The sequence below is a fragment of the Pleurodeles waltl genome, chromosome 5, assembly GCF_031143425.1.
Source record: "Pleurodeles waltl isolate 20211129_DDA chromosome 5, aPleWal1.hap1.20221129, whole genome shotgun sequence".
Lineage (NCBI taxonomy): Eukaryota > Metazoa > Chordata > Amphibia > Caudata > Salamandridae > Pleurodeles > Pleurodeles waltl.
In genome coordinates this window covers 1,311,893,822-1,312,038,000 of record NC_090444.1, presented here as the reverse complement: position 1 = coordinate 1,312,038,000, position 144,179 = coordinate 1,311,893,822, and positions in this window count along the sequence as shown.

Here is a 144,179-nt window from a genome sequence, read left to right as displayed (position 1 = left end):
CCAAAGTTATTAGCAACACAAAAATGCTTTTCCTGTGGTATTATTTTCACTTTGCCTGTCATTTCATAGTCTCCCTCCTATTTGCCCACTGGTGGAATGTTGCATTCTGTCTTTTGTTGTAGTGGGTGTATCATAGGGGACCCTGCTGTTCTTTTGTCAACGGGAAGAAACAACATAAGCATGTATACATGCACACTGACTTTCACACCTATACACAGACATATTTAGAAGCCAAAATTTGTTAACATGCAAGTGAGAGGACTACACTCTTATACTTCAGAATTGATGTTGGCGGGGCCATAAGCTCCCTCGGGTGGACCTGGCCTTCACTCTAGGACTGGGCCTACTGAGCATGTTTATATGCAAGTATCAGTGAAACAGAGTCCTTTTATTGTAGATGTAATTCATGAGATTGCACATTATGTGATATGGTATTGTATCTGTGGAAATATGTTCAATGAACACTGTTTATGGTGAGGCGGTGAAGATTGTATGACAACTGTATGATGATGGTAAGGGTGATAGGTGAAGTTAAACTTTTCCCATAACTCTGACAACTGCCATGAGAGGTGGAAAGAAAAAGTCAGTGAGAAACTGATATGTTAGTTAAGCAAGTGTGTATAAATATTTGTCATAGTTTAAAAAGGATATGTCCGGTGAGAGTTAAGCATGAATGGGGTGGTTAAGGTCTTGCCATTTTTGTAGGTATTCTGTTCTACTGTCACCACAACTGTATCGGTTTGATGGAGCATTTCAGGTATGCTCTAAACGAGGTTGGTAAATCTTTTCACTCCAGCAAGGGGTAAGAGCTGTTAACATAACAATCAATCAACATGTTTTTACAGTATGACCAATTTGGCCACACAATAAAAACTCAAATCATAAATGAAGTTAAAGAGTTTATAACAAAACTACACTCAGGTTAATGTAAACAATTCTCAAAAACAGGCTGTAGAGGTATACTAACACCATTTGGTGTCCAAACCTCTGAAAGAAACAGAATCTAATTAACAGTAAACAAACTAAACACGCAATACCTGCTATACAAAACAACAACACTGTGATCCTAATCAAATAAACATTGTCCAATAAGTCCAACCATTAGAGCAAACTGAAGTAATCCAAATAGTTAAGCAATGGGAATCCCTCAAAACCAAAGTCACTAATTGTCAAGTGCATGCTCCTAAACATAGGGACAGGAAGGAAAAAAGTAAAGGGCAACTAGAAGTTGGAAAAATAATATCAGAGGCAAAACAGAGCTGCTAATGGTTGGCAGAAAGTAGGTAAAAAGGGAAGGTGTCAGCATATCATAAGCTAGGTCAAATGTTTTCTCATGGGTCAAGGGAAAATCCTCATAGCAAAGCATTTGGGACAATGCGGGGCAAGGGCAAAGATATCTGTACCTCTCAAAGTCCAAGGAGATCTTATCTAACCTAACTGAAATTGAATAGCTAAAGTCCAAAGTAAACTGATTTGCTCTTTGCTAATGCCTATGGATCAGAATATTTAATTGTCCAATCCTCTCATATCACACCACAGACATCTGAAACATGGCTAAAAGTTCCCAAGACCATTCTGGGAAGGTATCCGTCCTTGGTGTCCTGTATGACTTTGAAAGATACTGAATAGAGCTAGTCTTCTGGATGTACCTTCTTCACAGTTAATTTCTTAGGCTCTCTTAAAAAAACAATAGTACATCTATTTGCAAATAGTATTTTATGTGAACTCCATCGGGAAAGAAATGTTAGCTAAAAGAAAAACAGTTTTCCCACATCTCAGAGACTTGCCTAGCAGGTCTAACATGGCTTCACTAAGAGAAAATTAAAAGGCATGCATTATTCAGATTAGTCAGGCATATAGACCTCTCAATTATAAAACTGAAAACAATTTGTCTAAACACCATGCTACAATAAAGTGCAAAATGAAGTAACTTCGTTAATACATGTCAGTAAAAATGATGGCCAACTACATTTTTTTAACATTAACCTATGACATTTAGTGCAAATCTTTCATAAAAATCATTGTTTCAAAGATAACTATTATGACATCAAAATAAATGATTATATTTCAATTAATATGGTTACGCCACACTCATTTAAATTACATACCTGTAACTTTACTAAATTCTGTGCCACTTGACAATTAGCTTGTTATCAATCCACAGAATATAATATCAATATGGTCACGTATAGATCAACATTGTGACGTCAAAGGCAACAGGCACATTTCAGATGCACCACTGTCAAACAAAACTGCCCTTTAAAAAAAAAAATCTGTGATTTTTTTTTGTTTTGTTTATACATACATTAATCTTCTAATGGCTCAGGTAAAGACTGCGGTGTTATTTGCCACCTCCCCCGCTTTGGCAAAGTGCAGTGGTGCTGTGCTGGGGGTAACTATCTTTTTCAAAGATTGTAATTAATGATCCTAATAAAAACATTTGTTCATTCAGGTTTCAGTATGTGAAGCTGTGCTCATATCCACACAGGATGAGTTGGCTCCCAAAGTTGCAGGTACAGTCCCCCAAAATATTGCTTCATCCTCTTTTTTTTGCTGCAGCATTCGTGTACTGGCCATCTTGAATTTGTGGATCTGGATTGTCAAATCCTTAGCTGGATTCTCTAATCTAGATTTGAGCATCTGGCTACAGGTTAAAAGGAAACCCCAGAGTCGACCCTCTGTGTACATTGTGGTGGGCGAAAGCAATGCTTAGTCAGTTTTGTCAGCTCTTCAGCTGCGAGCATTAATTACCCTAACGTAATTCCCAGATAGGTAATTACTAATATAATTACCCTTAAACTGATTACATTTCCCGGCCCCTGACTGCTCTCAGGAAAGGAATTTTCCCAGTAAAATGATGGTCCCTTACTAACAACCACTGTGCAGGACAATTAAAAATGAGGGCCTGAATTGTGAGAGAATGTCTTTGTGCAGAATGCCTGCCTGCTTTCATCACAATACTGAACATGCCCTGTTCAGTTCTCACAGTTAATTTTACCCAATTCTAGTAAGGTGAACTGTGAGAACGGAGAACTGAATGGACAGTTCAGTTATTGAGGAAAAGTGGGGAACAGACAAGACTGACACTGTGCTGTGTGAAAAAAAAATACTTTATTGAAGACAGATGCACCTAACAGTTACATACCGTAGGCCTTTGCCTTCACAAAACTAATGACCTCACTATACTATCACATACCTCTACACCTTCCCCTGCCCCTACTCTACCCTCGCCCTTCCCCGCCTCCTTTTTCGCAATCCTGAACTTCTTATTAACTGCGTGGTTGCTGACTTACAACTCCTCTCACCTGCCAATAACTGTAACTCTCATAACTTCAAGCTGAACATTGAACAACCTGGCTTATCCATTTGCAGACCAGTCTACCCTTCTCCTTTTATCTGGGCTGCCACTTTAAATACTAAAACTGTACAAATTAAGTGAACTGGACTCTGTCCCCACCACCCAGAAAAAAACAAACCAACTGTGCAAACAATCCTCAATATGCAACAGGTATAGCTCCATGTACATAAAGGACAGATGGACACTTTTTTTCCTTGGCAAAACTTTAATCTCCTTGTTAATCTTTTTTTGCGCCCTTTCAATAGTCCCAGGTTTCTGCACCTCGCCACACCGGACTCGGAACAAAAGCGGTCCAAACCACATAGAAACCTGACTACAACTGCAGGATTTCCCAAAGATCTCTTTTTATGCCCTTCGTCAACTGGAGACCTTTTCTTGCTACAAGGTCATTTTTCCCCAAATGAATCAAAAACAAATCAGGACACCGCCTCTTCATTATCCACCCATTCAAGGTTGTTAACAGACCATTTCATACCCCCTTTCCTATGCCATTGCAAGCTCAGATTTCACCCCTGCGATCCTTTCTGTGCTTGTCTGCTTCCCCATTTGATGACGAAGTGCTTCACCAAACAAATCAACATCACTGGGTTTTCTGGACTTGCCACTGAACCTGAAAATAACAAAAACAAATAAAATCACTAAACAACGTAGCTATACTTCATCTTCATTTTTGGGCACATAGCATTGTACACATTCCAAAACCCACCTCCCTGCCTTCATTATACGCTCCTTACTCCAGCCCATCTACCCTGCCTCTGTAGCTAAGCCAGTGCAGAAAGAATGTGTGCCAAAATCTGCAGCATCAAGGCCCAACACAGCTACTGCCCGGCGAAGAATAAATAATAATTGAAAGACTGTGACTGGTTTCTGGCCCTCATGCATGAGGACCTAATGGGATCGTCACCCTCTGAAATGAGAATCTCCTACCCCACTTTACGGGGCAAAGGGGCCTTACCGGGTATGGCCATAAAAGCACGCTTACCCCATCCAGTCTGATCAGTCTTTGACTTTCCAAGCCAAATCCACAGTTTCTGTCCCCCCAAGTCGATGTCACCCCAGCAAATCACTTGCCTACCGTTCCCTCCCAAGAGTTCTGAGACCCTAGAGGCCCCGAAAAACATCCATACCATCAAAGTGCTGAAAAGCATGATTTCAAGACAGACCGAACCCAATTTGGGCACCAATTCTGCCAGTGTCTTTAACAACACTGGCCTCCTCACCCTCCTTTTATGTCCCACCTCTCTAGCCCACCTCAAGCATCCTGGTCCCCAAGTCTCTGGCTTAAGGAGGATACCCCAAAGGAGCTTCCCCATGAAGGCGATGCCCACCAGCTTCCCTGCTATTGCAACCCTAGATTGGAACTTCTCAATAAGTATCAAAATAAACTGGACTACATCCTCCACTCTCTCCCATTCCTGCCACCGCCTACATGCCCAGCTCAGTAAGAATTCACTCCATGCTTGCAAGTAGGCTCACTGCGTGGGGATGGCCAATGAGTTTGTCAATAGCTGCAGCATCTTTTGTCTCCTATGGTCCACCAATTTTGAGGCAGACACTTCCATCAACTCGACGTCCGAGGCCAGCCTAAGGAAACGCTTCCATTGTGAACGAGGAAAGGCATCCGGAATGTTATTGTCCACACCAGGAACATGCCTCACCCTAAATGCAATTTCATGTCTGAGACACAAGAGGACAAATGCCTGGAGCAGCTTGGAAACTTGCTAATCTCTTGCCGACTGGCGGTTAACCACATACACCACCGCCATGTTGTCAATCCTGAAAAGCACTTACTTATGGGCCAACTCCTGCCCCCAGAGTAGCAGTGCCACCACCAGCGGAAAGAATTAGGAAAAGGCAATAATCCTCCCTCCCCTTTTCCAGTTCGCTGGCTACTCCTGCGTGGACCACCAGCTCTGCCAGAAGACACCAAAACCTACCCCTACTGCCGCATCCGAAAAATCAGTTTATCCCATTCCTGCTCCTCCCACGGCCTTGAAGGGACCCAGTTGAAGGCTGTCTCCACATCATGAGGTCCTCCTTCACCCTGCAGTCAAAAGCACATGATGGAGTGGCAAGGTCCCTCCTGTCAAAGACAAACCCAGTCGCCTGCAGAACATCCGTCCCGTCCACACCACGCTACATGCAAAGTTCAAATGTCCAAACAAAACCTGAATGTCCCGTACTCTCAGCTTCTGCCTACCCAACATTTTGCTCAACAACCTCAACATTGCTTTTGTCTTGTCACCAGGCAGGTGGACCTCCATCCTCATTGAGTCAATTTCAATCCCCAAAAATGACATCGTTGTACTGGGGCCCATTGTTTTTTCAGAGGCCAAAGGGACCCACAGCTCCTCCATAATTATCTGAAATTGTTCTAAAGCTCTGACACTGCAGCGAGTCTGGCTGCCCCTTCATGAAGAAGACATCTAAATAGTGCATCACCAGCTCATGTCCTGACCACACAGAAAATACCCACTGCAGAAATGTACTGAAGCACTCAAAGAATGCACACAATATGGAACTACCCATTGGCAGTGCTTTGTCCACATACCAAGCGCCTTCAAATTGAATGCCCAAAAGTGTAAAGTCGTCAGGGTGTACCTGCAGCAAATGGAAAGCGGACTTACTGTCGCTCTTTGTCATCAGAGCCCCCTGTCCGACCTGCTCCACCAGATGATAAGCTGCATCATCTGATGCATATGTTACTGGTACCTGTTCTTCAGGAATTAAATCATTGACTGAATTCCCTTCCGGCCAAGAGAATTGTTGAATCAGGTGAAACTGTCCATGCTCATTCTTAGTCTCCACCCCTACAGGAGACATTATCAGATTTGGCAATGGCCAATCTGAAAAAGGGCCTGCCATGCGTCCTTCTCTCACTTCCTTACTCAACTTGTGCCATACCACCTGCCTGTGTGTTTCTGACGATCTGAGATTGTCCACCCAACGTCTCCCCTTAGGTCCTGTGTCCCCTAATCAGAACCCCCACATTAACCCCACCTGAAGCAGTGCTTCTTCATCAGCTTTGTCGTACCATCCAAGCCAGAAAATAAGCCTATCCCGATTAACTTGCATAGGAGCTCTTCCCCCCTCTGGGAAGAGGTGGGGTTAAATTGCTGTGCCTCGAAGTTACCTACATGTGAATGTTCTTGACTCCATGACCCCCCTGCACTGTTCCCTCTCCACAGCAATCAATGAGGGCGTGCCGACCTGAGCATTCATGGCTAAAATGGCAATATTCTCTTGTGCAGAGAACCGTGTGTAGGAAGTTGTCTCTGTATGTGCTATTTCAAAGTAAGCAATAGCATGCACAGAGTCCAAGGGTTCCCCTTAGAGGTAAAATAGTGGAAAAAAGAGATAATACTAATGCTCTATTTTGTGGTAGTGTGGTCGAGCAGTAGGCTTATCCAAGGAGTAGTGTTAAGCATTTGTTGTACATACACATAGACAATAAATGAGGTACACACACTCAGAGACAAATCCAGCCAATAGGTTTTGTTATAGAAAAATATCTTTTCTTAGTTTATTTTAAGAACCACAGGTTAAAATTTTACATGTAATAGCTCTTTTGAAAGGTATTGCAGGTAAGTACTCTAGGAACCTTGAATCGTTACTTTAGCATGTATACTTTTTGCATAAAACATAATAAGCTGTTTTAAAAGTGGACACAGTGCAATTTTCACAGTTCCTGGGGGAGGTAAGTTATTGTTAGTTTTCACAGGTAAGTAAGTCACTTACAGGTTTGAGTTTTTGGTCCAAGGTAGCCCACCGTTGGGGGGTTCAGAGCAACCCCAAAGTTATCACACCAGCAGCTCAGGGCCGGTCAGGTGCAAAGGTCAACGAGGTGCCCAAAACACATAGGCTATAATGGAGAGAAGGGGGTGCCCCGGTTCCAGTCTGCCAGCAGGTAAGTACCCGCGTCTTCGGAGGGCAGACCAGGGGGGTTTTGTAGGGCACCGGGGGGGACACAAAGTAGCACAGAAAGTACACCCTCAGCAGCGCGGGGGCGGCCGGGTGCAGTGTGCAAACACGCGTCGGGTTTCCTTCAGGTTTCAATGGGAGACCAAGGGGTCTCTTCAGCGATGCAGGCAGGCAAGGGGGGGGCTCCTCGGGGTAGCCACCACCTGGGCAAGGGAGAGGGCCTCCTGGGGGTCACTCCTGCACAGAAGTTCAGTTTCTTTAGGGGCTGGGGGCTGCGGGTGCAGGGTCTTTTCCAGCCGTCGGGAAATGGAGTTCAGACAGTCGCGGTCAGGGGGAGCCTGGGGATTCCCTCTGCAGGCGTCGCTGTGGGGGCTCAGGGGGGACAACTTTGGTTACTCACAGTCGTAGAGTCGCCGGAGGGTCCTCCCTGAGTTGGTTGTTCTCCACCAGTCGAGTCGGGGTCGCCGGGTGCAGTGTTGCAAGTCTCACGCTTCTTGCGGGGAGTTGCAGGGGTCTTTAAATCTGCTCCTTGTAACAAAGTTGCAGTTCTTTTGGAGCAGTGCCGCTGTCCTCGGGAGTTTCTTGTCTTTTTCGAAGCAGGGCAGTCCTCAGAGGATTCAGAGGTCGCTGGTCCCTTGGAAAGCGTCGCTGGAGCAGGTTTCTTTGGAAGGCAGGAGACAGGCCGGTAAGTCTGGGGCCAAGGCAGTTGGTGTCTTCTGTTCTTCCTCTGCAGGGGTTTGTCAGCTCGGCAGTCCTTCTTCTTGTAGTTGCAGGAATCTAACTCTTTAGGTTCAGGGAAGCCCTTAAATACTAAATTTAAGGGCGTGTTTAGGTCTGGGGGGTTAGTAGCCAATGGCTACTAGCCCTGAGGGTGGGTACACCCTCTTTGTGCCTCCTCCCAAGGGGAGGGGGTCACATCCCTAATCCTATTGGGGGAATCCTCCATCTGCAAGATGGAGGATTTCTAAAAGTTAGAGTCACCTCAGCTCAGGACACCTTAGGGGCTGTCCTGACTGGCCAGTGACTCCTCCTTGTTATTCTCATTATTTTCTCCGGCCTTGCCGCCAAAAGTGGGGGCCGGGGCCGGAGGGGGCGGGCAACTCCACTAGCTGGAGTGTCCTGCGGTGCTGTGACAAAGGGGTGAGCCTTTGAGGCTCACCGCCAGGTGTTACAGCTCCTGCCTGGGGGAGGTGTTAGCATCTCCAACCAGTGCAGGTTTTGTTACTGGCCTCAGAGTGACAAAGGCACTCTCCCCATGGGGCCAGCAACATGTCTCTAGTGTGGCAGGCTGCTGGAACCAGTCAGCCTACACAGATAGTCGGTTAAGTTTCAGGGGGCAAATCTAAGGTGCCCTCTGTGGTGTATTTTACAATAAAATGTACACTGGCATCAGTGTGCATTTATTGTGCTGAGAAGTTTGATACCAAACTTCCCAGTTTTCAGTGTAGCCATTATGGTGCTGTGGAGTTCGTGTTTGACAGACTCCCAGACCATATACTCTTATGGCTACCCTGCACTTACAATGTCTAAGGTTTTGCTTAGACACTGTAGGGGCACAGTGCTCATGCACTGGTGCCCTCACCTATGGTATAGTGCACCCTGCCTTAGGGCTGTAAGGCCTGCTAGAGGGGTGTCTTACCTATACTGCATAGGCAGTGAGAGGCTGGCATGGCACCCTGAGGGGAGTGCCATGTCGACTTACTCAGTTTGTTCTCACTAGCACACACAAGCTGGTAAGCAGTGTGTCTGTGCTGAGTGAGGGGTCTCTAGGGTGGCATAATACATGCTGCAGCCCTTAGAGACCTTCCCTGGCATCAGGGCCCTTGGTACCAGAGGTACCAGTTACAAGGGACTTATCTGGAGGCCAGGGTGTGCCAATTGTGGAATCAATGGTACATTTTAGGTGAAAGAACACTGGTGCTGGGGCCTGGTTAGCAGGGTCCCAGCACACTTCTCAGTCAAGTCAGCATCAGTATGAGGCAAAAAGTGGGGGATAACTGCAACAGGGAGCCATTTCTTTACACCGTGTTAAAGTCTCAGTATGTCCCGCTGTGTACACACTGCTCCCTTGACTTGTGCTCTGTCCTTCGGCTGCAGAACCCACCCTCCTTCAAGTGGGATGCTCCTGAAAGGGGCAATAGACTATGGGCAAGCCACTGGAAGTATATACAGTCTTTCCAAATTTTGCAGGGCCCCTGGTATGCTGCTAGAGATCTGTGCCAATTTCCCCCCCCCCTCATTGCACCTCAGGATCCACTGCCATATGGGCATGAAACTCCTCATCATATTGAATCCAGGCGTAACCCCCATAATTTAATTGTGCCTTTCTAATTATGTCCATATATTTCAGCAATGCCACCGACTTCTCTGGGTACTTTTCGCAGTAAATTATGGCAAATATTAAGAAAGCCACCATCCATTTTTCTATGATCACCGGCACTTTGGGACACTTTGACAGTTCATCCTCCTCCTCTTTTGAACCCTCCTTTGTTTTGAGCTCTCTGTGGAGTGGCTTTCACATTTCAATGTACTACCCCTACCATATCTTTTCTTTAGTTAATAACATCAAATGTGCCCCCAAGGGCTTCGACACTCCAATGTATGAAAGATTCTTAAACTTGACATTCTTTCTTGCAACTCTGTCTGCCTTGTCCTCCTTCCCTTCCCCGTCTTTTGTCACCTGTGACCCCTTTTGTTGTCAACCATACCCCTCCTTAGCCACACAGTTGTCTTTAACTTGCGTTGTCCTTGCCCCATCAAGTCCTATTTCATCTGTCCCCACCCCCATGTCCGCCAAATACCGGCCCCAGCCAAAGGCGCGAGCTGCACATTCCTTACTCCATTCCATGGCCTCTAATGCCACTGAAATCATTGCCTTCTTATCCCCTGTGTAATCTTACTTGGCGTCAAGGTCTGTGGCCGCTCGTGACTCTGCTGCCTTGCCAGTGACTGGACCTTGTGTACACCCCTATGTCTGTCATCCCATCTAGAAATGATTTGGTCCTTCAATACATAAAAAACACCCCCTCCCTGTTGTCCCTACCCCACCATTCCGTCTCATGCATCAACTGTGGTGCTTCCTCCTCACATACCTCGCCCTCTTCCAAACTGTCTTCTACTTCCTCATGTTCCAGCACCGTGTGACCACTTCAAAACTACTCACAGCCCAAGAAGAGCCAAGCTGCTCCACGCATTGAAAGCTCACCTGTGGTGGTCCAGTTGCCGTCGGAGGGTGCTGATGGGCCGTAACCTGCCCACTCTCCCTCCCTGCTGCTGAACATTTGTCGATGTGACTGACCTGGGACGTCAGAGGCCACCTTAAGTCTACTTTACCAGGCAGCATTTGTGCTGATGCTGCACTGCCGTATGTATAACAATAAGTAAAGTGAAAGAGGTGGAGAATGCCAACAGGTGCTCGCACATCAGCAACAGGTATACCAGCTGTGAGATCAGAAAGTAGTCATTTATCTGAACAATATAGTAGTGGGAGCCAGGCTAGCCAAAAAAACTGCCACCACAGGTGTCGGAGGGCCACACACTAAGGAGTGGGTGGTTGCCTATATACCAAATGAAGAGTGGCCAGGGCACACCCGTATTGTAGATCCAGATAATGTTCAGGAATTAAGTAGATGTCCGGTCTGGGAAGATGATGTATAGGAATTTATTATAGATGCAAGTAGGTAGTTAGAGTCTCAATCACAAAGACTGCGTTGTACAAAATGTCCATGTATCCAGAACAGCCAGATGGTAATAAATGGTCAGAGTTACAATAGGATGATCACATGTAACAATAAGTCCATACAGCAAAACAGCCAACACGTGTTTCATCTTCAAGACTTTGTCAAGGCTTCCGATGTGTACAACATATATATAAGTACGGCCGACCCGACCGGCACGGGTGGTTTTTCCAAGAACTTCGAGGCTTATCAGGGCCAGCACTCATCTCTCCAGTACTATTTGACTTCTTCTAGAGATTCATGACCACCAGCAGTACGTTATATGCTTCAACCGTACTTATATATACGTTGTACACATCGGAAGCCTTGACAAAGTCTTGAAGACGAAACACGTGTTGGCTGTATTGCTGTATGGACTTATTGTTACATGTGATCATCCTATTGTAACTCTGACCATTTATTACCATCTGGCTGTTCTGGATATATGGACATTTTGTACAACGCAGTCTTTATGATTGAGACTCTAACTACCTACTTGCATCTATAATAAATTCCTATACATCATCTTCCCAGACCGGACATCTACTTAATTCCTGAACATTATCTGGATCTACAATACGGGTGTGCCCTGGCCACTCTTCTTTTGGTATTTATAACAATGCTCATCCTCTGGTGGTCCAGCTGGCTGCCCAGGGCCCTGCCTTCTCTTTGGGCAAGGGATCATATGCTACTCCGGGCCCCCCTCCATGCTCCTCCTGCTGCTATGCGTCGGCTCCTGCAAAATACAACATAGGTCCAATATGCGGGTCTCACCACTACTCTCCCCTCCTCCACCCCCAAGCTCATGGCTCCTTACACTGGTGCTCCTGTACTGCCATTCCAATGTAAGATCCCCTCGCAGTCCTACTATGAACCTTTCCCAGGGACTTACACCGAAGGAATTCTTCCTCCACTGTCTCCACCCTCAAATCCTCCTGCTTCACCCTCTGACTCACTTTGTCCCTCCCCGTGGCTCCACTGGAGCAAGGCTGCCACCAATGCCGAAGCTGGACCCCATGCCTCACACTCTGCACCTCCCTTCTTTACCCCTACCCTCAAGTCTAGCAAGCTAGAGAACAAGTCCAACTCCTTGCCCCCGCAGACACCACCTTACTGGTGTCTTCCTCCTCTCGTGCTCCATATTGACACTGCTGGCCTCCCTGAGATATTGCCTCCTCCCAGCTGAGTCTGCCCAGCAAAGATCTGCCCTTCCACTTCTCCCACCCTGACTTTACCCATTGTGCCCCCTCCCCTTACTATCTTCCAAGGGGCTCTCTCCCCACTCCCACCTCCCTGGCTCTAGCCTCTACGGGTTGAGCCCTTTGCATTCCGCAAGGCCCCACCCCTCATCCCACTCCCTCCCTCTCATTTATTCCTTTAATGTATTGCTCCAGCCGCTTCTCAGCCCGATTTCTCATCCATTTACCCCTTGTCCCTCTCAAGGCCTCCCCCGTATCCAGCAACACCTCTGGTAAGACCAGCCCCCCCGCAGCTGCGGGTGCTCACCGCTGACACAATGTCTTCAGGTCGTGGTGGCGAACATGCGTACACTGCTCCCGCAACCCCAACAGCTGTGTGCTGTGATGGACATGCTGAAGGGAGCACACCTTCGGCCAGTAGGTCAAGCCTAACGGCCTCTTCGATCAGGTGCATGACATGACTTACTTTATCTTCCCCGCCATCCGATAAGCATGCTCAACTGCTGCTACTCTGCACCCTGACTCCATCAAACACTATTATTGCCGGGAAAATGAACTAAGAACAGTTTGTAAGGGGCCCCACAGCTCCTATGCCAGCTACTGTGTCACCCAATTAAAATGGTGGCATACCATACAAAATGTCGGGTTATATGCCCGCAAATCCTGCCATAGCCCACATAGCCCAAAGTAGCCCAAGCAGCATCTGGGCTGCTCCATTTCCCAAAAGCCTCCCCGGGTCAGTCCCCCCCTCACCTCCCCTCCCCCACAAAGCCCCATTTTGCTCATAGTTCACAATTTGTGTTAGCTCTAGTAGGCCGAAAATCATGAATTTGAACCAGGTTTGGTTCTGCTTACTGTTAAATGAAAAGAACTAAGTGCTTGTATATATTTCTGGCATTTCTTGTTGGTCCTTCCATTCTTCCAGATCCAACAAATATACTGTTTACTATCACATTACTCATTAACCAAGTAAAGCAAAGCACCCACATGCATCACAAAAGACAAAAGACAATTCTGCTGGATGCTAGTGTATTCTTCTTCAAGGTTGCTAGCAAAGGAACACCCTTCAGAGCATATGTTAACTCCCAGGAAGATAAGAATTATTGTCATTTTGCCGTAATACCCTACTTTTGAATGACTTGGAGGAAAAGGGAATGCTTCCTACTGCCTCAGATGTTCAAAAGGTGCCCGTTGTCTATTCTACATAATCTAGTACTAGAATTGAGTCCTGTCTCCCACATGCACTTTTATAGCTCAACTGAGCTCTACTAGCCTCAGTTTGTGTCCCCAACAGAGTACACCTCCCAAGAAATACCCAGATTACCCTGTAGTCAACTCAGTGTGGAAACGCTCTGCTTGTGTACACTTCTGACTCAGGAGGCTCAGGAGAATCGCATTTTCCTGGTGTTCCCCAAAGTAATTCAAGGCTACTTTTTCGCCTAACCACTGATATTGGTACCACACCCCTCCGGAAGCTCATCAAGAAGATCAAAGCAGAGGGACACACCATAGAAAATTATGTAGCAGTTGAAGTCTTGGATTAATTTATATTAGATGCTGGAGAAGTTGCATGTCTTGAGAAATACCTGAGCCACACACCAGAGAACTGGTCTATTCTATTGGTATGTGACAAAGCCATGAACCCAGGCAAGGTAACCAGAGATAGGCCAGACTAAGTTTAAGTTAACCTTTACTTGAAAAAACTATGGGAATCAGCAACTCAGCACCAAAGTTCAGTGAAATCATAATACATCTGAATGACCTAAAATTACATCATCCTAAAAACTATAAGACACAAATGTCAGCAATTACAAATGAAAAATGTTGGGTGCATTAACATGAAAATAAACCTTTGTGTGCAAACATAGCAGTGCAGTGTAAAATCCTACCAATTCTTTGCATCTGATATCAATAACTAGTTGAGCCAGCTTTTGTACTGAGCCCTTAAAGATAGTGTGCCTCACACCTTACCTAGAGAATCCTCACTATACCAGACAAACTACCCACAGACAGCATTATTTTGTTTCTAGAAATGGGGCACCGTGAACTTGATGATGCATCTCAATCCTGACTTGCACTTTGGTCCTAAAACAGCCAAGTAAATTCAGTACATCCTGTTATACATCCTGTTATAAAGCCTATTGCTCAGGGAACCCACCCAGGGGGATCTTATAAGCCTTAAGACAAGTTATATATATATATATATAAAGTATTTGTGAAGTATAAATTCAGGTTCTCCTTTGGACCCAGCTCCTCCAGCTGTTTTAGTTCAAGGTTTAGATGTAATAGTGCTGATTTTAACTAATACTTTTAATGATTCTTTCATAGTTGGGAGTCTCCCCCAAATTTGGAAACACGCTATTATTAAACCTCTACTGAAAAAACCTAAGCTAGATGCATCTCTACTAAGCAATTATAGACCTATTGCCCTTCTTCCTATAGCATATAAATAGCGGAAAAGCATGTTAACAAACACATTTCTGGTTGTTTAGAAGAAAACAAGCTCCTGCATCCCACTCAGATGGGTTTCAGACCTCAACATAGCATGGAAACTGCCCTTTTAGTAGTGACAGAAGAAACCCGACAACAATTAGATACTGGTGGCTATGCAGCAATCATTCTATTAGACGTCATTGCAGCATTTGACACAGTTGATCACAAAACCCTTCTCCAAAGAATTGACCAAGTGGGATTTGAAGCTGGCATTCTTAACTGGTTTTCCTCCTTCTTAGAAGGGAGGTCATTTCAGGTTTTGGACAGGTCTTTCTCTTCTGATACCCATTCCGTCAACTGTGGGGTCCCCCAGGGCTCCTCTCTGAGCCACACTCCTTTTAACATCTATATGTCGCCCTTGGCTAAAATCATGGAACCCTATGGCCTCTTGCTGATATCTTATGCCAATGATACCCAATTGGTTTACTCTTTTAGCACCAATGTAAACTCTGATCAAGAAGCACTATCCTCCTGTCTTACAGACATCGCTAACTGGATGTCAGATAGTAAGCTCAAGCTAAACGATGAAAAAACTGAAGTAATGTTGGTTGGGAATTTTTCCCTACTTAAATCTCCCATTTCCATTCCAGAAGAATTGGAAAGATTGCCCCCCACCAAAGAAAACTATAAAAAGCCTAGGAGTATGGCTGGACTCCCATCTATCGATGGAACAGCATGCAAAAAAATTAGCGGCTTCTTGATTCAATCGAATAAAAATTCTTAGAAAAATTCTTACATCTCTCCCTTTTCTTGCCAAAAGACTTATTATTCAAGCCCTTATATTATCCCGTCTAGACTATGGGAATGTTCTGTTCCTGAGCTCTCCTATCTGTGTATTAAGGAGACTGCAGATACTGCAGAATGCAGCAGCCCGGCTGCTCATGGCCAGAACTCCATCTGCCAAACCAGCGTTGGCCTCTCTCCATTGGCTTCCTGTCCAACAAAGGATTGACTTTAAGGCTCTGTGTATGGTACATCAAGCTCTTCATAATAGAAGTCCTTCCTATATCAGGGATATGATTACACCCCTCACACCCGGAGAGCCCTTAGATCCTCATCTGCAGATTTAGTCAAAATCTGCTGCTTTAAAAAAACACGGGGAGGTAGGTGCTTTACATTCAAAGCAGCAAACTTATGGAATTCCCTCCCCCAGTTACTTCAATTGGATAACTCAGAACTTTCCTTTCGAGGTAAATTGAAGACTTTACTCTTTCCAGCATAAACCCTCACTGTGATGCCCTCATCCTCTTTCAACGCTGGGAGCCTTTCGGGTACCCATGCACTTTATAACTCTATTAAACTAAACTAAACTAAACTAAACTAATATACATGGATTCTCTTCAAAGAAAACAAGAACTGTCAGGTGTCTCTCGTTTCCCACAACAGGTATGCTCATATAGATAGTGTTAGAAGTCAAACAAACCTATTAGAGTTCTGGAAGGGGAGTATTTTATATAGAAACATCCCCAACCTGGATCTTAGACACACTAGACACACACAGATTTCTGAAATAATATGGCAATCTTGTACACACTGTTAACATTACCATACAAAAACATATTAGTTTTCTGGGCTCTAAGCCTGACAAAACAAACACACATATACACCCCTACACGTGTCACCATCCTTGTGGGGACTATGGCCCTCATTACAACCCTGGTGGTCGGTGATTAAGCGGGGGTAATACCGCCAATAGGCCGGCGGTCACAAAAATGGAATTATGACCACGGCAGACACCGGTCAAACAGACCGCAACTTTAACACACCGACCGCCACGGCAGTAGCAACAAGCACTGCGGTGGTAACCACCAATAGCCAGGCGGAAGACGTACCGCCCACACTATTACAGTAGGTCTATCCTCCACCTTTTCCGGGGCGGTACCAACGACATCAAAAGCACAGTGGAAACAGTACACAGAAGGCAAAGGACTCACCCCTGGAGACACAAGAAGAACCACGCCGCCATGGAGCCCAGGTTACAGGTGTTCCCCATGCGCGTTTATCTCTTTCACTATGAGCACCAACGCCGGAGAAGACTACCACGGTGAGTACTGCCACCTAGCACACAGGGGAGGGGCAGGAAAAAGAGAGTGACACACACACAACACCCCCACCCTCAACACCATACACATAACCAGATGCAGTAACATTACATATTCACCCCGTACCCCTCAGGAATAATGCAAGGACAAAAGGAATTGATTAAAGTGAGTGTAATAAGATAAAAGTGTAGAAAATCGTGCTTCAAAATCAAAACAGTATATCCATATATACAAATGGAGGGACACTGCCCAGTACACAATGTCCGTGGGCCACAGGGCCACATCACATAGGCCAAGGCCCCACTTGACTCCTGCAACAACACAGAGAGAACACCGCTGGGGCAACAGGTCGAAAATACACAGGCACCTCTGGGGGACGGGGAACAGGGGGCACCTCAGCCGGAAGATGGTACAACACCACTGGTTCTGGAGGGGGCTACATGCCCTGTGCGATGTCCTGGGGAGTGCAAGGCCACAGTCTCTCAAGTGGGTGGCTTGCCCACTGCTTGGTCCTGGGGGGTGCAAAGCCACAGTCTCTCAAGTGGGTGGTTTGCCCACTGCTTAGTCCTGGGGAGTGCAAGGCCACAGTCTCTCAAGTGGATGGCTTCTCCACTGGTTCTGGAGGGGGCCTTGTGCACAGTGCGATTCACCCTGGCAAGAATAAGGTGAGTGGATGGCTTCTTCCACTGCTTCTAGAGGGGGCCTGGTGCCCTTTGATGCAGCACTTGGGGAGTGCAAGGTCACAGTCTCTCACCTGGGTGTCACACCCACAGGATTTTCAGAGTCTAGGACGCACTACAGTCCATGGAGGCAGGACTACACACTGCCCACCGGCAGTGACGGCTGCTCAGTGGTGGCAGTGGCGGTGCTGGTGGCAGTGTTGCCAGTGGTGGTGGGAGGCTCCAGCCCATCCCCTGCAGCCTCGGACGGCTGCCCACTGGGGCTGCTGCTGCTGGCAGTGGTGCTGGTGTCGGGAATGCAAGTGGTGGGGGGATGCTCCAGCCCATCCCCTGCAGCCTCGGACAGCTGCCCACTCGGGCTGCTGTTGCTGGCAGTGGTGGTGGCAGTGGTGCTGGTGGCGGTGCTGGTGTTGGGAATGCCAGTGGTGGGGGGAGGCTCCAGCCCTTCCCCTACAGCCGTGGATGGCTGAACTGCCATGGTTTGTGTTGGGGGCTTAGAATCAGTCCCAGAACCAGGCCTCCTGTCCTTCCTGCCTGCAGGGGCAGGCCCCTTGCCCTTGGCAGCTGGTGGTGCCTTCTTGACTTTGACAGCTAGTGGTGCCTCCTTGACCTTGCCAGTTGACGGTGCCTCCTTGCCCTTGCCAGCTGGTGGTACCTCCTTGCCTTTCCCGTTGGCAGCTGGTGGTGTCTCCTTGCCTTTCCCCTTGGCAGCTGGTGCAGGCACACTGTCAGTGTTGATGGCTGGTTCCCTGGAGCAACATCACAAAACAAAATAAAATGATGGGCAGAGTGTTGAAACTTTTCAAACACTCACTCCCAGTTACAGATCTGGGTTTAATCCATTGTTATTTTGCTCGCCACATCACCCCAGTTTGGACCCAGCCATATGCAAATCAGTCTTGACCCTGTTCCCAATGGGAACAGTCCAGCCCGAACTGCTAGGCCAGGTCCTCCATGGAAGGAAACAAGCATCCTGGGACCGGTTTCAGGGTATCACCCTTTAACAGCCAGTCTAGCTTGAATCCTGTGGTGCAGCGAGCAAGGGACCCATGTCTGGGCATACCCCTGCCACTTAGGGCGCACAAAGCAACATCACAAAACAAAATAAAATGATGGACGGAGTGTTTAAACTTTTCAAACACTCACCCCCAGTCACAGATCTGGGTTAAATCCATCGTTATTTAGCTCGCCACGTCACCCCAGTTTGGACCCAGCCATATGCAAATCAGTCTTGACCCTGTTCCCCATGGGACCAGTCCAGCCCGAACTGCTAGGCCAGGTCCTCCCTGGAGCCTTTCATACCTGCAGTAGCTGCTGACACTACTGCGGCCGTGGACTGGGTGGCTGAGGTGCTGGCCTGGGTTCTGTCCACCCTGGCCCGACGTGAAGGGGAGGAAGGAGGGGTAGGGAAGAGGTCAACAGCAGGGTGGAAAAGCTTCTTAGGGACACTGGGATGGGAAGAGGGTGAAGGTTTGGGAGTGGGGGAAGAGGGTGAAGGTTTAGGAGTGGAGGAAGAGGGAGTGGTTGAAGGAGGGGTCTCTCTGCTGTGTTTGGGTGAAGGTGCATGGGCTGGATGCTGTTGTGAGGTAGATGGCTGTTGGGTGTCTGAGTGCTTGCGTTTGTGTACTTTGGGAGGAGGGAGTACAGACACAGTGGGAGAGGACACAGGGGACGTGTGCATGGATGTGGTGGTGGTGACTGCCAGTGAGGGGTGTGTAGTGATAGGCATGATGGTGATGGGGGTAGTGGATGAGGATGTAGTGCATGCAGGTGTGAGTGGAGATGCTACGGGGAGGGTAGTGGACAATGAGGAAGAGGGGGACAAAGCGGAGGCAGTGGATGTTGGTGTGTCTGCATCTGGATGGTGTGCTTGTGTTTGCCAGAGCCACCCCTGTATGTTGTCTTGGGTGCATGCTGGTCTGAATGGGGGGGAAGGCTAGAGACAGGGATAATGGCTGCAATCAGGGAGGAGGCCAGAGCCTGGATTGATGTCTGTTGGGCCACCATGCCAGAGTGAATGCCCTCCAGGAATGCATTTGTTTGTTGCAAATGGCATGCCAGCCCCTGGACAGCATTCACTATGGTTGACTTCCCAAAAGAGATGGATCGCAGGAGGTCAATAGCCTCCTCACTCAGGGCAACAGGGCTAACTGAGGCAGGGCCTCAGGTGCCTGGGGCAATGGAGATGCCAACCCTCCTGGGTGAGCGGGCATGGGAAACTCGCTGAGGGGCTGCTGGGAGGGCAGTGCTGGTACGGGGTGGCGGCTGCATCTGTAGTTGGGGTGGGCACAGAGGTGTCCACCACCAGCAGGGAGCTTCCATCGAAGGAGGTACCACTATCAGAACTGTCCCCTCCTGTCTCTGCCGTGGTGCTCCCCTAACCCTCCGTCCCACTGGTGCCCTCACCGTCGGTGGATTTGGCATCATGGGCCCTGTGGAATGCAGCTCCCTCCATTGCCGGTGCCACTGCTCCTCTGCCAGATGATGCTAATGCACATAAAGACAGGGTGACAAAACAAAAAAGGGGGGGAAGAGACAAAGGATACACTTGGTCAATGACTGCCCCAACAACACCGTTGGCGTACACAGCACCCTCACACAGGGAACAGGCCTATGCACTATGCAATGCACTACCAGTCACAATGCTAGTCACCAGCCCAAGGGCAGGAATACCTAACATCAACAGCAGTATACTTGACACCCACAGACCCCTGCCAAGTAGTGGATGCCTCCTAGCTTTGTAGGAGGTGGTGTTCATCAGCCCCTGCCCAACATGGGACCTACCATGCAATGTCCGGCCTGGCCTAGGGGCACCCACAGGCCCACATCCCCCACCCGTAAACCACCCCACCACGCGCAAGTTGTATATTTGGAAACTGTACTCACCCCCTTGTGGCTGCTGTGATCACCCCAAGCACCCATCCAGCTCCGGATAGACCACAGCCAGTATGTGGAACATCAGGGGGGTCAGGGTTCAACGGGCACCCCTTCATCGTTGGGAGGTCATCCCCAACTGGGCCTCCGCCGTCTTCCGTGCCCAGTGTCCCAGGTCCTCCCACCGTTTGTGACAGTGGGTGCTCCACCTGCCGTAGACCCCAGGGTCCGCACGTCCTTGGCAATTGCACACCATATACCCTTTTTCTGATGGGTGCTGACCTGCAGAAAAATACACATAGAAAAAGGTATCAGCCATACCGTCCGGCCTGATACACTAATGTCCCACCATAGTCCTCCCATCCCCTTACGCAGAGACATTGCCCACCATACATGCAGCAAGCTGCCCAGGACCCTTCCACCAACCCCCCCGCTTATACGAGGCCCTCACACACAGCACTACATTCATTCATGCCTCATGCATCGTGCTCACAGTGTACTCACTTGTTGGTCTGGAGGCCCATACAGCATTCGGTACTGGGGTAGGACCCCATCCACCAGTCTCTCCAACTCCGCAGTGGTGAAGGCAGGGGCCCTTTCCCCAGTGACTCGAGCCATGGTCGGTTTCAGACACAGGTCACAGCAGCACTTGCGTAGGTCCTCTCCTGTTGAATGTCAGGTAGCAAGTGAGAGAACAGATAGAAAATGGCGGTCACGTCCGCGGCGGTGCGTACCTTCACCAGCGGCGTACATCACCATTGGCCACCGTAACCCATAGGGCCCAATGACAACCAATGAGGAGTTGCACTGCCGTAATTGACTGCCTCCCACAGTGGCGCACAATGTCAGTGGCATTACCTCATTCCCACATGTCCATCCACACAGGACAGGTGGGCGCCAATTCAGTGGGGGGCAGGCCATGGCACCTAACTGCGTCACAGTACACTTAGGCACCATTTGGGCCTATCCAAAAACATACTGTTACTATCACAATATGCAATACAGTGTACAGTTTAGAAAAGTGGAAATACTGACCACTCTTTTGCCCCCTAGAGTACAACCGCTGCAGATGAATAGGAGATGGTGACATCCCCCTGTGTACTGACCCCTGGTGGACTTGGCAACAATGGAGGACAGGCACATTATTCTCACCTATAGGCTGGACAGGGCCACAATCACAGAGCTGTGTACCCAATTGGAGCCAGACCTGATATCTGCTATTAGTCACCACCACTGGGATCCCCCCCTCTTGTGCAAGTCCTATCTGTGCTCCATTTCTTGGCAACTGATTCTTTCCAAGAGACAGTGGGCTTGGCAGCAGGAATGTCTCAGTCAATGTTCTCAATAGTGCTGACCGGAGTGTTCTCTGCCCTGATTAAGCACATGCGCAGCTACATCGTTTTCCCCCAGGTGGAGGATTTGGCCACAGTGAAAGCTGATTTCTATGCAATGGGACATATCCCCAACATTATTGGGGTTATTGATGGTACACATATTGCATTTGCCCTCCCCCGGAGGAATGAACAGGTGTTCAGAAATTGAAAGAGCTTTCACTCCATGAATGTGCAGATAGTGTGCCTGGCAGACCAGTACATCTCCCATGTCAATGCTAAGTATCCTGGTTCTGTGCATGATGCCTTTATCCTGAGGAATAGCAGCATGCCATATGTGATGGCTCAACTTCAGAGACACCGGGTGTGGCTAATAGGTGAGCCCATGGTTCCAACCCAGTATATGTTGGTCTATGGGTATGGTGTTGGCCCTAAGGGTTAGTGTTTGGCTAACAGGTATCCATTGATATTTGCAGGTGACTCAGGTTACCCCAACCTCTCATGGCTACTGACCCCAGAGAAACGTTACGATGAGGCACATGGGTGAACAAGACGAATAATTGAGGACATTCGGCCTCCTGAAGGCCAGGTTTCATTGCGTCCATCTAACAGGTGGTTCCCTGTGCTACTCACCCAAGAAGGTGTGCCAGATCATCGTGGCATACTGTATGTTGCATAACCTTGCCTTGAGACGCCAGGTGCCTTTTCTGCAGGAGGATGAGGCTGGAGATGGGCATGTGGCAGCAGTGGACCCTGTGGATAGTGACAAAGAGGAGGCAGAGGATGAGGACAACAGAACATGAATCATACACCAGTACTTCCAGTGACACACAGGTAAGACACTGTGACTTCACCTTCCATTGACAGTTTTGTGTTGGACATTGTACATGGCAGGCTGATTTTTCCACTACTATGGCCACTTACTGTACCCTTTGGCATCTCTATTTTCAAATATCTGTGCCCCACTCTACCTCCTGGTGTGCTGACTGCTGCCAACTATAGGTCATACCTATGTGTACATTACTGTACAGTTGAATTGCAATGTTTACAGCTTGTTAAATGGATACATATTTCAATCAATTGACAGACTCCATACTTGTATTTTTTCCAAGGGTGTTTATTTAGGTGCTAATAAGTGGAGGGGGTATTGCAATGGGCTATGTTGCTGATGGACGAAAGACGAGGGTAGAGTCCAGTCTATTGGTATCACAGGTGCATTGTCCAAGGGGGCATAGGAAGTGAAGCAATGGCAGTTCAAGGTGGACAGGATGACTAAGTGGGACACAAAGGTGACATCCAGGAGAGTCTTATTTCCTGGCGGGGTCTTGGCAATGTTCTCTGGCTTCTGCCTGGATCACAGGGACAATTTGCGGGGTGGTTCTCCTTCTGCAGGAGGAGGGGCGCTGGTGGCCTGTCTTGTCCAATAGCGGCAGCAGAGGTGGAAGGCTGTTCATTGTTTTGGCTAGTGTCAGGAGCCCGTTGGTGTGCCACTGCCTCCCTCATGGTGTTGGCCATGTCTGCCAGCACCCTTGCAATGGTGACCAGGGTGGTGTAGATGCCCTTCAAGTCCTCCCTGGTACTGTCCCTCCTGCAACTGCTGGTTCTCCTGCAACTTGTCCAGTATCTGGCCCATCGTCTCCTAGGAATGGTGGTAGCTCCCAGGATGTTGGTGAGTGCCTCGTGGAGAGTCGTTTCCCTGGACCTGTTCTCCCCCTGTTGCACAGCAGTCCTCCCAGCAGTTCTCCCAGCTTCCCTGTTGTCTTGTGCCTCTGCCCCCTGAACCATGTGCCCACTGCCACTGACCCCAGGTCCCTGATCGTCCTGTGTTTGTGGGTTGGCCTGGGGTCTCTGTAGTGGTGGACACACTGCTGATTGACGTGTCCTGGGGACAGTGGTATGGGCCCGCTGGGTGGGTGCTGGTGTTTCCTGTGGTGGTATGGGACTGTTCCTGGGCTACCAACTGTCCGGAGGTCCCTGATGGGCCAGGTTGATCATCCAGGTCCAGGCGCCCAGAGTTGCTGTCATCATTGTGGGCCTCTTCTGCGGGGGACTGGATGTTGCTGGCACCTCCTCTCCGGTGACGTTGGATGGGGGACCTGTGGGGATGTAAATGCAGTGTTATTGTTTCTGTGTGTGCCATCTTGTGCATGGGTGTGTTGCCCTCTATCGTTGTTATTGCCCTGGCAGCTTAGCCTTAGGTGGCCTAGGTGATTGTCTCTAGTGTACATGCTTTAGTGATGTGTCTCCATGCAGGTCTGTGATGGGGGTCCATGCATTGGTGTTACATGCAGGGCTTGGCATTGGGATGAGTGGGTTGTGATGGTGGGGTGTATGTGAGGTGGTGGGGTTATGGGGGTAAGGGCATGGGTGGGGGTATGTGATGGCATGCAGGTGGGGGGGTGATAGTAATAGAGATTTGACTTATCAGAGTCCAGTCCTCCTGCTACTCCTGCAAGGCCCTCAGGATGCATGATTGTCAAGACTTGCTCCTCCCATGTTGTTAATTGTGGGGGAGGAGGTGGAGGTCCACCGCCAGTCCTCTGTACAGCTATCTGGTGTCTTGCTGCCATGGAACGCACCTTCTCCCGTAGGTCATTCCACCTCTTCCTGATGTCATCCCTTGTTCTTGGGTATCCTGTCCACGATCCTCCGCCATGCAATGGATGTCTGCTGCACCTGTGATCCAAATAGCTGTGGCTCTACCTGGATGATTTCCTCCACCATGACCCTTAGCCTCTCCTCTGAGAACATGGGGTGTCTTTGTGGTGCTATGGGTGTAGTGTGTGTGGTGTGTGTGAGGGTGTGTGGGGTGATGTGTTGGGGTGTGTACTGTAAGGTGCGTGGATGATGTATGGGTTATGGTGTTTTGTGGCTCTGGTTCTGTGGGTGCTCTTGGTCTGTCTCTCTAAGTTGGCAATATTGTTTCGTTGTAAGGGGTCGTGGGTAGTGTGTGTGTGTTTTATCTTGGTGTGGTGTGTGTATGTGTGTCAGGTGTGTGTAGTTTGATTGTCCAACATGTTGTCGTTTTGTTAGGCTGTGTGTATTTTGAGTGCAGCGGTATGTACCGCCAATGGTATACCGCAGTTGAATGTCCGCCACGGTGATTCATGGGTCATAATGCTGTGGGCGTAGTTCTGTTGGCGTAACGGCGTGGGTTTTGGTACCGCCAATTTATCACTGACCTTTGGGCTGGCCGACTTGTGTGTGTGTGTCTGTATAGTGATGGATTGGTATGTGTTTGTCATAATATGGGTAGCGGTAATCTGCGGCAGCGCCGGTATGTTGGTGGCGGTCGGCATGGCGGTAAGCGGGACTTACCACCAATGTCATAATGAGGGCCTATGTGTGGACACCTGCCTTGTGGGGACTACCCTTTGCCAATGTTTTAAAAATATGCCAATAACAAAACAAAAAAAGAAAATTTCAAAATAAAGGATCCTACTTCAAATCTGTAAATAAGTTATTTAATCGTGCACATAGAACCCCCTTTGTAGGACTTGAACACGTGTTACCATCCTTACAGGGACTTACGTAGTAAATATCAGTTGTGATTGAATACATTCATAAAAACGTTGCAAAATGTAATTTTTCAGTGTTTTGCCTAAATTTCCTAATAGTTTCACACACATCCATTCGCACATTCACTAACACAACCAGAAAAACACTACTGCATCTTCTCACACACCCACAGAGCCACTCAGAAACCCACTTTCAAACCCACAAAACTATAATTGCAGCCACTAATAGAACCAATTAGACACCCAGACAAACACTCACACACCCACTTATAGTGATCTACATATAGACACATGGCAACAAGCATTCATACATTTACAAAGAAACAAAACATATAGGTTCTCTTTCTTTAAATAAAAAAACCTGGTTCCAAAAAGGACCTTTTATGTGTTTTTGATACTTTTTGTGTTTTGTTTTGTTTTAAAACAAATTGGAACTATAACAAATTATCTGGAGAAATTCACAGAACATGTGCAAATAGTCTTAATGAAAAAAGTAGCACTTGTGGTTTACCACAGCCTGTACAAACACTGGCATAGACTGCTCACCAACTAAACAACTTTGTTGCACACTTCAAAAGAATGCAACCTTTAGCATCTGCTGAATAACAGCAGGAATGTTTGCTGTAACAGCTGGAGGCACTGGGTCTCCAGGAACAATTTGAGGTGCAGCAGATGCTGTTGGTGACTGCGTTGCATTTCGCTCCATTTCTGATCTCATGAGGTGACGGGGAGGGAGGGTTTGCAAGTGCTTCAGTATGCTGCTGGTGCCATGTTAGTACTTCCTACTAGTCCCTCTGGATAGTTCTTTGCTGCAAAGGTTGCATTTTACAACCTTTGCAATGGCATTTTCTCCAGAAGGTATGGATAAAAACTCTTTTACCTCCTGATGCCATTTTAGAATGTTTCTCCCCAAAAAACACCAAAGAAAAAGAACTAGTTCCTCCTGTGCTGCGGAGGTGTGAAGAATGAGACCCAAGCCAAGTCTGTAGCTGGTACTTGCTTTGGGCTCTTGAGAAGCCTTAAGCCCATCCTGAGCTTTTTCAAATCACTCACTCGACAAACCACTATTCAGGCAGTAATTCTGTCCCAATTAAATTACTACAAGGTTCTGCACATGGGAGCCAACCAAATGATCACAAGAAGACTCCAGCTGGTCCAAAATACAGCAGCTAGGCTGATAATCTCCCTTCCAAAATTGTACTCTGCATCCGGTTTCTTCACAAGCTGCACTGGCTCCCTGTGGATAAGGGTATTCACTCCAATAACTTGTGCATCAATCATAAGACCTTAAAAACTCAGGGGGTTCCCATTCTGTCCGATCTCACCTTACTGACCCTTGTGACCCTTTCACTCTGTCGATCTCAACCTGGCCATTGTTCCCTAAATCAGGTGAGTAATAGTGGGTGGTTGCTCTTTCCATGCTCTGGCCGCTTCTCTCTGGAACTTACTCCCCCCCTCCCGTAGGAAAACCCTAAACGATCCGCTTTTCAAGAAATTTCTTAAGACTTGGATCTTCTCCATCTAGCCCGCCCCATTAGTTGCCATAAGTTGCGGCTCGTATGTCCCCTGGGCCCAGCACTGGGAAACCCTGTTGTCAGGGTAGCTATGCACATTTCAAGCCCCTTTAACATAGGGTTACAGTGAGCTGTGTGCTGCACATTATCAACTGCTAGACTCCCTCATTCCCCAGGAGAATATTCTTAACGGATAGTCCTGTATCTTGTCAATCACTGCTTCAAGCACCAATCACCAAAGTAAGAAATTTAGCAATACAGGTTAGTCTGTCAAAAACCAGAACACCAGTCGTCAACATGGAAAGAGGTTTTAGTGCATATGTCAGTTTTACAAATACCACTACAACACAAACAGAGTAGAGTGGTCTCAGCGGAAAGGGCACTATGTCACAAAATACTGAATACATTATTCATCTGGCAAAAAGATAACAGCACAGAGGTCAGCCTATTGTAAATTTCTTCTACAGTGCCCCATTACCCCAGACAACCATCTTACTATACATATGAGTTTACTGCAATATACTACTACTACAGTAATTCATAACAAAAAGAGGTCTAAGGAACATGGTCTGTATGTCATAAAACAGATCTATACTCAGCCATCACTGTAGAGTGAAGCCTCAATAAAAAGTTTAGAGTTTTGCAAAGCACTACAGAAACATCAGCAGAAGACATGTCAGCGTAGAGGTTAGTACACTCATAAAAAGGACACCCGCTTTGAAAACAGGATTATACTTCAGATGGCGTATGTTACAAATACTAAAATTCAGTACTAAGGAAAGAATACAATTTTAACGTATACAGTGTCTCTGTATATATTTCTGTGTGAAAAACTTACGAAACATTCACGTTCACTGGATGATGTGATTAGTGGTCATTTGAGATGTCATCAGCTATGTCACTGACCATGTCATGAGTGATATGATATGAGGTCATAAGCAGTGTATTGCAGGGGAGTGAGTTATAGTTCACTCAGACAAGTATAACTGATGAAGTTCTATATTTTTTAAGTAAAAACTGAGCCTAGTTATAACGTCCCTGTAACTAATAGTTTTTTCATTGAATATACATATATATATATATATATATATTTTTTTTTTTTTTGGTGAAAGCTGCACTGTGTCAAGTTTTAAAAGATTCTTATGGTCCCCTGGGCAAAGTAAATAAACACATCGGAATACTAACCCAGCAGTATTTATTGAAAAAGAAAATTCACCGGCTTGTGTTTCAAATGCATACTTGAGGAAAAGTGTGTTATGTTGTCAAGTGTCAAGCTTTAAAAGATTCTTATGGTCCCCTGGGCAAAGTAAATAAACACATCGGAATACTAACCCAGCAGTATTTATTGAAAAGGAAATTCACCGGCTTGTGTTTCAAATGCATACTTGAGGAAACGTGTGTTATGTAAACATACAGATCGGCAAACTGATGAGTTAATAGGCAAGCCAGCTGAAACAGCAAAAGAGATCTATGGGCAAAAGAATAATACAACGAGAACAATATAAGGTGCAGCTATAAAAGTAATTGAAATGAAATAACAGCTGCAAGTAGGTGAACCATATATGAGAAAATTACCATGAATTACAGCTGGGTTTGACTCATGACGCTGAATGAACTGTGAAAATCACGCCTATTTGAAAATTATATCATGCAAAAAGAATTCTGAAACATATTGAGAAACGCATAGCCACATCGTGATACTTGGGATTTAGACCTAGTAGTTGAAAAGTGCCTGAAAATAGGATTTCTTTTAAAATGGCCCAAAATAGAAATATTGAAGTGACAACTGACTCCGTGTAAAAGTAAAAGTAACGGAGAAAGAAACAAATGACTGGACCTGATAGAAAAACTATAATTAGAAATACAGGGAGTTGGTGATTTGGACTGCAAGGAGTGTATGAGGAGGAAAAGACTTAAAAAGTGAAACCAAAGAGTTATACATGCTGCATATTTAGAACCACTGTTGTGTTGTTATGTATGTAATTATTTGAAATACTAAGTTGTTATTTGAAATGTGTTGTTGTATTGTGCGCGTGTCTGCATCGCGTGTCTCCGTTCGGATTCGAGAATGGACTTTCGGAGTTGGAGAGAGATCGGAGAGGTGGTTGAAGAGGAGACACAGAGACACGCAGCGCAGTGGATTCGGCAAGCCTTATTATTCATTAATACTTAATAAATATCCTATACTAAATATAAGGACTCCGACTTTACAGATTGGCGACGAGGTAATGAGAACTCTTCCATAATTAGGAACCTACGCAGCACATGGAAGATATTCTTCACCGGTAAGGCTTGCCGGTACAACTAACGGATTATTTGTGTATTCGGTGCTTTCATCCATGTTTACAGACCTATGATATAAACCAGTGGTCGTTACCGTGGATTCAGGAATCTTCATGTTTGAGGTGTCACCGTTGGATCGGGCGTTTTTTGAGCCGTGCTCTTTGTTCCATGACGGGAGCGTTAGTAGCATAGATTGGAGCACGTTGAACGCGCTTTTACGCTTACGCGTTTATTAAAGGAAAAAACCTTGGCAACGCTTCCGTTACCAAGGAAACTTAAAGCTTAAGCTGGAGCGTTTTGTTGTATTGGAGGACGAGGAGCAACCAAGAAAGGAAACGAAATACAAAGAGTTTTTTTTCTTGGATTATTTTGGACATCTGTTAAACGAGTGGAAACCTGTAACAAGAACTTTATCTACACAAGTACATTTAGTGGTTCACTTCATCCTAGTGACATTTTTGTTTATTTTATTAGGTTTTGTATGAATGTTTTTTTGTTTTTTTTTCATTCCAGTTATTGTACATTAAAAAAAAAAAAACGTTTAATATATAATTTTGAACGTTAACAGATCCAATATGGCTACACAGCAATTTTCCCTTCAGCCTCCACAGACATTTTGGCCAGCTGGTGCGAATCCATGTATGAAGTGGACAGAATGGAAGTCGTATATTCTAAATTTCCTAGAGACTATAGACGAGGAAGGAAGAATGAGTTCAGAAAGGAAGAAAAAGATTTTTCTACATTCGGTGGGCCCTGAAGGACTAAAAGTATACGAATCCATGACAAAGATTAGTGGTAGTGGGGACACTAATGTATTTGAGAATGTGTTAAAGGAGTTTGATAATTACTTTGCACCTAAAGTATGCATAGGTGTCCTAAGATACAAATTTTTTCAGAGAAAACAAGAATGTGGTGAGACTGTGGATGAATATGTTACTGCGCTCAGAGTTTTAGCGAATGACTGCAAATTTGATCATTTGCAGGGGCAGTTAATTAGAGACCAAGTAGTAATGCATACCCGTGATCCAGCAATTCAGGAAAGACTGTGGATTAATGGAGATGCTGAGTTGGACTATATTTTAGCTATTGTAAGGAAAGCTGAATTATCAAGTCGTAGTGCGAAGGCAGTTAGAACGGAAAATAAGGAGTTTGCGTATGACACAGTTAACAAAATAAAATATAAGGATGTGAGTAAATTAAAGAAAGAAAGTGGGAAGAATCAAGATACATCAAATTTTGATGGTCAAAGGTGTTATCGCTGTAATAGTAGCTCACATTTGGCTTCTTATAAATATTGTCCAGCATTGAAGCAGAAGTGTGCGGCTTGTGGAGTTATAGGACATTTTGCTAGGGTATGTAAGAAAAAGAAAAAGAATAATACTGTGAAGTATGTGGATGGAGTAGGTGATAATTCAAGTGAAGATGAGGATAAGATCAATAGGGTCATGTAAACTGATAAGCAAGGATCAAATGTTTGTTTTCAATGTACGTGAAGAGTCATTTTGCAGTAAAAAGAAACCAGTATGTTTAATGCGCATAGGAGGGATAGAAATTCAAGTTTATGTTGATTCAGGTCCTCCTTTTACTATAATTAATGAGGAAGTATGGAGGTCAAAATTTGTTGGAAAATTATGTAAAGGTTTACATAAACCTGATATTAGTCCAGAAGGGTTTTCTGGGGAAAAAATAGATGTGTTAGGTTTCAGGGAACTTACTTTTGCTTTTAAGAACAGGAAGTCTATTGGAAAATTATATATGGCAAGGAAGGGACCTTCAGTCCTAGGTTGGAAGGACCAGGGAGATTTGCACATCACACTTGATCCGAATAGTTCTGAACCAGTCATGGTAGTGGATGAGGGAGAGAGCATTGCAAAATAAATGTTTAAAAAAATTCCTAAGGTTTTTAGCGGGAAAATTGGTATTTTAGAGGGTTTTGAACATAATATTGTTCTCAAGTCTAATGCTTGTCCAAAAATTCACAAGGTGAGGAACATTCCCTTTCTGATTAGAAGTGAAGTTGAGAAAGAATTAGATAAGTTGAAGGAAGCGAATATCATTGAACCAATCGAATCTTCCGAGTGGATTTCTCCAGTGGTGGTAGCTAAACGTGTGAGTGGGAAGATTCGTTTATGCATAGATTTGCGCCACCTGAATAAGAATATCGTAGTGGACAAATTTCCTTTACCACGGATTTCAGAAATGTTGACACTAATTAAGGGGGCTAGATGGTTTTCCACCATAGATTTATCTGCAGCGTACCATCAGATCAAATTAAGTGAAGCGAGTAAAAAGTACACAGCGTTTATTACTCCAGTGGGATGTTTTCAATACAAGAGATTACCGTTTGGTTTAGCTTCGGCAGCTGCCATCTTTCAGAGATTGATGTATCAGTTATTTGGGAAACATACCAATGTAAGATGTTTCCAAGATGACATACTATTGTTTGGAAGGGATAGAATGGAACATGATAAAGTCTTGGAGGATGTGCTAAGTATTCTGGAAGAGAAGGGTTTGACTGTAGAACACTCGAAGTGTAAATTTGGAGTACAGTCAGTAACCTATCTTGGTCATGTGTTATGTGGGAATGGTGTGACCATGAAACCTAAATTAGTAGATGCCATCTTGAATTCTCCACATCCTATGTGTAAAGATGATGTCAAGTCATTTTTAGGAATGATTGAGTTCTATGCGAAATTTGTGAAAGGTTTCTCTAGCAGAGTGTACAATATCAGACAGTTGCTGAAAAACCATGTTAAATTCAATTGGTCACGTGAGTGTGAAGTGGAGTTTGAAGATGTTAAAAATGCAATTGTGCAAGCTCCTATTTTGGGTAGTTTTGATCCTGATTGTACAAGTGTAGTAACCGTGGATGCCAGCAACAAAGGATTGGGTGGTGTGCTGACACAAATTGATGCTTCAGGTAAAGAGGTCATAATTGCTTTTGCTTCTCGTGCATTATCACCGAATGAAGATAATTTTTCGGTAATAGAGAAGGAAACACTTGCATGTATTTGGGCACTGGAGCATTACAGATCTTTTGTGTGGGGTAAGGAATGTATTTTACAAACTGATCACAAACCGTTAGTGAAATTACTGACCACCGAAGGAATGTATAAGGCATCAGCAAGAATTGCAAGAATGTCTATGCGGTTGCAAGATTTTGTATATTACATTGAGTATGTTCCTGGAAGGAATAATGTACTGGCAGACTATTTATCCCGTATGCCCACTGAGATTTTGGAATGGGATGAAGATGAAGTGGAGGAGTTACAAATTGCTTTGATTCATGATGATGAAAATTTGAGCATAAGGGAAGAGGTGTGGAAGGAAGAATATTACAAGGGTTGTGATCTACAATTTTTGTTGAAATGTGTCGTGAATGGTTGGCCCAACAAATCTAAAATGCCTAGTATACTTAAACAGTTTTGGGAGGTGAGGAGTGAGCTTTCAGTTGTTAAGGGAACTGTTTTTAGAGGTGATAGAGCTATTCCGCCAATGACACTTACGTACAGGATTTTGAAGTTATGTCACAAAACGCATTGTGGAATAGTCAAAACTAAACAGAGGGTAAAAAGATGGTATTGGTGGCCAGGAATAGATATTCAGGCTGAAAGGGTTGTGAGGGACTGTATTGTTTGTGCAAATTCTGATAAAACCTTAAATACTTTAAGGCCTAATATGTGTGAACCAATTGTTCCAAGTAAACCTTGGCATACTATTGCCATCGACATCATGGGTCCCATTGGTAATCCTGGGAAGTACATTATTGCCATGATTGATGTTTTCTCCAGGTGGCCAGTGGTGAAAGTTGTGGATAAAGTGGATTCGTGGGAGGTTCTAACATTTATGGACTCTACTTTTGTTGAGGAAGGTTTACCAGTACAAATCATTAGTGATAATGGGGTGCAATTTACGTCTGGTTTGACGAAGAAGTATTTTGAAAGAGTTGGTATTAAACATAGAACTACATCTTTATATAATCCCAGTGGAAATGGTATGATTGAGAGATTTAATAGAGTTATGAAGGGTGCGATTCAGATTGCATGTAAGAATGGAAGTGATTGGATGGTCCAGGTTAATAAAACATTATGGTCTTATAGAACTTGTTATCATGAAGCACTTGGTTTATCCCCTTTTGAGCTAATGAGGGGTAGGGTACCAAGGACAAAATGCTATCCGGAATGGTTATTGGAGTCTTCTGAATGCAAGGTACCATTTGAAGAAGTGAGACATCAAATTGTGAGAAAACATAGGGAATATAAGCAAACTTTTGACAGGAGTAAGGGTTCAAAGAAAGATGTAGAAGTTTGTGTAGGTAGTTGGGTTAAAGTGAAGAAACCATGGAAAGTGAAGAAGGGTGAGAGTCAATTTTCGGAACCTATTCAAGTGAGTAAAGTTCTGCGCAATGCGGTTCTTTTGAGTGATGGAAAGGTATGGAACCTTAAAAGGATTGCGGTATTTAAAGGACAGCCTATTAATAGGCGGAACGTCGATGATTTTTTAGATGATATTAGAATGGAAGAGAATATGGTGAGTGACAATCTCATGAGTGACAGGGTTGAGGACGTTGTGTCTAAAAAGAATTCCAAGTGTATTGTGGAAGATTTGCAGGATGAGGAGGTTCCGGCATGTGTGACTAGTGATGTTGGAGGAAGTGAAGTGGGAGGAAGTGAAGTAGGGCAAAATGTTAGATCTATGGAAAAGCAATTAGCCTCTGGAAATGATGATAACAAAGAAAGTTCAAGTTTAATGGGTAAAAGGATTTCTTGTAAACCCAAATGGTTAAATGATTATATTTTGTGATTTATTCTTAATATGTATGTATTTTTTTTTATTTACTCTTTTCTATTTTGTTTAGGGGGAAGATGTGTTGTGTTGTTATGTATGTAATTATTTGAAATACTAAGTTGTTATTTGAAATGTGTTGTTGTATTGTGCGTGTGTCTGCATCGCGTGTCTCCGTTCGGATTCGAGAATGGACTTTCGGAGTTGGAGAGAGATCGGAGAGGTGGTTGAAGAGGAGACAAGGAGACACGCAGCGCAGTGGATTCAGCAAGCCTTATTATTCATTAATACTTAATAAATATCCTATACTAAATATAAGGACTCTGACTTTACAACCACCTTCCAGTAGTAGATACAAGGCATTTGGAAGAGAATGGCCTTGTTAACTACACAGGATTGGATGTTGTGGTAACAAGGAAATATTGGAATTGAGGATACCAAGACAAATGAACGTAGTTGAGACCATTCTATATAAAAAAATAAGGAAAATCTACGTAATCACAGTTTAACGAAAACTTGGAAGAAAGACTAGCTAAACGTATACAGAGACCTGAATCAGCTTTTGGCTCAATAAGTGGTACACAAACTCATGACAAATCACCAAGAAGTGGAGAAATGACTCGTAAGGAAGATATGAAACATCTATATTTACAACTTGAGCGTCTTATGAAAAAGGAAATATCAAAAAGTTGGGAAATAATGACATTACAAAAATATGTACAAGTGGGCAGAGTGCCAAGAGGATTGAGGATCTTCACCCTACCAAATCACTCGGACACAAGTCCTGAAATGTTGGAAGAATGGGGGAGAAATACTATGGAATGTTCCAAACATATGATGGAGATTATAATTAAATATGCAAAGCAAGATATTGAAAAAATAAGGCAGAACATTAGGGAGTTGGAGGAACAGATCCAGGTTTCAGATCAAGAAGAAGAGAAAGAGAAGTGTAAAAAGACAATGAACATATATTTGGATAAATATGAAAATCAAATAGAGGAACGTAAAAGAAGTAAGTTCCTGAGGGATGCTCAGGATTATGAGACAGGACGTATTTTAACGTTTGCCAAGAGGTTTGACATATTTAAACAGCTCCACTCAGGAAATATGGGTATGGAGCAGACCAAGAATACAGAAACAAGTGAATCAGAAACAGATCTCAGTGAAGGAGAAGGAACTAGCAAGAATATGAGAAAAATGACATTTTTTTAGACAAAATGAAGTTGGTCTACTTGGATCAAACAACACCCAGAAACAGAGGAAGAGGCGGGAGAGGCAGGGGTCGTGGCTGGCGAGAATTCAAAGGAAGAGGAAGACGAGAAGAGAAAAAAGGAAAAGATTACATGCTAGGCAGTCGGATGGAACAATAGACTTTAAAAGACAGGTTGAACAATCAGAAAATCTGATCGTGAACTTATCAAATTATGAACTAAACAATGTGGAAAAGACTGTCTTACAAAAAGGCCTAAGTTTCTGTCCGGAAAAACATCAAGATTATTTACAAACAAGGATTGATTTATACAAATTTAGAAGAAAACTGAAATTGGCGAAACATTTTTCCAAATTGGAACCGGTAACAACCTCTGTAGGAGCCTCTATGACGTGTGATCTGGGTTTGACCATAGAGCAAAGTAGTGATTTGAAAACTATATATGATTTGACATATGATCTAAGAGATGAGGATATGACTGAGACACAAATACTAACAACATTGGGAATTGATACTGGAATCAAAGAAATGACAAAGTTCAAACCCAGATCTAAATTTTGCCCAGCTTTATCTCCGGGAAATAAAATGGACATATTCCATGATCTTCTCATCAATGACTTGGAGAAATTACAACCTGTAGGGAAACAGCAGAAAGAAAATCTAACCAAAAACCAAGGGGAAGCATTGAAAGACCTGATGGAAAATCAATCAATAGTAATAAAACCCGCAGACAAAAGAGGGAACATTGTGATCTGGGAGAGGAATGACTACATGGAAGAGGCGTATAGTCAGTTGAATATGGATACAAACTACTGTAAATTGTCTAAGAATCCCATTAATGAATTAGTATTGGACTTAAATGAGAGATTAGAAAACTGGCATTCGGAAGGATTAATTCGTTTTGATGAAAAATCGTTTATGACTAATGAAAATCCAATTATGCCAACCATATACTTTCTTCCTAAGATTCACAAAACCCTAGAGAAACCACCGGGTAGACCGATAATTTCAAGCTGTGGGTCATTATATCAGGGTGTGTCAAATTATGTTGATCATTATTTGGCCCCTATAGTCAAAGACTTGAGTTCATTTAAACAGGACTCGGGTGACTTTTTAAGATTACTGGATGGAATTATATGGCAATCAGACTACCTATTATTGACTATAGATGTAGTATCATTATACACCTCTATCTCACATGATTTAGGTATGAATGCAGTAAGATTTTTCCTGAGACAAAAGAGCATTCATTTTTTGAGACACTCTGAGATGCTAGTTGAAATGATAGAACTATTTCTCAAGAACAACATATTCATGTTTAATCATCAAATCTATAAACAAATCTGTGGGACAGCCATGGGAGTGTCCTTTTCTCCAAGTTATGCAAATCTCATGATGGGGTAGTAGGAGAAAAAACATAGCTTGGGATCAGGAGAATGAATACTATATGGACAAGGTAGTGATCTGGTTGCGATATATAGATGATTTATTTTTGTTTTGGCATGGAACTGCGGAAACATTTAGCGAATTTTTTACTCGATTGAATAGCAATGATGTTGGATTGCAATTTACGTACAAAATAAGTAAGATCTCTATTGAATTTTTAGATGTACTAATATATGTTGAAGCAGATGAGTTACAAACGACATTATACAGAAAACCTACTGCAACCAACAGTATACTACATGGTACAAGCTTTCACCCGAGATCACTAATCAAAAACATTCCGTATGGCGAATTTATTCTCATCAAAAGGAATTGTTCCATGGAACAAGATATGGACAAAAAATTTGGAGAGACAAAACAGAGATTTATAGATAGAGGCTATAAATCTAAGGCAATAGAACAGGGTGAAATAAAAGCAAGAGCATTGACACGAGCACAGGTACTGGTGAAGAATAAGAATATGTCATAAAGAGCCATGATGAAGAATGATGAGTTAAGACTTACCATGGTTTATAGTAAGGAAAATCAACAGATAATCAATATATTGAAAATATATTGGTATTTGATTCAAAGAGATAATGACATTGGACAGCGAGTAGGCACCTATCCTTCAATTACATACAGGAAAGTGCCATCACTTAAAGATATGCTAGTGAGGAGTCACTTTGAAACCACAAATAAGGTAAACTGGTTAGTTGATGGAAATAAGGGTTTTTTTTGCTGCAGAAAGTGCAAGGCGTGCAAAATTGGCTGCAACAAAAAAGCGATAACAGATTTTCAGGGTAAAGAAATCTTAATTAGAGATAGAATCACATGTGAAACAACTTTTGTGGTTTATGACATATAGTGCTGGTGTGGTCTTAGATATGTTGGCAGTACCATATGCCCTCTGAAAAAGCGTATTCTTGAACATATCAGAGCGGTACAAAATGATGACAATACCTATGCCATGACCAAACCCCTAAAGACTCACACAGAATCAAATTGGCTAAACCTGAAATATTATGGTATTGCGACAATAGCAAAACATGAACGAGGAGGTGACAGAGTCCAAAAGCTGAGACGTCTAGAGTCCAGGTATATCATCAGATTAAAAACTAAGATCCTATTTGGGATCAACTGTGATGAGGAATTATACTGCCATTTGTAAATATAAAATGAGTTTAGAACGAAAACCAGTTAAATAAATAAATAAGGAAATGTGAGTACCACATGTAAAGAATTGAGTATTGAAGAAATAGAAGATTGGAATATGAGTCGCATTAGGTATTATAAAAATATAGAAGTTATTATTATACATGTGGCCTAAAAACTGACAAAGATATAACAATAATATATATAGATACAGGTGATATCTAAACTTAGCTGTATAACTTTGGCAAGTATATACTATCTGAGAAATATAGAAAATGGTCTGTGTTTTTAAGCTGCGTAATATATATGTTTATTTTTGATGGTTGATATTGTTAGGGGTGTAATGGAATTGTGGGGTTTGGTAGAAAATGCGATTTATTAGAAGTAATTGATTTATTCACACTTGTTTTTTATAAAAAAACTACATATCCCAGAATGCCACATAAAGGCTGAAATGAGATGGAGAGTATAAATAGAGCACTTAATGGATTGGATAATTACCGTGATCAAGACCGAGTAGGTCGAAACGCGTTGGTGTTTATTTGTCTGGTATCATTTGTTCGTATTAAATGAAGATTTCATGAAAATCCTGGGAGTGCTGTGTCATTGACAGGAGTGTCAAGCTGGTGTGCAAAGAAAGTGAGGGAAAGGTCCTTCCCTGGTATGGGCACCGACACTAAGAAGCGCGCCTTAATTGGACCCCTTTGGGACGAATATATATATATATATTTATATATATATACACACATACATGCATATACACACATGCATATCCACACTCACAAACACATACATATATATATATATATATATATATATATATATATATATATATATATATATATATATCCTTCTGCCCTAAGCCTAAGGTAACTATAACTTGCACCCTCGCTATGCACTGCTAATTACCTCAGATATTACATCACTCATGACACCTTTGGCATCACTGATAGTATCACTGTAATATTTGCAGAAAAATTATTGTTGAGAAAACTGTGCGTGGCAGGGGCACAGGTATATATATATATATATATATAAACCTACCTAATGGCAGTTGCCACTAGGTAGTTATAGTTAGGACCTTGTTGCCATAGAAAAAGCATTTTCTGACTTGCCCATATCTTTGACCCTGGTTGATGATCTTCACAAAATTTTCAAACAAAATATGACGCTCAGTTCACCTGCTGTCTGGAAAGTTTTGGGGTGAACCATCAAGCGGGGATTGAGACAAAAGGGAGGGGGTCGCAGAATGCTTTTTCCCCCCATGGATTTTTCAGTAGGGATTTTGAATATGACTACAGCCTGAAATGCTGGACGGAATTACACCAAATTTGGCAGAAAGCTAGCTCTTGGTCCAGAAAGAGCCCTTTTTCTTATTCGGTATAAATCCATGCAGTAATATTTGAAATATTAAAGAAAGAACAATTTTGTATATATAGGGACAGAGATCCATTGTAACACCTATGCAAAGAGCAGCACTGTGACTAGTTAGCCACACCCTCTGCAGAAAGTTGCAGCCACCATTTTAGAAACTGGGACACAGTCCGAGGGCATGAGAATTGTAGGAGGCTGGCTATAGTGTACGAAAATTATGTCCACTGTGCAGATAGTCCAAACAACCCCATTTTGGTATCCTGAGATAAAAAGCAGACAGCTTAATGCTCTGTTTTTGAGGTAGTATGGGCAAGCAGTTAGGCTTGTCTTGGAGATGTGCTAAGCGTTTGTTGTACTCGCAGTATCAATAAATCTGGACAGACACTTGGAAGAATAACTTGAGGCTAATGCACAAAAATACTTCAGATTTATATAAAATGTTTAAGACCAAGTTCACCATTATATGGTAAGTACTTCTTTTGTCATGATTTTTCAAAGTTTAGAAAATATATGCTTTTGTGTGCAATTATGCACCATATGAATGAATGGGAACGTCTTTAAAAATACACATAAAATCAGGCATTGGTCTCAAAAGTGAAACCTTCTATTTTTAGATTGAGGTCATTGAGATATCCTGTGGGCCACCTGGAGAAGTTTGGGTGGTTACTGGTTTAAGCAGGAATAGCAGATAAAAGTCTTTGGGCTGGTGCACAATGGAAAAGGGGACCACTAGGAAACACTGCAAAGGTGGACCTAAAGGTAAGTCCTGTAGGTCCCCCTGGAGGGTAGATGTCACAAGGGGTTAGGGACACCTAATGGTCAGCTGTTTTGGTGTTGCAGTGGGGCCAGGGAGGCCGGGTGCAGTGCAGATAGGTCAGCCAAGGGTTGTGAATCAGTGAGTCCTTGGAACCAGGTGCAGGTCAGTTGGAGGGTAGATTGCATGTCAGCAGGGCCACTCTGGGGGTGATTCTTGGGTGTCCTGAAGTCCCTCAACTGGTACTTACTTCTGGGCTTTGAGAGTTTGGAGTGGACTTTGCTTCTGAGTGATTGACTTTGGGGGTCCAGTACCATGGGCAATAGGGCATCTCAGGCCTGAAACTTGCAGTGCCCCAAAACATGGCACACTGGGAGAGTTTGGTTCACTGGACTACAGCCGGTCAGTATACTGGACTTCACTGGTTCCTTGCTTGCAGGTTGCAGGAGAATGCTGCATTCACTCTGAGGGAGGTTCTTGGCAAGTTTCAGAAGGCTGGAGGTGCTCTGTTTTTTTTAGAGTGCTTCTGGTTTCCAAGCAACACCTCAACTGTGATTGTTGAGTCCTAGGAGCAGCAACCAGGGTTTGGCACCTTTTTCTTTGTGCAGCATGATTTCTGTTCTTATGCTTCGGAACTTCTTTGTCCCTGATCTTCTTGTGTCTGTCATATTTGATCTGTAGGTCTAGTGATGCCCAACAAACACTGTGTTTAGTGGTTGTTGGGGGAGTACTGCTAGTGGCCAATGGACCACCTACCTTAGGGTGGCCACACCCAGTATGTGACCACATCCTGTGGAAAGAAGTCACATCCCTATCACAGTTTTGGTTCCAACAGCTTCTCCTTTCAAGGATGCAGGGACTAGATTAGGCGCCACTTGGCAGGGTAGAAGTCTCAGCAATTGAGTTCAGGTCTTTGAAGGTCCTGAGACTTCAGAACTGGGGGAAGCCCAGTCTAAGCCCTTGAAGACACTTCACAAGCAGGAAAACACAGCCAAGTCCAGTTGTTGTTCTCTCAAAGGAAGAAGCAGCAACTGCAGGTCAACCCAGCAAAGCACACTCACAGGCAAAGGGGCAGTACTCCTCCTCCTCATCTTCATCTCTTCTCCTTGGCAGAGGTTCCTCTTGATCCAGAAGTAATCTAAAAGTCTAGGGTTTTAGGTTTTTAGGTCCACTACGTATACCTCTTTTTACCTTTGAAGTAGGCAAACTTCAAGGGAAAGTCTCTTTTGTTGACAAGATCCTCTCTTGCCCAGGCCTGGCGCCAGACACACACCAGGGGGTTAGAGACTCCATTTTGTGAGGACAGGCACAGCCCTTTCAGGTGTGTCAGCTCCTACTGAACCACTCTAGCCCAGGAGACTCATCAGGATATGTAGGCCACACCCCAGCTCCCTTTGTGTCATTGTCTAGAGGTAATTCACAAACAACTCAACATCAGTCTGACCCTGCCGTGGATTCCACAGCCAGGCAGAGGCACAGATCGGTGAAGCAAGAAAATGCCCACTTTCTAAAAGTGGCATTTTCATACTGACAAACTAAAAAACAACTTTACCAAAACATGTATTTTTGAATTGTGAGTTCAGAGAACCCAAACCCCATAGCTGTATCTGCTCCCACTGGGAAACTGCACATAAAAGATATTTAAAGGCAGTCCCCATGTTAACCCATGAGGGAGATAGGCCTTGCAATAGTGAAAACCCAATTTGGTAGTATTTCAGGACATGTAAAACACATCAGTACATGTCCTACCTTTAACATACACTGTATCCTTCTCATGGAGCTACCTAAGGCCTATTGTAGGGGTGCCTTACATGCCTTACATGACAACTGGGTGCACTTGCTAGGTCGAATTGGCAGGTTAAAACTGCACACACAGACACTGCAGTGGCAGGTCTGAGCTATGTTTATACGCTTACTCATGTCGATGGCACAATCAGTGCTGCAGGCCCACTAGTAGCATTTGATTTACAGGCCCAGGGCACCTCTAGTACACCTTACTAGGGACTTACTAGTAAAGCAAATATGCAAATCATGGGAAAGCCAATTACACATACAGTTTACCCTGGGAGCACTTGCACTTTAGCACTGGTCAGCAGTGGTAAAGTGCCCAGAGTACCAAAACCAGAAAAAACAAAGTCCAGAACACAGTCAAAAAGACAGGAAGCAGAGGCAAAAAGACAGGGGAAACCACACCAAGGATGCCAAGTCTAACAGTAAGTCAGGGCCTAACTAGTACACGGAACAGAGTGTTAAAGCCTTTCCCAGAAAAGCAGTACATAGCAGAGTTTGACCAGCAAAGTACAGAAATTGTGAAGTCCACATCCAGAAGACAAGTGTCTTTATGAAATTCTTCAAAACTACAGATATAGAAGCAATGTAAGTGAAAACATAGAAAGGAAATATGCAGTACTTGGATGTGTGTCTGTTGTTTACTGGTACACACAAAAGGAAATCTAATTAACCACTGAAAACTTAGCTGCCAAACAAGATTTTTTTCATTTGGCTCGTCAACTGTTCAAGACTTGGCGTAGTGAATTAGAATTACTTGAGACTATGACTCCTACAAAGATTCTTTCAATGCTGTCAAAGATACTATTCAGTGTTCAATTTTCACAAGTTATTTACACATTTTAAATGATGAAATACAACAAGAAGAAATTATTGCTGCTGAGGTAGCTAAGGATAGTTTTCAAAACAGCCGTAATTCAGGGCCACTGAGTCAGGATCCTCTTGGACAACCTATTATTGAAAACAAAGCTGCAATAGCTATGAATGAAGTGGAAACTAATGGAGCAAGCAAGACAGGAATCTGTAGATCTGGAACAGTTAGTTGCAAAACTCAACAATGAACAGAAAGACATTTATATCAAAGTAAAATGCAAAATAGAACATTCATTTTTCATTTAAAAAACATGCAATTGCTCATAATTCAAGCCATACTATTATAGATTAGTGGTCAAGCTGGTACCAGAAAAAGCTTTTTAATTAAAGTGAATCTCTACTTACCTACATAAGGCTACAGAATCAAACATATTGCTTGTAGTAATAGCACCTACTGGATTAGCTGTACAAAATATCAAAGGAATAACTTTACATAGACGACTTATGCTACTGGTTGAACATGGCAATGAACTGGAATATCAGAAGTTATCTGGTGAAGCTTGTCATGAAGTGGCAAGAGTTTTGAAGAAATGTAAGCTTTTATTGATGAGGTAAGCAGGGTTTCAAATGTAATGCTTGCCTTTGTTCACTTAAGAATACAACATCTTGTTTGGAGGAAAGCATTGAATTGTTTTTGGTGACCTACTGCAACTAACTCCTGGAAAAGAATAGCCTGTTTTCAAGACTCTTTTGCATGAAGAAACTTGGAACTCATTGGGAAGTATTGGAAATCTAAACAACCGGCAATACTTCAAATACCAGCAACTTGTCATACTAGCAAATCAAATATGCCAATCATGGAAAAGCCAATTACACACACAGTAAACACAGGGAGCACTTGCACTTTGGTAAAGTGCCCAGAGTACCAAAACCAGCAACAACAAAGTCCAGCACACAGTCAAAAACACAGGAAGCAGAGGCAAAAAGACAGGGAAAAGCCCATCAAGGATGCCAGGTCTAACGGTAAGTCTGGGCCTAACTAGTACACGAAATACAGAGTTAAAGCCTTTCCAGGAAAAGCAGTACCTAGCAGAGTTTGACCAGCAAAGTACAGACATTGTAAAGTCAAATATGTTGGATACATTCTATCCAAGAAGAAGTCTAGATCCAGAAGACAAGTGACTTTACGTAATTCTTCAAAACTACAGCTATAGAAGCAATGTGAGTGAAAACATAGAAGGGAAATATGCAGTACTTGGATGTGATGGTTGTTTAGTGGTACACACAAAAGGAAATCTAATTCACCACTGAAAACGTACCTGTCAAACAAGAGTTTTGTCATTTGGCTCTTTAACTGTTCAAGACTTGGCATAAAGAATTAGAATTACTTGGAGCCTATGACTGCTACAAAGATTCTTTCCATACTGTCAAAGCTACTATTCAGAGTTCAATTTTCACAAACTCTTTATAAATGCTAAATGATGAAATACAAGAAGAAAAAATGATTACTGCTGAGGTAGATAAGTATAGTTCTCAAAACAGCCATAGTTCAGGACCACTGGGTCAGGATCCTCTTAGACAACCTCTTAATGAAAATGAAGATACAATAGCTATGAATGAAGTGGAAACTGTAATGGGGCAAGCAAGACAGGAATCTGTAGTTCTGGAACAGTTAGTTGCACAACTCAACAATGAACAGAAAGACATTTATATTGAAGTAAAATACAAAATAGAACATGTTTTTTTTCATGAGAAGAAACCATGCAATTGCTCATCCTTCAAGCCCATACTATTATATTTTAGTGGTCAAGCTGGTACGAGGAAAAGCTTTTCAATTAAAGTGAATCTCCACTTACCTACATGATGCTACAGAATCAAACATATTGCTTGTAGTAACAGCACCCCCTGGATTAGCTGCACAAAATATCAAAGAAATAACTTTACGTAGACGACTTATGCTACAGGTTGAACATGGCAATGAACTGGAATATCAGAAGTTATTTGGTGAAGCTTGTCATACAGTGGCAAGAGTTTTGAAGACATTTTAGCTTTTAATTATTGATGAGGTAAGCATGGTTTAAAATGTAATGCTTGCCTTTGTTCACATGAGAATGCAACAGATTTTAAAAACAGAATACAACATTGTGTTTGGAGGAAAGCATTGAATTGTTTTTGGTGACCTACTGCAACTAACTCCTGTAAAAGAATAGCCTGTTTTCAAGTCTTTTGCGTGAAGAAACTTGGTATCAAACCACACTGAATAATAAACCCACACTGATGCCAGTGTTGGATTTATTATAAAATGTACCCAGAGGGCACTTTAGAGGCACAGCTGCTGCAGAACACTCCCTGGGGGCCTCGCTACTGGCTGGGGTGGGACTTCATCCCCCAGACTGCCCTGTCCCCGGCCCAACCCCGTGCCTTGCGCTCTTAAGCACCATCGGATCTCGCAGAGCGGGACGTGCTGCTGCAGAACACTCCCTGGGGACCTCACTGCTGCCTGGGGTGGGACTTCATCCCCCAGACTGCCCTGTTGCCTGCCCAGCCCCCTGTGCCTTGCGCTCTTAAGTGCCATCAGATCTCGCAGCGTGGGACGCGCCCTGGCGAAGACTGAGCCAAAATGGGCCAGTCTTCGTCCGTCATCGCCTGACAGAGGCTGGGCTGAGCTCTCCATTCAGCTGCTGAGAATTAAGTGTATGCTCCAGATTCACACTATATCTTTTGAACGCCAGTAAGGAAATGGGGAAATGCAAAGCTTTGGAGGCTCCTTCACATATGAGTGGTCCAAAAAAATCAAAGAAACGCCCAAATAATAAAACCAGCTCCTTGGGCAATAAGGAAAGTAATACCTTAGAGGACATTGATATTTTAATTGAAGAAGTGGAGGCCATTCTGAGAAGTAATACAATCATTTCCCCTGCAAATTGTGGAGGCCCAGTTAATAAAATCCATGATATGTTTAAGAAAAGGCCGCAGCTGTCCAAAATCCCAAGGGAGTCTGGTCAAAATGAAGCAACTCAATTCATAAGATCAGATTCAATCCCAGCGCCGACTACCATCCAGAACAGTGGCATGGACGCATCGCTGCGTGTTACAGGTGGCTCTGCTGCAGGAGAAAAGGCCCTCCGCACTCCCTTAAGCCCTGAGGTCATGGTGGTCCCGAACATTGGGTTCCAATCGGTATGGCTCTCTGGCAGAGAATGGGGGGCGTTTTGACACTGCCACTCTTGCACGCTCTGGAGTATTTGCTGATGATAATGCCTTGGCCAACACATCCTTTGGCACGGGAAGGCCACCAACGCCCTGTAGCAATTTTGAACTGGCATCTGTTCACCATAAACTGGATGAAGTTCAGAGCCTGGTGCTGATGCTGTCGAACAAAATAACGGGGGAATCTGATCAGTTTTGTGGGTGCAGGTGCTCGAGGCTAAGTATGGGTGGGTCCTTGCCTGTTTCAGGGGGAATGTCCATAGGCACTGTTGTGTCTGAACCTAGGTTACCAACTGGCAATCAATACTCTGGGTCTGCTATTAATATCCCTTCTATTAATTCTATTAATTAATTTGTTCCCCAGACTAAAGATACACAGGCCCCATTAGAGGTCGACAGGCGTAAGTGTAGTTTTGACGCTAAGGGCAGGAACCATGCTGAGTCAGGCAGATTTGATGAAGTTCAACCTGCTGAGCGTATAAGCGGCCCTTGTGGGGTGGATGGTACTCAGGTGCCAGCTGGAGAAGTTACCAAGAGTATACCTAACTAGTTTATTAAATTGTGCCTTTCAACAGTTCGATGCAAGATTGTTAACACCTAAGAAATAGGCCAAAGGCACGGGGACATCAGGAGGCACCATCTTTATGGTTGAGGTATCAAAGTTGATACCAGGGACTATGGAAACACAGGACCTGATAAACAAGGTCATTTACTGGTTGAGAGTTCAGCGTAACTGTCTTTCTGTTGTTCGAGCAGATATTTTAGTGGTTGGAAGACATAGCCATCCAGGATCAAACTTCGATTTTATTTCAATTTTTCTCGTTGACAATTTGCTAGTGAATAATCTTATTGACTTTGAATTGTGCACTTGTACCTTAGGAATCCTAGAGGCGTTGGCATTAGATTAAAACTATCCCCACCTCCATCAATTCACCCACTAAATGTAGGGGAGCAGCAGGTGGGAAGAGTGATATTATGCCCCGGCATTGGTAGCTTACCACCTCCCTTCACCTACAGATATCGACTGACTATTCACTGATTTCCATCCAATAATTCCAGCAGTGGCTTCTGCAGGCAGATTTAGGGTGTCAGATAGGGCTGTCAACTGTAGGGAAGCTTGGCAACATGGGTTTAGTATTCTGGAAGATAGTACCAAACTATCTAGTATGTCCCGGAATCTAGCTGGGCTAGGAAGTAAACTAGTGGATCTGGAGTGGGCCACCTACATTAATGAGCAGCAAATGTGCTTATACTAGGAGACTTGGGCCCAGTCTTCCTGGATGGTTTTCTGTCTTATTATGTGGTGGCCCAACCTGCAGATGGGGGCAGTGGCCGGACCAACGGGGGGGCTATTGATATTGATAAATAAGGTTCTGCAATGTGATCACTTAGCGCTAAAAAATAGATTCCCCTGATATATTAGGTGTTGTTAGAAATGGGGTCTTTGGTTGGCAGTCAGGTTACCCCCTTTCCAAGCAAGGACCCTCACTCTACTCAGGATAAAGGAAAATCACCCTCAGCTAACCCCCACTCACCCCCTTGGTAACTTGGCACGAGCAGGCAGGCTTAACTTCCGAGTGCTAGGTGTAAAGTATTTGTACCAACACACAGTAACTTAATTAAAACACTACACAATTACACAACACAGGTTTAGAAAACTAGAAAATATTTATCTAAACAAAACAAGACCAAAACGACAAAAACCCAACATACACAAGTCAAGTTATTAATTAAAATGCAAAAAGAGTCTTAAATCCTTTGATAAACAGATAAAACACTGTTAGCATTGAAAAGTACCTGGGTCGCGTCAAAATAACACGCACGGGCGAGTGTGCGTCAAAAAAGGTAAACGGTGCGTCTATTTCTCACCCGCAAGCGAGCTCATGCGTTGTTTCTCCTTCTCCAGTGGGACCGGCATGTGTTGTTTTTCCTCCCTGCAGGGGAGCGATGCGTTGATCCGGGCAGCACTCAGGCCTGGGCAGGCGTTGCATCATGTTTCCATGCCCAGCAAGGTTTGCATCGAAAATCCTGCCGCAAGGTGATAGCAAAACTGCGCCGTGTGGGTTGCGACATTATCAGCCTACAGCGATGCAGCACGTCGTTTCTCCAGCCGTGTGCGTTGATCTCCCAGCCACGCTGCAAGCGCTGCATCGATTTCAGCCACGGAGCTGGCGGCGCGTCGTTTCTTCAGCCGTTCTCTCACAGGTTGCGTCAGACATTTCCCGCACGACGGTCTGTGCGTGTATTTTCAGGCTTGGTCTGCCAGCTTCACCTGTCAAGGCCCCAGGAACTGGATAGGGCACCACTTGGCAGGGCAGGAGTGTCAGCAGAGAGTCCTGGTGCTTGCAGGGGAATTCTTTGATGGTCCTGAGACTTCAAAAACAGGAGGCAAGCTCAGGACATGGGCTTGGAGATTTCTTCACAAGCAGGAATGCACAATAAAGTCCAGTCTTTGTCCCCTTTCATGAGGCAGAAAGCAACTGCAGGATAGCTCCACAAAGCACAGTCATAGGCAGGGCAGCACTTATCAGTTCTTCAGCTCTTCTCCAGGCAGAGCTTCCTCTTGGTTTCCAGAAGTGATATAAAGTCTGTGGTTTTGGGTGCCCTTCTTATACCTTTGAAGTAGGCTTACTTCAAAGAAAAGTCTCTTGTTTTTTAAATTCTGCCTTTCCCAGGCAGGACCCCAGACACACACCAGGGGGTTGAAGACTGCAATGTGTGAAGGCAGGCACAGCCCATTCAGGTTTGAGTGACCACTCGTCCCCTCCCTCCTAGCACAGATGGCTCATCAGGATATGCAGGCTACACCCCAGCTCCCTTTGTGTCACTGTATAGAGAGAAGTGCAAACAGCCCAACTGTCAAACTGACCCAGACAGGGAATCCACAAACAGGCAGAGTCACAGAGTGGATTAAGCAAGAAAATGCTATTTCTAAAAGTGGCATTTTCAAACACACAATCTTAAAATCAACTTTACTAAAATATGTTTTTTTTAAATTGTGAGCTCAGAGGCCCCAAACTCCACATGTCTATCTGCTCCCAAAGGAAGTCTACGCTTTAATCATATTTAAAGGCAGCCCCCATGTTCACCTATGAGAGGGATAGGCCTAGCAACGGTGAAAAACGAATTTGGAAGTATTTCACTGTTAGGACATATAAAACACATTAGTATATGTCCTACCTTAAACATACACTGCACGCTGCCCATGGGGCTACCTAGGGCCTACCTTAGGGGTGTCTTACATGTAAGAAAGGGGAAGGTGTAGGCCTGTCAAGTGGGTACACTTGCCAAGTCGAATTGGCAGTTTAAAATTGCACACACAGACACTGCAGTGGCAGGTCTGAGCCATGTTTACAGAGTTACTAATGGGGGTGGCACAACCAGTGCTGCAGGCCCACTAGTAGCATTTGATTTACAGGCCGTGGGCACCTCTAGTGCGCTCTACTTGGGACATACCAGTAAATCAAATATGCCAATCATGGATGAACCAATTACATACACACTTTGTATGGGAGCCCTTGCACTTTAGCACTGGATAGCTGTGCTAAAGTGCCCAGAGTAACAAAAACAGCAAAAACAGAGGTCAGCACACATCAACAACCTGGGAAACAGAAACAAAAAGTTAGGGGAGACCACACCAAGACTAACAGGTGTGCAGCTTGAATTGAATTTAGGTTTTAAGGTAATAATAATCAATGTATATGCTAGGTCAGTGTCACAGGGAGTAGAGTCTCAGACTCAGGCTCAGCTAACTGAACTCATTGATACTTTGCACCAGTCTATCAAACTAGTGGTTGCAGGGGATATTAATTGTACATTTGAACCCTCTATTATTAATTGTGATCTAATGGTGGAAGAGGACGAATATTGGGGTATCCCACAATTAAAGGGTGAACAATTACGTATTTGCTCTTGTGTCGCGTTTCAGTTGACATCACTATGCTTTAAGCAAGGCCTTAGGTCTTGCAACGGTTGTACGCGATCTGAACTAAGCATCACTCACACCTTCAAGCATGGCCAGTCTACTAGTGTTATTGACTATTTTTTTAGTGGATGTTATGATGTGGCTGACGCTGGAAGACATGGGGGTTGACTTTAGCCATGACAGTGATCATAATCCTTTGCTTCTTACTTTACACAGCGTTGAATTTAGGAGGTCTCAGAACACCCACTACACTTTGGTCCCAGAGCCATTAGTGGCTAATAATTACAAACGTGTCAGCTGGCCAAAAGTGATGTCTAATCCGTACTTGCTTAAGGAGATTTATAAATTGTTTGTTGATGCTATGGCTCACTCTAAAGAGTACAAGGTTAGAAATATCCCGATCCTCAGCATTCAAGAGACACTGATACCTGAACTACAGAATGTTTTCTATAACATTACTGTTGGAAATGGCCTTTCTGCAGGGTCACTCCCAAACTCTTTGCCTTCCTCCTTCTCTTTTTCTGATCTCATTTTTGCTGGCTTTAGGACTCTGCGCACTTCACCACTGCTTATCAGTGCTAAAGTGCATCTGCTGTCTCCTTAAAAACATGGTAACATTGGCTCATACCCAATTGGTTCATTTAATTTATTTGTAAGTCCCTAGTTAAGTGCACTACATGTTCCCAGGGCTTGTAAATTAAATGCTAATAGTGGGCTGCAGCACTAGTTGTGCCACCCACATAAGTAGCCCCCTAAGCATGCCTCAGGCCTGCCTCTGCAGTGCCTGTGTGTGCAGTTTCACTGCCACTTTGACTTGGCATTTAAAAGTACTTGCCAAGCCTTAAACTCCCCTATTTCTACATATAAGTCACCCCTAAGGTAGGCCCTAGGTAGCACACATGGCAGGGTGCTATGTAGGTAAAAAGCAGGACATGAGCATGTGTGTTCTATATGTCCTGGTAGTGTAAAACTCCTAGATTTGTTTTTACACTGCTGTGAGGCCTGAGTCTTTCATAAGATAACATTGGGGCTACCCTCACATACTGTTTGAGCGGTAGATCCTGAACTGAAAGGAGTAGGAAGGATCATATTTAATATGGCCAGAATGGTAATACAATTCCTGCTGACTGGTGAAGTTGGATTCAATATTGCTATTTTAGAAATGCCTCTTTTAGAAAGTGAGCATTTCTCTGCACTTAAAACCTTCTGTGTCTTACAATCCATGTCTGGCTGGGTCCAGTTGACAGCTCCCTTGTGCATTCACTCAGACAGACCCCAAACACAGGAAGCTCATCCTCACTTGCATACATCTGCATTTTGAATGGGTCTTACTGGGCTGGGAGGGTGGAGGGCCTGACACTTACATGTCAAAGGACAGTAGCCTGCCCTCACACAAAGGACTGCCACACCCCCTACTGGGACCCTGGCAGACAGGATTGAACTGATAGGGGACCTTGTGCACTTTTAAGCCACTCTTTGAATTCTCCCCCATTTGAAAGGAACATTTGGGTATTTAAACAGGGCCTGTGCCCCAACCAACTCAGACACTTCCTGGAGAAGAGAACCTGAACCAGAACCTGCAACCTGCCAAGAACTGCCTGGCTGCCCAAAGGACTCACCTGACTGCTTTCTGTGAAGGACTGCTGCCTTGCTGTTGTCATGCTGCCTTGCTGCTCTCTGGCTCTGCTGAGAAGTGCTCTCCAAGGGCTTGGATAGAGCTTGCCTCCTGTTCCCTGAAGTCTCAGGACCAAAAAGACTTCATCTCTACAAGAAGGACTCCTTGTGTGGCGAAAAATCGATGCACAGCCTGCCAGAAACGACGCACAGCCTGCATTGCGGTGAAAAATTCACCGCACACCGAACCGGAATGACGCAGTCCGACTTCACAACAAGAAGATCGACTGGAAATTCGAAGCACAGCCCACTGGATTGACGCAAAACCGAGCTGGAACAGCGCAGCCCGCCTTCCAGAGATGAACAGATGCAGCGCCTGGCGTGTGGTAAAAATTTCCACGCAACGCCCACTGGATCGACGCAGCCCCTCTGACTTTGTCCTGTCAGCACCGCAAATCCACGCATCGTCCCCGGATGTCCGAAAACCCCGCAACCCGAAGAGGATCCAAGACCGAGCGCCGTAAATCGATGCAAAGCCTTCCCTGCATGAAAACTAAACAACGCAACGCCATGTGTGGCCTAGAAATCAACGCACACCTCCCTGTTTTCCACGCATCTCCTCCTTTCCGGTTCTTTGCAGAAATTTTTAATGCAAACCAGTTACTTTGTGCTTGAAAGACATTTATTGCGTTTAAAAGACTAAAGACACTTTATATCATTCTTACAGTGATATTTTCAATGTATACTTATTGCATTTTAATAGTTTTGACCTGCATCTTAGCAGATAAATATTACATACTTTTCTAAACACTGTGTTGTATTTTTGTGGTGTTCTACTGTGTTATTGCATGATTTATTGCACAAATACTTTACACATTGCCTTTTAAGTTAAGCCTGACTGCTCAATTTGGATTGTGTGTGACTTACCCTGAGTAGAGTGAGGGTCCTTGCTTGGACAGGGGGTAACCTGACTGCTAACCAAAGACCCCATTTCTAACAATGACAATCAAGCGAACCTCCACCACATACAAAACAAAGAAGGGGTTTAATAAGGACTGTTCCAAGGCTAAATTAGCATTAAAGTTAGCCATTGTGTCTCGTTCACAGGGGGCAATTGGAATAGCCAGAAATGCTTATAATAGGGTTATAACACTGGCAAAGCAAAGCTGGGAAGATTCAATCTGGCAGGACCTGCTTGATCCAACTAGAAGTAATAATAATGTGACCTTCTGGAAGTTACTATCTAATAGACACAATAAGGGTAGGAGCGCTATTCGTACTCACATTCAACCAGAGAGTTGGGTGGACCACTTTTTCAATCTTTATGCTCCACCCTGTAATATTTTCACTCACGACTCTCCCTCATTGCAATCGGTTGTAATACACTCATTGTTAGGTGGCACAGCGGCGAAATGCATAATTACGATGATTACATTGTCTTTACTCTGGCGGAAACTGTAGCTGCAATCAGTTCCTTAAAACCATCCAAAGCCCCAGTTCCAGATAACATAACAGGGGATTTATACAAGTCTGAGCCGGAAAGATGGTCCAGTTATATCAATATGACATCCAATGCAATAGCAGCTGGGGGCCCAATGCCCAGTACCTGGAAAGGGGCCGAAATAATACCCGTTTATAAGAAGGGCGAAGTGAGTTCTCTCGCAAACTACAGACGCATCAGCCCTATCGATAATCTTAAAAAAAAATGTGCTAAACAATTATTGGATAGGCTGTTAGATTGGGTTGAAGTCAATCATGTGATGTCCCCCCTGCATTTGGGCTTCAGTTCCAAAACCAGCACTGCGGATCAAGTATTTAGGTTGGCACTCCTCTATTGGAAATATGTAACCCTTGCCAAACAAAACCTATATGTTCTTTTTGTGGACCTTCGGTCTGCATTCGATTTGGTCCCCAGAGAGAAATTGTGGGATGTTTTACACAATATAGGTACTCTGGGGAACATAATCTATCTTTTACAGTGGCTACATGAGGGCACATATGCTCAGGAGAGATAGGGCTATCAGGGTGAATTAACAGACCAAATCCCTATCCAGCGGGGGGTCCGTTAAGGCTGTGTCCTGCCTCCAACATTATTCACCCTATACATAAACAAGATGGTTCAAGCTGTGTCCCTTTGCCAGAATGATGCTCCTTCCTTAAATGCTAAAAAATCCCTCTACTACTCTTTGCAGATGACTCTCTCCTCATATCTAAGACTCCGATGGGGCTCCAGACCCTTGTAAATACGTTTACAGCGTTTTGCGCAGATCATGGGTTGGAACTGAATGTTAGCAAAACCAAATTGATGGTGTTTAGCCCAGGGCCAGCCATAAGATGCATGATCACTGTAGGTGGGGGTTCCTTTGGATAAAGTCAGTTTGATAGATTATTTGGGCGTTAGGATCTCTAACAAACTGCATTGGTAAGATAAGATTAGCAAAAGTGTCTCTCTTCTCCAAGATCGATCAGGTGCCATTCTGTGCTTACACAGAAGTACCAACATGAAAGCCGTCTCCCCGGCTATTAAGATCTATTTGGCAAAAGCACAAAATGTTGCTGCCTATGGGGCTGAGTTGTGGAGCTTTTGCAAAACTCACAACTGTGAGTGAAAACTGCTTTGCAAGAGCACTAATTCTGTGTCCGGGCAGCACACCCTTGGTTCATATCTTTCTGGATCTTGGTTTTAATCATATCTCAGATATGTTAGCCCTAAGACTGTTATTTTTTAGGTAAGGATCTGGCCTACTCCAGAGCTCAATCCCACGGTTTAGGCATGTGTCTAATTGGTTTTGTATTTTAGGTCTCTGGAGTTATTGGGAGAATCCTCAGGACCTAGGGAAGACCCAGAAGCAATCTATGAAGTTAGCCTATTGGTCCCATGTTAGGAATAATTATATCCTTGGTATATCCCATGGGTGCGTGGCCAATCAATTTCTTGACTTCAAATAGTACACCCAGTACGAGTCCTTTTTCGATCTCATCCCTGACTACCTGGGAAAGAGCCTGTATGTCTGTTTTCGGTGTGGGTGTTTGCCGCTAATGTCTTTTACCAGTAGCTGGAGGGCACAGTCAGTATCAATGCCTGGGCTGTAACGATGCCCCTGAATCAGTTGAAAACTTTCTTTTTTTTTTTTTTTGCACAGCTTACGCTCTTGCATGACGTTAGTGGATTCGTCCAATTTTTCTGAACATGGGCATCAGACAACATGTTATTGCACTTAGAATTTTAAAGAGCGACACTTCTATTGTTTTGGTTCATGAAGTTCGCAAGTTTCTTGTGGCTCCATGGCACACACGTACTTGCCTTTAAAAAAAAAAGTAAGATATATACTTTTTTCTCTTTTTATATATACATGCTTGATGGATCTTTAGTGCTAATTATGTATGTTCTAGGGCAAGGACTTGGAGAAGCAATTAATTTTAATTGTTAGTATCGTATGATGTCTTTTTAATTGTTTTCATCCATATTTTTTACTTAATTTTTTTGGAATTGTATGGAGTATTATGGTTGTATGCTTTGATGGTTTTATGACCGAATAAAGCCTATGCTTGACTAACTTTGACTAGCTGTGGCACAGTTTCTGATGTGTTTCTATCAGCCTGCCCCCACCAGACAGAAGTCTGGACTCCTGGGTTGAGAGCCTCCATTCTCAGGAGCCAGAACACAAAGCCTTTACTGGGTGGAGGTGTTACACATCCACCCCCATGCAGGCACCTGGGACCAGCGGTCAGCTTAAAAGGCTTTACTGCCTTTGAAATCTGACCTCTGACTCCGCTGCTAGCAGCAGATGGCTGTTAAATACCCCCCCCCCCCCCCACGAGAGGGAAAACTGGTTGGGAAATGTATCCAGAGTAGGATGAGTAGCCACCTCCAGTCTGTACCACCCTTCATGGGTGACAGGCGAGGTGACCACTCCATTTCATTTTCCTCCATCTTAGATGGTAGGAAAATAGCAAATCAGGGTTAGGGATGTGACCCCTTCCTAGAGGAAGGGGTCATATAATGGATGTAGCTACCCTAAAGTAGGTGGCCCATTGGCCACTACCAGGTACTCCCCAAACACCCAATAAATGCAGTATTTAGTGGGTATCCCTAGACCTACAGATCAGATTCAATGAATACAAAAAGACCAGTGACAAAGAAGACACGAGGCACAAGAACAGAAGTCCTGCTGCAAGAAGAAAAGGCACCAACCTGCCTGCTGGCAGGACTTGAAAATGCCCACAGGGGGTTGACTTGACAATGGAAGGACTAAAGAAAAAAACAGAGGATTATCAGCCTTCTGAAAATCACCAAGAACCTCCCTCTGAGTGAAGGCATCACATCCTGCACACTGCAGGCAATAAACCAGTGAAGTCTAGTTCACTGACTGGCTGCTGTCCAACAAACCAGACACACCAGCCCAAACAAATTCCACCAGAGGACCTCGAGGAACAAAGCCTGCCAGACTATCAAGTTTAGTGGCACTGCAACCTTCTGGACCCGAGATGTCCCAATACCTGGGGTACTGGACCCCCAACATCGGACACCCAGAAGAAAAGTCCACTTCAGACTCTCTGAGGACCAGAGGCAAGCGCCAGTCTATGGACTTCATAACATCCACGAGCCACCCCCCAGAGCGGCCTTGCTGACCTGCAATCCACCCTCAAAGTGACCTGCATCGGGCTAAGAGGACTCCCTGGCACACTTCCCTTGGCTGACCTATCTGCACTGCACCCAGCCTCCCTGGCCACTGCAACGGAAAACCAGCCATGCTCACGGTGTCCCTAACTCCCTTCAACTTCTACACTCCAGGGGGAGCCTAACAGACTTACCTTTAAGTCCATCTGTGCAGTGGGTTTCCAAGTGGTCCTCTTCTCTGTTCTTTACCAGCTCCAAGACTTTCAGCCGCTGCTCCTGCTTGAGCCTGGAATGGCCCAAACTTCTCCAGCTTACCCACAGGCCATCTCAACAACCTCAACCTAAAAATAGAAGATGACACTTCTGAGAGCATTGAAGATTTTCCATGCATTCTTAAAGTCTTTCCCATTCATTACTATGGTGTGTAATGGTGCACAAAACGACTGTGGCCCTCATTATGACATTGGCAGTAAATACCACTTACCGCCACGCTGACTGCCGCCAACTTACCACCGCCGTCGCAGGTACCTCTTCACCATATTATGACACACACACACCAATCTGACAGAATACAGCCAAACTGACAAATCCGCCAGACCAAAGGTCAGTGATAAAGTGGTGGTATCAAAACCCACACCGTTACACAGACAGAACAACGCCCACCACATTATGACCCACGAATCACCATGGCAGACATTCAGCGGTGGTAAAACATTGGCGGTACATACCGCTGCGCTCAAAATGGACAACCACAAACAAAACAGCACCACATTGGACAATTCAAACAACACACACCTGACACCCATACACACACCACACCCACACACCCAGACCACTATAAATCACTCACCAACAACCCTTTACGAATACAAACCATTGCCACCAGAGAGACACCAAGACCACTGACACAACTAGAGCCACACACTACTCACACCTATACACCACCAACGCCCTCCACATCACACACCCCAACACATTACCCAACACACCCTCACCAACACACATCACATAACACACATGGCACCACAGCTCCTCCTCTGTGAAACGAGGATGTCTTTAAGGGTCATGGTGGAGGAAATCATCAGAGTAGAGCCACAGCTATTTGGAGCACAGGTGCAGCAGATATCAATAGCCAAGAAGATGGAGCTATGGCGGAGAATCGTGGACAGGGTCAACGCCGTGGGACAGCACCCCACAACTAGGGATGACATCAAGAGGAGGTGGAACGACATACTGGGGAAGGTACGTTCCATAGCAGCAAGACACCAGCTCGCTATCCAGAGGACTGGTGGTGGACACCACCTTCTCCCCCACATCTCACAGTATGGGAGGAGCAAGTCTTGGCAATACTGCTTTCTGAGGGCCTGGCCGGAGTCGGAGGAGGACTGGACTCTGGTAAGTCAACGCTCCACTATTATCACCCACCCTTCCTGCATGCGATCACATACCCTCACCCTCACTCCCATCACTCCCATCACTCCCATCACTCCACAACATCCCACACACCCCACCATCATAACCCACTCATCCCAATGCCAAGCCCTGCATGCTGTACCAATGCATGGACACCCCTCACAGCCCTGCATGGACACTCATCACTAAAGCATACACAGCACAGAGAACTAGCTATCCCACCATACACTAGCATACACAAGTGAAAGCTGGCAGGGCAAATCCAACCAGAGAGGGAAAGCCACAGCTGTACAATATGTCAGTCACAGAAACCAGGAGGCCCCGCCACAGGACTCACAGGCAACCAACACTCCTTCCCCTGCAGAAGGTGAACCACCCCGCAAACATTCCCTGCGATCCAGACAGAAGCCAGAGACACTTACAAGACCCCCACCAGGAAATGAGACTCTCCTGATTGTCACCCTTGTGTTCCACTCAGTCACCCTGTCCACCCTGAACTTCCATTGCTCCCCTTCCAATGGCCCCTTGGACAATGCACCTGTGCTACAAAGAGACTGGAATAATACCCTGAACTTTCCTCCATCATCACCCTATCCTATTGCACTTTTACCCCATAGGTTAGCACTTCAATAAACACCCTTTGAAAAAAACATTTGGAGTATGTCATGTATATCAAATATGTATTCATTGAAAGAGGTACAAACATTGCAAATTAACTGTACAGAGAATGAGCACAGATTAATGACCTATAGCTGGCTGTAGTGATCACACCAGGAGTATATGTCAAGTCACCAACATCTGCAAAATGAATAGCCAGAGGGGACAGTAAGTGGGCATAGAAGTGGTAAATATCAGCATGCCATTGCCACACAGATTACAACCAAAGTAATTGAAATGTAACCTCTGTCCTACCTGTCTGTCATTGGAAGTATTGATGGATCACAGATGTTCTGTTGTCCTCATCCTCTGCCTCATCCTCACTGGCCACAGGGTCTACTGCTGGCACACGGGCCTCCTCCTGCAGAAATGGGAAATGGCGTCTGAGGGCTAGGTTATGCAACATGCAGCATGCCACTACTATCTGGCAGACCTTCTCGGGTGAGTAGCACAGAGATCCACCTGTTAGATGGGGTCACCAGAACCTGGACTTCAGGAGGCCAAATGTCCTTTCAATTATCCTTCTGGTTCACCCAGTGCCTCATTATAACGTTCTTCTGCCCTTCTCCTGGCATTCCTCACAGGGCTCAGCAGCCATGATAGGTTTGGGTAACCAGAGTCACCTGCAAATATTGAGGGACAACATTTAGACACACACTATTCCATACAGACATCACCATAGGCATACACCATCATATACTGGGTGGGGACCAGGGCTTAGCTATTAGCCACACCCTGTGCCTCTGTAGTTGGCCCATCACATTTGGGATGCTGCTATTCCTCAGAAGAAAGGCATCATGCACCGACCCAGGGTACTTAGCATTGACGTCGGAGACGTGCTGGTCCACCAAGCACACCATCTGAACATTCATGGAGTGGAAACTCTTACGATTCCTGAATACCTGTTCATTCTGCCGGTGAGGGGGGGACAAATGCAATATGTGTTCCATCAATCGCCCCAATTATGTTGGGGATATGTCCCATTGCATAAAACTCGGCCTTCACTGTGGCCAAATCCTCAACTTCGGGGAAAACAACGTAGGTGCACATGTGCTTCATCAGGGCAGATAACACTCTCTTGTCAGCACTACTGAGAACATTAGCTGTGACATTCCTGCTGCCAAGCCCACTGTCACTTGGAAAGAACCAGTTGCCAGGAAATGGAGTACTGATAGCATTTGCACAAGAGGGGGGATACCAGTGGGGTGACGGATAACAGATATCAGGTCAGGCTCCAATTGGGTACACAGCTTTGTGATTGTGGCCCTGTCAAGTCTATTGGTGAAGATAATGTGCCTGTCCTCTAGTGTTGCCAAGTCCACCAGGGGTCTGTACACGGGGGTATGTTTCCATCCACAGCGGTAGGAATCTAAGGAAAAAAAGAGTGACGAGCCGGTCACAAACTGAACAATGGAGCTACAACAGTAGTTTGCATCCTGTAAACATGCAATGGGTCAGTGTGATTTGTCCAGTATGTGCCAATATCTCTTGTGATGCAGCATTATTCCAGATGCCTGCCCCCACCTAAAATGGCGTCCGCCTGTCCTGTGTGGAGGGACAGGTGGAAGTGAGGTAATTCTGCTGACGTTGTGCGCCGTTACGGGAGGCGGTCGGGAACTGCTGTGCCACGCCTCATTGGTTAACATTGGGCCCTATGGGTTTCGGTGGGAGGACCTGAGACACTGGGCATGGAAGACGGTGGAGACCCAGCTGGTAATGGCCTCCCAATGAGGAAGGGATGCCTGTCGAACCCTGACCTCCCTGATGGCCAGCATACTGGCGGTGGCCTATTCAGAGCTGGGTGAGCGCTTGAGGGCATCACAGCAGCCCCAAGGGGGTGAGTACAGTGCCCATCATTGCAACTTATGGTAGGGTGGTATTCGGGTGGTGGATGTGTGTCAGGTTGTGCGCATAGGCCAGGCCTGACATTGCAGCATAGGTCCCCTGGTGGCTAGGGTTCTGAAAGGATAATCCCGCTACCTAGCTTGTAGGCATACACTACTGGTCAGGGCTGCATGGGTTTCAGGTGTGCTGCATTTGCCGGTGTGTGCCCCTCCCCATGCCTTGTCGCTAGCATTATCACTGGTAGTGCAATGCAAAGTGCGTAGGCCTGTTTCCTGTGTGTGAGTGGGCTGTGTACGCCAACGGTGGTGATGGTGCAGCCATTGACCCAGTGTATCCTTTGTCTCTTCCCCCTTTCTTGTTTTGTCATCCTGTCCTTATGTGCATTAGCATCATCTGGCAGAGGAACAAAGGCACTGGCGATGGAAGGAGCTGCATCCCACAGGACCCAGGAGGCAGAGTCCACTGATGATAAGGACACCAGTGGGACGGAGGGCGAGGGGAGCACCACGGCAGAGACTGGAGGTGGATACTTCAGGCACAGATACCTCCTCCCTGGTGGTGGCGGACACTTCTGTGACCACCCCAGCTACAGGTACAGCCACCATCCCCATACCAGCACCACCCTCCCAGCAGCCCCTCATCAAGTTGCCTGTGCCTGCTCACCCAGGAGGGTGGGCATCTCCTTCGCCCCAGGCACTTCAGGCCCATGTTCTAGTTAGCCCTGCTGCCCTGAGTGAGGAGGCTATTGACTTCCTGAGATCCATCTCTGTAGGGCAGTCAACAACCATTGTGAATACCGTCCAGGAGCTGGCAGCCCAGATGCAACAATCTAATGCATTCCTGGAGGGCATTCAAACTGGATTAGCAGCCCAACAGAGATCGATTCAGGCACTGGCCACCTCTCTGATGGCAGCCATTGCCCCTGTTTCAACCGTGCCCCCTCTAACTTACACTGCTCAGTCCCATTCTCCTCAACCCGAACCCATCTCAGGCACACATACAGATGAGCATGCACACAAGACAACACATAAGAGTGCCACAGGCAAACACAAGCACAACACTTCATCCCACAGGCACTCACACAAACACCATCCAGTTGCAGACACAACAACATCCACTATTTCCACTGTCTCTCCCTCTGCCTCCTCCTCCTCCTTCTCTCACCTAGTTCCTTCTACACTCACACCTGCATGCACTACATCATCATCCACTACCAGCATCATCACCACACCAAGCATAACACACACCTCACCGGCAGATACCTCCAAAACATCCATGCACACGTCCCCTTTGTCCTCTCCCACTTTGTCTGTTCCCCCCTTCTAAAGAATACAAACGCAAGCTCTCAGACACCCAACAGCCATCCACCTCACAGCAGCATACAGCCCATGCACCTGCACCCAGATCCAGCAGACAGACACCTCCAACAACCACTCCCATTCCTTCTCCCTCTTCTGGCCCAAATGTCCCACAAAAACTGTTCCTATCCACCATTGACCTCTTCCCTACCTCTCTCCCCCTCCATCCTGCCCTGTGGCCAGAATATCACGAACCCAGCCAAGCACCTCAGCCACAGTCCACGGGCCCCATTCCATCCACAACCACTTGCGGTGGAAAGGGATCCAGGCCACTTTTATTGAAGAGGAAGGAGCCTGCTCCAGCCAGCCTAAAGGGGAAGGAGCCTGCCCCCAAGGAAAGAAGGGCAAGGAGCCTGCACCTGCCACCCGAAAGACCAAGGAGCCTGCACCAGCAGGCAAGAAGGGTAAGGAGCCTGCACCTGCCACCTGAAAGGGCAAGGAGCCTGTACCAGCAGGCAGGAAGGGCAATGAACCTGGACCAGCAGCTGTGACAGAGCCCCCACCACCAACCATGGTTGTGCATCCATCCAAGGGTGCAGGGGATGTGCAGGAGCCTCCCACCACCACCACAGTGCATCTGTCCGAGGGTGCAGGGGGTGTGCAGGAGCCTCCCACCACCAGCAGCACCACCACAGTGCATCAGTCACTGCAAGCAGACACAATGTAATCCTTCCTCCATGAGCTGTTGTGCAGGCTGTCCCCTCCAGAACCAGTGGTCAAGACACCCACTTGAGAGACTGTGGTCTTGTACTCCCCAGGACCAAGCACAGGGCATGTTTCCCCCTCCAGAACCGGTGGGCAAGACACCCACCTGAAAGACTGTGGCCCATCACTCCCCAGGACCAAACACAGGGCATGTTGCCACCTCCAAAACCAGTGGGCAAGACACCCACTTGAGAGACTGTGGCCCATCACTCCCCAGGACCAAGCACAGGGTATGTTGCCCCCTCCAGAACCAGTGGGCAAGACACCAACGTGAGAGACTGTGGCCCATCACTCCCCAGACCAAGAACAGGGCATGTTGCCCCCTCCATAACCAGTGGGCAAGACACCCACCCGAGAGACTGTGGCCCATCACTCCCCAGGACCAAGCACAGGGTATGTTGCCCCCCTCCAGAACCAGTGGTCTTGTTTCAGGTCCCAGCTGAGGTGCCCCCCAAATCCCCCTGAGGTGCCTGCCGATTTACCAACTGATGCCCCTGCAGTGTTCTTTCTGTGTTGAAGCACGTGCCAAGTGGGGCCTTGGACTTTGGCCTGTGGCCATGTGACCCACGCAAAATGAGGACTAGGCTGTGTCCCTTGTTCTGTAAATTTGTATATATATGTTATATTGCATAAATTATTATTTCTACTGTGTTGATCGTAATACAAACACTTTGGCGAAATCGTTTTGTCCTTGCATTTTTCTGCCGATTTAGGGGGATTAACTTGTTTTCTTGGGCAGCTGGTTGTGTGTATGGGGTGTGTGTGTGTGTGGGGTGTGTGTTGTGCGTGTGCAACTCTTTTTCCTCCCCCCCTTCCTTGTGTTCTAGGTGGCTGTACTCGCCATTGTCGTCTTCAGCGGCGTTGGTTTTCGTGGTAGAGTAGAACGTAGAATATCATCGGAAAAACATGCAGTTCAGGTTCCATGGTGGCGTGGTTCTTCCCTGTGTCTCCAATGGTGAGTCCTTTCACTTCTAAGGTCTGTTTCCGCCAGGCTTTTGATGTTGTTGTCATTTTTTTGGTGTAGTTGTAATATGGTGGCGGAACTTTGACTTCTGCCTGGCAGTAGGCGGCTACCGCCGTGGTGGCTGTTTCCATCATGGCGGTCATTGTGGTACATTGGCCCTCTTTCAGAGATCTTTCCACCAAGGGTCATAATTTGGCGGTAGTTACCGCCAGCCTGCTGGCCGTATTACTGCCACTTTATCACTGACTGATGGTACTGATCTGAGTGGACCAGGTGCAGGGTCACCATGGTGACACTAGCCGCTATGTCCTTCAAGACTTCAACCTTAGTCCCATTAATCAAAGGGTGCTGCCTGTATTTTTGCATGTTAGTAGGCCAGGCAGCCCATGTTAGGTCTACCTCTCCCTCTGTGACTATTGTTGCTTCTGGGGTTCACTGACATGGTTAAGCCACAACTGTGATCCCATCTGAAGAATGGCAACTGCATTTACTGCAGGTGGACTCAAGGCATTTTTCTTGTTTTTACAGCTAGGGTGTCCTTTAGTTTTGCAATCATGGCGCCAAGTCTTGATAGGATCAAAGTTACTACCTTTGTACCCACCCTTAGGCTGTGAGGAGTCTCAAGCCTACCCTCCTGAATACGTTTTTAGGAGCCTGACGAAGGCTGATTTTATTTATGTTCCCATCTTTCACTCATTGGGGGGATTCTTTGCCTCTTTCTTTTTAGTCTCCCCCATCAGTGGTAGTCTTGGTCACCATTGTATTGACTCTGTGGTCTGCCTTCTTCCGCAGCTCTAGAGAAGAAAGTGAACCTAGGTCTACCAGGGACTGATGTAGTTTCTCATTGGAACAATTACTGAAAAGATGCTCTTTTATAAATAAATTATAACACACATCAAAATCATGTACATTGTTACCTTCTAACCAGCCACCCAGCATTTTTATTGAATAGTCCACAAATTTTACCCAGGACTGATTTTGGGTTTTTCGAGTTTCCTTGAATTTAATTCTGTTTGTGGATCCCTTGTCTGGATCCCCTGTCTGGGTCAGACTGACAGTTGGGATGTTTGTGAATCCCCTCTAGACTGAGACAAATGAGAGCTGAGGTGTAGCCTGCATATCCTGATGAGCCATCTGAGCTAGAGAGGAGGGAGGAGGGAGGAGTGGTCACTTACACCTGAATGGGCTGTGCCTGTCCTCACAAAATGCAGTCTCCAACCCCTTAGTGTGTATCTGGGGCCAGGCCTGGGCAAGGTAGAATACTATCAACAATAGAGACTTTCCTTTAAATTTTGACTACTTCAAAGGCAGAAAGGGGTATAAGTAGTGGACCCAAAACCCCAGATTTTTATATTACTTCTGGATTCAAGAGGAACAAAGCCAAGGAGCTGAAGAGTGGAGGAAGAGTACTGCCCCTTTGCCTGTGACTGTGCTTTGCTGGGTTCGCCTGCAGTTGCTGCTTCTGTCTGAGAGGACAAAGAATGGTCTTTGTGGTATATTTATGCTTGTGAAGAATCTCCAAGGGCTTGGATTGAGCTTGCCTCCTGTTTTGACGTCTCAGGGCCATCATAGACTTCCTCTGCCAGCACCCGGACTCTCTGCTAAGACTCCTGCCCTGCCAAGTAGTGCCACAGCCAGTCCCTGGGCCCTTGGGAGGTGAAGTTGGCAGAACAAGGACTAAAATACTCACTTCGACCCACTAACTGCAACAAGGCTGAAAAATGACGTGCCACCCGCTTTGTGTCTAAAAGCAAAGCTTCATCTGCATTGCGGCTGGGAAATCGATGCATCACGCTGGAGAAATGACGCAACACTCGCTTGCAGTTGCTGAGAACTACTAGCCTGGCAGTGTTGTGGTTTGACCGTGGCGGCTCTGCCAAGGTCATGATGTCACGGCCAGACCACCACTTTGGCTGTGGTCCGACCACGACCGCGACCACGACCGCAACCCTAGTCTAGTCTAGTCTAGTCTAGTGACCGGCAGGGTTATAATGACCCCCTTAGTGACAAAGTGGTATCAGTAAATGCAAAGTCCTGTATCCCACTGCTGATCTAATGTATGTAGGGGGCTGGCTTTTTCTGCACAGTGCACATCATTTTCGTACACGATATAGAGTCCAAGCAACCTCACTTTAGTATCCAGAGGTAAAAATCAGACCACCTAATGCTCTGTTTTTTTATAGTAGTGTTGGTGAGCAGTTAGGCTTATCTTGGAGCTGTGCTAAGCATTTGTTGTACTCACAGTATCAATAAATGTTGACACACACTGGCTGTGAAGAATAACTTGAGACCAATTTACAAAAATACTTCAGATATTTATAACATTTTAAAGACTAAGATCATCAAGATTGTGTAAGTACTTCTTTAGTTATGAATTTTCAAAGTTTAGAAAATTTTCTATTTTTATGAGTAATTATGCACCTTAGGAATGAACGGGAAAATCTTTTAAAATGCATATAAAATCAGGCAATGCTTGCAGAAGTGTCACCTTCTATTTTTAGGTCAAGGTCATTGAGATGTCCTGTGTGCCATCTGGAAAATTTCAGATGATTCCTAGTTCAAACTCGAGCAGCGGATTAAAGTTTTGGAGATGGTGCGCAACCGAGAAGGATACCACTTGGAAACACTGCACAGGTGGACTTAAAGGTAAATCCGGTGGGTCCCCTTGGAGGATAGGGGTTGAATGGGGTTAGGGACCTCTAAAGCACTGCTGGCTTGACATTGCAGTGGCCAGGGAGGCCAGGTGCAGTGCAGATAGGTCAGCCAAGGGTCATGTGTCAGGGAGTCCTTGGAACCAGGAGCAAGTCACTTGGAGGGTAGGTTGTATGTCAGTAGGGCCACTCTGGGGATTGGTTCTTGGGTGTCCTCAAGTCCCTTGACTGGTGCTTGCTTCTGGGCTTTAGAGAGCCTGGAGTTGACTTTGCTTCTGGCTGTTTGACCTTGGTGTGTCCAGGAAATGGGACATCTCAGGCCCTAAAAGTCGCAGTGCCACAAAACCTAGCAAATTGGTAAGGTTTTCCATTTGGCCTGTCGTGTGGATTTTGGTCAGGCTGCTGGATCCAGTTCATTGGTCAACGGCCAGTCAGTGAACTGGACTTCACTGGTTCCTTGCTTGCAGGTGAGTGCTACTTTCACTCTGAGGAAGGTTCTTGGTGATTTTCAGAAGACTTGGGGTTTGTAGAGTCCTTCAGGTTTCCAGGCGACACCTCAGCGGCGATTGTCAAGTCAAGTCCAAATGTAGCAGTCAGAGTTTGGTGCCTTTTTCTTTGTGCAGCAGAACATCCGTTCTCATGCCTCAGGTCTTCGTTGTTCCTGGTCTTCTTGGGTCCAGGAAACTTGCTCTGTAAGTCTAGAGATGCCCACTAAATACTGCGTTTAGTGGGCGTTAGAGGAGTACCTGGTAGTGGCCAATGGGCCACCGACCTTAGGGCGATTAAACCCACTAAGTGACCCCTTCCTGTGGATAAGGGTCACATCCCTGACCCTGATTGGCTGTTATCCTACCCTTCAAGATAGAGGAAAATGAAATGGAGTGATCACCTTGCCTGCCATACCTGAGGGGTGGTGTAAGCTGAGGGGGAGGGGGCACTCCTCCTATTCTGGCTAACTTTTCCCACGGCTTTTCCAATTCAAAGTGGTGGAAAAACTGTTGGATGGCCATCTGCTGCTAGCAGCAGAGGCGGGGTCAGATTTCAAAGGTGGTAAAGCCTTTGCTACTAACTGCTGGTGCAGGGTGCCAGTCTGGGGGAGGAGGTGTAATACCCCCACCCAGGAAAGGCTTTGTGTTCTGACTCCTGAGAGCAGAGGCACTCACCTCAGGAGTCCAGATTTCTGTCTGGTGGTGGCAGGCTAACTAAGACCAGTGAGCAACCATGCAAGAGCTGTTAGATTTTGCAGGGGACACATCTAAGGTTTTAAATCCAACACTGGTATCAGTGTGGGTTTATTATTCAGGTAGACCATCTTGTAGCTGGGGAACATGTGATGACCAGTGCCCAGCATATTTATTTGCTGTGGCTTCCCTGTACACTTACTAGGTCATAAGGTTTTGTGAAGACACCGTAAGGGGCATATTTATGCATGCACACATATGCCCTCATATGCATTATAGTGCTTCCTGCATTAGGGCTGGAAGACCTGCCGCATGGTTGACTTACCTATATTTCGTGCAGTGTTATTGGGCATGGCACTCTTGGTGAGTGCCAAGTCGGTTTTGTAACCTTTCATACACTTGCAATGGTAGTCTGCCTGAGGCTGGCGTGGGGCCTCTCAGAATGCCACAATTGGTGCTGCAGCTCTGGGGGAGCCCTCTTCAGTACCCATTCCCTAGGTACCAGGGGTACCATTTGCTATGGACTTACAAGTGTGGCTTAAGTGACAAACATTGTATAGTTTTGGGGAAAGGGATCTGGCCCTGGGAACCTGCTTAGCAGTTGCCACTGGCACTTACAATTTGAAACCACATCATTTTCCAGGAAAAAAGTGGGGGCTACCATGTCAAAAGTAGCCCTTTCTTACATAAATATATACTAAAAACTATAAAAAAGGGTCAGGGTAGATGTATCCTGATCCCATGGGGGCAATTGTTGGGAGTCTGAGGGATGCTTTATGAGTTTTGAAAAGCCAATTTTTTTTTTCACGTGTGTGGAGATGTGATTGTCACTGTGCTCAGCGCAGCGCAGCCTCCTATGTAACACTGTAACAGAGTCACAAATCTTGCTAAAAAGGAAACAAGGACATTCACAAACTCTCATACACTAATGAAGGCACTTACAGACCCACTCAGAATGTCACTCACCCACTCACACACCCATAAATTCACTCACAGACCTACTCAGACTCATGCACCCCTGAGAGACCCAAACAGATACTTACACACCCACTCACAGACTCACTGGTACACTCACACCCACTCACTCACGTCACCACCTACTTAGACAGTCACACACCCACTCACAGACCCACTGAGAGAGTTATGTATGCATTCAGACCCAGTAAGACTCATGCACCCACTCACATACTCACTCAGGAACTCATGCACCACTCTCAGAGCCACTCACACTTATGCACTCAATCATGAATCCACTCAGTAATGCACACACTCACAGACCCACTCAGTGGCTCATGCACCCACTCATAGACCCAGACACTCATGCACCCACGCATTGGCCAACTCTTTCACACACCCAGTCACAGACCCACTCGGAGACTCATACACCCACTCACAGACCCACTCAGACTCACTCACCCATTCACAAACACTCAGATTTTCAGTCACCCACTCAGACTCATTCAGACACTCATGTACCCACTCACAGACCCATAGACACACCTACTCACTCCACTTAGTCACTCATGCATGCACTCACAGACTCACTCATGCACCCACTCAGACTTGAAATTAAAACTAGAATGCTGCTGACAGATGGTGTTGTGAACTTCTGAACAGTGGCATTTTCCAAAGAGGTTGCTATGGCAGCTGAGGTGAAACACTGTGGGGGAGAAGGGCAGTTAATAAAGTACAATTTATAACTTGAAATAGGAGTAGTTTTGGTACAGTAGTTACTGAAAAAGAGTAATATTCCAGTTCTCTATCAACATTGTATGTTAAATGTACCTGAGAAATAACCAAAACATGATGATGAATACATTTTCGAGCACCTGAAGTTACACGAGGTGACCGTGCTAAGTGCTGCGACGGAGTTTTGTCTCCAGTCACACACACTACCAAATTAGGCGTCTTTCCAAAACTACAAGAAGGGGTTAACAGCCACTAACCATTCAGATGTGGGATGAGACAAACAAAATATGAGACACAGCTTTTGATTTGTCAACGAGAAAAGTATCATTGAGCCCTAAGTTGAAAAAGGTTCCTTGGTGTACCATTGTTATGCTGAGATTTAATACTTATGCAAAGAAACAAGTTAAAGTGGAATTGTGACAGTATTTTATATATCAACGAAAGCCATTTAACAGGTATATCAATTAGAGTGCATGTTTACAACAAATGTGTATTCACAGCTGTGTATATAGATAAGAGGAAGAGAAGTCTATATAACAGAGACAACTATAGCGTCTCAGATTGAACCAGAGAGGTATTTAAACTTCATTCACATGTGTTGTAAAGTATTTATCATTTTAGAAAATGATAAACACTAGTAGTTTAAACCATGCTTTTTGCATGCTACAGCAGAATTTAAATGTTGATTAGAGTTGGCATTTCTAACCAGTTTCCAAGACATTGATTTCTTTTTACAAGATATAAGTTATGTCTAAAGCTGGCTATATGTAGGTTATAGGGAGGGTGGTATGTGCTTATAAGGTAAGAGATATACTTTGAATTTGTAGTTTATCACTTCTGCACTTTCAGTTCCATATGGTGTATGATAGGTACTGTGTCTCACCTATATTCTCTTTCATAAACCTGTACTCTAAAACTTAGGGGCATAGTTATGAAAATTAGGTGCTGCACGTGGTGCAGCAACATTTTTTCAGCACCACTTAGCACCCCCCAATGCCACCATATGTGCGCCATATTTAATATACGGTGTACCATGGCGGTACTTAGGAAACTAGCATCATAATTTTTTACACTAGTTTGGCACTTTGTAGGATTAGTGTCATAAATGTTGACGCTAATCCTGCAAAGCACCAAGAAGCCCATGGTAACCAATAGGAGGCTCCTTTTAATGCCTGCTTAGAGCAGGCATTAAAAGTGCTGAATCTTAGATTTCTTTGCACCATTTGTTTGATCCCCCTCACAGGGGAACACCCCCTCTACATACATTATGCCTGGCACAGACATAATGTAGCACAAAGGGTTATAAATTGGCACAATGTATATATTGCGCCACTTTGTAAATGTGGTGCAGCGTTTCTGGCCAGCTAATGCCACATTAACGTAAAAAATGACACTAAGGTGTTGTAAGAATGGCGCTAGGCCCTCTCAAATCTGGGTCTTAGTGGCCGTGCTAGTGTACAGGTTGCAAGGGTCTGGGACCCCTAGAGCACAGCTGGGTTTTGGATACAGGGTGCAGGGAGGCCAGGTGCAGTGCAGATACAGCAGCGAAGGGTCATATGTCAAGGAGCTTTTGAAGCCAGGTTTAGAACACTTGGAGGGTGGATTGCAGGTCAGCAGGGCCACTCTGGGGGGGGCGGTCTTCGGTGTCCTGAAGTCCCTCCATGGTGCTTGCTTTTGGCCCTCACAGAGTCCACAGTGGACTTTTCTTCTGGGTGTCTGAGATTAGGGGTCCATTACCCTGGGCTATGGCATATCTCAGCCACTGGAGGCTACAGTGCCACCAAACTTGCCACACTGACAGGGTTTGTCATCTGGGTCCACTGGATTAAATTTGGATTGGATGCTGTGTCCTGTTCATTGATCAGCATCCGGTCAGTGAACTGGATTTCACTGGTTCTTGGCTATTGGGTGCAAGGAGTGATGCCTTCGCTCTGAAGGGAGGTTCTTACCAATTTTTGGAAGGTTGGAGGTCCTCTGGGGTTCTTAAAGTCTGTCTGATGACCAGTCGACCCCTCAGCACCGACTGTCAAGTCCTGGTTGCAGCAGACAGGGTTTGGCACCTTTTTTTTTATCTTGCAGCACGACCTCTGTTCTCAAGTCTTGGATCTTCTTTGTAGCTGTTCTTCTTTTGTCCATCAAATCTCATATGCACATCTAGAAATACCCACTAAATACTGCATTTAGTGGGTGTTTAGGGGAGTACCTGGTAGTGGCCAAGGGGCCACCTACCTTAGGGTGGCTACACCCAGTATGTGACCACTTCCTGTGGAAACAAGTCACGTCCCTATCATAGTTTTGGTTCAACCAGCTTCTCCTTTCAAGGGTGCAGGGACTAGATTAGGCACCACCTTGCAGGGTAGGAGTCTCTGCAATAGAGTCCAGGTGCTGGCAGAGGAAGTCTGTGATGGCCCTAAGACTTCAGAACAGGGGGAAAGCTCAGTACAAGCCCTTGGAGACACTTCACAAGCAGTAAAACACAGCAAAGTCCAGTTGTTGTCCTCTCAAAGGAAAAAGCAGCAACTGCAGGTCAACCCAGCAAAGAACACTCTCAGGCAAAGGGGCAGTACTCCCCCTCCTACTCTTCAGCTCTTCTCCTTGGCAGCGGTTCCTCTTGATCCAGAAGTAATCTAAAAGTCTGGGGTTTCAGGTCCACTACTTATACCACTTTCTGCATTTAAAGTAGGCAAACTTTAAAGTAAAGTCTCTGTTGTTGACAAGATCCTCCTTTGCCCAGGCCAGGCCCCAGACGCACACTATGAGGTTGGACATGGCATTATGTAAAGACAGGCACAGCCCTTTCAGGTGTGCCAGCTCCTACCTCCCCACTGTAGCCCAGGAGACTCCTCCGGATATGTTGGCTACACTACAGCTCCCTTTGTGTCACTGTCTAGAGGTAATTCACAAACAGCTCAACATCAGTCTGACCCAGGAGTGGATTCCACTGGCAGGCAGAGGCACAGAAGCGTTAAGCAAGAAAATGCCCACTTTCTAAAAAAGGCATTTTCATATTGACACTCTAAAAAACAACTTTACTAAAAGATGTATTTTTAAATTGTGAGTTCAGAGAACCCAAACCCCATTTCTGTATCTGCTTCCAATGGGAATGGGAAACTGCACCTAAAAGATATTTAAAGTCAGTCCCCATGTTAACCTGTGAGAAAGATAGGCCTTGCAATAGTGTAAGCCAAATTTGATAGTATTTCAGGACATGTAAAAAACACATCTGTACATGTTCTGCCTTTAACTTACACTGCATCCTGCCCACAGGACTACCTAGTGCCTACTGTCGGGGTACCTTACAGGTACAAAAAGGGAAGGTTTGGGCCTGTCAAGTGGGTGCACATGCCAGATCGAATTGGCAGGTAAAACTGCATACACAGCCACTGCAGTGGCAGGTCTGAACCATGTTTACACGCTTACTCATGTGGATGATACAATCAGTGCTGCAGGCCCACTAGTAGCATTTGATTTACAGGCCCAGGGCACCTCTAGTACACCTTACTAGGGACTTACTAGTAAAGCAAATATGCAAATCACGGGAAAGCCAATTACACATACAGTTTACCCTGGCAGCACTTGCACTTTAGCACTGGTCAGCAGTGGTAAAGTGCCCAGAGTACCAAAACCAGCAAAAACAAAGTCCAGAACACAGTCAAAAAGACAGGAAGCAGAGGCAAAAAGACAGGGGAAACCACACCAAGGATGCCAAGTCTAACAGTAAGTCAGGGCCTAACTAGTACACGGAACAGAGTGTTAAAGCCTTTCCCAGAAAAGCAGTACCTAGCAGAGTTTGACCAGCAAAGTACAGACATTGTGAAGTCCACATCCAGAAGACAAGTGTCTTTATGAAATTCTTCAAAACTACAGATATAGAAGCAATGTAAGTGAAAACATAGAAAGGAAATATGCAGTACTTGGATGTGTGTCTGTTGTTTACTGGTACACACAAAAGGAAATCTAATTAACCACTGAAAACTTAGCTGCCAAACAAGATTTTTTTCATTTGGCTCTTCAACTGTTCAAGACTTGGCGCAGTGAATTAGAATTACTTGAGACTATGACTCCTACAAAGATTCTTTCAATGCTGTCAAAGATACTATTCAGTGTTCAATTTTCACAAGTTATTTACAAATTTTAAATGATGAAATACAACAAGAGGAAATTATTGCTGCTGAGGTAGCTAAGGATAGTTCTCAAAACAGCCGTAGTTCAGGGCCACTGAGTCAGGATCCTCTTGGACAACCTATTATTGAAAACAAAGCTGCAATAGCTATGAATTAAGTGGAAACTAATGGAGCAAGCAAGACAGGAATCTGTAGATCTGGAACAGTTAGTTTCAAAACTCAACAATGAACAGAAAGACATTTATATCAAAGTAAAATGCAAAATAGAACATTAATTTTTCATTAAAAAAACATGCAATTGCTCATAATTCAAGCCATACTATTATAGATTAGTGGTCAAGCTGATACCAGAAAAAGCTTTTTAATTAAAGTGAATCTCTACTTACCTACATAAGGCTACAGAATCAAACATATTGCTTGTAGTAACAGCACCTACTGGATTAGCTGCACAAAATATCAAAGGAATAACTTTACATAGACGACTTATGCTACTGGTTGAACATGGCAATGAACTGGAATATCAGAAGTTATCTGGTGAAGCTTGTCATGAAGTGGCAAGAGTTTTGAAGAAATGTAAGCTTTTATTGATGAGGTAAGCAGGGTTTCAAATGTAATGCTTGCCTTTGTTCACTTAAGAATACGACATCTTGTTTGGAGGAAAGCATTGAATTGTTTTTGGTGACCTACTGCAACTAACTCCAAGAAAAGAATAGCCTGTTTTCAAGACTCTTTTGCATGAAGAAACTTGGAACTCATTGGGAAGTATTGGAAATCTAAACAACCAGCAATAATTCAAATACCAGCAACTTGTCAAAAATAAGTGTGAAGCCTCTGACATGGAATAAAGAAATACTTTTCACGACATTAGAGTAGGAGTTCTGACAGAGGATGGAAAATGTACCTTCGAAAGTCAACTTAGCAAGAACATGTTTTCCTCTAACAACTCAGCTGCAGGGCTAATATTTAATTTCTGAAATGAGGAGAAATCCATAGTTTCTTTATTGCATACTCTCCAAGAGAGTGTGCCAATTTCAATTAAGAAATATTGAAACTTGAGAAAGAAGACATTTTGGAAATTACATCTATCAACAAAATTGAACACCAGGGAATGAAAGTGCTGCTGAGTGTAAAACTACAAGAAAATTGAACTCTTTTGAGAAAGCTGTATCCATGACTGCTGGACTGGAGAAGTATTTACGTGTGTGCAAAAACTGTAGAGTAATTTTGAGACTTAATTTAAATGTTGAAGGACTAGTAAATGCTGCTATGGGTAAAGTTATTGATTCCCTAACAGTGATCAGGTTGAGTTCTTAGTTATAAAGTTTGATTAGGTTGATGGTATGAGACAAATTAGACAATGGGGGTCATTAGAACCCTGGCGGATGGTGTTAAAGCGGCGGTAAGACCGCCAACAGGCTGGCGGTCTTTTTTTTAGTATTATGACCATGGCGGTTGCCGCCATGGTCATCCGCCGCTTCACCGTTCCGCCCGCTGGGCTGGAGACCTGGGTCTCCAGCCAGGCGGCCGTCACAATACCGCCGCCGGTATTTCGACCCGGCTTACCGCCGTGAATTTCCACCGGTAGGAACCGCCATGAAATCCATGGCGGTAAGCCCTATCAGTGCCAGGGAATTCGTTCCCTGGCACTGATAGGGGTCTCCCCCATCCCCCACCCTCACCCCGACTCCCTCCCCTACACCCCCCACCACCCCTGCCACCCCACAAAGGTGGCAGGGCCCCCCTCCCCACCCGACCCCCAACATCACATAACTCACACACACACGACACGCACGCAGGCACCACCAACACACATACACGCACACACACCAACATACATGTCTACATCCACATACTCAGTCAGACACGCACACCCATATACAGACATACACGCACACATCCATACAGACATACATACAGACATACACGCACTCATTCCCAACATACTCAACACACCCGCAAGCATCCACGCACTCACACCCCCCCTCTACACACACAGACGCACACCCCCATGCACCCACACAACACCCCCCCACCCCCCTCCCCTAACAGACGATCGACTTACCTGTTCCGTTGATCCGCCGGGTGGGGACGGGAGCCATGGGGGCAGCTCCGCCGACACCACACCGCCAACAGAACACCGCCGCGCAGAATCACAGGACGTGATTAGCTGGGCGGTGTTCTGTTGGCGTGGCGGTGGAGGTGGAGCAACCTCCACTTCCCCGCCGCCCGCAAGTATGGCTGTTGGCGGCTCTCCGTTGGAAAAACGACGGAGGGCAGCCAACGGTCATAATACTCCGAGCGGCAAACCGCCACTACTGGCAGTCTTCCTACACGGCGGTCCCTCGGCGGTCTTGTTAAAAGACCGGCGAGGTTGTAATGACCACCAATGTGTTGTACTCTTTTTACTTGTAAAAGATTTGTATGTCTGGCAGAAGTAGCTCCCAGTCTGTTTTTCATATGCTGTAACTATCTATAGATCACAAGGTTTAAGTTCAGATTCTGCATTTATGTAGCATTGTCACTATTTCTAACATTGTCTGGTTTACTTCTATTTGACTGAAGGAGTCTGGCCTGGTTTGTAGTGGGCACCTAGGGTGCTTACACCTTATACTAGGTCCAATTATCCCTTATCAGTGAAATGTATTCAGCGTCTAGAAGCTAGGCTCTCTAGGGGTAGTGTGGATGAGCAGCCAAGGCCCAACTAGGAGACATGCAAAGCTCATGCAATACCACTGTAGTCACACAGTACTCACACACATGAAAGAAAATACTCAGTGTTACAAAATTAAAGGTACTTTATTTTGGTGACACAAATGCCAAAAATATAATGGAGACTATACTCCCTTAGGAGGTAACTAATACATAAATTATATACACTAGTGTGCAGAAATAGCTTTAAAAACAGTTAGAAAACAGTGCATATAGTGAAAATCACAATAGTTAGAAATGGGCCTGGGGGGACACAAACCATATACTAAGAAAGTGGGATGTGAAAGTCAGTTTCCCACCTAGGCAAATATAGTGTGTAGAAGGATGCTGGGAGTATTAGAAAACACCAAGGTAAGTAAAAGAACCGACCCCAGAGGCCAGGAAAGCAAGAGTAAATCACAGTAACTTTCCTAGAACACACAAGAACAGGAGAAAGAACATTATGCAAGAACCAGAAGACACTGCAAGGCACCAATGATGGTCCCCTTCTTCCACAGGTCTTCAGGTCCAGGAATCCAAGTCCAAGAAGCACTGAAGACTCTAGGGAGAACATAAGCCCCTGCTAACCCGGATGAAGGTGCAAAAGAAGAACCACCGGTGAAGAACAACAGTCAGTACTGCACCCAAGAAGACAGATGTGAGTTCCTGGTTGGTGCAGAAGATGTCCCACGCCGGATGGATGATTTCAGCCTGGTTTGCGTTGCTGGATTCTGCCAACAAGCCTTGGCACTCAAAAAGATTGCAGTTAGCAGAAAATGGCACTGGCCATGACCAGGAGGAACTGGTGGACTCTACTCAGGATGGGGAATCAGAGGGTGCTCTCAGCAACTCAAAGAGCCCCCAGAAGAGCAGGCAGCGTACACAGGAGTACCACAGCATGGAGACAAAGAAGGTGCAAAAGGAGACCCATGCAGCACTACACAAAGGGATCCCATGCCACCGGAGAACGACGCAGGAAGCTGTGCATCACAGGAAGGAGTGCTGGGGGCCGGAGCTGCATGGTGCACAAAGAAGTTCATGTAAAGATGCCAACAAACCTTGTCAAGTGCAAAACACTCGGTGCACGGAGGTACTGTCTTGCGTGGAGAGGCAAGCTCTTACCTCTACCAAAGTTGGGCAGTTGGACGTCAGGATCGTCTGGATCACTTCAGTCCATCACCCGTGATGCTGGATCCACGCAATTCATCAGAAGAGGGGACCCAATCCACCGGTCGTCACTGCAGAGTGGGGTGCCTGCTGAAGCAGGGAAGTGACTCCTTCACTTCAAGGGAGATTCCGTCTTTCTTCTGGTGCAGGTTGAGGATGCACAACCAGGAAACAGTTGCAGTTGCTGGCAGGAGCTGAAGATACAATGTTGCAGAAGTCATCTTTTCTCCTTTGTTGCAGTTGTACAGTTCCTGGAGGGTCCAGATGCAGTTTCTTCGGTAAGAAGGTGAAGTAAAGGATGCAGAGGATTCCTGCTGGAGTCTTGCAATCTGAATCTGGAGAACCACCCAAGAGAGAGACCTTAAATATCCCTGAAGGGGGATTGGTCAGCTACACAGGTAAGCACCTCTCAGGCGAGGGCTCTGACGTCACCTGCTGGCACTGGCCACTCAGATGCTCCCAGAGCTCCCTGCCACCTTGGAATCCAAGATGGCAAATTCCAGGGACCCTCTGTAGGAGCTCTGAGCACCACCCCTGGGGTGGTGATGGACAGCGGAGTGGTCACTCCTCTTTCCTTTGTCCAGTTTCGCACCAGAGCAGGGACTGGGGGTCCCTGAACCACTGTGGACTGGTTTATGCAAGGAGGGAACCATCTGTGCCCTTCAAAGCATTTCCAAAGGCTCTGGGAGGCTACCCCTCCCATGCCTGTAACACCTATTTCCAAGTGGAGAGGATGTAACATCCCTCTTCCAAAGGAAATCCTTTGTTCTGCACTCCTGGGCTTGAGCTGCTCAAGCAACTGGAGGGCAGAAACCGGTGTGTGAGGTGGCAGCAGCTGGGGCTGCCTGGAAACCTCAGAAGGCTTTAATGGCAGTACTGGGGGTCATCTAAGGGACTCCCAGAGTGCATGGAATCACACAACTAATGCTTGTGAAAGCCACCTTGGGGTATGATTCCAACATGTTTGATACCAAACATGGCCATATTCGGAGTTAACATTGTGAAGCTGTACATAGGTGGTGACCTATGTCCAGTGCACATGTAAAATGGTGTCTCTGCAATCACGAAGTCTAGGAAAATGGTCCTGGAGGTGGTGGCGGCACCTCTGCTAGTGCAGGGGTGCCCTCACACACAAGTACTCTGCATCCAGCCTTCAGGGCGGGAAGACTTGCAATATGGGTGACTTATAAGTGAACTGGTGCAGTGAATATGGCAGTGAAATAGTGCATGCAGCATTTCCCACAGGCTGCAATGGCAGTCCTATAGAAGCCTTTGCATGGGCTCCCAATGGGTGGAAAAAGAAATGCTGCAGCCCATAGGGATCCCCTGGAACTCCAAAGCCCTGGGTACGGAGGTACCATATACTAGGGACATATAAGGGGGGGACCAGTATGCCAATTGTGGGTGAAATACTGGGTTACCATTATGCAGTGACAAAATTTAGACCAGAGAGAGCATAATCACTGGGGTCCTGGTTAGAAGAATCCTAGTGAACACAGTCAAACACACTGATATCAAGCAGAAAATGGGGGTAACATGCCGAAAAGAGGGTACTTTCCTACACTGATTTTGATAAGAAGCTTAGGGCCAGTTGTATACACATTTTGCGACTCGCAAATCGTTTGCAGCTCTATTTACGACTGTGTAAAACGTAAAATGGTATGTACAAATGCCATTTCGGAGTACCAAATAGCGAGCGACCAATTACCGAATTGCAAACATTTGTGACTGGATTTTGCGAATCGCAAATAAGAAATCACGATTTGCCACTCGCAAACCGTATGTACAAGGCAGTCGCAAATTGTGATTAGTTGCAAATAGGCCATTTTGCACACCCAGATTAGCACTGATTCCAAACATGTGGTAATCAGAACCAAAGTGTAAAAGCAGACCCAGAAGGTATCTGGGGTTTTCAAAATGGCTGCACTCTACGTGATTGAATGGAGGAGGCAAGACGAGGCTGCCCAGCAGAGGAGGAGGCGGAGACAGGAGAGGATATACAGAATCAGGCAGACCATATTTCAACAGACTGAAGAGGAAATATAGACTGAGCAGCACAGTCATTAGAGATCATTGAACTGCTGAAACCTCAGCTAGAAAGCCAAACCCTGCGCAGCTGCTCCATCCCCACACATGTGCAAGTGCTGTGCTCACTGCACCTCTTGGCCTCGGGTAGCTACCAGGGGGTGATTTCTGTTGCTGGTGGGGTGTCCCAACGTGCCCTGTCACGATTCTTTAGACGTTTCTTAGATGCCATACTCGCACACATGTCCAGATACATTTACCTTCCCAGGAATGCGGAGGAAATACACAACACCAAATTGGACTTCTACAGAATTGCAAACTTTCCCCATGTGATAGAGTGTGTGGACAGGACACATACCCATATGTCCTCCTGCAAATTTGGAATATGTGTTCTGCAATAGGAAATGTACTCACTCACTCAACATCCAAGTCGTATGTGATGCCCATAATGTCATAACTGATATAGTGGCAAACTTTCCAGGGAGCACACATGATGCGTACATATTCAGGCACAGTGGGATAAACGAACGCCTAGAACTTGGGGCATTTGATGATGGATATTTATTAGGTACTCTGTAGTACACACCAATGTCATAAATACGTGTCACTGCATAACCATTGGAAAGCTATTTTCCATGTCTGCTGTTTTGTTACACATGAGACATTGCATATGTTGTGAGGCCATGGATACTCACCCCATACCTAACACCTGCTAATCAGAATGAGAGGCACTACAACATTGGACATCGGTGCACCAGACACACACCACTCATACACTCACTCACCCATATACAACACGTACTCAATCACCCATACAGTACTTTTGCACTAATTCACTCATCCATACACTACTCATGCCACTCACACACCCATACACCACTCATACAGTCACCCAATCACCCATAAAGTACTCATGAACTTATCCACTCATCCATGGACCACTCATGCACTCACTCAGTCCCTTATAAACCAAGCATACATTCACTCACCTATAGACACCCTCATGCACTCACTCAACCATTCATACAGGACTCAGGCACTCACTTACTTGCACATTCAGGCACTCACACACTCAGTTAATCACCCATACACCACTTATGCACTCACTGAGTTACCCATATACCATTCTGTCACTTACTGATAGATGCAGTCATACACTCAATCATCCATACACCACTCATGCATTCACTCATTAGTCATGCACTCACTCAGTCACCCACAGACTATTCATACAGTTACCCAATCACCCATACACTGCTCATGCACTAATCCACTCAAACATACACCACTCACTCCATTACATACAGATACACTCATATACTCAATCACCCATACAGGACTCAGGTACTCACTCACACATACACACTCATACACTCGGTGATTCACCCATAAACCACTAATGAACTCAGTAAATAACTCATGCACAAAGTCATACAAGCACAAAACAAAGAACATGGATTCAGACCATCACAAATATAACATATCATTATTTTTTTTAACTAGAATGAGTGATTCTAAAAAAAAAACTTTCAAACATGGTGCATACTGTTACTTGAAGAACAGGAAAAAAAAAACCGAACACTTGAGTGTTGATGCTGCTAATAATGGTCGGGATTGATTGCTCCCCCAACACTCAAAGTGGCCTTACATTTTAGGCAGTATTATCCCACAACAGCTAATTCAGGAAAAGTGACTAGTGAATCTGTAGACAGCACAGGGCCAGATGATGAGCCTGGCTACGAATCATGTTCTCTGCATGTTCCAAGGAAGAGTTCCCTTTCCGTCTGACAAGGCATCCACTGTTGATTGTTTAGAGATGCTTCATTATCGATGATGTTCCACAGGAATATTTTCTCTCAGGTACCTGAGACAGCACTTTTTTGCACAATGTGCATGTCACCTTCCGTGCATTCACCTTGTTTTCTCGCTCTGGGATTTTAAAAAAGGTCCCCAATATACTTTCCATCCTCTTTTTTGGTGGTTCCTCTTTGTCAGAATGATTGCTTTGAATGTCTTCATTCTGTACTGAAACAGCTGATGGTCTAGATTTGCCAGCAACAGTGAAACACGAAAAACAAAAATGCTACAGACAAACACAAGACTGTTCCCATTGAAACTTAATAAAAACAAGCTTTAAAACATTTGTCTGCATTTATACCACTTTTAGGGGTGGATTTATGAAAAGTGGCACTGCATCTAGTGCATCACCACTTTTCTTGTGCCCATTAGTGCCCCCTAATGCCACCATGTGTGCGCCATACTTAAAATATGGTGCACCGTGTGGTAGTCAGGGGGACTAGTGTCATAATCTTGACGCTAGTCTGCCGCTTTGCAGGATTAGCATAAAAAATTATGTCGCTAATCCTGCAACATACCCAGAGGCCCGCCTGCCCATAGCGCCGAAATGCCCCCTTGCATACATTATGCCTGACGCGTCACTAGCAATGCTGTGATTGATTGGCTTCAACCTGGCTGCAAAGTTTCACCTGTCATGGTGCAAATTTTTTAATAAAATACAATATAATGGGTCAGGGTAGAGGTACCCTGACCCTTTAGGTGCAATATAGGGGTTTGTAATGGACCTCTGATTGGCAAAAAAGTGCCCTGAAACCCTTTTTATTTCTCCAGGTTTGTGGATCTGCAGATCCACAGGGGCACTGTGCACAGCCCCGGTTTAAATCAGCAATGGATCCAACCCATGTAGACACACCCTCTCACAGGCCCTGGCCCGATTTACTGGCAGTGACATGCACGACGGGTGCTGCTGCACCCGCTGCACACCAACATTGGCGGCAGCTCCTCATGGAACGGCCCTCAATGTTGCGGCCATGTTCCCCGCCGTGTTCGTAATGACCGCCTATGTCTGGTGCCAGCATAATGTAGCGCAAAAGGTTACAGAGTGGAGCAATGCATGCATTGTGCCACCCTGCAGATACAGCACAGGGATTTCAGCCTTTTTGGGCCACATTAACATAAAAAATAACTACGTTAATGTGGCACAAGGTGGCGCTAGGGCATTATAAATATTCCAACAGTGTCTTAAAGGTAATACATTTCCTAATTGGAAGCCAGTGCAGCTTCCACATGCCCTATTTAATGGAAGGGAACCTGGATAACCCGAGCACCAGTCGGGCAGCTGAGTTTCGAGCAAATTGAAGCTTGTTCAAAGATAGTTGGTTAATATTAAGTATAGGGCATTTACAGGAGTCCAATCTGGACACAACAAGAGCCAGGGTTACCATCACTCTGAGTTCCTGTGGGATAAATGGCAGGACTTTCTTTAGAATCTGAATTAGCCAGAAGGATGTGTTATTAACTTTATTAACCTGAACATCAAAAGTTAATGCTGAGTCGCAAATAACCCGGAGATTCCTGACAGCGGGCCTTGGTATAGGTAATGTACACATGTCTCGGGCCACCAGTTATGATTCCAAATGGTGGTATTCGCACCAAAGACTATAACTTCGGTTTTGTCCCCATTTATTTTTAACCAGTTTTGGTGCATCTACTTATTGATGTGTCTCATACAGGTTTGAAATCTGTCAGGTGTAATGTGAACGTTGTCTTGAATGGTAACAATAATTTGGGTGTTGTCAGCATATAAGGACACCTGGAAGTCAAAAGTCGGAATCAGTTTAGACAGAGGGGCAACATACAGATTAAAGAGGGTCGGACTCAAAGATTATCCCTGGGATACCCCACAAGGGAACTGGTAAGGGGCTGACCGGAAGTCCCCACACTTGACTGACAATATTCTCTCTTGGAGAAACGTCACCAAAATACTCAGAGCCGGGTATAGTCGGTGTATCAGTATTTGAAGCAGGATGGTCTTAAATGCAGCCAACAGATCTAGTGGGATTAGAATAGCGCCCCCTTCCTGATCAACCTGTTTTCTTATAATAATCAACAGGCCGGGAGAAACCCCAGGGAGACCCAAATCACCAAAGAACCAGCCAGGAGGGTCCAGAAAAGTCCCAGGAGAAGGTAAAGCACAAGTGTCGCTTTAGCAAGGAGGAGCATGACATCTTGGTCAGAGAGGTGATGGAGCACCAACAGCTCGTTGTCACCTCCCAATTGCAAGTTGGTAAAAGAGATGCAAAATGGCAGCAAATAGTGGACAAAATTAACAGTGTCACAGATGTGAAGAGGACTGTGAGCCGAGTGCAAGAAGCGCTGGCATGATTGCAAGCACAGAACTAAGGAGAAACTTTCCAGGAACCGTAAGGGAGAACTAGAGACTGGAGGCGGAAGTCCCACACCACAGGAGGACCTGGATGAGCTGGAGGAGGTGGTTGATGCAGTCATCCTGGAGAAGCTAGTCACTGGGATCACAGGACACGACATCGCAGACTACCAGGAACCACCACAAATGCAGGGTAAGTTGTAGGGGGGATATCCAGAACTCCACTAATGGTAGAAGGGGGAGGCACATAGGACACACTCAATGCATGCTAGAGGGTTGCATCGGGACACATAGGCCCTGAAACAAGATGCACCATCCCCACCCAAGCCACACATGTACTGACGCTTTGGTTGTGCTATGCACTCTAACATATAAACAACGTCAACATAGGCCACTCACTATGGCTAAACTCCACCATGTAAATATGTACCACATTGCCTGATAGGGATGTGGAAATAGTGTGGCTGTGCCATTACAACACCCAATGCATATTGTCAAAGCCCCTGTACCAACACAACGTAGACATCAGAAACCAGGAAGGAAGTCAATACCACCCCAGGTGTGGTGTCAGGTTGGTGTCTCTGGCTAAAATGTTTCCCTCCCTCATGGTTGCATTGCCTTCTCATGTGTGCTGCATCTTGCAGCATACATTGAAATGCCATCTCAGCAAAAATAGCTTGTACATGTGCAGGAAGGTACACCTGTCTTCACATGAACATGAACTTTTTTTAAGGTCAGAGCTCGCTCCACATGCCGCGCAGCTCCACCAGACTGCGCCCGTGCCCTCTACCCTGCCCTCACTGCGAGCTTGAGGCCCTCCACCACCCGCAGGCACCCGCCTACACCTCATCCCTGGTGTCTAGTGGGTTTCCGTAAGTATTGTATGTTTATCTAGTATTTGTCTTTCTTTTCTGCCATTTTCTGTGCTTTTCCTAGTTTTTTAGCCTCTTTTACTCTTTTTTGCTTTGCGCTTGCTTTCTGCACGTTTTTGGCTCTTCTAAGCTGTTCTTTTCACCCTTCTCGCTGCTGCATCCCTGCGGCCCGACCCTCTCGTGCCACCATTCGCCCACCACCCCTTCTTAATGGCGGCTGCTGCGCGGTGCACAGATTGACCCCTGACCTGTTTTTTAGGTCAGAGCTCGCTCCACACGATGCACAGCTCAACCAGACTGTGCCCATCCCCTCTACCCCGTCCTCGCTGTGAGTTTGAGGCCCTCCACCACCCGCAGGCACCCACCTGCGCCTCATCCCTGGTGTCTAGTGGGTTTCCGTAAGTATTGTGTGTTTGTCTAGTATCTGTCTTTCTTTTGTGCCATTTTCTGTGCTTTTCCTCGTTTGTTTAGCCTCTTTTGCCTTGTGCTCGCTTTCCGCCCGTTTTCGGCACTTCTAAGCCGTTCTTTTCACCCTTCCCGCCGCTGCGTCCCTGCCCGCCTCGTGCCCCCATTCGCCCACCGCTCCCACCTCCCTGCTCCTCCTCCCTCCCACCTCCCCTTCTTAATGGTGGCCACTGTGCAGCCACACCGTTGGTGCACCAGAGTCAAGCCTGTCTGCGCCTGGACTGCACCCAGCACCGGACCCCCCCCCCGGCCCGCGTGTTCCCCACACCGCCGGACGTTGCTACAATGCCAACGAACTCCACGCCCTCAACATAGGCTAATCCACCGCCTGCTTCCAAGCCACCCCCGAGGCTCACCCACGGACCCTTCACCTGTCGGATCGCAGGCTTCACCTGCCCCCAAGCCGCCAAACATCACGCCAGAACCACACACAACCACCTCAGCTGCATCCTCCTCAACACCCGCTCCGTCCACAAGCACGCCGTGGAACTCTGGGACCTACTCACCTCATCTTCCCCGGACGTCGCCTTCCTCACCGAAAGTTGGATGAACCCCTCCTCGGAACCCGACATCGCCATAGCCATCCCTGAAGGCTATAAGATCACCTGCAGAGACTGCACAAACAGTCCGGGAGGAGGGATCGCCATAGTCAACAAGAACAATGTCAGAATCTCGACCAACTCTGATGACACCCTTGAAGCCGCCGAACACTTACATTTCCAGATTCACATCAATGCCAACACCAGAGGAACCCTTCGTCTACAGCCCCCCTGGCCCCCGGCCACGGTTCAGTGACTCCATCACCGACATAATCAGTACACAGGCCCTTGCCTCTACAGACTACATTCTACTCAGCGACTTGAATTTTCACCTCAAGAATGCCAACGATAACTCCACCTCCCTGATCGACAACCTGGCCAACCTTGCTCTCAAACAACTTGTCACAATGCCCACCCACTCTGCCAGCCACACGCTTTACACCATCTTCTCCACCAGCAGCCACGTCACCTTAAGCCATACCACCGAACAACACTGGACCGACCACCGCTGCGTCCACTTCACCTTCCAGAAACACGCCATTCACCACCACCCACAACAGATCCCCGCCGCATCTGGAACAAGATCACTGAAGACCAGCTGACCTCCTCCCTCGCCTGTGCCACGCCCCCAGCACCACTGACCCAAACACAGCTGCCCTCAACCTCAGACATTGGATAGACGACTGCGCCAACACCCTTGCTCCGCTCATGAAACCCTCCAACAACCGCACCAGCACTAAGGCCATCTGGTTCACCGCCGACCTGCAGGCCTCCAAGCAGGAGTGCCGAAAAATCGAGAAGAAGTGGCGCCACAAACAAACAGAGAGCAACCACGCCACCCTCAAGATAGCCATCCGCAAGCACCACCAGTTCATCCGGACCACCAAGAGATACTTTTACAAGGATCGCATCAACAACAGCGTACACGACAGCAAAGAGCTTTTCAGCATCGTCAAGGAACTCGCCAACCCTAGGTCCTACTCCATCAATCCCCCCTCCTTCACAAGACCTCTGAGACTCCCTCGCCACCTTTTTCCACTGTAAGATCACGGACAACCACAACAGCTACAACTCCTCGACCACCACAGCCATCACTAACCCCAACGCTCCCAGCCACACCAACCTCCTGCTCTCCTGGACCCACATCAGCAACGAGGACACCATCAAAACCATGACCATCCACTCCGGATCACCCTCCAACCCCTGCCCCCACCATGTCTTCAACAAAGCAAGCTCCATTATCGCCCCCCAACTCCGTGTAATCATCAACAGTTCCTTCGAGACCGCCACCTTCCTGGAGAGTTGGAAGCACGCTGAAGTCAACGCCCTGCTAAAGAAACCCAAAGCAGACCCCAGAGATCTCAAGAACTACCGGCCCATCTCCCTCCTTCCCTTCCCGGCGAAGGTCATCGAGAAGATCATCAACGGCCAACTGACCCGCTTCCTGGAGGACAACAACACGCTGGACAGCTCCCAATCTGGATTCCGTAGGAAGCACAGCACCGAGACCCCCCTCATCGCCGCAACAGACAACATCAGGGCCATGCTCGACAAAGGTGAGACCGCTTCCCTCATCCTCCTGGACCTCTTGGCTGCCTTGGACACCGTCTGTCACCAAGCCCTCCGCACCCACCTCTACGACGCAGGGATCTGCCACAAGGCCCTGGACTGGATCACATCCTTCCTCTGAGGCAGAACCCAGAGAGTCCACCTCCCTCCCTTCCTTTCTGAAGCCACCAAGACCATCTGCGGTGTTCCCCAAGGATCCTCCCTCAGCCCAATCCTTTTTAACATCTACATGGCCCAGCTCGCAAACATCATCTGATCCCACAACCTCAACATCGTCTCCTACGCCGATGACACCCAGCTGATCCTCTCACTCATCAAGGACCCCACCACCTCCAAAACCAACCTCCACGACAGACTACATGCCATCGCCAACTGGATGGAGAAGAGCCACCTTAAACTGAACTCAGACAAGACAGAGATCCCCATCCTCGGTTCCAACTGCTCCACATGGGTTGACTCCTGGTGGCCAGCCACCCTAGGAACCCCACCAACACCCATCAACCACGCACGCAATCTAGGTTTCATCCTAGACTCATCGCTCACCATGACCCAGCAAGCCAACGCCAAATCATCTTCCTGCTTCAACACCCTCTGTATGCTCCGCAAGCTCTTCAGATGGATCCCCACCGAAACCAGAAGGACGGTCACCCACACCCTCGTCATCAGCAGACTGGACTACGGCAACGCTCTCTACGCTGGAAACACAGCCAAGCTCCAGAGGAAACTGCAACATACACAGAACTCCTCTGCACGCCTCATCCTCGACATCCCACACCACAACCACATCTCAGCCCACCTCAGAGACCTACACTGGCTCCCTGTCAACAAGAGGATCACCTTCAAACTCCTCATCCATGCCCACAAAGTGCTTCACAATGCTGGACCTGCCTCCCTCAACGGACGACTCACCTTCCACACTCCCAACCGCCAACTCCGCTCCGCCAACCTCACCCTCACCACCATCCCTCGCATCCACCAAGCTACAGCCAGCGGCAGATCCTTTTCCTACCTTGGCATCAAGACCTGGCCACCTACGACAGACCCAGGACACCTGACCTTCAGGAAACGCCTCAAGACCTGGTTGTTCCAGCAGTAGCAATCTCTTTCTCCCTCTCCCCCCCCCCCCCATCAGCGCCTTGAGACCCTAGTGTCAACATCAGGGCAGTACGCGCTCTACGGGCAACCAGAATGCAAAAACCTAATGATTTCAAGCTAACATAATTTATGCATTGTGCTGATGTAATGTTGTTTAACTTTTTGCATTGCAGAGTTTCATCCTGAAGACTTATGTTCAGCATGCATATAAATACTGTTTACATGTAATGTACTGTTGCAGGCATTCAGACTGTGTCAGGGTGTGGCCCCCTTTACAGGGCCTTCTAGAAGCTTCCCTGCAGCATGCCTAGGTGTGGTTGGTGGGCTGGGCTAAGACTCTATAAAAGGGAGCCAGCCCAGCTCCACGTGCTCACTATTCAGAGGTCCCGGTGCAGAGCAGCAGCAAGTACCTGAGCTCCTGTTCCGGAGGCCTACTTGGATCTTCCAGGCCTCGCCCTTTCACTCCGCTTGGTGATTCTTGATCAGGGCGGTAAGACGGAGGTCGGGCTGGGCCCCCGACCCCGTTCTCGAAGGATTTCGAGTTCTTGGGCCTAATTATTATTATAAGATCTTTTGACTCTTGTGTGTGTGAAAGTGCTCTTGATGTTTATTGGGCATTTTCATGTTGGTATTTGAATCGGCTAGACGCGCGTTTCTTTACTCATGTTTAATTCATGATATTCATTGTGCGTTACCATTTCCAGGCATTCATATGGTGACATTCGAATCGGCAAGTTGCGCGATTCATTCCTCGTGCTTTAACCCTTGATATTCATTGTGCGTTACCATTTCCAGGCATTCATATGGTGACATTCGAATTGGCAAGACGCGCAATTCTTTCCTCGTGCTTTAACCCTTGATATTCATTGTGCGTTACCATTTCCAGGCATTCATATGGTGACACTCGAATCGGCAAGATGCGCGATTCTTTCCTCGTGCTTTAACCCTTGATATTCATTGTGCGTTACCATTTCCAGGTATTCATATTGTGACATTCGAATCGGCAAGTTGCGCGACTCACTCCTCGTGCTTTAATCCTTGATATTCATTGTGCGCTACCATTCCCTGGCATTTACATGGTGGCATTCGAATCGGCGAGACGCGTGATTCATTTCTCATATGTAAGTCATGTTGTTCATTGTGCGCTACCATTTTCTGCCATTTACATGGTGGCATTCGAATCGGTGAGAAGCGCGATTCATTTCTCGTGTGTAATTCATGTTATTCATTGTGCGCTAACTTTTTCAGGCATTTTCATGGTGATCTTTGAATCGGCAAGAAGCGCAATTCTTTTCTTGTGTTTTAATATCACGGTGTTCATAGTGTGCTCCCTCTTCATGGCATTTACGAGGTGGCTTTCTAGCCAGCAAGAATCGTGATTTATTTCTTGAGTCTAACTTATGTTATTCATGGTACACAATCATTCTATGGTATTTACAACCTTGGTGAAAGTATACAATGTGCGCAATTCATGTTTCCGACAAGTTTTGAAAGAACAAAATGCTAGAGTTCTAGATATGACATTTTAGAAATTATGCAGATGTTTTCTTTTTTTTCTGATCCTCATGCAAAAGATAATATTTGCATCTGAACATTGCATTTAACCATTCCTTGATTGCCTCTCAGGTATCTAGCAATCTTGAAGCCTAACTATTTAAGTCATTTCATAGGTTGTCTATGATTTCTGAACCACAATGCTTAGAGTTATAATCTAGTACTGATTAATAAGATATAATCTAGATATTGTGTGTTTTAACCTTTTGCTTCCTACAGGTCTCCTTCCCAGCTGTTCCCTTCCTAATACCCTTTTCCCCACTTGGACTCCATTAGACTCTGTGATAATTCTAATCAGAGTATTGGAGCTGTCTTGTGGTGGAAGTGTTGGGAACGTGCACAGACCCCGAGGATCTGGTGACTCTGACACCTAGCGGGAGAGTAGCGCGCTTTACAAATGTTTGATTGACTGAAAAAATCACCCCTTCAAGGCAAGCACCCCATCATCATGCTGCAACAATGCCCGTGTTGGTACAGGGAGAACACATCTGTGCATGTGCATGGAGAATTGCAGGGCTGTACTGTATGCAAGTAAATATGGCACATTCCTGCATATCCGAACTGCTGCAGTGTACTGCAACACATATTGCAGCTGCCCTGAGCCATGCCACATGAGAATAATCAGCTCTGAAGCTTTCAACCTGTGGAACACAACTCATACTGGGTGAACCCACAACAACTCAGACACAACCATATGCTCCATATGGTAATGACCACAAAATAAAATACATACAACAAATTGTGCATGTATGTGAACATCATGTGTGCAGCTGTACAAGTAGCTGCATTCTCACCATCTGACAAGATACCGGGCTAGATCAAACAGGAAATGATGGTGTGTGCTGCTGTGCCAAATTAGGTAGCATCACACACAGTCAGTTCCAAGATGCAAGGATGCGCCATATACATAGGGATAAATTGCATCCCTGTGTACCCTCCTGCGCATGTGGAAATTAGCTGTTGTGCGCCAACACAGCCACTCTCGGACCATAGTGCAAGGATGGCTGCATTGAGGGCGAGATTATTTTTGTGCAGGAAGGAAAACCTTTCTGCACAATAAAAAACATAAAGGGCAATTTACTGTTACTATGTGTTTGCAGAATGCAGTACACATAGAAAAAGCACAAAATTCAGTAGAAATGTGAGCATTACTCCTAGATTTTGCAGTACTAAATCCACCCATGACTGGGCCAGCATCCGGTACCTAAATAGTCCACAATCTGAGGCAGTATCAAAAGAACGCAATGGGTGTAGATGTGGTACACCCACACCAACACCCATTGCACACACCTTCCACGCAAAGTGCTGGGTGTGAAGGGGCCATATATGCAAGGTGGCCTCAAGGCACAAAAAGTGGCTTCATGCCACCTTGAACATATAGGGCAGAGCATTGCTTCACCTGAGCCTAACCAAAAGTGACACACAGGTGGTTCTTGGGGCACCTACATATGCCCCAAAATGCCTAGTGAGCTTCACCCATGTGATGCACAATGCTACACATAAGTTCAACCACAACCTTAGGTCAGTAACATGTCACCGCGCCTCCAGTGGCAAATGAATGATGTCCCATGTCAAAAAGTCAAAACAATTGAATATTGATTTTACATTATCTCATTGCAGAGGATGATGACTTACCTCCTGCTGACTTGCCTGTCCTGGATTTTGCAGATGACATGGATGACCAGCTGTCAACCATTAATGAACAGACTCCCCATGATTCCCTAGGATAACTCCAGAGACCACCTTCAGTCGCAGGGAAGACACACAGGGCCTGATTCTAACCCTGGCCATGCGGCCAAAATACCGCTTCCCTCATTCTGACATTCCCGCTGGGCCGGCGGGCGCTAACCAAGTAAGCGCCGGCCGGCCCAGCGGGAATGGGGGCCGCAACACAGGAGCCGGCTCCAAATGGAGCCGGCGGTGTTGTGGCGGTGCGACGGGTGCAGTTGCACCCGTCGCGCTTCTCACTGTCTGCTAGGCAGACAGTGAAAAGCTTCATGGGGCCCTGTTAGGGGGCCCCTGCACTGCCCATGCCAGTGGCATGGGCAGTGCAGGGCCCCCCAGGGGCCCCAGGACACCCCTTGCCGCCAGCCTCTTCCTGGCGGTGAAAACCGCCAGAAACAGGCTGGTGGTAAGGGGGTCAGAATCCCCAGGGCAGCGCTGCTTGCAGCGCTGCCCTGGCGGATTTGCCCAGCCGGGGCAAAAACGGCGGGAAACCGCCGGCCCCGGTTTTCTGACCGCGGCTTTACCGCCGTGGTCAGAATGGGCTTGGAAGCACCGCCAGCCTGTTGGCAGTGCTTCTGTCATTCGTGGCCCTGGCGGTCTTGGACCGCCAGGGTCAGAATGACCCCCACAGTGTTGTGGGGTCTCAACATGAACCATCCAGCTACCAACACACGCCACCCGCCATTTTCACACAGCCCTGGACTCTGAGGACCCAGAGATCATCTTTCATAGGACGGGGTAGAGTCCAGACAGCGCTGGCCAAGCAGGTGGGGAGTGGATGGAGACCATGGTAGGCAGCCTAGATGGAGTGCACACGTGCCTCAGTCAAAATAAGGACAACTCAGCTGCCATCACATGCACCCACTCCCCGCTAGGTGTACTCCAGAAGTCTCTGGCTGACATAGCTGCTGTCATGACACAGAGTCTACAACAACTGACCTCCCAAACTGGCAGCAGCATAACAGACAACAGGCTGGGAGCTATGCAGAATGAATACATGTCGGAACAATGCATGCTGGAACCACGCATGCCTGAACACCTCGGTTGGAACAATGGCCGTGTTGTTACCACTAATGTCTTTACCACAAATGCCTTAAAAACTATTTTTCGGTGTAAAGGCATTCCTGGTAAAGGCATGGAATGGCATGCATGGTTCCAGCATGTGACCCCTCTGACCCTCCCATCCGCGCCCCTAAAACCTAAAACTATCCCAACCCATCACCCCACCCCTAAAACTACCCCAAACACCCACCCACCCTTAAAACTACTGCAGCCCCCGACCCCTACCCCTAAAACTACTGCGACCCCCACCCGCCCCTAAAACTATCCCGACCCCCCACCCATGCCCCTAAAACTACCCTGAGCCCCAACCCATGCCCCTAAGACTACCCTAACCCACCCACCCCCACCCCAAAAACTACTCCAACCCCCTACCCCAAAACCAAAACAACCCTAACCCCCACCCCTGCCCCTAAAACTACCATGATCCCCCCACCCTGCCCCTAAAACCTAAAACTTCCGACCCCCAAAACCTGAACTATCCCAACCCCCCACCCGCCCGTAAAACCTAAACTACCTGACTCCCACCCCTATAACTACAGTGACACCCCCACCCCTAAAACCTAAAACCACCCCACCCACCCCCTAAAATTACTGCAAACCCCCACCCCACCCCTAAAACACCACACCCCCACCCCGCCCCTCAAATTACTGTGACCCCCGCCCACCCTTAACACCACCCCAACCGCCCGCCCGCCCCTAAAATTACAGTTTCCACTCGCAACCCCCACCCTGCCCCTAAAATTACCACGACCCCCCACTCTCGCTCCAAAACCTAAAATTACCCCAACACCCCACCCCTAAAACCTAAACTACTCCAACCCCCCACCCCTCCCCTAAAACTATAGTGATCCCTCCAACCCTAAAACCTAAAATGACTCCAATCCTCCACCCGCCCCTAAAAACGAAAATTACCCCACCCCTAAAACTACCCGCCAACCCTACCCCAGCCCCACTTACCTGACCACGTCCTCTCTGATCCAGACTCTGTTTTCCTCTGCCTTAACCACGCATGTTTGTTGTCCGGACATGTATGGTTAAGGCAGAGGAAAAAGGGTTGCTGTACACGAAAGCGCTGTTCCCCTTTCGTGTGCAAAGACCCTCGTTGTTCCACCGTCGTGGTTTAGGCTGCTTCCCATGCAGACTACCCTGGAGTCCATACAGCAGGAAGTGGCCTCCCTTAGGGAAAACATGGCTGCCTACCACTGTGATGTTGCTGCGGTGTTGAAAAGCAGCTGCTCCTCCTTCCTGCAGTGATGCCTTATGTGTTGCCAACAAATGTCATGCTGCCCGGACCTTTGACTCGACATTTCTATCCCCTGAAGTGTGTGTGGCTCCTTCTACCTCTACAACTGCATCAGCCATTGCACAGGAAGCACCACACACTGAGGATGAAGATGTAGATGTAGATGTAATAAAATTTGCAAGTAAAAGCACCCGGTAGCACCAGTCTGTGCCACATGGACAGTTTCTCCTTAGTTCTGGTCTTAAGATCATGCCAGTGTTGTGACAGTACAAAATGCACCCTCTTCACCTAACCACTGTTGATTTGTCTGCTATGTACTGTCATTGTCTCTTTTACACCAATTGGACATTTTTTAACTCCTCACTAATGCACACTACTCCTAACCATGTCTCATGACAAGTCACTCAACCCTGAACTCTAATTGTGCTACATATGGCTAACGTTCACTCATGGGGTGTGTGAATTGGACATTCTATAGAATTCACAAATACAATTGCACCTATAAATAAAGCACCTTGTACACATGTAGCATTTCTATGTTTACTGTGATCCATCCACTCAGCTAAAATATAGCATTGTATCAATCCATGTCAATGTGTACAGAATATCAGCACGAGTGTATGACTTTCAGACACAAAGCCACACGCTAGGATCCTAACATGAGAAAGATGAATGATGGTGTTGTCGGATACAACCAACTTACTGAGTATTCTATATACATTTTAAATAGATAACCTTTGAAGTAGACATATAGCATGTATGGCTCTAAACCAAGTCAAAGGTAATTTACTCAGATGGGAGTACCAGTACAACTTATTTGTGTGGTATAGGAGAAGCTAACCTTATCAGTGATGGTCAGTGTTGCAGGACACAGTTTCAAATTTGCCTGTTGTCAGATGTGCCACACTTTTCAACAATAAAATTGCAGGACCCTATCAATGACAGATGAAGTATCATATTTACCTGTCCAAGATAAAGTATACATATACATTGTGAATAGATGAAACACTGGATAGCAAATGTATGCACTAGTAGACGGTATGTAGCAGACAATCTGACAGCTCTTTGGTCATAGGGGATGCACATGGTAAACCTGGGAAATCAAGACAGTAAGTATACCCTAGGCCATTTCCCCAACTTGGCCACTGTACTTATGAGAACCCCCAGACACGCAATCAACTTCACAAAGGCAAAGTGATACTTTGAAAATAACTTGACCGAATTTTGTTACAGTCGAGCACAAAAGGCCGAGACTGTTGAAAACACTTAAGAGAGAACTGACGCTTCAGCCAGTGTTAAAGGCTGTAAGTTACCATCTCTGCAAAGATTGTTAAATAGACGTTAGATGTTAATGTTAAACTGCTGGACGGTAGTTTGTTTGCGGGAGACAATCATACTTGGGACAGCAGCATAAGAGTGTCATTTATGTTTACATACCCTGCCAAAACCTTGTGCTAAAATCAACAGAGAACAGGTGAAATCACCCGTGCATGCTGAACAGTAACTAAAGGTAAATAGAAATCCGATTTTACAATAAAGCCCCTATTGGATGAGCGCGTTTTGGGTAGAAACAAAATACATTGTTTTTGAAAGGCAGAGGATACTGGGATACAGTCGGTGATGTGGGAAACAACATATTTACAAGGATTTGCAATGCAATGGTTCCCGCGTTTGCACGAGTTAGAGCTATTTGCGTTGAAAATAACTAACTGGACTTTTTTGCCACACAAACTGAAAATAAAAAGTAAAAAAGTTGACATAAGCGAGCCGATTAAAGAAAAAAAAAAACACAGCGCGATCGCACTATGTAAAATGCAGTGCGATCGCGATACGTGAAAAATAAACAGGTGAAGTAGTCCGGACCCCAGGCTGAAAACATCGAGCCTTGGATGTTTTTAGTAGTTTACCGGTGCTGTGTAGGTGGGCTAAACACCGTAAAAGGCATGACGTATGCATGCCTTTCACAAATGAAAGCAAGCGGATTTTAAAAGGCAAGCCTACGAACCAATGTGAGTGACTGACTATGGGCGTGGTTTGAAGCCCAAAGAGAGATTACAGAATGGATGGAGCGCTTTACGCTCGCCCATAATGAAGCAAAACCCACCCTCCCCACTATACTAAACCTAACATATGCCTACCCTACACTAAACTAATACTACCCATCTAAAACCCAATCTAGAACAATGCAAAACAGTAAAAGGGAGGGAAAGGAACTGGAATTTAAGTTCAATTCTTTATTTCTTCAGTTTCTTTTTGATGTATTACAACCCGGTTCTCAGCACTCTCCTCCAAGTTTTCAAGTCTGGCAAAAATCTTGGCCATGTCCAGTTCAAATTGGATAGCAACAACTGTCGCAGGTGGATGAGCTTGTGCCTGGCTCCTGGCTGGTGCAGCTGATGTGGAGGGCCTTGGACTGGTTGTGGCCACCTGCACCCCTAATGTTTTTCCCTACAGTGTCCTTGTGTGGCAGTCCACAATGTGCAAATGCCCACCTTTCCCCAGATGCCTTCTTACTGTGGAACCTCCTTCCCATTCGGTGGTATCCTACTTCCACCTCCATTATGTGCCGGTAGTGTTCGGACCTCTTACGAAAAGCGTGCGTCTGGGGTTATTTTGGCAGTGGAAATAAGAGGAGAAACAAGCATCAGTTACAGCACTGGGTGGAGGTTGTACAGACATATTATGTACACTGCAACTCCACATAACACACATTCCTCAATACTGACTTACTCCTCATCTATGACTATTTACTAGCAGCCATCTACAGTATCATGTACATGTCACTGGGATGGCAACTATCCATTGTTAACCAACAGGACCCAGAGCTGATTGAACAAAATTGTCCATGATCAACTTTTGTGTCAAACTTGTGATGATCACGTGCCCCAACAAGTCTGGATTTCCTGTGTGCCTGTGCATAAGGGCGGCTGTGTATGCAATCCATAACCCTAACACTCCTGGTGAAACATCAAAGCTTGTCCATTCATCATGGATGCAGAGTGGGGGCCATATGATGGAGGGTCTGGTAACTTCCCACTGGCTATTCTAAGGTTTGGAAAATCATCATTCATGTGTCCTGGTGTAAGACCTGGCCTAAGCATATTTTACAAGGGGGCACGCCAATGCCCATGATGTGCCCAAAAGTACAATTGATGCAATGTACCCACAAAGTTTGGCCAAAGCCTTAACTGCACATCAATTTTGTCTTCACATTACAGAACTGAAGCCCCCAACCTGTGCTATGTCCTGCTGAATGTGTTAAACTGCACTTACATGGTGGATGTATGGGTGCCCTTAGGCCCACAATGAGTTTGAGACTGCACTGGGTGCTTCAACAGTATCCTGATACATTGTGCATCATTTGCACATGCATGTCAGACATCATCAAAGTACCAGGTACTCACACAGCATTTACATCATATGCATATGTGATGTGACCTACATCACTCACAAATATAGTGGCAGAACCATTTTGTGAAAACTGCTGAGATCTGTTGTCGGATGAATCAGGCATCCATTCCTGAGCATGGTGCTGTTGCGGTCGAGTCGCGGAAAAGGAGGAAGCTGGCTTCCAGTGAGAGGGCAGGTGATGACGGAAGAGAGAAGAGAGGCCCAGCCCGAGGATGCAGGAGGCCCGGTGAAGCCCCAGCTGCAGTCCAGGAGGAGCGCAGCTTGCTGGGAAAGGTGTTTTTTTTTTCTGCAGCTGACTCGATGACACAGGCGACTGTGACTGCAGACAGTGTGAGTAGCCTCACGCGGGGACCCCCGAAGGCAAGGTCCACCGCAAAGGAGAAGAGCCGGGCCTCGGAGGGCCCCATGAAGGAAGGGGAATGCCCCCTGTGGTGGGAGACACGTGGCCTCCGGAAGTGTATGGGACAGGGCGCACCCCTGAAATGCATCAGATCATCCTTTCATGGGCATATAGCAGGTCCCCCGCCTGCCCAAAGTTACCCTGCATCGCCACATTTATCGGATCCCTGGCCAGAGGAGCACATGAGCTCCTACAGGACGTCTAGGGGGCTGGGATTTACTGCCACTTGGGTACAGTGGAGGTGAGAACACATCCATAATGATGTCCTGGCATTTCGTTGTAAGGTATCTACTAGGACATGTTTATTATTGGTAATGTGTTTTACTATAACCCATACATTTATGGTGATATGTTTTCATGACTTGCCATGTATTTTCTAATGTTCCTGTTATGGGCATTTATGGTATGTTTACTAGGGCAAGTGCATTTTTAGTAACGTGTTTACTGTAATCTTATGCCTTTCTGTTAATATGTGCTTTTTCCGTGACATGTGCATTTTGGTCAATTTTACCTGACTACTGCTTATGTTGCAGGATAACCGGTAACCTATATGTTTTATGTGATTACTGCTGATTTCGCAGAGTAATAGTACTGTGTAAAGTTCTGACAACTGCTTGGGTTGCAGGGTATTACTGATGTGTTTGGTCTAATGATGTTGTGTACAATACAGTTTATTTTTATATAACTGGATGTTGGGTTTCCTTTGTGGTGGGGATATTGTGTCACATATGTTGTGTGTGTTGTGCAAACGCTTTACATATTGCCTCTGGAATAGGCCTGACTGCTCGTGCCAAGCTTCCAAGGGGGTGAGCAGGGGTTATCTTGGGAGTGTAACTCCCTCGCCCTTATTAGAGTGGGTGGGTTCTGCCTGGCTTAGATGCATACCCTAGACTGCCAGAAACCACATTTCTACCAGTGGCTATCTCATTGTGACACCAATAGCATTTGAGCGTGCCCCAGATGTTGTAGACATCTACCTCATTTTCACAGCAAACTTACAAACAACTACTCAGGGGTTGTGTGTGTATTCCAAAGTGTTGAGGAATGCCTTGATACATCCTTGTGTTCAGTAAGTAATATGGGTGTGCCATCACAAGGCACACACACAATCAATAATGCTATTGGAGTTTACTCATGTGAAAATAGTTGTACCTACCTGCACACTGATTGATTGAAATTATGGATGTATTGCCAATATTGTGTGGCGAGCCATTATTGGCATGGTATAACATTATTTGTCCAGAGAGGGATGAGAACATGGGCATAGACATATGCCTCAACACAGACACTTTCTCTGTGTCCAGAGATGCATTTGTTGGTGCAGGTTACTGAGTAATGTGCCAGTGATGGAGCAGATACAGGGCAGCCCCATGCTGTTAGTGAGAAGCTACAGGCCTGTGGAACTAACTCAGCATGTTTGTGGTAACAGACATAGGGGGTCATTCTGACCCTGCCGGTCTTGGACCGCCAGGGTCACGAATGACGGAAGCACCGCCAACAGGCTGGTGGTGCTTCCCATGCCATTCTGACCACGGCGGTAAAGCCGCGGTCGCCCTGCCGGGGCCGGCGGTATTCTGCCGTTTTTGCCCCGGCTGGGAGAATCCACCAGGGCAGCGCTGCAAGCAGCGCTGCCCTGGGGATTCTGACCCCCGTACCCCCAGCCTGTTTCTGGCGGTTTTCACCGCTAGGAAGAGGCTGGCGGTAAGGGGTGTCCTGGGGCCCCTGGGGGCCCTGCACTGCCCATGCCAGTGGCATGGGCAGTGCAGGGGCCCCCTAACAGGGCCCCGGACAGCTTTTCACTGTCTGCCTAGCAGACAGTAAAAAGCGCGACGGGTGCAACTGCACCCGTCGCACCGCCGCAACACCGCCGGCTCCATTCGGAGCTGGCTCCTGTGTTGCGGCCTCATTCCCGCTGGGCCGGCGGGCGCTAACATGGTTAGCGCCTGACGGCCCAGCGGGAATGTTGGAATGGGGGCAGCGGTATTTTGGCTGCATGGTGGCCAAATGCCGGTTCCCGCCTGGCGGCCGGCTACCGCCGCCCACCAGAGTTGGAATCACCCCCATAGTTTGGGGTGTATGTGATACACAATGCACAGGAAGAGGAAAGTGCTAGTAGTCTGGACCGAGTGAATGGTCAAGCTCCCTTACATGGCCTTGGCCAATGACACAAAGGGGCCGATAAAACAACAGTGGTGCAGCACCATTGCATCAATACAGTCCTTGTGGTCCTCGGTGCAACCCTTACCCCCTCCATGTGTGCGCTTAATGAGAATTAAGGCACAGCATTTTGCAGGTAGGGTCCAACTGCATCTGTTTATGTGTAGGTAAATGATGTACTCAGCAGAAGTTGTAACACATACATTTATATGCACCCATATCACACCTGCTCTCTGCAGCCATTCAGAGTGCATGAAATATGGAACTTGTAATATTTCTCATTTTCCCAGTGGCTTATGCATTTGCCTCCCAAGCAGGTTTTGGGACCCTCTCCCATACATGATGCAGGCCTCATTTTGTGCTGCTCAATACAAAGTTGCCCTATGCATGCATCACAACACTTTGTAATGGTTGTGCATGGAAAATGGTACATCTGCCCTGCCTTGGCTTCATTACTGTACATTTGATTTGCAGGTCTAAGGTGGTGCTGGGGCTCTTCATACAGATAGCATATGACATGCCAAGATCCATAACCATGACAAGCAGCACTTAACCATATCTGAAACTATTATGCACATGCAAAAAATGGGCTTTGGTGGAGCAGATGGTAAGTATCCAATTTCCATACAATCTCAATGCCCAGATGATCCAGCAGATCTTGCTCCCTTGTAATGAGGTCTGCCCAGTGATGCTTCAGTTGGTGGTCTTTCCTTCCTGTCGCAAACATTCTTGTTAGGTGGTAGAGCACCTTGCCCTATCCCAGCCTCCTTGCCTCTGTAGGGTAGCTTTGAATGACACAGCCACCCAGTATCAGCATCATGGTAAGGTAGTGCTGTACCAACCATATAAAAACCCCCAGGTCATCAACCAACATCATCACAATCCTCCCTTTCCCAGATATACTGGACTGCAAATGCAGTTCACCCAAAAAGAATAATTCCCAACAACTACCCCAACAACTATACTACCCCAGACAAACACCCCACAATACACAGACAGAAACAGAACACTTACACTACAAAAGGCAGGTTTAAAGACAAATAAAACACAACAGCTTCAGGACACAGCACAATAAACACTCCAAAACCCCTGCAGCACCAGCTCCACACACCCTCACGCAGTCACAGACAGTAAGACTGAAGTGAAAGTGAAAGTGAAAGTGGACTCACTGTACCATGCTTGCAGGCAGGATGTCCTGTTTCATCACTTCCTGGGCCTGTGCATTACATTTCTAGTCATGCGTCTTTTTTGATGCATGACGGTCATGCGTCAAATTTTCCCCATTTAGCGTGAAATTGCCTGTGGACATGTGATAAACATTCAGAGGCTAGGCTTCTTTTAGCTTAGGAGAATTGTATGGTATATGCGTATAAGAAATTGCGCATGGCGGTCAAGCGTCATTTTTTCACTATGGTAATTGAAATTGACTGTGGACGTGCGATAGACGTTCAGGGGCTAGGAATCTTTTAGATTAGGAGAATTGTATGGTACACGCGTATGCGTGAAAACTATTGACACATGATTGTCATGCGTCAATTTTTCACCATGGTGCATTAAAAGCAGTGTGAACATGGGATAGATGCTCAGGGCCCAGGCATCATTTTACTGACATTGCAGAATGGAGATATGATGCATTTGCGTCATTTTTTTTTTTATGCATGACGGGATTGGATGGAATTTTGCATTGTAGGCCTTGAGTGCACCCTGTTTCACTTACCATGTCACATGAGTTGTGCTACAGAGTTGAATATGTAGTATGGGTACATGTGCGGAACTATTGATTAGTGTCATAACAGTAACATTGGTATGTTGAATACATCGGTTTGTCTATGAGTCTGCTGCATGCGATTACTAATACCTTGTGCATATGTGCATGTGTAGCTATGCTGTGTCCACATACATGTTGGCACATGTGTGCTAGGTGTGTACATATGTGTTTGAATACTAATTTGTGGGAGGACTACATTGTTATCTGAGATACAAATGTACACATTCCAACAACACAATATATATAAAGGCCTATGTCCAACACATAAGGCATGTAACAACCATGACAATTTGCATTCAGAATATGCAGTAGACTAGGACTTGGTTGACCCCACGTTACCCCTGGCAATTTGCGTGTGCGTGTGTGTCCACTCTGTGGTGGATTTTACTTCATGATGCTCTGCTACACGTGTGGCATATAGTTCCCCATGCATCTTATTTGTAGGAGATGGTACGTAGAGATGTTTTTCTGAAGGCTGGTATATGCTGTGTATGTAAAGACATGTGTAGTGTCATTTCTATAAAATGACCACAGTGGTGTGTTCAAGGGATGTGAAACCTCACAATACTATCTACCTGCATGGACACGTTAGCATTTGATAAATGCATGTGCAGTTACATCACTGCCACCTATGTTTCCGTATGTCGGAACACATGTGAAGGTCATTTCTTACAGTCACCGATCTTGTGATACCTATGTCCTTACTTTTGTGCTAGGTTGCCTTTTGTTCAGAATCCATAAACATTACCATGCCTGAGACATTATAGTGGTAGATGTGTGCCTCGAACTAGGCACTCACGTTTGTCTACATCATCTTTGTTATGACTGCCACATACAATGACATACCACAGTGTAGCAGAGTTGCAGTCTGGTATAGATGCCAGCATACTCTTCATCACAACTGTGTGAGTTTGTATGGCAATACAAACCCATGGTTGCATGTGAAGGGGCATGTTAACAGAGCTCCAGTTTACTCAGCCTTAGCACATGCATCAGACCCCTGACAATATCATACATTTATTTAGCCAGAGCAGTGGTGTGTGGGTTGAGCGGAGAGCTAGACTCTTCATGATTGCAACTTAGCAGAACTATGCACACTCCCCTGCAGACAGACACATGCACAATTGTAATCAAACAGACCTGGATATCACATTTTCCTCAGCAGTACTTGATGTTAGCCTTCCCTTCTCATGTACAGAGGACTGGGTGCTTGCACTGTAGGACATTTCATTATTAGATGTCCTTAGTTGTTTCCATGTGCAGCTTGTTTTGTTTAGGGGTTGTATATCTGTTGTGACTTCAATTTTGGGAATGTGCCAGGGTACAGATGGTGTTGCCTGTCATTGCTTCCTGTCATGGGGGCATGCAATGGGCAAATACCAGGATATGGTAGTGGCAAACATAACTAGGTTATGTACTGACCTGGCCACCCTTTCTGTACATATGTTAAATGTTGACATGTAGACTGATGTATTGCACAGTCAGTATTGGTCTATGTGTGTTCCTTCTCCATGTTTTCTTACATCACTGGTAAGGTATGTATCGTCTCCTACATTGCTCCCATTAATTAGGCTGCTGGCACTTTGCACACATCTTCTAGAGCAACATTCTCTGGTCATACATGGACAGGATGCTACATGTGACTTGTGTAATTTGTAGATGTACACATCTCCTACTACTGGCTACTTGATAGTTACAGTCTCATTGACAGCATTTGTGAGATGTAATGAGTGCCACTCACACATGACATTACACCTACCACAGTACTTGTGTTGTCTCCAAGTGACCCCTGTGATGTATTTGCAAGTATCTGTGGGTATCTCTAAGCTGTCCATCCACATCCTCCGTTGAACATGGGTGTGCATTTCTGCCAGTATGCCACAACATAGGTAATTCTTACCATGAATGAATGATGTTGAGGTGTGAAATCATTTCAGTGTTGTACTTTTCATTAGCCGAATGCAACAAATATGGCTAGGTCTACTCCCACTCAGTTTAATGTTGGGTCTCTGACATTGCTGAACAATGCTGGACATAGTTGCGCATCCAACACCTTATTGCGATGTTGGAGCCCAAAACATGTATGTGATCATTTGCTACTGTTGCTTCCATGCACTTGTCCTATCATGTGTGTGATAATGAGTGGTGTGTATTGCTGTCTGATGTTATACAGAACATACTAGTTAAACATGCTGACACAGGTCAAGCATTGTTGATACTGGCAAACCCGTTGCTATCTGGGACATACACCCTTACATCAGTCTTCCTATGTTTATCTGGATTTGCTGTAGGCATGTGTCAAGACAGCATATGTGTGACATGTGTGCATCGTATATACATAGGGAGTGTAACACTCTGCCTACATTCCACCCAGACTATTTGGTGGTACATTGTCCCATTAAATTCTTAGATCCCGACAATGGGTCATGTGTTTGGATAGTGATTCTGCACCAATAGCTGCTAAATTTGTCTGGCAACCTATTGGCCACTCCACAGCCAACATGTATGTGCCATACATGAGGTACAGTCCACCATGCGTCAAGGTTGTGCCCAATGGCAGTGCCAGGACATAATCCCATGGATACACTGTGCAGGCTCTGCATCTAACATTGGTTACAATCCCTGGACATAGTTACCTATGATGCCCCCCCCTCCTTGTCACACATGTACCGTGCAGGCAAGGCAGCAATCACCCTGGGTTGTGACAGTGTTCAGTTCCAACAGTACTTAAACTCCATTTGTTGACAGCCTCTACCTTATGTGTGCCCCCTTGCATACATCCTTTTAGGCATGGTGTTGTTGTGAGGAATGGGTTAGGAATGAGCACCATGACCACTTAATGGCGCAAAATATGTAGTGGTGCATGGATCTAGACCTTCAGGAGTCACATGCCCATGAATTGCGTGCCACTGATATGTGGGATGGAGGCATTAGACCCTCTTATCCCTCAACCGATGCTGCTACATCACTTTTGTGTTTCTTACCTGCTCCCTGATGTTTGAGTCACATTCCAATGGCATATATAGTGGAAAATGAGTAGGTCATGGAGAATCAGACGCAAAGGATTTTATTTGTGCTATTTACAATGTGATGTTGTTAGTCCAGTCACTATGTATAGAAGTTCTCAACAACGTGGAGTCTCCTGTGAACTCCTGCAGCAGTGTTCTGTTGTTCCCAGTCCAAATTATTTGCTCCATCATCATCACCACCTCCTTGTTGGGGACATCAACCTGGCCATCCCAGGGGACATTTGGTCTGACACAATTGTTTTGTGGGATTTCACATGCCAGTATGATTTTGCATACGAGTGGTGGAGTATACAAGAGGCTTCCTCCTGTCAGGCCCAGGCACATGAACCTTTATTTCAGAAGCCCAAATGTCCTCTCCACCACATTGCATGTTCTTCCATGCCCTTCTTTGTAGGCATGCTCTTCTACCATTTGGGGATTGGCAAATGGAGTCATAACCCATGCCTGTATGCCGAAACCTTGATCAACTGCAAAGGAAAGAGAGAAGATGCGTTGCTAAATCTTGATAGCGGTTTGGAACATCCCTTGGCAGTTGTTAGTTGGAGTGGTGACTCAGACATGCGTGTGGTATAGTGCATGTTCCTGTTCTTGTGAAATGGTTTCAGTGGACTGTCTTGATGGACATGACAATCTTGGGTAGTGACTGAAGGACCTGGGAATTTTCATATTGATTCCAAAATGATGGTTATAATTTAGCAGGAATGTGTTGTGTAGTCCATATTTGAAGCAGTGTTCTATTGTTAGATGGAACCTACCAGTTCCTTGTACCACAATGGTGTCAGATGTAGAGACACCATAGTTGCCTTACTAAGCCAGACTGTGCCATCCATGTTACCATGTGGCACTACACATGCAGTGCAACATTTCGTGACCATTTGTGGCAGATGATGGTTGTGCCAGCCATCAAGTGCACGAGGGTGTGCATCACACATTTGTAGGATGATCAAATTTGGGGCAGTAGTTTCTCCTAGCTTCTAATACATGATTTCTCACAGACACTTTTTACACATGCACAGTGCAGGCTTTGGGAGAGGGCACAGCTATTTTTCACATGGGTCGGTTAGTGCAGAACATGTACGGTCAGGTATGTCCTCTATACTCCTACTAAGGCACCCAATATTGTTACATTTTTTTTTTTTTTTTTTTTTTACAAACTCTGCACCATGGTGGACTGTTTCTGGTATATGGAACAGACATGGTGGTGTTAGGGGGCACTAGGGGTGCATGTGAGGCGGCACTGGAGTAGATGCTGCCCCATTTCTCATTATGCTGCCCCATGGTCTTTAATGGCAGGTTAATTTGTAAACATGTGTGATACAATTCAGCAGACAGGTGTATGTGCACACTACAGGTGTGTGTAGATGATATGTAGTTGGTTATGACACTACTGGGTGACATTTGATTTAGGTTCTGCCAGAGGCTTGCACACTATGATTTACCAGGGACTGTGCCTGTGTGTGACTTTCTTTAAAGGGCCATAGTCTATGCCACGGACATAGCTGAGCTAATCTTTGTTTGGTGTAATGCGTGTGTACGTGTGTGATCTGTATTTAGTTGTCAACATGTGGACACTTGTAGTGGTTTGTGAGCAGCTTCTGTATGCAAAGGGGACTTGGCTCCACCTGTCCACACATGGTGTGCCTGTGAGGGTGTGGCTTTGTTATGTACATGTGGGTGTATGTGAAGTGCAATGAAGGTGGTGTAGTGTGGCATGTTGCATATGTGTTGCATGTACCTCTATGTACCCCTGCCCATGTGTTTTTTGTGTGTTGTTTGTCCTAGATGGTTGGTGTGTTGTGTGTGTAATGATTGGTATGGTGGCTTACCTAGGAGTAGACCATTGCCATATTGCCCATCCTGGAACCACTCGTTGAAGGTGCAATGGCAGAATATTTATGCATCATGGACCTTGCCGGGATATTTTGCTAGGATGTTCGTGAAGAGCCCATGGTGGTCCACAAAGGACTGCACATTGATTGAATAGGTGTGCTTGTGATATAGGTGTTCCATTGCTGCAGGTGGCACCAGATGCACATGGGTGCAATCCATTGCACCCAGCAATTAGGTAAAAACCTTGCTTGGTTTCCTGCTGCAGATGCTGAATGTTTGGGAAGCAGATGTGCTGGGGTGTAAGGTGTATGATAGCGTCCAGGACCCTATGTAGAAGGACCGAGAAGGATGGCTGGGACATACCAGCCACTTGTGCACCTGTTATCCGAAAAGATCCAGACACCAGCATATGGAGGACAGCAAGGAGTTTGGTTATGGGTGGAATCACAGTGGGAGTTTGCACCCTTGCTGTGATGTGTAGCGCAATGTGGTGCAGCAGGCATGCAATGGACTCCCGGTTCAGTCGGTACATCCTGATCACATCTTGTTCCCTGAGGCAAAGGATGGTTGTACACTGTCTGAAGATCCTCTCCCGCCTTCTGCACTGCCTTTGTGGCTGCTGTGGTAGTGTTTGTGGTTGCTACTGTGGTGACGGAGGGACCTGCTGTCTTCGCTGACATCCGTGGCGTGTGCCAAGTTGGAGCAGTACCACTTCAATTTTTCTCCTGGAGGTTTCAAATGCTCCTTCTGTGTCTTTTCCTCGAGTTGTGGTGTGTGGGCCTCTTTTCCATGTCAGGTCTGACCAGGTGTTAAATTTTGATACAAATCGGATGTAGCGCCATTTATTATTTTGATAGGTCCGCTTCCTTGGTATGCAATGTTTGTGTCAGTAGATAAATATGGCGCTTGCGTCATTTTTAGGAAGGGAACGCCTACCTTGCATCTCATTGTCACAATGACACACAAGGTGGATTGGCGCTCCCTAAAAATTGTGCCAACTCTGATAGTTTGACGCTGGATGGATCAAGCATCAAAATGTAAATATGGAGTTAGGTTTGCGACGCTTTAGCCTAAAAACAAAATACTATGCTAACGCAGCGCAAACATTTCATAAATAAGGGCCAAAAAGTGACAATTTGGCCTGTTTTTTTTTTTTTTTTACTTACCATTGTAAGGTGTGAACAAGTATATTTTATTTAAATGTTAAGCACATCTCCACCACTCAAAATGGTAGCTACTTTAACATATACAAAATGAGAATTTTACAGCTTTTTTTATCATGTAAAACAGTATTATGTAATGCGTTACTGTAGTTAAATGCGATAGTGGTGTCGTTTGTCATACTTCTGACGAAACGTTTAGAAAAAAAATAATAATAATTGTGTAAATAATACATTTAAAATGCATTATTTACACATTTAGAAATATCAGACGTTAAAACTGATAATTTACTTTCCAACATCACTTAAAAAATGTCCATATGTTTGTGACAAATATGTATACATTTTTTTAAGACATGTGGTGTGTTGATTATCAAAGAAAGGTTTGGAAATATAAAGCAATGTTTCTCTTTTTTCTTAAATGCAAACATAGGGACCTAGGGAGAGGTAGAAGAAAAAAGTCTCAAGTTTTTAGACAATTTCCAGATCTTGCCACTATGGAAGAATGGTATATTATCCAGACTGAATAGGCATACTATTCTTAATTTATGTCATCAGCTGGAGCCAGATCTTCTACCTAACAATAGGGCTCCTACATCAATAACATTAATAGTCAAAATCATGGCAGTGCGGCCACAGGAGCCTTCCAATACACTGTGGCAGAATTTGATGGCATGTCGCAACCAACTTTCAGTGGTGTGCTTCAAGAAGTTCTCTTCAGTGATGAGACACATCAACAGTTTCATTCAGTTTCCACGAATTAGGATTTTTTGCCAATGTCATGGGAGATTATTATGCTTTGGGTGGCATGTGTGCCATCAGTTGATCCAGTCACATCCTTTGTACTACAGAACAGCACAGCACCATATTCCTGCAAATGTTACAGCTTGGACCTGAGAAGGTTTGGCTTGTTGGTTAATACAATCGGTCATTATAATTAGTTGGTTAATTTCCAGTTTAACCTATTCTGTGCCCAGGACGTAATGGTTACGTCCTGAGGCACAGTGCTGCTGTGCCCAGGACGTAGCCATTACGTCCTGGTCACAGAGCCCAGAGGGAGCGCTAGCGCTCCCTCTGAGGGGTTCCCCCCCACCCCCCCCAAGTCAGGGATGGAAGGGGAAGCCCTTCCCCTTCCACCCCGACCCCCCCAGCCCCCCCGTGATGTCAGCGCGCGAACGCGCGCTGATTAGTCACAGGGTCTCCCCCATCGCACTGGAAGCTCTGCTTCCAGCTCGATTGAAACAGAAATGCAAAGCATTTCTCTTTCAATCCCATGGGGAAGGCCCGGAGGGGCTTCAAAGTGAAGGAAATGTATTTCCTTCCCTTTGAAGTCTCTCCCAGGGTTTCAAAAGCCGGATTGCTTGCAATCCGGCTTTTGAAACCCCACTAGACACCAGGGATTTTATTTTTTTGTCTAAAACTGACAAAAGGGAGCGACCCCTTGGGCAAGGGTCGCTCCCAGGGGGGGCATTTTTTTGGGAAGGCCTTTTCTGCCCCCCCTGGTGGCAGAAACCTCTAGTCACCAGGGATCTTTTTTTTTTTTTTCCCTTTTTGTTATGTTTTCTTTTTTTTTTAGGTGGGGAGCGACCCCTTAGGCAAGGGTCGCTCCCCTAGGGGGCAAATTATATTTAGGCCATTTCTACCCCCCTTGGGGGCAGATTGGCCTATTTTGATGAGGCCAATCTGCCCCCAAGGGGGGCAGAAACCATTAGACACCAGGGAGTTGTTTTTTTTTTGCGTGAATTTCACGCAAGGGGAGCGACCCCTTAGGCGAGGGTCGCTCCCTGGGGGGAGGGAATTATTTTAGGCCATTTCTGCCCCCCTGGGGGGTAGATCAGCCTATTTTGATTAGGCTGATCTGCCCCCAAGGGGGGGAAGAAACCACTAGGCACCAGGGAGTTTTTTTTTTTTTTTGTTTTACAGATGGGGAGCGACCCCTTGGACAAGGGTCGCTCCCCTGGAGGGGCAAATTGTATTTAGGCCATTCCTGCCCGCTTTGGGGGCAGATCGGCCGATTTTAAGTCAATATGCCCCCAAGGGGGGAAGAAACCACTAGGCACCAGGGATCTTTTTTTTGCGCCGTCACGCAAGGGGGGCGACCTTGTAGGCAAGGGTCGCTCCCGGGGGGGGGAGAGGGCAAATTTATTTTAGGCCATTTCTGCCTATTGGTATTAGGCTGATCTGCCCCCAGGGCAAATAGTTTTTTTGTGTTTTTTTTTTTTTTTTTTTAGAGATGGGGAGCGACCCATTAGGCAAAGGTCGCTCCCCTGGGGGGCAAATTGTATTTAGACCATTTCTGCCCCCCTTGGGGGCAGATTGGCCGATTGTAGGTCAATCTGCCCCCAAGGGGGGCAGAAACCACTAGGCACCAGGGATCTTTTTTTTGCGCCGTCACGCAAGGGGAGCGACCTTGTAGGCAAGGGCCACTCCCCGGAGGGGGTGGGGGGGCAAATTTATTTTAGGCCATTTCTGCCCCCCCCTGGGGGCAGATCGGCCTATTGGTATTAGGCCGTTCTGCCCCCAGGGCGGGGCAGAAACCTCTAGGCGCCAGGGCAAAAAGTTTTTTTGTGTTTTTATTTTTGTTTGTTTGTTTTTTTAGAGATGGGGAGCGACCCATCAGGCAAGTGTCGCTCCCCTGGGGGGCAAATTGTATTTAGACCATTTCTGCCCTCCTTGGGGGCAGATTGGCCGATTGTAGGTCAATCTGCCCCCGAGGGGGGCAGAAACCACTAGGCACCAGGGATCTTTTTTTTGCGCCGTCACGCAAGGGGAGCGACCTTGTAGGCAAGGGTCGCTCCCCGCGGGGGGTGGGGGAGCAAATATATTTTAGGCCATTTCTGCCCCCCCGGGGGCAGATCGGCCTATTGGTATTAGGCCGATCTGCCCGCAGGGGGGACAGAAACCTCTAGGCGCCAGGGCAAATAGTTTTTTTGTGTTTTTTTTTTTAGAGATTGGGAGCGACCCATTAGGCAAGGGTCGCTCCCCTGGGGGGCAAATTGTAGTTAGACCATTTCTGCCCCCCTTGGGGGCAGATTGGAAGATTGTAGGTCAATCTGCCCCCAAGGAGGCAGAAACCACTAGGCACCGGGGTTTATTTTATTTGGCGCCAATATCACGCAGGGGATGCGACCCCATATGCAAGGGTCGCTCCTGGGTGGGTGGGGGGGTTGGGGGGTTGGGGACAAATTTATTTTAGGTCATTTCTGCCCCCCAAGGGGCCGGCTGAGCTAGAGGCCAAAATCCACAGGTAGGCACTGTTTTCTGAAAAAATGTGATGTGTCCACGTTGTGTTTTGGGCCATTTCCTGTCGCGGTCGCTAGGCCTACCCACACAAGTGAGGTATCATTTTTATCGGGAGACTTGGGGGAACGCGAGGTGGAAGGAAATTTGTGGCTCCTCTCAGATTCCAGAACTTTCTGTCACCGAAATGTGAGGAAAATGTGTTTTTCTAGCCAAATTTTGAGGTTTGCAAAGGATTCTGGGTGACAGAACCTGGTCAGAGCCCCACAAGTCACCCCATCTTGGATTCCCCTAGGTCTCTAGTTTTAAAAAATGCACAGGTTTGGTAGGTTTCCCTAGGTGGCGGCTGAGCTAGAGGCCAAAATCCACAGGTGTGCACTTTGCAAAAAACACCTCTGTTTTCTTTGAGAAAATGTGAGGTGTCCACTTTGTGTTTTGGAGCATTTCCTGACACGGGCACTAGGCCTACCCACACAAGTGAGGTACCATTTTTATCAGGAGACCTATGGGAATGCTGGGTGGAAGGTAATTTGTGGCTCCTCCCAGATTCCAGAACTTTCTGTCACCGAAATGTGAGGAAAACGTGTTTTTTAGCCAAAGTTTGAGGTTTGCAAAGGATTCTGGGTAACAGAACCTGGTCAGAGCCCCACAATTCACCCCATCTTGGATTCCCCTGGGTTTCTAGTTTTCAAAAATGCACTGGTTTGCTAGGTTTCCCCAGGTGCCGGCTGAGCTAGAGGCCAAAATCCACAGGTAGGCACAGTTTTCTATGAAAAAATGTGATGTGTCCACGTTGTGTTTTGGGCCATTTCCTGTCGCGGGCGCTAGGCCTACCCACACAAGTGAGGTATCATTTTTATCGGGAGACTTGGGGGAACGCTAGGTGGAAGGAAATTTGTGGCTCCTCTCAGATTCCAGAACTTTCTGTCATCGAAATGTGAGGAAAATGTGTTTTTTTAGCCAAAATTTGAGGTTTGCAAAGGATTCTGGGTAACAGAACCTGGTCAGAGCCCCACAAGTCACCCCATCTTGGATTCCCCTAGGTCTCTAGTTTTAAAAAATGCACAGGTTTGGTAGGTTTCCCTAGGTGCCGGCTGAGCTAGAGTTCATAATCTACAGGTAGACACTTTGCAAAAAACAGCTCTGTTTTCTTTCAAAAAATGGGATGTGTCCACGTTGTGTTTTGGGGTGTTTCCTGTTGCGGCCGCTAGGCCTACCCACACAGCTGAGGTATCATTTTTATCGGGAGACTTGGGGGAACGCTGTGTGGAAGGAAATTTGTGGCTCTCCTCAGATTCCAGAACTTTCTGTCACCGAAATGTGAGGAAAATGTGTTTTTTTAGCCAAAATTTGAGGTTTGCAAAGGATTCTGGGTAACAGAACCTGGTCAGAGCCCCAATAGTCACCCCATCTGGGATTCCCCTAGGTCTCTAGTTTTCAAAAATGCACAGGTTTGGTAGGTTTCCCTAGGTGCCGGCTGAGCTAGAGGCCAAAATCTACAGGTAGGCACCTTGCAAAAAACAGCTCTGTTTTCTTTCAAAAAATGGGATGTGTCCATGTTGTGTTTTGGGGCGTCTTTTGTCGCGGCCGCTAGGCCTACCCACACAAGTGAGGTATAATTTTTATCGGGAGACCTGGGGGAATGCTGGGTGGAAGGAAATTTGTGGCTCCTCTCAGATTCCAGAACTTTCTGTCACCGAAATGTGAGGAAAAATGAGGTTTGCAAAGGATTCTGGGTAACAGAACCTGGTCAGAGCCCCACAAGTCACCCCATCTTGGATTCCCCTAGGTCTCTAGTTTTCAAAAATGCACAGGTGTGGTAGGTTTCCCTAGGTGCCGGCAGGGCTAGAGGCCAAATTCTACAGGTAGGCACTTTGCAAAAAACAGCTCTGTTTTCTGTCAAAAAATGGAATGTGCCCACTTTGTGTTTTGGGACATTTCCTGTCGCGGCCACTAGGACTACCCACACAAGTGAGGTATCATTTTTATTGGGAGACTTGGGGGAACGCTGGATGGAAGGAAATTTGTGGCTCCTCTCAGATTCCAGAACTTTCTGTCACCAAAATGTGAGGAAAATTTGTTTTTTTAGCCAAATTTTGAGGTTTGCAAAGGATTCTGGGTAACAGAACCTGGTCAGAGCCCGACAAGTCACCCCATCTTGGATTCCCTCAGGTCTCTAGTTTTAAAAAATTCACAGGTTTGGTAGGTTTCCCTAGGTGCCGGCTGAGCTAGAGGCCAAAATCTACAGGTAGGCACTTTGCAAAAAACAGCTCTGTTTTCTGTGATGTGTCCACGTTGTGTTTTGGGGCATATCCTGTCGCGGGCGCTAGGTCTACCCACACAAGTGAGGTATCATTTTTATCGGGGGACTTGGGGGAACATAGAATAGCAAAACAAGTGTTATTGCCCCTTGTCTTTCTCTACATTTTTCCCTTCCAAATGTAAGACAGTGTGTAAAAAAGACATCTATTTGAGAAATGCCCTGTAATTCACATGCTACTATGGGCACCCCGGAATTCAGAGATGCGCAAATAACCACTGCTTCTCAACACCTTATTTTGTGCCCATTTTCGAAATACAAAGGTTTTCTTGATAGCTATTTTTTACTCTTTATATTTCAGCAAATGAATTGCTGTATCCCGGTATAGAATGAAAACCAACTGCAGGGTGCAGGTCATTTATTGGCTCTGGGTACCTAGAGTTCTTGATGAACCTACAAGCCCTATATATCCCCGCAACCAGAAGAGTCCAGCAGAAGTAACAGTATATTGCTTTCGAAAATCTGACATTGCAGGAAAAAGTTACAGAGTAAAACGTAGAGAAAAATTGATGTTTTTTTCACCTCAATTTCAATATTTTTCTTTTTCAGTTGTTATTTTCTGTAGGAAACCCTTGTAGGATCTACACAAATTACACCTTGCTGAATTCAGAATTTTGTCTACTTTTCAGAAATGTTGCGGTTTCTGGGATCCAGAGTTGGTTTCATGCCCATTTCTGTCACTGACTGGAAGGAGGCTGAAAGCACAAAAAATCGTAAAAATGGGGTATGTCCCAGTAAAATGCCAAAATGGTGTTGAAAAATTGGGTTTTCTGATTCAAGTCTGCCTGCTCCTGAAAGCTGGGAAGCTGGTGATTTTAGCACCACAAACCCTTTGTTGATGCCCTTTTCAGGGAAAAAAACACAAGCCTTCTTCTGCAGCCCCCTTTTCCCATTGTTTTGAAAAAAACGATATTTTCACTGTATTTTGGCTAATTTCTTGGCCTCCTTCTGGGGAACCCACAAAGTCTGGGTACCTCTAGAATCCCTAGGATGTTGGAAAAAAAGGACGCAAATTTGGCTTGGCTAGCGTATGTGGACAAAAAGTTATGAGGGCCTAAGCGCGAACTGCCCCAAATAGCCAAAAAAAGGCTTGGCACAGGAGGGGGAAAAGGCCTGGCAGCGAAGGGGTTAAGAATCTACAATGGGATTAGATATTTTTCCTCAATACATTTTTTATTTCACATAGGAGACTCAGCTTATCCTAACTGTCCATGGCTGTTAGCATCCCCCAAGGAATCCAACAATGGCAGGGGAGGTCCGCTTCAATGAGGCCCATGGAAGAACAGATGCCAGTAGAAAAGGCTTTTAAGCTCCTGAAGGCCACATTTCGCTGTCTGGATAAGCCTTGATAATAATGGTTGAGCTCTCCTCTGTTAACCCTATAAGGTGTGGAAAATCCCCTTGGCATGTTGCAATGGAACATCAGGTACATTGCAGAGTATGGAGACCATGATGAGCTACTGGATGAGGATGTTGAAATGCCAAATGAAGATGATAGTGATGAAGAGGAAGGAACTGATGTACATCAAGATGTTATTGACAAATATACATGTGCAAGTATATGTCTCAATAATGTTACATTCAATGTCAAAACAACTTGTAATATACTGAGAATATCAGTCTGTGCAGGGCATTTTTAGGAATGGTTAGTTCAGGAAATTCCAGTGCAAAGATGTTGGCTGATCAACGTTTTGACACACTGACCATTGGGTTTATTTTACACTGTTTCTCAGTGATTGTTCTAAGTAAATATGTTCTCATAATTTTCACCATTTGGAATTTGTCTATTTTGTCCTGTAAAATCATTAATTTATTCTCTCTTAGGATCCTTCATGTCATCTTCATTTGACAATTTCAAAGTTGTAATATTTGCAGTTATATGCTGCTATTGCAGAGTGCAAGGGAACACGAGTTGACCCTGTGAAAGATACACATTGTATGTACATATCTTCTGCAAAGACAACTTTCACTTGAGGTTGCATTAGACTTTTTTTCTGCTTAACATTGCACCCATGTCAATATGTGCTGCTTAAGTTGCTCTAACCACATGTTTAAGTCAAGCCAAAGAATACTTATCTCCCTTCACATTGGCAAAATCCTCATTTTGTGTTAAGTGTATGCAGCCCTTGATGTGTCTCATCATTGCAGGAAGAACTTTTTGCAGACCACCACGTGGTTTTGATGTTCAAGATACAGCCATAGCATATTGGAATGATCTTGTGGCCACAAAATCTAGTACTGCCATGATTTTGGCTCTTGGTGTTATTGCTGTAGGATTCCTATTGTGAGGCAAGATGTCGGTCTCCAACTGATGACATGAATAAATAATAGTTTTGCTATTGAGTCTGATTTTTATGATAATATCTCATTCTTCCATGGTGTCAAGGTCCGGAACTTAAGAAATAAAAATGGCAGAGACTATTCGGGTTATGCATGGGTTGTAATTATTTTTTAAAAATTGACAAACCATTTCTTCTTCCACATGTAAGAAATTAATACATTAAGATTTGGGGTTCTATTTTTACTTTTTTGTAAATGGGAGAAACAGTATCTAAATGTAATTTATTTGGCAAAATTGTTTAAATTATTTACATTTTTTAAATAATGATGGAAGAGATAAAGTAAATACCACAAGAAATACAAAGCCAGTCTTTGACTGTGTTTAGAATTTATTTCACAAACACAAATCAACTAACAGAATGAAAACCTCAAAACTAATTTTAAAAAACTGTCCATCGTGGTGAATGAAACTTAGTGTAGAGGCAAAAATGTTTAAAGCCCAATGTACATAATACAATGGAACCAAAAAGGTAAATGTGTCCAGAAAATAGTCCACAGAGTGAATGGTAGGAGCACACTGGAGGGAATTAGATTCTGTGTCTCTTGCTGGTGGAGTTCTTGCCATCTTCTCCTGGTGGTCCGAATGAACGTCTTCTTGAGAGGGGAGGAAACCACAGTTGCAAGGACTGAATTGGCGGCAGGTGTTTCTGCTTGTGGCAGAGCTTCCCTGTCTGCAGCTGAGGCAGGTGTATTGGGCCTGATGTTGTATGGCTGCAGAGAGTGTGATGTTGCTGTGACAGCCCTGAACATATGATGGTAAATGTCAAACAGAACCCAAGTAATGGAGCTCAAATTAGATTTAAGATTCTGCCTTTCTACATTGTGCTCCTCTGCAACGTCATGCCCCAGGGCTCAGTAAGGACCTGGCCCATCATGTCTTTGGACTAACTTAGGGATTTAAAAGACTATGGTGGTCATTCTGACCTCGGCGGTCTTTTCTTCAGACCGCCGAGGCCGGGGGAGACAGAATACCGCCATTGCCGGCGGTATTCATGCCTCCCTATTCCGACATTTCCGCTGGGCCAGCGGACGGTAACAGCGTTACCGTCCGCTGGCCCAGCGGAAATGGCACATCAACATTGCCGCCGGCTCGTAATAGAGCCGGCGGCAATGTTGATGTGCAGCAGGTGCAGTAGCACCCGTTTCGCATTTCACTGCCCGAAATTCGGGCAGTGAAATGCGCGATGGGGCTATGCCTGGGGGCCCCTGCACTGCCCATGCTAATTGCATGGGCAGTGCAGGGGCCCCCAGGGGCACCCCCAGTCCCCTTACCGCCAGCCTTTCAATGGCGGTGTTTACCGCCACGGACAGGCTGGCGGTCGGGGACTCATAATCCCCAGGGCAGCGGTGCTTGCACCGCTGCCCTGGGGATTATGCCCGCCAGGCGGAAGCCTGGCGGGAAAGTGGAGGGGCAGGCGGTCTGACCGTGGCTTTTCCGCCACGGTCAGTATTGCTGGCGGAACACCGCCAGCCTGTTGGCAGTGTTACCGCCAACATATCGCCGGCCGCCAGGGTCGGAATGACCCCCTTGGTCACTAGTGGCCTGGGTCACAGTGAACACAGTGGTCTCACTTTGCTGGCCCACATATTCCCTCCCACAAACCCTACCCCTCCTGCCTAAACAGATCATCTGGGCCAGCCTTATCTAGAATTGCAGAAGTGAAGTCCTCACTGAAGGCTTGATCCTGGTCTGGAGTGGAGGTATCCTCAGGGGCAGATGGTTGTCCACGTACTCTGGGTATAGGACCAAATATTAATTACAAGAAAACACATAAGTTTGTGTTATGCATCAAAAGTATTCTGAGCTACAAATAAAAGCAACCTAAATAAAAATAGAATAGTATGACTGGATCCTTCAGTGCTCTTTTGATAATTACCCAAACATTCTAAATTACATAAATGCAAATTAAAAAACCCCAACTGAAGGGGGTAGCAGTCTTTCAGCTCTCCCCCCGCACACTAAAAGATCTTATTCCAATGGGAAGCAAGAGGCCATTTTTGTATTTTGGGTTTTATTTTTACATTTTGGCCATGAGAGCTTGTCTAACTCAAAATTGTCCCACTTAGAATGGATTCAAGTCCCTCTGTTCCTGAAAACTGGGAAGATAGTGATTTTAGCACCGTAAGCCCTTTGTTGATGCCATCTTCAGGGGAAAAAAAACACAAGCTTTCTACTGCAGCCCTTTTTTTTTTTTTTTCAAAAAACAACATTTTTGCTGTATTGTGTAATTTTTTGGTCTCCGCCAGGGGAACCCACAAATTCATAAGATGTTGGAAAAAAGGATGTAAATTTGGCATGGGTAGCTTAGGTGACAAAACTTTGAGGGTCTAAACACGAACTCCCCAAAATAGCCAAAAAAAGGCTTGGCACAGGAGGGTAAAAGGCCTAGCAGCAAAGGGTGTTAAGGTGTGAGCACTCAGCAATAGGCTAAACATGCATTCAATATGCTATTGAATTCTCCTGAAAAATGCATTATCATTAAAACTCAATTTGTGTGTGTTGCTTCGACACATGGTGTTCCCATAGGAACAAACTGGTGTAATTTAAGTAAAGCACTGAAAATAGCATTTACCAATTTGCTCATGACTGCATTCAATCACAAATTAAACGTTTGGAATAAGTCCTCACAAGGTTAGTAACACATGTTAAAGTTCCCATAAGAACGGTTCTGTACATGTGCTGTAATGAACTTTATTTGTAAATTTTAATCAGGATCCCGTATCTATTTTTTTCTTGTCATTTTTCTGAAATTATTATATTTGAAGACCATTGGGAAAGGTTAGTCCCCACAAGACAGGTACCCACACAGTCCCCCACAAGGACGGTAACGTGTATAAGGCCCTCATTACAACATTGGCAGTAAATCCTACTTACCGCCGTGCAGAAGACCGCCAACACAGTGCCGCGGAATTCTGCCACAGCCATTACTACCCACAGCTCGGAATCCACCAAAATCTAGACACCCACACAAGTCCGCCACACCAAAGGTCAGTGATGAACTGGCGATAACAAAACCTCCACTGTCAAGCCAACAGGAATACGCCCACACTATCACAACCCACGAATCCACGCAGCGGTCTTTCAACTGCGGTATTCCATTGGCGGTACACACCGCTGTGCTCAAAATACACACACATTTACAAAACACTACCACATTGGACAATTCAAAATACACACACCTGATACACATACATACACTGATCACACACCCAATACAATATAAAACACACCCACTTTACCCACAAACCCTTACAACCAAAAATTTGGAAGAAGCAGAGAGACAGAAAAGCAAAGACCACACCAGCAGTCACAGGCACACAACACCATTACTCATACACATCCACGCACAAAACACCACATACCCCTAAACATCACCCCACACCACCTCACTCACCCACCCCACCCCATGGCACCGCAAAGACACCCCAGGTTTTCTGAGGAGGAGCTCAGGGTCATGGTGGAGGAAATCTGGGTAGAGCCACAGCTATTCGGATCATAGGTGCAGCACACCTCCATAGCTAGGAAGATGGAGCTATGGCGCAGAATCGTGGACAGGGTCAACGCAGTGGGACAGCACCCAAGAACACGGGATGACATCAGGAAGAGGTGGAACGACCTACGGGGGAAGGTGCGTTCTGTGGTCTCAAGACATCACATTGAAGTTCAGCGGACTGGCGGCTGACCCCCACCTCCTCCCCCACAACTAACATGGGAGGAGCAAGTCTTGGCTATACTGCATTCTGAGGGCCTTGCAGGAGTAGCTGGAGGAATGGACTCTGGTAAGTCAAATCTTTAACTACCATATCCCCCACCATACCTGCATGCTATCACATACCCCCACCCTCGCCCTCACCCCATAACTCCAACTCCTCACATATGTCCCACTATCACAAACCACCCAGCCCAACACCAAGCCCTGCATGCAACAGAGCATGGACACCCATCACCAATGCACTCCCACTACACATACCCACAGATCCCCAAACCAAATATCACAATGTCCTACACAAGAATGTAAGCAGTGGGGTACAGGGTCACCCACCCATTGCACACCATGGCACACAGATGCAATAATCATGCCTTTACACCCCTGCAGGACCCCTACCTAACGTCACCGGACAGGAGGTTCCAGACATGTCCACTCCCCCCACAGAAGAGGCCCACAGTGATAACAGCAGCTCTGTCCAACTGGCTCTAGATGACCAGCCCAGCCCACCTGGGACCTCGGGACAGTCGGTTCCCCTGACACTGGCACATGCCACCACAGAGCCTCCCCCTCAGGAAACACCAGCACATCACCCACCCAGCGGACCCATACCTCTGTCCCCAGGACACGTCAAGCAGCAGTGTCCACCATTACAGGGAACCCAGGCAAACCACCACCCCAAGAACATCAGGGACCTGGGGCAGTAGCAGTGGGCACAGTTCAGGGGACAGAGGCCCAGGAAAACCGGGGAACTGGGAGGTCTGCTGTATGACAGAGGGAGGACAGGCCCAGGGAACCCACTCTCGAAGAGGCCCTCTCCAACATCATGGGAGCGTACCATCGTTCCCAGGAGACAATGGCAACGGTACTGGCCAAATTTCAGGAGACCCAGCGGCTGTAGGAGAAACAGTATTTGGGGTTCAGGAAGGAACTCAAATCCATCAACACCACCCTGGGCACCAATGTAGGGGTGCTGAAGGGCCTTGTTAACACCAGGAGGGACATTTGGGCACAACAAGGGTCCCCTGACACTATCCTGGACGATTAACTGCCCACCACCTCCGCTAGTGGACAGGAGGCACCGCCACAGGACCACGACACCAGCACCCCACCCCCTGCAGATGGAGAACCACCCTGCAAGCGGTCCCTGAGATCCAGGACAAAGAATAATGTCAAGACCCCAGCCAAGAAATGAGACCACCCTGATTGTCATCCTTCTGTCCCACTTTGTCACCCGTCCATCCTTAAACTGCCCTAGCTCCACTTCCTATGCCCCTTTGGACAATGTACCTGTGAGAAAAATAGCCTGCACTCTGCCATGGACATTCCTCCACCATCACCCCTGACCACTTTAATACCACCTCCACCATTTTGCACTTAAACACCCTTGGATCACAAAACAATCTGGAGTCAGTCTGTGTTTTCACAAATGTGTATTTGCAATAACTGAGGAAAATACCAATGTCCATTCAATTTGTCAACATACCTAAGTCACAGCTCTAGTCCATGAGGTAACATACCAGAGGTCACACAGTGGGACCCACATCTGTGAAATGGAAAGGCAAAGTGACAAGTCAGGCCCCATACACTGGGTGAAAGTGACAGACAGATGATAGGTCTTACAATTTTATCAGATGTAGGAGGCGGTGATGTCTTCTTACCTGTGTCTCACTGGACGTATTGCTGGATCAGTGTTTGTTGTCTATGTCCTCCTTTTCTGCCTCCTCTTCACTGTCCACAGGCTCCACAGCTGCCACAAGACCCCTTTCTGGACCATCCTCCTGCAGAAAAGGCACTTGTCGTCACAAAGCCAAGTTGTGCAGCATACCAGCAGGGCACGATGATCTAGCACACATGTGATGAGTAGTAGAGGGAACCCCTTGTCATATGGAGGCACTGGAACCTGGCCTTCAGGAGGCCAACTGTCCTCTATGACTCTCCTAGTTCTCCCATGTGCCTCATTGTAGTGTTCCTCTGCCCTTGTCCTGGGATTTCTCACTGGGGTCAGTAGCCATGACAGGTTGGGGCACCCAGAGTCACCTGCAAATGTTGAGGGACAACTGTTAGACACACACTAACCCTTAGGGACAACCCCAGACCCTGACAACTATTCACACGGTATAGGGTCCTTGTCCTCACCTAGTAGCCACACACAGTGCCTCTGGAGTTGCCCCATCTCATAAGGGATGTTGCTATTCTTCAGAATGTAAGCGTCATGCAGAGAGCCAGGAAACTTGGTGTTCACATGGGAGATGTACTGGTCGGCCAAACACCATCTGCACATTCATTGAATGGTAGCTCTTCCGATTCCTGTACACCTGTTCAATCCTGCAGGGGGTACCAAGGCCACATGTGTCCCATCAATGGCACCTATGATGTTGGGGATGTCCCAGGGCATAGAAGTCACCTTTCACTGTAGGCAAATCCTCCCCCTGTGGGAAAACGATGTAGCTGCGCATGTGTTTAAGCAGGGCAGACACTCTGGACAACATGTTTGAGAACATAGGCTGAGACATCCTTGATGCTATGGCCACTGTAGTTTGAAAAGATCCACTTGCCAGGAAATTGAGTACTGACAGGCCCTGCACTAGAGGGGGGATTCCTGTGGAATGGCGGATTGCTGACATCAAGTCTGGCTCCAACTGGGCACAGTTCCTGGATTGTGGCATGATCTAGTCTGTAGATGACTATTACATGTTGCTCTTCCATTGTCGACAGGTCCACCAGCGGTCTGTACACCGGAGGATGCCGCCATATCCTCACCTGCCCCAGCGGACGTGCCCTATGGATGAGAACAGTGAGCACAGAGCCAGCCAACACTTAGGTAGGAAAAAAACAGTATTGTACACATTTGTCAATACGCTATGTGCCTGTCTGTGTATATGCAAGGCCTATCTATGTGTGACGCATTAAAAAATAATGCCATGTGGCCACCTGAAATGGCAGCTGCCTGACCTGTAATGTGGGACAAGGAGATATGAGTTAACTGCGCTGGCATTGTACACCGTCGCGGTAGGAGGTCGAAGACCGAGGCACAATCCTGCATTGGTTAACATTGGGCCCTATGGGTCCCAGGAGCCAATGACTATGTACGCCGGCAGTGACGGTACACACCGCTGTGGACGTGACCCCCATTTTCCCTCTGTTCACTCACTTGATACCTGATCTTTGACAGGAGAGGACCTACATTGCAAGTGCTGCTGTGACCTCAGTCTGGAAGCGACGATGGCTCATGTGTCTGGGGAAAGGGCCCCTGCCTTCACATCGGAGTTGGACAAACTAGTGGATGGGGTCCTCCCCCAGTACACGCTACTCTACAGTCCTCCAGAAAAACAGGTGAGTACACTGAGCATGCTGTATGGGCAATGCCTGTTTGGAGTGGTGTGGATGGAAGATACGGGGGGAGATGAGGCCTGCATGATCGGATGGTGTGTACGTGCGTCAGGGCAAGGTTGGGAACTGGTGAGCAATGAGTATAATGGTCCGGACGGTAAAAGTGTTAAAGTTTCCCCTGTACAATTCCTCTAGGTCACCGCCCACCAGAAGGATATTTGGTGTGCCATTGCCAAGGACGTCCGGACCCTGGGGGTCCACCACAGATGGAGCACCCACTGCCATAAAAGATGGGAGGACCTTTGCTGCTGGAGCAAGAAGACGGCGGAGGCTCAGCTGGGGATGGCCTCCCAACGTGGGAGGGGTGCCCGTCGCACCATGACCCCCCTGAAGTTCCGGATCCTGGCGGTGGCGTATCCAGAGTTGGATGGGCACTTGAGGGCATCACAGCAGCCACAAGGGGGTGAGTACACTCACATTCAGCTGACTGTGTGCATTGGAGGTTTCTGGGTGGGGTGAGGTGGGCAGTGGGTTCCCATAGGCTAGGGCGAGCTTTGTAGGCAAGGACCCTTTGTGAGGCAGGCTAAGTGGCAACCCATCCCCACCAGTGGTAAGAGCCATCTACACCTAGTCATGCTCCTGTGACTTCCATGTGTGCAGCAATCGGGCATAGGCCATGTACCCCATGTCCCTGTGATTAATTAGGGAACTCCAAATGCATGGCGTAGTGCAGCGGGCTGCTGTGTCTGTAGTGTCCGCCAACAGTAGCGGTATTGTATGCACTGAACATGTCTCTTCTTCCCCCCCCTTTTTGTGGTCTCCCTGTTCTTGTGTGCATTAGCATCATCAGGCGGAGGAGCTGTGCCACCGGAGCAGGGGGGAGCTGCATCCCACATGGCCCTGGAGGGCCAGACAACGGAGTCTGAATTCACCAGTGGGACAGAGGGCGAGGGGAGCTCCACGGCGGGAACAGGAGCTGAAACCAGTGACACTTCCTCTGATGGAAGCTCCCTTGCGGTGGCGGGCCCCTCTGTGCCCACCGCATCTATAGGTACAGCCACCACCCCCCTACCAGCACCGCCCTCCCAGCAGCCCCTCAGCGTGTGTCTCGTGGCCTCTCCCAGGAGGGTGGGCATCACCTTCGCCCCAGGCACCTCAGGCCCTGCTGCCCTCAGTGAGGAGGCTATTGACCTCCTAAGGATCCCTCACTGTTGGGCAGTCTACCATTCTGAATGCCATCCAGGGTGTAGAGAGGCAGTTGCAACAAAAATGCATACCTGGAGGGCATTCATTCTGGCCAGGCAGCCCAACAGAGCATTTCAGGCTCTGGCCTCTGCACTGATGGCAGCCATTGTCCCTGTGTCCAGCCTCCCACCTCCAACTTCCTCCACCCAGACCCAATCCCCAGTACCTCAGCCTATCCCAAGCACACAATCAGACCAGCATGCACACACCTCAACACACAAGAGTGGCTCAGGCAAGCATAAGCACCACACATCCCACAAGCACTCACACAAGCACCATACCCATGCACACATACCAACATCCACTGCCTCCACTGTGTCCCCCTCCTCCACGTCTCCCTCCTCCCTGTCACGTCTCCACTCGCCTGCATGCACGACATCTTCAGCCACTACCTCCATCACCAGCACGCCCATCACCACACACCGATCACGTGCACTCACCACCCCCACTACCATTCACACATCCCCCGTGTCCTCTACCAGTGTGTCTGAGCCCTCCTCCCAAACTACACAAATGCAGTCACAGACCCACCCAACAGCCATCCACCTCACGACAGCCTCCAGCCCATGCACCTTCACCCAAAGTCAGCCAACGAACACCTCCTACAACCACTACCTCTTCTTCCACTCCCAAACCCCCTCCATCTACCTGTCCCAGTGTGTCTAAAAAACTTTTCCTCTTAAATGTTGACCTCTTCCCTACACCTCCCCACCCCGCCCATCCCCTGGGGCCCGCATTTCCAGGTCCAAACCCAGCACCTCAGCCACCACATCACCGGGCACAGTGGTGCCAGCAATACCCGGTTTTTGGAGTGCGCCAAGCAACAGGGCTGCCAGTGTCCCAAGGAGCGAGGCCAAGGACATTCCCCCACCTCCAAAACAGAAGAAGTTGCCCACATCCCGGAGGGAGAAGGCCAAAACACCTGCCACCAAGGGCTCAGCCAAGACAAGTGTGTGGGAGTGACAAGACAGCTGCACCAGCATCCAAGGTGGGGAAGGGCCTGAAGCAGAAAGGCAAGTCATCGTCGCCGCCAACCTGTACGGCGGACAAGACCACCACCAGCACTGCCACATGCACCACCTCCAAGGACACCGGCGCTAGCAGCCCAGATACAGAGCCCTTCAGCAGCACCTCGGTCAGTGAGCCAGCTACCAGCACCACCATTAGACACCGCCACCAGCACGGCAGTCAGTGAGCCAGCCACCAGCACGGCAGTCAGTGAGCCAGCCACCAGCACGGCAGTCAGTGAGCCAGCCACCAGCACCGCCGCCGCCACAATGACTGCCGCAAGCACCGCCACTAATGCCACTTCCGCCAGCCCCGCGACAACCTGAGCCAGTGGCACCACCTCAGACATGGCTGCCATCCCCAGTGGTCATCCGTACGTGGCTGGTGGTCAGTTCCAGGGGCCTGGCCAGCTTCCATGTTGCCCCACCGTCAGTGGAGTATCACATCCACTACCTCAGTCCTTGGCAGATGAAGCACTCTGGGCACAAAGCCCCCTCCAGAACCAGTGGAGACTTATCCACTTGACTGTGGCTTTGCACTCCCCTGGATACATCAATGGGTATGGAGCCCTCTGGTGGAGCTTGCATTGTGCACTCATCCGGCTGAGGTGCCCCCCTTTCCTTCCCCCTGAAGTGCCTTTTTTATTTCGATCTGATGCCCCTGCAGAGTTCTCTCCGTTTCGATCGGGTATCTTGTGTGGGCCTCACCCATGCATTTTGGGCCCGGTGGTCCATGGACTATGTAGGTGCAGTACCTGGACTTGAATTCTTGGTGTACATATTTGTTTATTGTGTATATACATTTTTGACTAATGGATGTTTGATTACAATGGTTACAATCATTTCCTTTTGTCCTTGCGTTCTTCCGGGGGGGGGGGTCGGGGGTGTAAATGTAATGTTTCAGCATGTATTGGTGTGTGTGTTGTTGTAGGTGAGGGTGTTGCATGTGTGTCACTCTTTCCTCCCCCTCCCCTGTGTCGTAGGTGCAGTACTCACCTTGGTCAGCACTGCCGTCGGTCGTGCTCCTGGTAGAGGAGCAGGAAGACAATCGCAGGGAGTATTTGGAGTTCAGGCTCCATGGCGTCCTGGTTCCTCGTTCCTCGTGGAATGTGTAGAGGTGAGTGTTCTTCCTTCCAAGTCCTGCTTCCGCCATGTTTTTGTTTGCGTCGAATCCCCCCCCCCGGAAAAGGTGGCGGATTGGCCTGTCAATAGTGTGGGCGGTACATTGTCTTCCACCTGTCTGTTGGTGGTGACCGTCATGCTGTTTGTACCACTGTGGCGGCCAGAGTGTTAAAGTGGCTTTCTACGTTGGCGGTTTCCGCCACAGTCATAATTCCATTTTATTTACCGCCGACCTGTTGGCGGTTTTACCGCCGCTTTACCACCGACCGCCAGGGTTGTAATGAGAGCCTAAATATTTAAATTATTGGTCTGAAAATGAATCCCATCTCTAACATGTTTCAAAATCCTCTTTATTTTCTTCAATGCACGATGTCAATGCAAAACAGTCAACATGTGTTTTGAGACCTTCTGAACGACTGTTTAACAAAAATAAATAAAACCGTGTATAGACGCTGGGTGCACAAATATTCAAGAAAAAGCATTTAACATTTAATAGTGAATAAAAACATCCACCGATAAAATAACTGTCCTTATGCCAAAATGCAAACATAATGAACAGTTAGAGGTTATACAATAGCAGTTCCAGTGTCGTAACAGAGGCCCCCGTCTGTGCAGGGGTGGGGCGAGGTGCAGGGTGCCCTCAGCACAGAGCTCTGGCCTAAGAACCCCTCCCTAAATCCGGGGATTGGGGGGGGGGGGAGGCTTCCTGTACTGTGCAGGGGTTCTCAAGTTTGATTAGGCCACTGAGCAACTCAATTGTAATTACATTGGAACAGTACCTATTTCACTCTTATCTAGAAGAGCCGAGCAATTATACTCTCTCTATAACAGAGGTTTAATTGTTGAAAAATAGGAACACTCGACCAAAGGAAGGTCGCATCTCAGGCAGCAGCAAACTCATGATATGAGAGAAAAAACTAATCTTATTTATCTATTTTGCTATCTTAGACCTTAATTAAAGATCTGATCGAACAATACTTCCCATCAAAGCTTAAGCCCAAAGGTTAATTCCATAGTACATGAAATAATTAATACAATTCAAAATTAGAAATGATACTGTTTAATCCCTAACAGGATCGAACCGCTACAGGTCAGTCTCATACGTTGAGACACTGGTGTTAAATCAACATGGTCCCACTTCCGTGTGAATGAAATTAAATCACTAACAGCATCGTACATGCAAAGATCCTCTCCAAAGGAAGCAAAACAAGGTTGTCAAAATGAATGTTTCCTTCTGTACTGTACTATGACAATGTCATTACAAACGGGGTGAGACACTTAGCATCATAGTCGAACTGTTTAAATGATTAATAAATTAGTTACATGCACCTAAAAACAAAGCCGAGTACTAACTAGAATTAAAAAGGTTATGACCATTATCTCGTTCATGGTTTTTTTCAATCAAGTTATGTATCCCGCACAGCAGGTTGTTGAGGTGAAATGTTGCAACGGGAGACAAAAGCAATAGAAAAGCCATAACGTACGTTCAGAAAAGCCGTTGCTGTGTTCACATCCCCAGTAGCTCCTTCACTATAAGACACGGCCATACGCGCAAGGACAAATACCTAAAAATACACATATTTAAGTGCCTGCCATCTACAATTATATATTATTAAGTTCTCTCAAGAAAGTCACAGCTCAAATCTGCAAAAAAAAAAAAAAACGCGTGCTGGTAAGCACCTGGTATATATACCTTAGTTAATGAACTGCACCTGTGAGAGGGAGCATGGTCACCTATAGATAAGGAGAAAAGACTTTCAAGCACATTTCTAAACAGCATTCATGAGCCCCAACTATTACCATCAATCGATCAATCGAAAACAAAACACAAAGTGTGAGAACCGATACCATAAATAAATAAAAATGAGTACTAAAAATGGGCTAGCTGGCAGAAAAGAAATGTTAATTAAGAAGGAAAAAAGCCAAAATGGCGTGAACTAGGCTCGAAACTTGAGCTGTAACTAGTCACATGAAGGTGCCTCTACTCCAAATGGCTTCATATGTGCCTTTTGGAAGAAAAGCCTTCATTAAAATTGTGAACCCAAGAAACATTACGCAGCAGTTCTGAGTACATGAACCCCTTTAACACTAACAGTCAGAAAGAAAAATCTTTCTAAATAGCCCAAGCAAGTCTCTAACCATGAGCTCAGCCCATTATTAATAAAAGGAAGTTGCATCTACTCTATATGGGTTTTCATCTACTTTTCAGAACAAAAATCTTATTAAACCATTTTTAATTTGTTGATCAAAAATGTCTTCCTGGCTTTTCTCTTTTCTAAATCTTCACCACACCTGTGTTTTTTTACTTCATTCATACCAATGAATATTATGCTCTATAGTTGAGCAAGTTAGTGTGATGACCTGAAATGTATCGCGCCATTGGGTACTTGTCCAAATTCTTAATGGCCCTGAGATGCTCCTTCCATCTAGTTTTCAATTTGCACACGATGGATCGTGTTTTATTTACCCACAAACATTATATATTTACTGTTGGAAGTGTTACAACAGTTGAGTGAATCAATACACAATTGATAAACTCCGGTTACATCTACAAATATCTTGACATCAGATACATGTTTACACATTTGAAGGAACCTTTAGGTAGTCACAGAAGCCATCTTCTTTTAGTACTCCTGGGGTTGTAATTAATAGTGTCACTAGGGCTAAGTAATGTGAAAGTAATGTGTGTGTGCCTTTCTTTACGCTAATTTAGGTTTAGCTGGGAACAGGCTTTCCGAGATCAGGATTCAAGGTTAAAACATCCCAATGTTTATGTAAGCTATTATAGATTCTTCTATTGCTGTAACTAGTGATAAATCAAATCTCATTGTTGGTGTTTTTATTTGCTGTTCGAAGACCCCATAGGATAAGGGCACACGTTATAGTTACCTTAAGGCACAAGTTATAGTTACTTAAGATGACTCTATAGCTGTTGAATTTCCATGGTTTATGTGCGTAAAATCTGAACATAACTGTAATGTTCCTGCAACCTTTGTTTTTTGAGTGAATATATAGTATATTCATCCAAAAAACAAAGGTTACAGGGACATTAGATTTAAGTTCACGTTTCATTCATACAAAACCATAGAATTTCAACAGTTATGGTTATACTTATAGTTTTAGTTATGTTAAGAACCTATAATTCCTTGCCTCAAGTTACGTTCAAGCACAAAGTTATAATTTCTTCAGATAACTATAGCTGCTAGACCTGGCAACCTTGGTGTGGTCTACCCTCACTTATTGCCTCTAGGTTGTTGCTGTGTGCTGGACTCTGTTTTTGCTGTTCTTGTTACTTTGGGCACTTTACCACTGCTGACCAGTGCTAAAGTGCAAGTGCTCCCTATGTGAAATTGTATGTGTAATTGGCTTTTCCATGATTGGCATATTTCATTTACTAGTACGTCCCTAGTAAAGTGAACTAGAGGTGCCTAGGGCCTGTAAATCAAATGCTACCAGTGCGCCTGCAGAACTGATTGTGCCACCCACATATGTAGCCCTGTAAACATGGCTCAGACCTGCCACTGCAGTGTCTATGTGTGCAGTTTTATGACTGCCAATTCGACATGGCAAGTGTACTCACTTGCCAGGACCAAACCTTCCCTTTTTATACATGTAAGGTACCCCTAAGGTAGGCCCTAGGTAGTCCCATGGGCAGGATACAGTGTATGTTAAAGGTGGGACATATACTAATGTGAATTACATGTTCTAACAGTGAAATACTGCCAAATTCGGTTTTCACTGTTGCAAGGCCCATCTATCTCATAGGTTAACATGGAGGCTGCCTTTAAATATCCTTAAAATGTAGTTTCCCTTTGAGAGCAGATGGAAATTTTGAGTTTGGGGTCTATTAACTCACACTTTAAAAATACATCTGTTAGTGAAGTTGTTTTTTAGATTGTTAGTTTGAAAATGCCGCTTTTAAAAATTAGATATTTTCTTGATTTAACCATTCTGTGACTCTGCCTGTTTGTGGATTTCCTGTCTGGGTCAGACTGACAGTTGGGCTGTTTGTGAATCTCCTCTAAACAGTGACACAAAGGGAGCTGGGGTGTAGCCTGCATATCCTGATGAGCCATCTGGGATGGTGTGGAGGGAGGAGTGGTCACTTACACCTAAATGGGCTGTGCCTGTCCTCACACAATGCAGTCTCTAACCCCCAGTGTGTGTCTGGGGTCGGGCCTACTTCAAAGGCAGAAAGGGGTGTAAGTAGTGGACCCAAAACCCCAGACTATTAGATCACTTCTGGAACCAAGAGGAACCTCTGATGTTAGAAATGGGGTCTTTGGTTGGCAGTCAGGTTACTCCCTGTCCAAGCAAGGACCCTCACTCTAGTCAGGGTAAAGGCGAAACACACCTGGTTAACCTCCGTTCACCCTCTTGGTAGCTTGGCAGGAGCAGAAAGGCTCAACCCAGAATCAATGTGTAAAATATTTGCACCAACACACACAGTAATGCAGTGAAACACTACAAAATTAGCACCACACAGGTTTAGAAAAACAACAAATATTTTATCTAAGTAAACAAGACCAAATATGATAAAAATCCACAATACACAGTTAAAAAAAAAAGGCTTTAGTCATTAAAAACTCAAAAATAGTGCCTAGAAGCACCAATACTGCAATTTGATGTTAAGTGGTGTTGTGACAGAGTCGTTTCCCACAATGCGACGCCACTGGTGCCGTTTATGGAGTCACACGGACCCCAAGTACAGTACCTTAGCAAAAAGTGAGGAAAACAGGCTGGTGCATGGAGTCAGGAAACAAGGTGTTGCTGGATTCGAGGAGGCGTCGGTTCGGGTGACGCGGGGCGGAGGAGCAGATGGGTCGCAAAGAGGCGTCTGATCCTTACTGCAGAGCGATGGAGGTGTGGCAGCGTTGGTTGTGAGGTGTCGGTCCCTTGGTACTTCCAGCAGAGACGAAGTCCGGCGAAGTCATGGTACTGTGGGGCGACCTCGAGCTCATGTCACGGGGTCACAGGCGCCACAACGGAATTGGGTGTCACGAACGTGGGTGTTACGACACAACCAATCTCAACAAAGTCATGCGGGATGTGCGGCTGCAGCAATGCTGGGCCTGGAGAGTCATTGGGATCATCGCGCTTCTTCGGGATCCACAGCTTCAGGTGCAGGTGGAGGCGTGGGTTCTGTGCAGTAGCGACCTTAGTGAAGTTGCACAGTGTCGTCCAGTGTCGTTTCACAGGATTTCACAAAAAATTCACTTCCAGGGGCCCAGGAACTGGAATGGCAACCTCCTGCAAGCTAGAGTCCACAGCATGTAGACTCAAAACTGAATGGTGAAGCCTTTGCTGTCCCTAATGCTTCAAAACAGGAGGCAGGCTCTACTCCAAGCCCTTGGAGATACCTCTCAAGCAGGAATGCATAACAAAGTCCAGTCTTTGCCCCCTTTCACAGGCAGAAGCAGCAACTGCAGGATAGGCAAAAAAAGCACAGTCACAGGCAGGGGCAGCACTTCTCCTCAGCTCTTCAGATCTTCTCCTTGACAGAGGTTTCTCTTGATTCCAGAAGTGATCTAAGGTTTGGGGTTCTGGGTCCACTACTTATACCCCTTTCTGCCTTTGAAGTAGGCAAACTTCAAAGGAAAGACTCTGTTGTTCACAAGATCCTGGCTTGCACGGGCAAGGCTCCAGACACACAGCAGAGGGTTGGAGACTGCATTGTGTGAGGGCAGACACAGCCCTTTAAGGTGTCAGTGACCACTCCTCCCTCCACTCAAGCCCAGATGGCTTATCAGGATATGCAGGCTACACCCCAGCTCCCTTTGTGTCACTGTCTAGAGGAGATTCACAAACAACCTGTTGGACCTGGCCCTTTTTGCAGGTTCATCCCCAGACTTTTTGCCTCCTTACTCCTATTTTCCCTAACATCTTGTTGTTGGCTCGAGGACTCTGAGCACTTTATCACTGCTGATCAGTGCTGAAGTGCAGGTGCTCTCCCTTCTGAAGTTGGTATGATCGGCTTACACCTAATTGACAAATTTAAGTTACCTGTAAGTGCTTTGTCCATGGGATCTTTATACCCAGGGCCTGTAAATTGAATGCTACTACTGGGCCTGCAGTGCTGCTTGCGCCACCCACATAAGTAGCCATTCAAATCTGTCTCAGGCCTGCTGGCACAGGACCTGAGTACACAGTTCAATGCCACAGGGACCTGGCATCTAAATTTACTTGCTAGACCCAGAAGTCCCCTTTTACTACATGCAAGCCACCCTTAAGGAAGGCCCTAGCTAGCCCATGGGCAGGGTGCTATGTATGTAGAAGGTAGGACATGTGCCTGCTTGTGTGGCCTGTCCTGGACAAACAGCCTAGTTTCTTTCTCACTGCTGTGAGTACTGCCTTCTCATGGCATTGCATTGGAAATGCCCTGCCTTATGTCTAAGGAGTAGTGTCTGATTAATGAGGGGTAGCGTAGGCATGTTTGGTATGGTTGTAATGGTAGTGAGAAATGCTGCTTACTGGTGTAGGTGGATTTTTTTATTATCATTACAGAAATGGCACGTCTCGAAAGTAAGCACGTCTCTGTGCTTATGACTCTGGTGTTTAGCAGCTTGACTCCAATCCATGTCTCGGCAGAGTGACAGTTGGGCTTTGTGCATACTTTTCAGACATCCTGTACATATGCAGGGTGGAGATGTCACAGAGGTGCATCTACATATTGAATGGTCTTCCTGGGCTGAGAAAAGGGGAGGCAGGGCACACTTGCATCTGTAAAGGCTGTGCCCTGGCCTCACACAAAGGACTTGTGTACCCTCAACTGATGTCTAGAGCCTGTGCTGGAGGAGAAAGGGGACACTCCTGGAACCTGTTGTAATTCGTTGGAACCTCCTCTCCCCCTCATTGTTAAACCTTTGCAAAACTGAGTATGAGTACAGGGGATTTTCCCCATGAAAAGGAGACACTTGACACTTTTATCATGCTTGTAACTGGACACAGAATGCTGCTTGAGGGACTCACCAGGATCCGTCTTGGACTACTGCTGCTGGGCTGACCTGTGATCTGCTAGGTCACCAAGAGGAACTGCCACTGTATGCATCCCCCTTGTGCTGGCTGGTTGCTGGGCCCTGCTATCCTGTGCTCCACTTTGGTGTCCACAGGGGCTGGGTGCTGTGACTGCCTGGTAAGTGCTTCGTGAATGCTTCTCTTTATCCATCTGGCGCCTTGAGAGCACCTTCTTTATATTTGCCTAGTGCTCTACTTAATTGGCCTCAAAGCGCCCTGAGAGTGCCCTGTCCATTCCTATAGCTCCTGGAGAGTGCTTTATTGTGTGGCTGCTGAAGAAAATCACTGCTGCGACCCAGGCACTCGGAGATCCTCAAGCGCATCCAAAGCATGCTGTGTCCCGTGCCCCCGGGGCACTGCCAGGTGAAAAATGGAGCACGGGCACTCCTAACGGTGCCCCCGGGGTGAAGCACGCTGCAGGAAGTGCCTCCGGGGCTCCCACAGGCCTCTCCTCCCAGTGCCTGGAGCGACTGCGGCTGAACCAGGGCAAGGGAGGAAGAAGGCTCCCAGCAAAGGGGCCAGTAAAGAAGGCGGGCGGATCTCCCTGCCGGAGTCCTCCACTCCCCAGTTCGGTAGATTGAATCCTGGACTGGGTTGGGTCCTGAGCTAGGAGGCTCACCCCCACCCTGCATGCTGAGACCCAGGACATATGGTTTCCAGTCACCATAGTGAGATGGGGCTGACTGGAGCCACCCTTCTTGCCCCACACTGCACTCCCCTGCCGGCAAACCAGGGAGAAAGGAGAATGAAGGAACGGACCAGAGGTGAGGATCCCAGTGTAAGTTGGCATTGTGGTGCTTTTTTCTTCTCCCCGGCACATTTTTGGGGATCGCCGGGGCCTTCATTGTTTGGGAAGTCCCATATCGTGGGATGGGCCGAGGCCTCAACGGAGGCTCCGTCCCGCCAGCAGCCAACAGGTACGTCCCCACTCCAGGGGCATAGGAACTGCTGTGAGCCAACCCATACCTTTGCAATTGGTGATATGTCTTGGGTCTGATTTGCCATGTGCTCTCTAATGCACCATATTTTATCTGATGTGTTTGCTAATGTTATGGACATGTATGCTAGTATGATTCCTATTACTTGCCGTATGTTTGCTAATGTTCCTGTTATGGGCATTTATGCCAATATGTTCTTATGACTTGCCATGTGTTTTCTGATGTTCCTGGTATGGGCATTTATGAGGATCTTGTGCCATGCATTATTCTAGTAATGTTTTTCTTGACTACTGTTTATGTTGAAGAATAATGAGTAACCTGTGTGTTATATGTGACTACTGCTGGTTGCTGCAGAGCAACAGTACTGTGTAATGTTCTGACAACTGCTTGGGTAGCAGGGTATTAATGACATGTTGTGTTTGGTCTAATAATGTTGTGTACACTACTGTTCATTGTTATATAACTAGGTGTTGTGTTCCTTTGTGGTGGGGATAGTGTATTATGTGTGTTGTATGTGTTGTGCAAAAGCTTTACACATTGCCTCTGGGATAGGCCTGACTGCTCGTGCCAAGCTACCAAGGGGGTGAGCAGTTTTTATCTTGGGTGTGCAACTCCCTTGCCCTGACTAGAGTGGGTAGGTTCTGCCTGGCTTAGGTGCATACCCTAGCCAACCAGAAACCCCATTTCTAACAGTGTCCATACAACAATTCAAAGGGACTAAAACCAAGTTGTTTTTGTGGCACCTCCCTGTAAGCAAACAGAAGGCATGTCAAGAGGAAGTCCCACTTATGCCTGAAGGGCTCTGACAGGCCCATAATCTTGCCTTTCAAGGTGCAGATGAATCTCTCAACCGACCTCTTGGGGTGGTAAGGAGTGGTGAACTTGTAGGTCACCCACACTCCTTCCACAGAGACTTCATATATGTGGATATGAAGTTGAGACCCCTGTCAGATATCACCTCTTTGGGGATCCCAATGCGGGTAAACACCCCCCCATTAATTCACGTCCTACCATAGGGGCTGTGATTGACCTCAGAGGTGTTGCTGACTACAGTAAAAGGTTGGAGGGAAGCCTTACATTTCCCACCAATCTTGACACTTGCCTGACAAGTCTGGCAAGACCTACAATGTGCATCAGAGTGCCTGCACATTTGGGGCAAGTAAAAGTAGGTGACAAGCCATTCAAAGGTCTTGTCCTGCCCAAATGTCCTGCTAAATGCACGTCATGAGCCAGACCCAGTAGGAAGGCTCTGAAGCACTGGGGTACACAAGAACACGGGCTGCCCCAGGCTCAGCAACCATAGGCTTGCTATATTGGAGGCCATCCTCCCAATAAATCAAGTGTGAAACAGGCTCATTGCCAGCCTCCTGGTCTGCAACCTGCTGCAGCAAACCCTCTTAAGTAGGGTATGTTTTCTGTGCCTCACAGAATGCTTCCCTGGTGGGTCCCCCTTCCTGCTGCCTCTGGGTCACCTCGGGTACCTCCCCCAGTTCAGCCACCTTCTCCCCTGTCAGCTCTTAGGCATTCCCTTCAGGTTCGGCCACCTCCCGGACTGTGGGAATGTCTGGGGTGGGTTTCCCACACCCCTTGCCCTTCCTCCTTCGTGGAGACTCCTGGGCCATTATTTCAGGCTCCAGGGCCTCCTGATCACCCTGAAGGACTACCATTGACTGGGTGGACACACACACACACACACACACACACACTGAGGCAGACCCAACATCTCCAAGTGAGACCTGTGTTCCACCTCCTTCCAAGGAGAATCCTCCAGGTCATTGCCAAGCAGACTATCTATAGACATGGTTGTACTTACAGCTACTCTCAAGGCACCCTAGACCCCCCAATTAAAAGGAACCTGCACCACTTTGCACAGGAATTCTAAATTGGCTACTGTGACTACTTTGTGAAGTGCATAGGGAACTACCTGCTCTTTGAAAACCAGGTGACTCCACAATAGTCACACTGGCTCCTGTGTCTCTCAGAGCCTCCACCCTCTGCCCATTGATGGTCACCCACTGCCTTTACTTCTTAGTGTTCTTAGGCATGAGGGTCCTCTGGACCATCTTACTGTCTGCTAGTGAGTCAAGGGTCATCTCAGATGGCTCCCACCCACCTGTAACCAACTCCTCCTCATGGCCAAACCCTGTGACTGAGCACCAGTTGGTGCCTATGTCCCTTTGGGACATTTGGGATCCCCCCCCCATGTGACCCTCCTGAGCACATACATACCACTTTTGGGGACCCCTCTCTGCAGGTTTCCCCATAGAGAACCATGGTTTCTTTCCAACTGGGGGATGGAAATCTTTACCTGGGGAACTAGGTTGGGGCTCTTTAGAGTACTCACCCTGGTTACCCTTACCCTCCACTTCTTCTGATGTGGACCCTGCCCACCCTCGGCGGAGTTTCCCCCATTCCTCTTCTGGACCCTGGTTCTTTTCCCACTGGTCTGCTTCCTGAGCAAGTGTCCTGGGGTCAGTCAGCTTGCTGTCAATTAGGCGCTGGAACAGCTCTGGAAAACAAAGACTATACAAGTGCTCCCATGCAATCAAATTGTACAGCCCCCTCGTAAGTTGTCACCTTCCTGCCCTTCACCCAACCATCTAGTGTCCTGCAAAAATAGTCAACACATTCTAACCAGGTTTGGAATTCCTTTGTTTTGTAGGACCTAAATTTGTCCTTGTACTGCTCAGGGGTGAGACTATGGGGGTCATTACGACCTCGGTGGTCTTTTCGCAAGACCGCCGAGGTACCGCCGTGCTGAAGACCGTGTATTATGACCGCTGGCAGCCCGCTGTACTTTTTCGTACGGAAAGCCGCCAGCAGCCATACTGGCGGACAGCAGGAAAGTGGAGGTTGCTCCACCTCCACCGCCACGTCAACAGAACACCGCCCACTAAATCACGTCCCATGATTCGGTGTGGCGGTGTTCTGGTGACGGTGTTCTGGTGGCGGAGCTGCCCCGATGGATCCCGTCCCCTCTCGGAGGATCAACGGACAAGGTAAGTTGATCGTCCGTTAGGGAAGGGGGTTGGGGGGTGTTGTGTGTTGTGTGCGTTCATGCGGGTGTGCATCTGGGAGTGTAGAGGGGGTGAGTGAGTGTATGCGTGCGGGGGGTGTTGTGTGTATGGGAAATGTGTGCGGGTCGGATGGTGTGCATGTCTGTGTGTATGTGTGCGGGTATGTGTTGTCGGGGTGTATGTGTGCGTGTAGGGGTGTGTATATGTGCATGTTCAGGGTGGGGAGGGGGTTGTGCCACCTTTGGGGGGTGGCAGGGGAACGGGGGGGTGGGGGGAGGATTCGTGGGGGGCAGCAGGGTTGGGGGAGACCCCTATCAGTGCCAGGGAAGGAATTCCCTGGCACTGATAGTGCCTACCGCCATGGATCTCATGGCGGTTCCCAACCACCCGAGATCCATGGCGGTATACAGGTCCTGATACCGTCGGCGGTCTAGTGACGACCGCCGGGCTGGAGACCGGAATCTCCAGCCCAGCGGTCTTCACCGCCATGGCGGTCGGAATGGTGAAGTGGCGGATGACCGTGGCGGTAACCATCGCGGTCATAATGCCATTTTTTTCCCACCGGCCTGTTTGCGGTCTTACCGCCACTTTACCACCGACCGCCAGGGTCGTAATGAGGGCCTATATGTTGTGAGTAGAGCATCCTTCATTATAGAGTGAGTTCCTGATAATCACCTAAAGATGTCATAGTGTCCCTCCCCTCTACCACGAAGAGCTTCCACAGACCTGCCCCCCAGTGTGTTCCAGGAAGCATGTTCATGTGGAGAGCAGATTCATACCCCTTGATCCACTGATAGATGTCATCATCCCTCTTGTAATCCTTCACCAGGTCTTTAGGAATGTGCAACCTCCTCTCAGGCTGCAATGAGGTACTGCTGCCACTGTCTCTGCTAGACTGTCTCCTTTGATCCAGCTCCCTTAAACTGAGCTCATGAGCAAAGAACATCTTTTTCTCCTCTATGGCCAACCTCCTCTGTTCCAGCTCCATCTTAAGCTTCTCTAAATCAAACTGGTGCATCCTCTCTGCCTGTCTGTCTTGCAACTCCTCAGGGGTCAGACCTTTGGATGACACACTGCTACCTGCCCTGGAGACCCTCCCCCAGACACAACAGGTACATCCACTACACCACCCGGATTATTCTGCACCTCCTCGCCCACATCTTCCTCAGCTGCCACCCAGGCCCTCAATGCCTTTTGCAGCTCCTCCTTCCTGGTGGAGCTCTTGATTGGGCAGGCAAGATCCTTACAAAACTGATTCAGTTGAGCAGATTACTTCTGGAACCAAGGGGGACCTCTACCAAGGGGAAGAGCTGGAAGAGGAGTACTGCCCTGTAGGAAAGAACCCTCTTTTTGGCATGTTGCCCACAATTTCTGCCTGATGTCAGTGTGTTTAACTGTGTCACTGGGATCCTGTTAACCAGGACCCTAAGGCTTATGTTCTTTCTCCTCTAAATTATGTCACTGCATACTGGTGACCCAGTATTTCATCCCAAATTGGCATACTGGTCACCCCTTATAAGTCCCTAGTATATGGTACTTAGGTACCCAGGGCATTGGAGTTCCGGGGGATCCCTATGGGCTGCAGCATTACTTTTGACACCCATAGAGAGCCCATGCAAATGTTTCTACAGGATTGCCATTGCAGCCTGCGTGAAATGGTGCATGCACCATTTCACAGCCATTTACACTGCACCAGGACACTTATAAGTCACCCATATAACGGCCTTCCAAACCTGAAGGCTGGATGCAGAGTACCTGTGTGTGAGGACACCCCTACACTAGCAGAGGTGCCCCCATGTTGTCCATGATGATTTTCCCAAACTTCGTGAATGCGGGGATGCCATTTTACGCATGTACTGGACATAGGTTTTTACCTATGTCCAGCTTCACAATGGTAACTTCGAATATGGCCATATAAGGTGTCTAACATCTTGGAATTATATCCCAATGCTGATTCTAGCATTAGTTTTATAATTCCATGCAATTTGGGGGCTCCACAGTGGACCCCCCACTACTGCCATACCGGCCTTCTGAGGTTTTCCAGGCAGCCCCAGCTGTTGCCACCTCACAGACAGGTTCCTGCCCTCCTGTTGCTGAAGCAGCTCGAGCCCAGGAAGGCAGAACAAAGAATTTCCTTTGGGAGAGGGGTGCTACACCCTCTTCCTTTGGAAATAGATGTTACAGTCATGGGAGGGGTAGCCTCCCAGAGCATCTGGAAATGCTTTGAAGGGCACAAATGGTGCCCTCCTTGCATAATCCAGTCTATACCAGTTCAGGGACCCCCAGTCCTTGTTCTGGCATGAAAATGGATAAAGGGGAGTGACCACTCTCCTGTCCATCACCACCCCAGGGGTGGTGCCCAGAGCTCCTCCAGAGTGTCTCTGGGTTTTTCCATCTTGGATTCCAAGATTATGGGGCACTCTGGGAGCATCTGAGTGGCCAGTGCCAGCAGGTGACCTCAGAGCCCTCCCCTGAAAGGTGCTTACCTGTGTAGCTGAGTAATCCCCCTTTCAGGGCTATATTGGGTCTCTCCTCTGGGTGTTTCATCAGATTCAGATTGCAAGACTCCAGCAGGAATCGCCTGCATCCTTTACTTCACCTTCTACCAATGGAACTGCACCTGTACCCTCCACGAACTCTACAAACTGCAACAAACAGCAAAGACAACTTCTGCAACATTTTATCTTCACCTCCTGCCAGAAACTGCCACTGTTTCCAGGTCATGCATCCTCCAAGGACTGACTGTCTTCAGCCTGCACCGGAAGAACAAAGAAGTCTTCTTTGAAGTGAAGGAGCCACTTCCATGCTTCAGCAGGCACCCCTCTGCTGCTATGACCAGTGGTTTTGGTCCCCTCTCCTGAAGAAGTGCCCTAGCCAGGTAAAACCTTAACGCACGTAAAGTAATGAATCAGATTTTGTACTCACCCCCTTGTGGCTGCTGTGATGCCCCCAACTCCAGATAGGGCACTGCCAGGATGCAGAACATCAGGGGTTCAGGGTACGACGGGCACTCCTTCCTCCTTGGGAGGCCAGCCCCAGCTGGGCCTTCACTGTCTTCCTTGCCCAGCGGCGCAGGTTCTCCCACCGTTTGCAGCAGTGGGTGCTCCGCCTGTCAAAGACCCCCATTGTCCGCACCTCCTTGGCTATGGCACACCAAATACCCTTTTTCTGATGAGCACTGACCTGCAGGAAAAAGACAAGAGAAAAGGGAACACGTTAACCGTCCGGACCGTCACACTCATGGCCCACCATATCCCTCCCATCCCCTGACGCATATACCCTGACCACCATACATGCAGCACTTTGGCCAGGACGCCTCAGCGCCCCCCTCATGTGGCTTACGCACACAGCACTCTATACATTCATGGTCCACGCATCATGGTCACAGTGTACTCACCTGTTTGTCTGGAGGACCATAATGTGTACTGGGGTAGGACCCCATCCACCAGTCTCTCCAACTCCTCCGCAGTGAAGGCAGGGGCCCTTTCCCCAGACACATGAGCCATTGTCACTTCCAGACACAGGTCACAGAAGCACTTGCAGTGTAAGTCCTCTCCTGTTGAAGGTCAGGTAGCAAGTGAGTGAATAGATAGAAAATGGCGGTCACGTCGGCCCGGTGCGTACCGTCACCGCCGTCGTACATCGCCATTGGCTCCTGGAACCCATCGGGCCCAATGATAAACAATGCGAAGTTGCGCCGCGGTCGTCGACCACCTACCGCAAAGGTGCACAACGTCAGCGGAATTACCTCATTTCCACTTGTCCCTCCTCACAGGTCAGGCAGCCGCCATTTCAGGGGGGCACAGGAAATGGCACCTAACTGCGTCACAGCAGACATTGGCACAGCAACTGACTCTTGGATTCACAAACTGGTTCTGTAAATGTAGAAATACATCTTATTGCAATTGATGTGTGATTATGACCCTCTGCTCACCATTTTTCTCCCTAGGCTTCAACCGCTGAGGATGAACATGAGATGGAGACATCCTCAAGTGTACATACCCCTGGTGGACCTTGCGACAATGGAGGACAGACACATTATACTAACATACAGACTTGATCAGGCCACAATCCAAGAACTGTGTGCCTAATTGGAGCCAGACCTGATGTCAGCTATCCGTCAGCCCACAGGTATCCCCTTTCTAGTGCAGGTCCTGTCAGTGCTCCATTTCCTGGCAAACAACAGTGGACATGGCATCGGGGATGTCTCAGCCAATGTTCTCCAACGTGCTGACCAGAGTGTTGTCAGCCCTGCTTAAACAGATGCGCAGCTATATTGTATTCCCCCAGGTGCAGGATTTGGCCACAGTGAAACCTGACTTTTATGCCCTGGGACATATCCCCAACATCATTGGTGCCATTGATGGTACACATGTAGCATTTGCCCCCCCCCCACCCCGGAGAAATGAACAAATGTTCAGGAATAGAAAAAGCTATCACTCTATGAATGTGCAGCTGGTGTGTTTGGCGGACCAGTACATCTCCCGTGTGAATGCCGAGTATCCTGGCTCTGTGCATGACTTCTTTATCTTGAGGAATAGCAGCATCCCATATGTGATGGGCTGACTCCAGAGGCACTGGGTGTGGCTAATAGGTGAGCCCAAGGTCCCCACCCAGTATATGTTGGTGTCTGGGTTTGGGGTTGTCCCTAAGGGTTAGTGTGTGTCTAGCAGTTGTCCCTCGATATTTGCAGGTGACTCTGGTTACCCCAACCTCTCATGGCTACTGACCCCAGTGAGGAATGCCAGGACAAGGGCAGAGGAACGTTACAATGAGGCACATGGGCAAACAAGGAGGACAATTGAAAGAACCTTTGGTCTCCTGAAGGTCAGGTTCCGGTGCCTCCATCTGACAGGTGGATCCCTGTACTAATCACCCAAGAAGGTGTGCCAGATCATCGTTGCATGTTGCACAACCTAGCCTTGAGACGCCAGGTGCCTTTTCTGCAGGAGGATGAGCCTGGAGATGGTCTTGTGGCAACGGTGGAGCCTGTGGACAGTGAGGAAGAGGAGGAAGAGGATGAAGATGTGGACAACAGAAGTATTATCATACAGCAGTTCTTCCAGGGACACACAGGTGAGACACTGTAACTTCACTTAACTTTTCAGTTTTCTGTTGGACATTGTACATGGCAGCCTGCTTTTCCTATGTCTATGGCCACTTACTGTACCCTTTGGCATCTCTATGTTCAGATCTCTGTGGCCCACTCTGGCTCCTGGTATGTTTACTGCTGCCCACTAAAAGTCATGCCAATGTATATATAACTGTACATATGACTTGCAATATTTTCAGAATGTTGTACTAATACATATTTCAATCATTTGACAGACTCCAGGTTTGTATTTGTTCCAAGGGTGTTTATTTAAATGCTCATACGTAGAGGGGGATGTGAAATGGGCTGGGGTGATGGTGGAGGAATGTCCAGTTAGAGTCCAGTCTCTTGGTAGCACAGGTGCATTGCCAGTGGTGCATAGGAAGGGGAGTAATGGCAGTTCAAGGTGAACAGGGTGGCAGAGTGGGACAGAAGGGTGACAATCAGGAGAGTCTTATTACCTGGCGGGGGTCTTGGCAATGTTCTCTGGCTTCTGCCTGGATTGCAGGGACCATTTACGGGGTGGTTTTCTTCTGCAGGGGGAAGGGTGCTGGTGGCCTGTTGTTCCTGTGGCGGGCCTCCTGTCCACTAGCGCCGGCGGAGGTGGAGGGCTGTTCTTTGGTGTGGCTAGTGCCAGGAGCCCGTTGGTGTGCCACTGCCTCCCTCATGATGTTGGCCATGTCAGGCAGCACCCCGGCAATGGTGACAAGTATGGTGTAGATGTGTTTGAGGTCCTCCCTGATCCCCAGGTACTGTCGCTCCTGCAGCCGCTGGGTCTCCTGCAACTTGACCAGTATCTGGCCCATCGTCTCCTGGGAATGGTGGTATATTTCCAGGATGTTGGTGAGTGCCTCCTGGAGAGTGGGTTCCCTGGGCCTGTCCTCCCCCTGTCACACAGCAGTCCTCCCTGCTTCCCTGTTGTCCTGTGCCTCTGACTCTGAACTGTGTGCCCTCCGCCACTGACCCCAGGTCCCTGATCGTCCTGTGTTTGTGGGGTTGCCTGGGGTCCCTGTAGTGGTGGACACACTGCTGATTGACGTGTCCTGGGGACATTGGCATGGGCCCGCTGGGTGGATGCTGTGCTGGTGTTTCTTGAGGGGGAGGCTCTGTGGTGGGTTGGGACTGTTGCAGGGTGACCAACTGTCAAGAGGTCCCTGATGGGCCAGGTTGGTCATCATGATCCAGGCGTGCAGAGCTGCTGTCATCACTGTGGACCTCCTCTGGGGGGGGAATGGATGTTGCTGGCAACTCCTCTCCAGTGACGTTGACTAGGGGTCCTGTGGGGATGAAAATGCAGTGTTTTTGTATCTGCATGTGCCATCTTGTGCATGGGTGTGTTTCCCTGTATGGTTGTGATTGCCCTGTCAGATTTGCGTTGTGTGCGTGGTGATGTTGTGGGCTGGGTGATTCTCTCTAATGGACATGCTGTGATGATGGGTGTCCATGCAGGTCTGTGATGGGGGGTCCATGGATTGTTGCAGCATGCAGGGCTTGGTATTGGGATGGGTGGGTTATGATGGTGGTGTATATGTGAGGTGGTGGGGTTATGGGGTGAGGGTAGGGGTAGGAGTTTGTGATGGCATGCAGGTAGGGTGGGGGATATAGTAGTAAAGATTTGACTTACCAGAGTCCAGTCCTCCTGCTACTCCTGCGAGGCCCTCAGGATGCATGATCGCCAAGACTTGCTCCTCCCGTGTTGTTAGTTGTGGGGGAGGAGGTGGGGGTCCACCGTCAGTCCTCTGTACAGGTACGTGGTGTCTAGCAATCACGGAATTAACCTTCCCCCGTAGGTCGTTCCACCTCTTCCTGATGTCATCCCTTGTTCTGGGGTGCTGTCCCACGGCGTTGACCCTGGCCACGATTCTCCGCCATAGCTCCATCTTCCTAGCAATGGACGTCTGCTGCACCTATGATCCAAATAGCTGTGGCTCTACCTGGATGATTTCCTCCACCACGACCCTTAGTTCCTTCTCTGAAATCCTGGGGTGTCTTTGGGGTGCCATGGATGTGGTGTGAGTGATAGTGATATGTGTGAGAATGTGTGGGGTGATGTGTGGGGTGATGTGTTGTGGTGTGTGCTATGAGGTGCGTGGATGGTGTATGGGTGATGGTGTTCTGTGGCTCAGATTGAGTGGGTGCTCCTGACTTGCGTCTCTCTGTGTTGGCAATCTTCTTTTTTTTCATTGAAAGGGTTGTGAGTAATGTGGGTGTGTGTTTTATAGTGGATTGGGTGTGTGGGGTGTGATGTGTCTATGTGTGTCAGGTATGTGTAGTTTGAATCGTCCAATGTGGTGTAGTTTTGTAAGTGTGTGTGGATTTTGAGAGCGGGGTGTGTACCGCCAATGGTTTACCGCGGTTGAAAGATTGCTGCTGTGATTCGTGGGTCCTGATACTGTGGGCGTCTTCATGTTGGCGTAACGGTGTGGGTTTTGGTACCGCCAATTTATCACTGACCTTTGGTCTGGCGGACTTGTGTGGGTGTCTGTATGGTGGCGGATTTCTCTTTGTGGGTCATAATACCCGTAGCGGTATGCCGCCGCGGTCACGGTATCTTGGCGCTCGTCAGCATGGCGGTAGGTGGCATTTACCGCCAGTGTTGTAATGAGGGCCTAAATGTTTTGAGGTTAGGAGGCTTTGAGCCTATATTCTTCATAGCTATAGCATTTCACTAGGAACAAAATGAAGAGAACACTATCAAAAATGGCTTAGCTGCTCTACAGAAAACTACCTTTATTCCTCCACTCATGAGGAATTTGCCCACCAGCTCCCGGAGGTCACTGGGCTTAATAAATCAATCATGAGTCTCTGTGTTTCACAAATTGCGTGACGAGCCTGGGGAGGACCTGACTGAAGGAGTGAGCTTGCCTGACAAAACATTCATCAGTAACACCAAGGACAGCCAGTGACCTGCGGAGGACCCAACAAGGCTGAGTGTCATTGTGCCTTAAGAGACTATTGCCTCAGGAAGAGACAGTTGGAATCTAGGATGCCTCTTTTCCCTGGACGCCCATGCCTGTCTGTGGGTTCACAAAGAACAGAGTGCAATGCCATTGTTAGACCTGGCATCATTGGCATGGTCTCGCCTTTGTTTTTTTGCCTCTGCTTCGCATGTTTTGACTGTGTGCTGGACTCTGTCTTTGCTGTTTTTGGTACTCTGGGTACTTTACCACTTCTCACCAGTGCTAAAGTGCAAATGCTCCTGTGTAATGGGTATGTGTATTTGGCTTTTCATGATTGGCATATTTGATTCACTAGTAAGTCCCTAGTAAAGTGCACTAGAGGTGCCTAGGGCCTGTAAATCAAATGCTACAGTGGTCCTGCAGCACTGGTTGTGACACCAACATTAGTAGCCCTGTAAACATGGCTCAGACCTGCCACTGCAGTGTCTGTGTGTACAGTTTTAAACTGCCAATTCGACTTGGCAAATGTAACACTTGCCAGGCCTAAACCTTCCCTTTTCTTACATGTAGGCTCTAGGTAGCCCCATGGGCAGGGTACAGTGTGCGTTAAAGGTTGGAGATGTACTAATCTGTTTTACATGTCCTAACAGTCAAATACTGCCACATTCGTTATTAACTGTTGAAAGGCCTATCTCTCTCATAGGTAAACATGGGGGCTGCCTTTAAATATTCTTAAAGTGCAGATTCACTTTGAGAGCAGATAGAAATTTGG